At 36.2% G+C, this 144,179-nt stretch overlaps 1 protein-coding gene across 1 annotated transcript; it reads left to right on the top strand.

Moving 5' to 3' along the window:
• Nucleotides 1–61,187: 61,187 nt before the first annotated feature.
• LOC117986104 (lachesin-like) lies at nt 61,188–117,235 on the top strand. The gene is made up of 10 exons (XM_069501191.1): nt 61,188–61,514; nt 97,580–97,683; nt 100,549–100,756; nt 101,503–101,658; nt 102,237–102,365; nt 105,000–105,137; nt 105,774–105,923; nt 107,081–107,149; nt 107,735–107,818; nt 113,862–117,235. Exons 1-10 carry the CDS (start codon nt 61,433–61,435, stop codon nt 113,948–113,950), a joined length of 1,209 nt encoding a protein of 402 aa, XP_069357292.1. The 5' UTR covers nt 61,188–61,432; the 3' UTR covers nt 113,951–117,235.
• Nucleotides 117,236–144,179: the final 26,944 nt, after the last annotated feature.

Genomic DNA, 144,179 nt, shown 5'->3' with positions numbered 1-144,179 from the left:
GCTTGCATTCCAGAGACGGGCAAAGACTACTTGTAATCCCAGAAAAACAAGGACGAAGTCCAAGGCACCATCTAGTATTATTACTATAATCTTGAAAATTTCCGACAAAGAATAATTGGTGTGAGCTGGTTTTTTCATACATAACTAGCTTATGCTCGCGACTTCGTCCGCGTGGACTACAAAAATTTCAAACTCCTACTTCGCCCCATTAGGGGTTGAATTTTCAAAAATCCTTTCTTAGCGGATGCCTTCGTCATAATAGCTATCTGCATACCAAATTTTAGACCGATCAGTCAGTCAGTCAGTCAGTCGTGGAATGGCGATAGGTAGGTACTGGCTACATTTAAGTAGGTACGTGCTGACAGGTCAGGCTAATTCTTCAAAACATGTGGCTTTCATTTTATGAATAAGGTAATAATATGAAGTATTACAGCAATAAAACATCCCAGGTTTTTACTTCACTATTTACCATTTTTACTATTACATTTAAAAATAGCAGTCGCAACATTGTACTCAGTGTACAAAATGGATTCCGTGCTCCCAGTGGAGTGAATGGAAAAAAATGTTTCAGAGCGAGCCCGCTGCGCTGCCCGGTGAAAGATTTACAACATTCCATTACTTACGTACTTGTACACGTTTTTAGACCGCCGAATCGAGTTTTTCGGTAGCTTCAATAGATATTTTGACAATGCATTTTACGAAAAGCTCAACTTTTATTTCTCCTTTAAATAAACATTTTTTCGGTTCCATACCTTAAAGTAAAAGGAAAAAGGAACTCTAATAGGATTAGGTGCTCCGTGATCCGTCTGCCTGTCTTTCTGTCTATTTGTCATGATCCTTTTCCTTAGGAACGCACGGAGGTATCAATTTGAAATTAATATCTGGTCTGCAGTTCTGAGCTGTACCTAAATAATAAAGTAGTTTCTAGTTCACGGAATCAAAATACAGCTATATACTTTGACATTCGCAAAAAAAAAACCTGTAGGGTTAGCCTGTTGATCTAGAATCATGAAATTTGGCAAGAAGCAAGCATAAAAGAAAAGTCTGGCTTACTTTAGTTAGTTTCAGGAATTCATCACTTAGTTTAGTTGCCGGCGTATGTACCATTTGTGACCAAAGATTGTTTTTAAATAAAAATAGCAAGCAATCGAGCAGGCGGGTCACCTGATTACCACCGCGCATGAACATTTGCAGGACCAGAGGAACCGCCAATGCGTTACCGGCCTTTCAGAAATTTATCTGCTGACACTTATTTGCTAATGGTCTTATTACATTTGGTACATGCTACCTTATTTCTACAACTTCATCAGAATAGATTCGTGTTTTTTAAAAATCCCGTTTCTTAGTTTCTAAAAATCCTTTCTTAGAGCACCTCTAGAGGTGTACCCTACCTAGGGTACCTACCCAAGGAATACGACGTCCTCCTTTCAAATCTTTAGGTTCACCGGCTTAGACTCGCGTCATTGAGCAACATTGATATGAATCCAATGCGATACTGTCTTCCTAGATCAACCTTACAAAAAAAACTCTGATTTTTTAATATCCTGTGGTAGTGTAGTAATGTATTCAATACATCCTCAATGCATACACATATTTTTGGTATTAAAATCGTTCCAGTCGTTGTTCACCAAATCACTCATAAACATGGGTCACGTGACCACATGTAATACGATTAAAGCAATCTACATTTCAGCTTGTGTTTCAGTTTCAGGTAATTTGTACTTTAATTCTAGTGACGTGCTAACCGCACAATTTTCCCCGACAGAGCATATAAATTGAAACTGTTAACACCTAAAGCGAGGGGAATTTGAGCTGTTTTTGTTTCCCTTTTTGTTCATTAGCATAAACAGAAACATGAGTAGGTACGAGAAAACTGTCCCAGCTACCAAATTTCTGGGACGATACTATACCTTAAATTTACGCGACTGCGGCGAAGTTCAAAAGGAGGGTTATATATTTAACCTGTATGTGTGTATGTCCATTCTTATGCCCGCTCGTAATTACTCAACGGTCCAACCGATTTTAATAAATGATATGTCATTAAATTCGTTTTGGTGGCGTAAGTGAAACTGGGTACATAAAATTATTTAAAAATCAAAATGGCGGATTTTATGCGGTTTAATGTGCGGGCTGAAAAGATGCGGTGCAAACCACAGTCGGGGTATTTTTGCTAACTTTTTAAATTACTCGTTTATAGGTTCAGTAGGTTTGTATATTGTTTCTTTTAGGTTGGTATTGTAACTAACCTTAGTAATTGATAGAAATTGAGTAAAGGGGAAAATACATTCGCAGTCTTGGGTGAAGGTGACAAGTAGGTATCCATTTTAATTATTTTTGAATATCAAGTTTTATAGCCGTTATCATGCGTATTTTCAGTTTAATTATATTAATACCTAAGTATTAAAATAATAAAACTGAAGATACGCGAAAAACAAAGCTACTAAATACTAGCTCCACTTACAATAGTTGAATTATTATAATCACAAATGTACCTACTAAGAACCATTATATTATAATGCTAGTCTTAAAAAATAAATAGAAGTGACGTTAATCGGCCATTTCTAAACTTTGCTAATATGTGCCCAACCTCTGTCATCTCATGAAATAATGAAGGTAATATTTGAAAAGTTTCCCGAGGTAGCCCCTTTCTAACGCCTACCGCAAAGAATTTTGCTTTTCGCGATAAAATCCGAAGTTTCTAAATTATTGTGCTCGGTTCAGTACGTTACGCTTATGTACTTTATACATAATTCCACTTTGAAACAAATACAAATTTAACGAACTTTGCTATTCAGATTAGGCCAATAATTTAACATTTTATTTTAAACGAAACAACGTTCCGACGAATATAATATGCATTTGACGTTTTGACAGTTTTTGTAGTTTTCTCGCTGACTTCTTGTGAGCTTCTAGTACTAGTACGCTGGACCTGCGATTGCCGACATCTGTCAAGTGTCAACATAGCGTCAACACGAAGACCATTTCACACAAAGTGTCATTTTTTTATTCCCGGTAGGTACGCACCTCAAATTATTACAAAAATAACTGTAATTTTATATGGTATACCTTTTCCAGCGTATTTGTAAATACGAACAATTCAGTGGCCAAGTATGATAAAAATGTTTTACTATATAGGCTTCTACATGGGGCTTTATTATCGACGAAGCGTCCTAATGAGCTGATATTGTACTGAAGACGTGATGTTCCGGAGAACCAAAATAATAAATCACCTAAGTAGGTACTCAGTTAGGGCATCGTGGAATATTAGTACCACCATAAGTATACCACCATACTGCGCTGGTCATCGCAATAGTATTTTTCTTTCATTCTGTTCTCAATCACCAGCGATCCCTGCCCAGATATTATTAATTAACTACACTTAATACAGTACTTGGCGTCACATGCACCTAATTGGGTAACCGAGTTGGCACGCGGTTCATATATTATTATTGGGTCAAGATAGTATTTCCTAGAGTTATATACGAAGGTTGTTGTCTAGAGGTAAATAAGTATATATTAGCTCACTGCCTCGGCTTTATTCGATAAATGTACATTACATACTATTATATACGATATCTTGAAAAATGACGAATTTTCATACATAATATCATCCCTATTTCAGCCCCTTAAGGACAGAATTTCTGTAAATCCTGAAACACGTACTTTTTCATTTTTAACCAAAATTTCACCCTAAGGAGTAAAAACCTCTTAGGGATAGAATTATCAAAAATCTTTTCTTGGTGAGTGCCCACATCATAAAAAGAACCTGCTAACAAAATTTCAAGTTTCTAACCCCAGCGAATTAGGCTATGCGTTGATCAGTCGATCAGTCAAGACAAGTCTTTTTATAATACACTGGTATATACATTTAACGCCTAACTATGAAACTCAACCTACTAACATAAGAATCGAGGTAGCGAATCTGCGAAGTCTAGTTACGCAAAAACTCTGTGCTACGATCCGACTAGTCTGAATGCATAATACGTAGAGGGTCTACGCGGTGACATTGCAACTATTATATTCTTGAGTAAAATATTTATTACATTATTTTCTTTATTTATACCTAACTATTTATCAATTTGAACACACTTCGAAACAAAAACTTTTATTTTATATCATGCTCTTACAGAGCAAGGAGGTGATGGCAATAGGTCTATAATTCGCCCGGTCAGCTGCTGGCTCTTTTTGGAACGAGTTGTACATTTGAGATCTTAAAGGATTTGGATACTCGAGCTTGGCTTAGTGAGAGATGGTACAGACATGTTAGGACAGGAGGCAATTCTGGGGCACAGTTCTGCAGGACAATTGCTGGAATCCCATCACAACCGCTGGCTTGGCTCCATTACCTGACGTATCACCTCGAAGATGGAGGTATCGCAGCTCGGTGGATCATTTCTATTTCAATGTCGACGAACATATTTTATTAACTGACTAACAAGAGCAAGAATTTTTACAAGTTCCACTTGAGCGAAACCGGGATGACTCACCAAGTTTCATAATAATGTACTGAAACTCTAATACTACAAAGGGTTCATGATTGCATATGTGGTCATCTGAGTCCGCAAGATTTGATCATAAATTTTGCAGGGGTCGAAGTAATTTATATAATTTCACATTCAATTCAATTTACCTATTGGTATATTACCTAAGGTTTCACCTAACTTGCGAAAATTGCTCGTCTCCGAATTCACGGTTGGTCTATTGTTTCGAAGCTAACATGATAGAACTTAACTAGATGTGTCAAGTTTTGTTATTAAACAATCATCTGGACGCCTTCCCTACTTAAAATAATACATATACAATAATACAATAAGTACGAGTATTGCATCGATCGTTAAAGTATCTAACTACTTATAGTTAGATACTTTAATGATCGAGCAGAACTGGGTTTTGGTATTTTCACCAAAAACATACCAAATTTCTTATCACAATTCGACATTAGCATGAACGATGTTTAGTCTAAAGGCGAATTACGACTAAAGAAGAAGACAAATTTACTTGAGAAACTTTAATAAACAGGCATAATTTTCAGGACAGTTGTTACAATTACATGAAATTCACGCTTCAAACTTTAATACTTCTCATAAAATAAATCATTTTAAGTAAAATAATCGATAATTTTTAATTAACTTGTCTGTAAAATACGAGACATAGGCTAAACAACTTCTTATCAATAACTTTCGACTCTGCCATTGCGGTCATACCCTCTAACAAATAAACCTGGAATAGCGGTGGAATAGTTATACTCTGTTTTGCCTTTTTCCTTCAAATGATAAATTACTGATGACAGAGAAAGACAAAACAGAGTATAACTATTCCACCGCTATTCCAGGTTTATTTGTTAGAGGGATAGAGTTTTAGTGGTAGAAATTTTTTACAAGACACTGCGCCACGGTTAATTATTGTCTCATCAGTCACTTGGTGACAAAAGGGCAGGCTCATTTTAGCACAAAAATTTAGTTTTGATGTTCAGATTCATGTCTAAAATGTTATATTAAAAAAAATTAATATGTAGGTACATGCATCCAGCCTGAATAATTTAACATTATTACATTCGTATTCGTACAAGATGCTCTCACAATCGGCATCTTGATCAAATCGCCCGGGGGCGCTACAAATCACGCAAAACCTGTTGTATGTAATTTTCACAGACCCATGATCTCCAATACCTACTCCAGATAGGCGAGCTTACAAATTACATTCGATCTTAGCCGTCGATATTTCATCCCTTTATTTATTGCTGCTGTCTTTACTGACAGACGATATTCAGATATTTTAGCATAGTTTAGAATTACAAATTTCGTATACTCACTAGCCACTAGCTTTTCCCGTGATATATTTTTTTATCTTGTGCAATTGGGGATAATGTACATAATATAATGTATGAGTAGGTTCTAATGAGGAATTTTCAGAGTCGCATCATTAGTTCTGATGATTTTCGCCTACATCCAAACTTACAAATTTTACATGCATAGATTAATTATTGGTCTCGCTACGCTCTACTTTACATCTTTATTATTAGTGTAGAATTAGATTTCTTATTCCATAGATTAATTTTTATTATGATAATTTTTTCTCCTGAAATGTTCTGAATGACAGTAAAAACCCAGACAAACAAGTATTGCGTCGCTGACTTTACTATTTACAGATTAAAGCAGTCTTAGTTTATAAATTATTATTATTTACTTAAATACGGAGAAATTGTAAAGATTTTAGTTTTCATATTAGTAGGAAGTGTATTAGTTATTCATTTTTACAATTTTTATAGTGTTTTACCTACACTTCAAGGAAATTTCTAATATTTTTTTTAAATACATATCAAAAATTGCGGACCGGCAGGAATCGAACCCCAGGATCGCGCGGGACGCTCTGACTACGAAATCTGTGATATGTATGTTCACTCAGCACTGAAGCAACTGTTAATGCCATCCAGTAGCAGTTAAAAAATATTTAGATATTCATCGTTGCTTGGATTTTTTTGCCCTACACAGAGGGACTTTAATTAATTATATTCTAAGCGACTTTATGCTACTTTAGACTAGGTAAGGATTAAATTTATTTCCAGGTAAGTTTCCTTTACATAAGAAGTATTTATTTTAAATTCCTTTGGAACAGATTTTGTATCTCCTTTTCCATTTATTTCGCTTGCTGACATAGCTTATAGAATAACAACAGCCACTTTTTTTAAAAGGCTGACTGTAAAAAGTGCAGCGCACGATGACTTTGCTCTTTAGTTTTTTGTTCAAATTGCAATTAGTGAGGAGTTTGCGAATCCTCGGCGCGGTGTCAGAGATTGATGACAATGGAAATTTTATACATCGTTAGTCAGGACTGCGCTAGGTGAGAGCGCTCTTTTTTCAGTAATTCTAGCTGTTCAAGAATACCTCCACTTATCGTGGATCTGAAGTGTACTCCTTCAAGGGAATTTTTAGTAGCTATAGTAACAAGGATATTATTGTAAAGAGCAGAAATGTTACATGCCAACGTATCTAAAGTGAAGCTTTAGGTACAACTAAGACACGTGTCAGATTTCTTTCTCTTCTACTTTTTGTATCTTCTGCTCGTCTTGGAGAGCGGATTTTATACGCTGTGTATTATGATTTATGAATGTACGTAACATATTTATGGTATGACGTAGTTGAGGCTAACAGCTGTGACTGTGTATCTGATTTAAATATTATAATTAGGGGGAGAAAGATTTTATAATATGCATATTTTATAATCCTTATAGTACCCTTATTATAAATGCGAAATTGTGTTTGTTTGTTTGTTTATTGGTTGGTTGGTTTATTGGTTTGTCCTTCAATCACGTCGCAACGGAGTATCGGCTCGACGTGATTTTTTGTATGGGTATAGTTAAAGACCTGGAGAGTAACATAAGCTACTTTTTAACCCGGGTAATCAAAGAGCTCCCACGGGATTTTAAAATTTAAATCCACGCGTACGTAGTCACGGGCATCAGCTAGTATGAAACAAATATGATTATTATGCATACGATGTAGTCGTAAAAAGTGCTTCAATGTTGCCACGAAAACACTACATATCTATCACGCATTCAAGCCTGAAACATACACAATGTGCGACTGCAACTGCTTAGCAGAATGTCACACTGAACGCGCACGTAAACGTGTACGATTTATATATAACAAAGAACTATATGAATACAATGGTCATTGGTGAAATAGGTCAAAGTGCAGCATGTTGCACCGTCGATGCGTCTTCAGGAGCGCGGTTCCAACTCGCACTTCACAGTATGAACGCATTTTTACAGATCTTAGTATATGATGTTTTGGTCATTGGTGCAAGTTCTGTTTGTTTCTGCCTTGAGAAGGATGACTAATAATAATATTTACCGTAAGATGTTTTTAAACACATTTACAATTTACACAACATTGATAATAATTTAAAATTAAACTTGAGCGTATTTTGCTGGAAATACCTTACCATGTGGAATTCATTGCAGTTATGTATTATAACAAGTCGTATAAAAAAACAAAACTCTATTTTAATTTAAACTAGCTCACTCTGATTTAAACGATGTCATCATTTTTCATACTAACTTTATCTTGCAATTAAAACAACGCCCTCTGATCGTACCGATATTGACAAAATAAACATACGGTTCAATATTGGTTCATTTTATCATCTTCGTACGAACACGAGTAATTTATTGGCATTGATATTGTCACAGCTCCAGAATCCTCATAAATAAATAATATCTTCTTCAATATTGTGAAAATAAAATGAATAAGTAGGTATCCACCATAGAAATATAAAATCTAATTATGTATTGAGATGGTAGTTGCTTGGTCGTTATTTTCATTATCATCTTAACCCGTCGCCGGCCCACTACTAAGAACGAGTCTCGTCTCAGAAAATAAGAAGCGTTAAGGTCATAGTCCACCACGCTAGTGCTATTTGTGTATTAGTAGTCAAGTGTCAACTATTACACAAATAGCTTACTTCCAGTAGGTAGGTGGTAATAAAAATAAAATATTATGCTTCGGAAATAATTTTGTACTTTTGTTTGAAAAATTATCCGCAAGGACAATAAGACATATATAAATTTAATCAATAGGTATACTGGCTCCCAAACATACTTATTAAGAAAAGGCAGCAAAGATAAATAAAGAAAGCAGAAGAAATACGTTATTAATCACTGGATATAAGATCGAGAAAAATAATATCGTCACATGTTTCCGACACAGTGAGATTAACACGTCTATTCGCTGCCTGCACGTCCTCTGAGCTTGTATAGTTTGTGTAGCGCTAGAAAATATTGATAATATCGTCAAAAACCGAATACATTTGCTCGATGAGTAAGGTTTCGTCGAAAGAACTTTGAGAAAAATAATATCGTCAGCATAGAGTAAAGTAATATACTTGAAAATTGTCACTGATGTTGTCGACACAGTGAGATTAACACGTCTGCCTCTACGTCCTAAGTTTTCATAAAGTTTTCTGTTTGTGTAGTGCTAGTAAATATCGACACCTGCGAGGAAGAACATTAAATCTTAGTTTTGGTGATTTTGAATTTCGTTCATATATAATTTCTGGCAGGTTCTGGGATATAATAGAATGTTAAAATTGCCAAAAACTGAGATAATAATATGTTCATCCATGCATGTTGCGATATTGAAAGGATATTGATGTGATATTATATTTTTCATTTGTAAAATGTTTTTAGAGGAAACACAGGCGACCGATAAATAGCCAGCCAGTTTGATTTAGAGTTCATACTTAAAATAGAACACAGTATGGTAACTACATTAGCATATACCTGCGTCCCAAAACAACGGCCCTACAAAGTTAAAATTTCAAACACTACTATTATTGGAATCCTATCTATAGTTACTGTTTGTTATTCTTTTGTTTTAACATGAGGATATTTATATAGTTTTAACAGTTTTTTTTCAATTGTTTTGAACTTTTATTCACAGCCTATCACCAACTGATTTAATACAGTGGTTAGCCAGCGAAACCCTCCGTGAGCTTGCGTGTTTATTGTTTCGCGGACAATTTGTTAGTAAAGTCAATAAGGTTTTCATATAACTTTTATATTGCAGTGGTATTTTCTAATTCTGTAGGAAATCTACCCCAATAGTAATTAATCGTAAATAAGATCCATAATTTTAAAGACCTTCGATAATTCAAAATAATAACCTAAACTGTAAATTCTGTCGTCTATAAAAGATCAACTTCCTTCTTTGAAGATTCTTCTTCTCGCGTTGGTCCCTCAATTTTGAGGATCGAGGGAAGCTTCGAGGTATCGCTTTCATCTCGATGTTGCGGCATTTTTCCTTAATGGAGGTCGTACGTTCCCTCCTAAGCAACTACTTATATTTGATTTTAGTATCACACAATACTATACCATATACATATTTGTACTTGTTCCGTAGTGTAAAATAAAAAGTCCACAAATTGAATTCAATGCACAAAATGGATTTCACGATCCCTGTGCGGTGAATATATAAAAAAATGTTATATCGAATTTTCCCATGGTGCCGTTCAGCAAAGATTTACAGTGGTCCATTAGTGATGTACTGTATCCATTTTATTTTGTGCAATAGCTGCAATAGGTCGAGTGGTATAACTGCACCAATAACTCCTCAGGCATCATAAGTGACAACACCACGTCGAAGGCCGCTCGATATAATCGGCATCAGACCATGTCCATCTTTTTTTAAAATTCAGATACAAGTTAGCCCTTGACTGCAATCTCAACTGGTGGTAAGTGATGATGCAGTCTAAAATGGAAACGGGCTAACCTGGAAGGGTTATGGCAGTTTTTATTAAACCCATGCCTCTTTGGTTTCTACACGGCATCGTACCGGAACGGTAAATCGCTTAGCGGCACGGCTTTGCTGGTAGGGTGGGGTGGTAACTAGCCACGGCCGAAGCCTCACACCAGACCAGACCAGAAATTTAGAAATTATGGAATTCCAAACTCCTGCCAGGAATCGAACCCGGGACCTCCCATCTCTGGGTGTCCGTCATCATATTTTGAGACAGCAAGTGCTGTGGTCCTATAATTGGGAGGTACAGGATTCAAATCCCGGCATGGCAATTTGGTAATTATCAATACTGAATTGTCTCTCGTTTGGTAGGTGTCTTTGGCTGAGGCTAGTTAGTACCTACTACTAACACTTAGTACCTAGCCTGCCGGCGAAAACGTCCCGCCTAGTTATTTAGCTTTGTGGTACAATGATGCGTGGAAAATAACTAATTATTATCTAGGGGTAAGGGCGTAACCTAAGTTAGCACGCTTCTGTATTATCCTGCATCATCACTACCATCGGGTATCGCAATCAATGGAAAAATTGTTATCCAATAGATAATGGATACAAGGAAATTATATAAAAACTATTAGATTTACAGTTGATATATATAACTATAACTGACGGGATTTTTATGTGGGGCCTACCGCTGTGATCAACTGACACTTGTAACGTTATAAAAGCCGTTACATTTTTTAAAATAAAAAGCTAACTAACGGACATTTTTCACTCAGAACCCATACGTCACACACTATAGCTACTATAAATTGAAAGAAAAATACACCCCCCACACAATCTTAAAATGACACACGAAGTCATTAAAACATACATACATATCTGAAAGTTATTTTTACTATATTCAAGTAAATTATTTATTTATGAAAAATGTGTATAATTATTTTCAAATGCGTTAAGAGTTTACGAAACAATAATTTTAAAAGGTGTTTAAGGGCAAAAATGAGCTTTTTCTCAGTCTGTAAGGTTTGAAAACCCTCGACAGATATTTTGACAATGTTTAACTGGAAACTCGGTAAGTAGCTCCGATAACACAAATATTTTCATTCCACGCTTCATTAATTAAGATTTCTAAAACTGAATCAAGGATTTTGGTGAGAAATTTATTATTAAAAGGTCGTCTAAGAAGCTGTATGAGTTGTTTGTTTTGTTTGATGAATTTCTAATTATTATTTTAATTGAAGTACGTCAGGATTTTTCACTAGCATAAAACTCACAGAAATCGACTCAGGTTGGCACTTGCAAGCACAGCACTCACATTAAGTTAATTTTTGCAAGTTCTAGTGTACAAAATCTTATGTTGCTGCGAGTGCGCATGTGCAAGTGACTTACCAGCGTCCAGAACTGATTTCTGTAAATTGTATTTCTAGTGAATGCTTCACTTTTTAGGGTTCCGTACCTCAAAAGTAAGTGAGTATAAAACGAAGTCAGGTGATAGATAGTACCTAATGATGATTACTGATATAATGGTTGGTATTGGATTGTGTTTAGGTGTATAAGAATAACGCTAAGTTTTTGCTAGCGTCGTTCTGGTTACACCCTGTATTTTTTAGACCGCTTAATTTAGTTTTATCTAGAAATTATGTACAACCGAATTAGCAATATTAGTCTTCTTTTTAAGATTTTATTCACTTTATTTATACCCAGCTTTTTGTGTTATGTAGATTGTTGTGAACGTAGCTATTTCTGGTAATATTTTTCTTTTTTGCTATTTTACTAAGAAAACTTATCTTTGCTTTCAAAGTTGTCTGTAGAGATTGCTTTTACAATACGACAGCTTTCTAGCTTTGTAGGTATCTGTTTACTTTCTTGATACCATAACATCTTGATTGTTTTTGTTTTTATGAAATTCTGCTAAGAAATCTTGTAATATGATACACGTACTTACTTTGAAATATATCTATCAGTTCATCTTGAATACATAAACAGATAAACATTTTTCAATATAGCTACGCCATAGATTAATTTATTTTTCTCGCTACGCTCGACGCGTTAAATAAACCTATTTAACGCGTTTATTGAATTTAATATTGTTTTTTTGCTATTTTTGCTATTTTACTTAAAAAACTTCTTTTTACTTTCAAAGTCGTCGAAATTAAATTAACAGTGTAATACCTCGCACAAAAATTAGAAAAATAAGAACTTTATGGTTCAAGCGTACTTACGCTGCGCTGCGCGCCGCGATTCGACGCAGCAGCAGCGCATTGCTCCATACAAACTCATATAAAATACATTTCCCGCGCCGCGTCGCAACTGCTTTTGACAGCGCAGCGCATAGCAGAGTAAGTGCGTTTGGACCTTAATCTGAATGTACGAGTATGACCAAAGTTACTACTTGACATTTTATTAATATCAAAATTTATTTCGACAAGGTGTTTGTTTGTTGGTTTGTAGGTTTATTGGTTTGTTCTTCAATCATATCGCAACGGGGCAACCAATTGACGTGATTTTATGCATGGGTATAGTTAAAGACCTGGAGAGTGACATAGGCTACTTGTTATCTCGGAAAAATAAATAGTTCCCACGGGATTTTAAAAACTTAAATCCACGTGGACTTAGTCGCGGGTATCGGCTAGCAATATTATAAGCCTAAATATACCAAAGTTGAAAGCAATTGCTTACGTTACGTTACATAAATTGCGGCCAGGAGGCGCTGTAACGGCTCACATTCCAAATCAAATTGTTGCTGAGAACATAGAAAAACCATAAACTTTCAATATCCAAAGCTAACTTGGGATTTGTGCCCAGGGGTTACTTGATCTGAATATCAAAAATGTGAAAATAGCCGTCAGTAATCGGAGCACGTATATCGGGACCCTATCACTTCGCTCTTTACTTACTCGTTGGGCGCCATCTGCACATTCAGCCCAGTTCAGTAACAAAGATTATACTACAGATTCGGTTTCTGTATTAGCTAGTTACTATAAAGAGTATTTTTTGTTTTTAAAATAGCGTATCTATTCTATAATTATTACTAGCTTATTCCTGCGACATCATCTTCGTGGACTACACAAATTTCAAACCCCTATTTTACCCCTTTAGGGGTAGAATTTTCAAAAATCCTTTCTTAGCGGATGTCTACGTCATAAAAGCTATCTGCATGCCTACAGCCGGATACGTCCAGTAGTTTGAGCTATGCGTTGATAGATCAGTCAATCAGTCAGCTTTTCCTTTTATATAGTACTAGCTGATGCCCGCTTTATACGCGTGGAATTAGGGTTTTAAAAATCCCGTGGAAACTCTTTGATTTTCCGGGATAAAAATAGCCTATGTCACTTTCCAGGTCTTAAACTATACCCATGCAAAAAATCACGTCGATCCGTTTTTCCGTTGCGAAGTGATTGAAGGACAAACAGACAAACGAATAAACCAACAAACAAACACACTTTTGCAGTTGTAATATGGGTTTTTATTTTTATTATGTATATTGATTATTTTTTAATTTACCAAGACACATCACAATCACGCAGATCTTTCCTTCCATGTCCGGGGTATCTTCAGGAGACTACAAACATAACCTTTTATTTTATAGTATGAGAAACTGAAGACTGCGATCGAATGAGTGCGTGATCGCTCTTTGATGATAAAAATGTTGTATTTATTATTCGTATTTTAGTTATCTGCGCGAGTGGTAACAAAAAATATATATACCGCTTTTTAATTGTATAATTCTATTCTATCTATTCAACAATCAAAAATTCTGAGTACCTACCAACCTTAATAATAATTATTATGATAAAAATTTCTCGCATTTTGTTCGGAGGTACTGGGTATTTCTAAAGAAACAAAAGTATCGTTATTGTAAAAGTTAGAGGTGCTCGAGTAGATGGGCTCGTTGGAGGGCGTTTTAATGGCCTCTTGACAGGATCTTGCCGGGTCCTCAAAGTCACTCCGTTGCTCTGATTGTACAGGCTGTTATAGGTGCTATGAATAATCTTTCAGATATTTTTGCTTTTCTCCAAGGCTCTATATTTGGAAATTATGTTCAATTTTAGAAATCAAAAGCTCTATTCTGTGAATGCTTACTAGTTTGTAGAAAGATAGAGGTCCACAAAAATATGTAGGTAGTAGGTATAGGTATTGATAACCATTTAGGCCCAGTAGGTTGCGGCTTTATAAAAATATTGGGAAATCCGGTAAGGGTAATTTCAGAATTATGCATTTTTAAACTTTCTCGGTGTGGTCTGGATGCATATACTTTATATTATTAGCCAACTATTAGTAGAGGCACACCTCCGACACTTTATACAAGCAAAGAAATTTAATATCTACTATTGACAAGGATTAATTGTTTAATATGCCCGCGACTTCGCGTGGACTACACAAATTTCAAACACCTATATAACCCCCTTAGGGGTTGTATTTTCGAAAACCATTTTTTAGCGGATGTCTACGTCATAATTATTATTCTGCACGCTAAATTTCAGCCCGATCCGTCTAGTGGTTTCAGCTGTGCATTGATAGATCAGTAGGTCAGTCAGCTTTTCTTGTAACACTTATATTTAGAAGATAGTTAGTATTCTTTGGTATTGGTTTATTCACTCGTGTTTATGTATTGAACTTGAATTATTCTTCAAGATAACAAATGGTATTACATTATTATGAGTGGTTTGCTGTGTAAGCTAATTTCAAAACATCACGCAATCGAAACGGTGTGAAGTAACTAATTGAAACTTGACGCTACATTATTATTTCATAAATGGTCTGTAACAATTTTTTTGTTTGCCATGCAAGCACTGTGGAAGCCCGACTATGATATATTTTAGTATGTACCTACCTATGTGTAACTTTCTTAGTGGATTTCAATGCAGTTTTCACAATAATTTACTATGTTTCGCAAGGAAATGTATAACATTTTAGGTGTAGTAGGTACATGAATTAACAAAATAAGAGAGTAGGTCAACTTATCTATCCAAAACCAGGACAAGTCAACTAGTCTATTGATATAATAGAAACTGAATAGGTGGCGCATAAGTCGCATTGCAACGCTTGCCATACCTACGAATATTATAAATGTGACATAGACTACTTTTTCCCAAAAAATCAAAGAGTTTCCGCGAGATTTTCAAAAACTACCTACGAGGTTGAAGTCACTGGTATCATCTAGTAGCATATAAATGAAACAATACTAAGTAGTTTAACTAAAAAGTACATATTAGAGCTTTCTAGTTCTACTCTTTAAAAAGACGCAGACATGCTTCGCAATAAAACCACTATTATTAGTTCAAACCCTAGGGATTATTACTATCGGTCCACGTGTGACATTTGTAAGCCGTCTAGCCGTCGCTCCATAAACTTTATTACTCGTCGAGGTAACAAATGCCTGCAATTATGTACTCGCGGGGTGTTATCTGAACAGGTAAGTTGCTGTGTAAGTTAACTACAAAACATCACGAAATCGTAACACTGTACGAAGTGATTAATTGAATTCATTTGTGCTTGTTGTTATCTTTTATTAAATTAATGGCCTGTAATATTTATATTTTACACCCCAAGTAAAAGACTGTAGCTGCATAATTTCTATAAGACTGTAGCAATTAAATAAAGTTTAATAAACGAGAGCCTATTTTTTCAGTTTTTGATTTACAAGGAATTAAAGACACCAATTGTGAGTATTCTTTGTGCGTAATGTAGAAAATTTCATATTCGGGTTTCCTTGAAATAATAATGCCATGGTTTCCCAGGTTGTTACATTCGACTCTCCTAAAACGATTTCCACTTTCAGGCTCAACATCAAACCCGAGCGGCGCATACTAGTCAGCTACGTAGGGGGAAACCTGTCAGCACTTGCTGTACCTTCCTAATAGTGGTAATGCTGGAGGATAATGAAACACGGAGGGCAGTGATCTCCTTTAATGAACCGTAATGCTCAAGGAGGACACTGAGTGGGATCCCGAGCTAGCCGATCCTGCTTGGAGATGGAGACATTAGGTCGACACTGATCAACGCCCTGATCTGTCCAAGCCACGTAATCTCAGGGTCACAACCGGCTGGATTGGACCCTGTCTGGAAAGTGCGACCCTGGGAAGACGGCAGCTTGCTCTGAGCCTCTTAAATTTCATGTATATGAAATCCCTACATAACCCAATCTTTCCCCAGAGAGATTGATTATGTTAAGAAGATTCCCCCCATCATCATCAAAAATATTAAACGTTACTTACTGAAAATACAAAGAGAATGGTGGCGAAGCTACTTTAAGCTATAATCTAACAATACAGAAAGCAGAGGCAGGTCGCACATCATATTACGTTGTTAAGGAGAGAAAACAGACGCCTGGATTTTATTACAATATCTACACTGGCGTAGAACCTCTACGGTTCCGTAGGCCAACCGCAACTGAATAGATTTATATGTTTATTTATTACTACGGTAGGTATACTGTGCGTTTTAACGTATCTCACTCACCTAAGTATTGTATCGCCATACTAACTACTTAGTTTTTAGATTGAGTTACGTTACGAGTTTTTTTTTGCTTTTGAAAATATAAAAATTGAAAACAATGAAATGTCAGACTTTTCAGAATGTCATACTATACTTAATTTGCTTTTATTCTTAACGCTCGCGTTTCGTAATAAGCATTCATTTAGCTGTGCAATTTTACCTTTTAAATACAAACAAAGCCCCTTGTCGCATCTTATTATCAAGTCTAAATAATTATAGTCATTAACTAACAAGAAAATGAGCCGTCTTTCAATTTACTTTCAGCTTAAACGATAGGGTTTTAAGTTTCACAAAACTTTGTGTAAATTGAAACTTGCGTTTAAAATAAATGTTCTTTGGTAAACTCAAGTATTTCTATTGTAACAATATGACACCTGGCAGGTATTTAAATAATAACATTCAAAGGTTTTAAAGATTTTTGGAGCTGTTAATAATAATAATTAAAATGTAGATGTTTCGTCTTTTATGTAAAGAATAATAGCCATTAAAATAATGTCATTTTGTAGATCCTAAACTAATCCTAAAAAATTTACCAATTTGAAATAAGGTCATTGCTTTTATTTTTGAAGCACTTATCACAATTCATAATAATATCTACTATTACTTTTCCCCGCCAACTAAGTGTAGTGCTAGGAGAAGGTATGCCAATGGGTTTGAACCGTATCTTCCGAATTTCAGTCCGCTCCAAGACTGTTGAGCCATATTATGATGCCCTGAGTAAACAATGTTTAAATTAAAACTGAATAATATCCGTGTTTAATAAAGTGATAGCAGCATGGATCACTACAAAGAGCAATATCGAAGGATTAATTGCGTAATTTATCTCACAGCCCGTGCTATACGTAACATCGCCTCGTTCGGGCAATCTATCTATCAGCCTGTTTTCCCCGTATTATCCACTCTAATCGGATACTGCTGTACTAACCGCAAAATCAACCTCACAGAACTCTATTTTGTTATCGACTATTTACAATTCTTAAACGTTTTTGTTAGTGTTGTCCAGATGATGCCCACTACTTCATCCGCCTAAGAATAAGTCTTTCTATTTTCTATGTTCTACCCATAAAAAACTTTTGTTTCGTCTTATTTCTAACCACCGGCACTGGCGGACTTTCTCAGTTATTATTAATTAACTTGGTCAGAAGTGGTTTTGCTTCACAAGTAGGTACCCCAAAACGGCTAGCCAAAATTGAATAGAGGTTAAATCTCTTGGCAAGGCGATGTTGTACCTACATTATTATAGAGCTACGAAGATTGGGATAAAGATATCTATATATATAAATGGAAAAGGTGACTGACTGACTGACTGACTGACTGAATGACTGACTGACTGACTGACTGATCTATCAACGCACAGCTCAAACTACTGGACGGATCGGGCTGTAATTTGGCATGCAGATAGCTATTATGACGTAGGCATCCGCTAAGAAAGGATTTTTGAAAATTCAACTCCTAAGGGGGTGAAATAGGGTTTTGAAATTTTGTAGTTCACGCGGACGAAGTCGCGAGCATAAGCTAGTTACTTATAAACTTACTTGAAAACTTGAAATTAATCACAAAATAGTTTTCTTATGGGCTTGTTGTCGTGAGTTGGTTTTTAAATTCGTAATAATTTAATTTTAAAATGATTATTGATAAAACAATTTGAAATTTTATAGGTATCTCAAAAATTCAACAATTTTATTGACAAGCAAAAAGTGAAATGGTATTTATTTGAATAAATGGCTTTGATTTTGACTCTATGGCTAGACAGGTTTTATTAATAAAGTCCAATTTAGACGTGATAGTAATGATAAAAATTGGAATCATTTTATCAGGCTTCCGAGTAAGGTTTCACAAAGCCAGCATAATAAATCACTATAGCAATATTATTTCGAGGAAAAAATGCGTAACTGTGTACCTAATAATATCAAGTATAATATTGTTATATTTACGTTCTCTACTTTTGCTGAATGTCATGTCAGCGAGCTGCCCTGGTTATCATTAATTAACTCTGTTAGACGGGTTCTCGACTCCCATGTACCTAAATATGTGGCTGAAAAGGCTTAAAGGTCAAATGTCTTACATCAGCATTCAGAGTAATAATTTTGTTAGATATATAAAACTTATAATACGAATATGTGTAAGAATTTAGTCTTAAAGCTTTAAGGCTGGCGGGAAGTGGCTGGATGAGGAAGGTTAAGGACCGGGTGTGATGGCAGTTGGGACTCTTCGAAATTGATTTTGTAATAATTCGCAATTAAATTTTTTTTTAACACGGTTGCCCTTTCAAAAACAAACTATAAAAAGTAAAAAACTCACGTTTGAAATGGCGCTGTACAGCCAGCATATTGAATTAAAAAAATATAGTCAATGTCACTTGGAATTATATAAGATCCTGGATTCTAACGATACATCCTAATCTGTTCAGGCATTTAAAAGCTATGGTAGAATAAAGGAACTCACATACATATACATGAACCCTGAAAACATAACGCTCCCTTTTTTTAGACAGCATAAAAAGCAGTATAAAAAGCAGAAAAGGAATGAAACCAATACTTTTCCGACACTTGAGCTTGCAGGTAATTGTGGCAGAAAGTTTTCGAACGTGCGCGCAATATTGATGAAGATCGCCACACCTTGTGGTTTGTGGTACATAGCTAACTAACTTTAGTAGTGTTTTGCGGTTTTGAATTTTTTTACATATTTTCATTATATTTAGTCGTTAAGACTTCGGCCTCCTGTTCACGAGATTGGGTGTTTGATCGTAGGCGCAAACCTCTAACTTTTCAGAGCTATGTGAGTTATTTTAGCAATTAATATCACTTTCTTTACAGTGAAGGAAAACAACGTGAGGAAACCTGCATGCCTGAAAGTTCTTCATAATGATCTCGCAGGTGTGTGAAGTCTGCTAATCCGCACTTGGTCAGCGTGGAAGACTATGGCCATACCCTTCTCATTCTGAGAGGATACCCGTGCTAGTAGTACGTAGTAGCTGGCAATGAGTTGATCATGATAATGATGATGATATTCAGTTAGATTGTAGAGATTCAGTGCATTGGTAGGAAAAATGAGACTTTTTTCCTCCTTGGAACTCATGAAGTTTTTTGAATCAATTCAAGCTTTATTATGCCAGATTATCTGTGGCTAAATGACATATTATACCCAAATTGAAACTTCTTATATCAAAAACCGGTCAAGTGCGAGTCAGACTCGTGCACCAAGGTTTCCGTACTACATTCGTATTTTTTCGACATTTTGCATGATAAAACATAAACTATTAAGCATAAAAATAAATAAAAATCTGTTTTAAAATGAACAGGTAAGTAATCTTACTTTGAAAGTTGAAAATACCAATTTTCATGAACACGTTGTAATTTTTTTCTTGTGATGTAACCACAAACTCAGGGTTTTCGAATTTTTTCCTTTACTTGTGGTATACAGACAGACGGACAGGCGGACAGACAGACAGACATACAGACAATCAAGTGATCCTATAAGAGTTCCTTTTTTCTTTTGAGGTACGGAACCCTACAAATCGTGTTCGTACCAAAAAAATATGTCGTTTTGAGGTTTACATCATAACATTTTTGTGAAAGTAGAAGAAGCTGAGAATACATGGAATAAAAAGATTATTTTCAAGTTTACGACATCCCTTTTCTTATCTTAACACGACGATAGGTGCCGAATGAACGATGTTTAGGTGGGGGCGGATTACGACGGATAAAGAACAAGTGTTAGTCAACACAGATTTCGTAAACAAAACCTTGAGAAACTTGATAAATAGAGGAAAACTTTTGAAGCTGAAGCTTTCGGTCCCTAAAAGATCTCACATATTTAGACGGTAAGTAATGTGTTCAGGGAGCTAAAGATAACACTTGACTTTGAAGTTAATTGAGCAATTAGATAGGTATTATGATCTTAAATTCTTATAACTTTAACCTTTTACATATCTACCTAAAAACAGTGATAAACTACCCAGTGGTTAGGATGTCGGCCTCCTAATCGGAGGTCGGGGATTCATTCGATCCCGGCACGCACATCTAACTTTCCGGAGTTATGTGCGTTTTAACTAATTAAATAAGTTAGTAAAATATTCTTTATTTTACGCCAAAACAGTAGAAAAATATCACTTGCTTTAACGGTGAAGGAAAACATCTTGAGGAAACCTACATGCCTTAGAGTTCTCCATAATGTTCTCAAAGGTGTGTGAAGTCTGCCAATCCAGTTGGTAACACAATTGGACAGCGTGGTAGACTATGGTCTAAACCCCTTATCACTGTGAGAGGAGACCCGTGCTCTGTAGTGAGCCGGCGATGGGTTGATCATGATGATGATGATATCTTCTTCCTCTTCTAAATATATAAAAGGATTGACTGACTGACTGATCTATCAACGCACAACTCAAACTAATGGACGGATCGGGCTGAAATTTGGCATGCAGATAGCTATTATGACGTAGGCATCCGCTAAGAAAGGATTTTCGAAAATTCAACACTTAAGGGGGTGAAATAGGGGTTTGAAATTTGTGTAGTTCCCGCAGACGAAGTCGCGAGCATAAGCTAGTCTACCTATTTTTAATAAATCATTTTGGTTGGATTAAACATTTACCAGTCTAATTTCAATTCGATTTGTCAATTGCTGGTGTTCCCACTAGATTTTTACATGTGGCTATACAATGAGGTGGATATGGACGGATCAATAAATTCCTGAAAAGCCGGCAGTGCATTGGCGGTTCCTCTGGTGCTGCAAATGTTCATTATATTTTAAAATAAATTGTAAACTCTGTTACTAGTTATTTGAACAAACTAAGAAGAGGAATGATTCATTTTTACGTTTTAGCTGTCAATGTTTTATTTTATTACAGTTGATTTTGTAATGAAAAGGTAGAAAAAATGTTACCTATAGCATGGATGCATTGCAAAGGTTGTTATTTCCCTTGCAAACCATAAGTATACCTAGGTAGTTTTCAAGTTAATAGTTCAACGTCAATTACGTCTATATTTCTATCTTGATCGCATTGTAGGTAGGTAGGTATATTTCAATTTTTTCATTAAAAAAGGCAGCGTACACACATAAATAAAATCGAAAAAAAAATTCAAACTGAATTTAAAAAAGGACTGAAAACAGTGGCGTGAAATGTTGTCAGACTGGTCGACATACCGTTACCGGCAGTTAATCCGCTGACCCGTCTGAATTCCTGGCTTAGCTGACGTCAAGCAGGACCTGAGGGGCTCATGTTCATTTGTGTCACGCGGCATTAAACCCACGTGTCACGTGTACCTTACGTTATTATAAAATTTTGATCCTGGAATTCCTCATATTTTTATTGTTTACTAGCTGATGCTCTCAACTTCGTGTACGCCTTCCCACCCACCTACGTACGTAGATTTATGTTTTTTTTTAAATCCGATGGCAACTGTTTGATTTCTTATTAGATAGGTATAGTACACGACAGGTCGAGATGGCAATCGGGGTGGGGACGCCCCGCACACCCGCACAGCCCCCGCGCTAAGCCGGTGTGGGATAGCGCGGGTGACGTGCAGGTGTGCGGGGCGTCCCACCGCCTCATACCCCGATTGCGATCTAGACCTGTCGCGTACTATACACTAAGTCCGTTCTCGTGATGCAGGCTATCTTTGTGCCAATCGATAAGATCGGTTGAACAAATTAAAAAAAAGAGACAGACACATAAAGTACTTTCACATTTTTCTTATTTTATTTTATTTTATTTTATGTGTAATAGTAATCAACAGCGTACATAATTTACATTACTACTGTACTATATTATATACTACTATTGTAATATTAGTACCTACCTATTGATTTAAGGGATTGTAAGTTGTTGGAGTTGAAGTTGAAATTTTTATCAAAATTAAGTTTTCAAGTGAATATTAAAAAGCTGTATACCTAGTTGTGTTTCAATAGAACCATCTACACCAAAGTGGTGATTCAATGTAAATTGTTTAGTCAATGGACGCTGAAATGGCCCATAAACAACACGATCGTGAATACAAATCACATATTACGAACACACAGGCTTCGCAACATTATCATTATAACCAGTTTAACCAGCATGACCATCAACGTGACCATTTGCGACATTTGTATGTCTTCGACACAGGGAATTCAACCTCAAGAGTACGCGCATACAAGGTTTTGCATGAAAACAAAATCGTGAAATGTTGGCGGGCGACAGGGAAGAATGCTTTGTTGTGATCTATCGCTACTGAATTGAATCGCTGCAAAAAGTTGCCATGGGCGACCTCCCTAAGTCGACACTTAATTTATCGAAATCGAGAAGGTACCAATTAACCGATAGTACCTAATAATAATTAACATACATAACTACCACACACTATACCCTCCCGTAGTCGAGTAAAAAGGTGTAATACATGCCAAACAATGCGACATGAGCTCACCGCTTTGTCTCAGGATTAGTGTATATCTTAGCCAATTTACGCGACTCCTTGTCACATGATGAGCCTTTGTTTGTCGGATCAGGTGCAAATCTTTTACTATGCCAAAAAAATTATTTCAACTTAAGGCTGTCTGTCCACTGTTGCGGAGAGGGGAGGAGCGGAGCAGAGCTCTGAAAACATTAACCCATAGTCTATGGACATATACAGTCCGCAACTCCACTTCACAGCACTTTCTCACTCCGCTCCGCTACCTAGCTCCGCACCAGTGGACAGGCAGCCTGATACTGCTTTGACAATATAGTAAAACCGTTAAATATCAAAAACTGTGTCTATTTTATTTGTAACACCTTGCACAATATAGCTAATGCTGTTGTACACAAAACACAATCTCTAAAGTAAATTTAATTGACAGGCCTAAATCTAGTGCTATTTTCCGTAGAAAAATTATGAAAGGAATAGCAATATATTTATACCTCTCACGATTGTTTGGTTTAGGGCCTAGGACCTAGGTACAACAGAATTAGCCACATCATGTATGTTTTCAGGAATTTTTATTTGGTTTACCTGTGAAAGAATATTTTAGAGTTATTATTATACATTGTGACCTTTGAGTATAAGAGCTTAGTTTAGCCATAATATATAGCAAAAACTATTTATTTTTAAGGTGCTCGTGAAACTTTCTATTACGTAGATGACAACAATTCAACTTTGATTACAGAAAGTTATTATTTTAAGCTCCAGCTTCATAATTGTGAACAATTAATCGAAAGGTAACGCCTATAAATTCTGTCGCCACAACAATATATTACAAAAATCGATAGCGATTATTCATTTTTGAGTGCTGCGTAATTCCAAACAATGGAACCAGAAAAATACCGAGTCGAGTATGCGACAATCAATTTTTACCCGCCAATGAATATTACCGAGGCGGACCGTATTATAATGAACTCTTTATATTTGTATTTATCGGCAACCGATAGCTCGCATTTCGCTTAGTTGGACGCATTGCAGAGATTGAACATTTTATCTCAAAGCGTTTAAAAAAGCTATTTATTTGAAATTCAATTAATTAATATAATTCCTCTGCATTCACATTTTAGTCTTATTTTTATATTTTCTACTTTGCATAAATGTTGTTTTCCAATATTATTTTATACTCGCTGATGCCCGCGACTACTTCCGCGTGAATACAGGTTTATAAACATCCCGTGCGAACTCTTTTATTTTCCGGGATAAAAAGTAGCCTGTGTCACTCTCCATGTCTTTCACTATATTCGTACAAAAAATCACATCGATCGTTTAAAAGACATACCACACTTTCGCATAATTTATATTTTGAGCAGTGAAAAAATCTTATAAAGGTTCGATTTAACCAACCAGGTTGTCGTATAAGTCCCCGTCTGAAGGAAGGCACTAAAATTTATTTGGTATAAAAAAATTCAAAAATTACAGGCATGTTAAAGATTCCCGCTGTTTGAAAATATCCTTAAAATACTAGCAAAGTGAAGACAAACAGACACAGCAACAGAATCTCGTAAAAGAACTAAAACAATGGACTGGTATGAAACAATGGACGTACCTATACAATGATACTGCTAGGTAATCCTATGATCTTACTGATGTTCTAGCTTGGCTGACTTTGGAATGCTTTTGTGTCGTTCACAATGCCTAGGTCCCTATAATAATATCATGTGTAAATTTCACGACCAATATCAAATAAATTATATTAATGATCAAAATTGTATATGTTAATTGAATATCGACAGTATTATATATATAATTATATTGGTGTATATTGGTGTACGATACGATATCGTATGCACACCAATATCACACCTCGCATATGCGAGGGAAAAGCATTTCCAGTTTTGTTATTAAATAAAAACCAATACATTCGAACTCATTCAAAATTTATAAACAAAAATGTGATGAATATAACCTGCCACTATACATACTATACTAATATAGGTATATAAATAAAAATGAAAATTGAGTGACTGACATATCAACATATAGCTCGAACCAATGGGGCTAGAAACTTCAGATTTTGCAGGTACCTACTCAGCAGGGATTTCTACGGCATAAATGCACAGCAGCATTTAGACGCACAACGCCAAAGACGAAAAATGCTAAAATTGATGTGTTTGGAAATACCGAACCCAAAATTGTATAGTTTAAGCAAGGTTTAAGACTTCTTAAAAATTTAAAAGTCCCGCATTCGGCGTACCGTATGGCATTTTGCGTTTTTGTTCTTTTACCATTAGAAGCTACTGTATCCAGAAGTAACAGCTGCTGCAGCAGCATACAGGCTATAAATTATTATAACATGTACCGTGGATGGTAGACGTGGACGGGTAGTAAAGCTAGTAAATAATAATTGGACATTAATATTTCTTTGACAATCGAACTGCGAAATTTAAAATAAAGCGAAAATTTTGCTGAAAAACGTAGCCTGTAAACAATCAGAAATGATACGCATCATCAAGTAATTATACCTCGTTAAAAGTCAAAATACAGAGCTACCAATTAACTATCGTCAAATAGTTGAATAAAATAATATAGGAATTCATTTGACCGTACCAGCAATTCTTTTAATTAAAATGTTTGATTTGGATATCTGCCGGCAGCTGCCGTGAATATTTATGATCTCTGTTCATTATAATTCTTCGGAACTTTATACTTATGCAACGAATGAAGTTTGTATTTGTAAGTCCAGCAACATATTGCGCCTGGCTGAAATGGTACCAACAACCAACAGCAACTTCAGACTTGCATATTTATGAGCAACGAGAGAGTTGAGTCTAAAGAGTTGAGTGACAGAAGTTAAGTAGCCACTATTTTGTTTAAGCTAACGTGGAATGAAGGACGTTTCAGTTACAATTTTCAGTTTTGAACAGGATAACAGTATATGCTTCAATAAATTGCTGTTATAAAACGGTACTAGCTGATGCCTGCAACTTCGTACGCGTGGTATAGGTTTTAAAAAAAACCCGTGGGAACTCTTAGAGTTTTCGGAATAAAAAGTAGCCTAATATGTTACTATCTATACTCATACAAAAAATCCCAACGATCCGTTGCGACGCCGTGCCATCGCCAAAATGTATGTACGGTACGCGCATAACTTTCGAACGACTGCACCAAATTGTTATTTTTTTTTTTAATAATAATAAAATTATTGTCAGGATAAGGTTTGAAAGATTTTTTTGGAAAATCCACCAATATATATAAAAATGATAGACTGCGCCAAATTGATTTTTTTTAACAAAGTAATGTAATTCAATTACAACAAAGAAACTTGTTTTCAAATTTAATTTATATCATTAATGTTAAATATAATTACTGATATAATATTATTGCAGGACATATTATTTATTAATTTTAATAGACTACATGTAAACCTAGCTTTTTATATTTTGTTTTGGCATGACTAGCATCACTATCACTTGCACTACCCATCGCTAGCCAGATCACTACCTACCCATAATATTATTAATTCAAAATTATCTTTGCTTGTTGATTTATTGGTTTGTCCTTTCTACCTAGCACGTTGCAACAGAGCACGAATCGATGTGATCTTTTACATGGGTATAGTAGAGTCATATAGGCTTTTTATCGCGACAAATCAAACAATTCCCACGGGATTTTAAAAACCTAAACCCATGCGCACGAAGTCGTGGGCATCAGCTAGTTTTCAATAAAAGATCACCTCGCGTAGCTCAACAATTATTATTATTTTCGTATAAAACGTTAATACACCGTTACAGTTAGGCCTCGCGATAATTAACATCGTAATAAATTCAAACCAGTGAATTATTTGAAACTTTTTTGTGTACCCTACCTTGTTCTAATTTCTGTTTCGCGAATAAGTAGCTATGTTTTCCTCTCGTTATTTGAACGTTTCAAATGATTATGCCTCTCCAAGTTTATCTGAAAAGAAACTGAAAATTGGCCGTGAAAATTTAACAGACAGTCAGATATACATTCGCATTTATAATATTAAGTACCTACATAATGCATAAAATGACAAGGGATGTATAAAGCCCTCTAAAGTGCCATTTTCACGACAACAATACAAAGCCCGTAATCCGTATAGGTCAGTCAAGCTCATTAACATTTTTAAATGACCTTGTGACAATAATAATATTAATGTCTGCTAGAATATCAAAGCTAGATCTATATCTAGCTTTGATATTTTAGTTACAGATGTAAGTTAACTACAGTACGCGGCAGCAATTAGTGTACATCGAACTTTAGAATGAGATTTCAGCTTTGTAGAGCGCTGTCTCTGTCACTCATACATGAAAGACACAAAAAGTTGAAATGGCGCGTAAGGAGTTAAATTTTACGCGTTATACATACATGAACCTTGAACTCCACCTCCTTACACTCTTTTTTTGGGCAGCCGTGGTATAAAATAAACGCAACATATCTACAATTATGTAATGTCATTGATAATATAATATTCATTCCCTGCTTGATTTTCTTCTACGTTGACATTACATTCCCTCATTGTCTCAGGATGTTTTAAGCTTTGAGTCAAAGAAAACGATCTTAGGAGAACAATAGCGGTACGTAATTAATTAACAAAGAAGTAATTGCCGCGGATTGGCAGTTTTGTTGAGACAGTTTCGAATAAAACAACAAATAGATAAAGTCTGTCGTATCGGGACAATAAAAGACAATCCTTTTGAAGAATGGAAACAAAGGCGTAAATCTTTGTTGGTGGTCTGGTTGACATACTGCTACAGGAAGTTAATCTGTTGATCCGACCGAGGTCCTGACTTGGCTTGATGTTGGAACGCTTTTGTGTCACGCGACATAAGTTAACTGTTTAGGCCACGTTCAGACGTTTTTGAAGTGACTTTTTTATGGCGCATTGAGCGATTTTGGAAAGGGTGAAAACTTCTAAGTTGCATCAGCGACATGCTGATGTTAATAGTGCTTGTCGTGCCGATTGATGTAAAATAAACTATTATATAACATTAACTAGTGTATGTCCCGCATATGTGCGTGGCCGCCATTGTAGTGACGTCAGCACTAGACTGAAGTTTCGAGCTGATGGTATATTTTTACTTAAATATACGTCAAATGAGGTCAAAATGACGTCAGTTCGATGTCAATGAGACATGGTTCCAGCGTATTAGCAATTTCCGGGACTTATTCTATAGTCAATGTATGTAGCACTACGAGTTTTGTGAGATTTTAACTCTGAGTCAACTGTCTTGTCAAAAGTACGGTTCAAATACGGTACGGAAAAATCCATAGAGATAGTATACATTCATCTAAGGAAAAATTTGAGACTAAAATCGTACTTTTGACATGAAATTTTACACATACAGTTAAAAAAAATCTGCAATAATCCTACCAATTGTTCATAAGTATTATGCGAACTTATTAATCCATTCATTTTACGTCATACAAATCTACATAATGCGAACAAAGACCGTCGCCATACGAAAACAGAAAAGGAGAAAATTTTATTTTCTTATTCACATTTTTCGCAATTTTATACGGAATGTAAATTAGAAAGCGTCTTATTTCGGCAAACGGCATCAGGTTATTTTGATAAGTGTAGTCCTTGGTAGAAAGAAAAAAATGATCAGTCATGACCAACTCACAAAAATGTCGGAGAATAAAATCTTTATTATCTTGCTCCCAACTAAAATAGGCTACAGATACTCTTAATTCAGTGAGTAAATCTAGGAAAATATAAAACGGACTAACCTTTAACGGCTGATTCACACATGTCTCCGTTTTACTGTTCCGTTTTATCGTGTACCTTTTATTTCGTCGATGGCGTATGTAGTTGTATGAGCGACTTCACACATGGCACAGTATTCTGTATACAGTAAAAAATATCGTTCCGTAAAAAAATGACATTCCGTTTTGTCATCGAATACTGGACGGACGGAACGGAAATATATGGATACGTAGAATTTTAACGGATAGATACTGTGTGTTTTACTGCGTGTTTTACTGTGTGGTATACTGCGAGTTTTCTGTTCACACCATCGCATCCAGTAATGACGGATCCGTTGAACGTTATACGGTGCCTATGTGTGAACAGAGCATAAATTTATGACGTATCCGTTAAAAACGTACCAGTAAAACGGACTCCCATGTGTGAACGGGCCGTAAGAGTAAGTTAGTAATAGCTTAGGTAGGCTGAGATTATTATCCGCTTACCGCACTGCCTGATTCATGGAACAGGTAAAACAGTCTCGTTTTTTATCAGTCAGAAAAATACATCATAGGTACATCATCTAAATATATCTACTCTATTCCTGAAACAAAATAATTTAAAAACATCGATAGTTCGTCGGATAGCAAACTTCTTTAGGGAAGGCGGATAAACTCTACCATAGACATTGGTGGCCTCGCCTTTACCTTCGGGAACTTTTTAAACCTCCATTATTTTATGATGTGACAGAGGTTAGGCACCATATTAGAAAAGTTTGTAAACGACCGCTTAATGTCATCCCTGATTCATTTTTAAAGGCTAATGACCTATATAAATGTATATCTACTTATGATATAAAACACATGTTTCTTTAAATTACAATTGTTATGTCAATGAGGTACATCATCATCATCATCGTCAACCGATAGATGACTGCTGGACATGACATGTCTTTTGTAGAAACATCTATACGCTAAGGTCTTCCACCGCCTGAAGTCTGAATCCAGCGGCTCCCTGCGACTGGTTTGATATCATACAAGCTACGACTGTCCACCTTATGGGGGTCTTTCAACGCTGTGCTTTCCAGTGCGAGTTCCCCACCTAGCACCCCAATGCTAATTATATGCCCTGGCTGGATATTGCCACTTCACACACACATTGTCGCACATTGCTAATAATTTACATTTCATTAGCAAGCAAGAGGCAGAACATGATAAAATTAAATTGAGTTTTGCCTGTTTTTTTAATAATAAATTAATTAGGTAAGTACATACTTTTTTCATAATTATTTGTGTATCTGATCATAAAAGGTCAAAGTAAAAATTTTCTTTGATAATATTCATAGCACACATAACAAACAGCTTGTAAAATCAGAGCAACGACGTGACGTCGAGAACCCGGTGAAATCCTGTCAAGAGGCCATTAAAACACTCCGACGACGTGCTCATATTTTGAGCACCACATCTAATTTTACCAAAAACGATGTTTTTTATCGTAAAAATATTGAATAGGAAACGTTAAAATTATACCTCCGAACTCCCATTTTACGTTAATATTGCCTTTAATTTAGAAATACTTTTGAACAAACTCTACAATTATGATAAAACTAACTGGCCAACCCCAGCTTCGCTCGAGTGGAATTTTTGCAAATCCGTGAGGGTTGAAATTTTCAAAAATACAGAAACACATAACCTACACATATGCATTAGTTTTTACCGCAAAATTTACCAGCATACCAATTTTATGGATAAAACAGCTAAAAGATTACTGAATTTTATATAATCTCAACACCTATTTAACCTCCTTAGGGGTGGAATTCCCAGAAATCCTGAAATATTTATTTCTTTATTTGTAACTTAGTCTAAATACCAATAAAATATATCATGGATATGTAAAATGACACACTTTATACAAACTTTGGTTTTTTTTTTTTGGAATTCTGATTGGTTGGTGGAAATTCCACCCGGGGGTTTTTAATGAGTTAATCCCTTTAGGGTGGACTTTCCAAAAATTATTTCTTAATGCTGTTTTGAATATATGAATCCTGAATTGCTGAGTGCTTACGTCATAAAAGAACCTGCTGTCAAAATTTCAAGTTTCTAACTTCAGCGGTTTTGGCTGTGCGTTGATAGATCAGTCAGTCAGTTAGTCCGTCAGAACAATTCTTTTTATATGTATATGCAATGTATAGAGGGTGTTCAAGTTTCCAAAATCAGTTTTTAGTAGGTAGTCCTTAGATATTTTAAGATTTTTAGTACAAAGGTTCAAATAAGTCAGTCCAGTGTTTGCAATGAGGTGTGAAACCTTAATAACAAAAGAGACGGTTGTCGTGTAATCAAATTTGCTACAGAATTAGGTAAGTTGTACTGATGCTGCCCAGCAAGTGAATAAAGAGCGAAGTGATAGGGTCCCGACAAACGTGTTCCGATTACTGACGACTGCTCCCACATTTTTGGTATTCAGATCGTGCACCCACTGGGAACAAAACCCCAGTTAACTTTGCGATATTGAATGATTATGGATTCCCAATGTACTGAGCACATAATATCTATGATAGATAATGTGAATCGTTTGAGCGTTTAACGGCCTTATAACAGTGTAATAAAACCTTCCATTATGTGGTACTTGTAATACTTAAACACGGTAATGTTTTAAGAGGAAGTAGTACTTTGTAGTAACCCTTTATAGTTGTAGCCTTTATAGTAAGAAGAAAAGAAGAGGAAAAAAGGCATAAAATATTTTGGTATTCGTGAGTAGGTACTTACATACTTACTCAGATTTTTAATTCGGTGGAATTCTGACGTTGTCATTTTTATACATCAAGGGAGTTATTTGTATGAAAAACGCCCTGGCCACCACTTGAAGCTTGATTTTACCCCAAATTACCTGAAATTCCTACAAAAAAGCCGTAAGACGTAATTAGACATTTTGCACAAAAAAAGGGTGTAATCTTTAAAAGCGGAAAGTGTAAAATGCAGCAATATGAAAAAAATGAAACACATTCGAACATTCAAAAACGGAAGTCGAATAAGATGATTTTTCAAAAAATTCTTTCACAAAAACCTTGTGAACACAACAAAAAAATCGGCCAAATCGGTAGAGTTGTTCTCGCGACAGGTCGAAATGGCAATCGGGGAGGTAGCTCCCCGCACACCCACCCAGCGTTCGCGCTAACCCGGTGCGGGCGAGCGCGGGTGACGTGCGGGTGTGCGGGTTACTATAGTTTGACACGTCGCGTACTATAGTTTGACATAATCATTCGTAATATTAAATGCCGTACTACGGCAACTGCTAGTCAACTATAACACACTGCTATTTTTTTGTTAAAAGTAAAACAAAACTAAGCGCTTTATTGAAGTCTATCCCAGTTTTCGGTCGCACGATTCACGGATCTATCAGCGGTTCACAAACCGCATATAAAGCGTCCAAAGCAAAATGAAATGTACACTTGGAACTGCACTATTCACAACTTAAAACAATTTTTTCAACCATGATTTTGTGATCTATTAATTCGATAGACTTTTTTTATACTAAGTTATTAGGTATTTTCTATTAATTGCTCGTTATGACATTGTTAACTGATTTAGATTTTTCTATTCCCTAAAAGGGCAAGACTAAAACAAACCGTGACTCACCATCATGGCGGAACCGCAGAAGATTGGCATTGGGCCTAAAACATCGTGTTCACTGTTCAGTACTTTTTATGTCTTACTAGCTGACCCTGCGAACTTCGTTCCGCCTAACAGTCGAATCAAATTTTTTTTTTTTTTTAATATCAATTCACTATCAGAAATTCTAAAATCCCCACGATTTAGGACTTCAGTACTTTGCAGCATCAGGATTGAGGAGTTAAGATCCGAAGTTCAATGGTGTACCCTATGCTTGGTACCTAAAATAATTTTGCATCATCCGCAGTTCCTGAAACATTATAGTTTAGGAGTGCTGTACCCTACATCATCAGGGTTGAGGAGTTGAGACTTGAAGTCTGAGAATAAAGTCGTTGCTTGGTACCTACAATATGAATTCACTATGAACACTTCCTGAATCTTGATAACTCAGGCGGGCAGTAACCCTGCAGCATCAGGATTAAGGAGTTGAATCCAGAATTTTTTATGTGACCACCACGAAAACTTTTTTTGTTGATTTAAAAAAAAAATTGCAAATCGGTCCAGAAACCTCGAAAAAATCGATGTAGAAAAAAGAACCACCTCATTTTTGACAGTCGGTTAAAAACCGATTACCTTGAAATATTTACGGAACAATTTTTAAAATATCTCCTTTCTAACAAAAAAAGAATGAATGAAATCGGACTACGCGTTAATGAATTACAACTCAGTATACATTTTAACTTTCATCCCCTCTCCTACGGGAACCATGCTGAATTTCGGGATAAAAAGTATCCTATATTCTTCCTCATAGTATGACCTCAAATCGTACCAAGTTTCATTGGAATCCATTCAGTAGTTTCAGCGTGATGCGCGGCCGTGATACAGACAGACAGACAGACAGACAGACAGACAGATAGACAGACAGACAGACAGACAGACAGACAAAAATGAAAAAAATTACAGTTTTGGGTTCAGTATCGATTATAGAGTGCCCTCGAAAAAAAATTTTCAAAATATCTTCAATGTACAGAATTTGACCTGTTACAGTTTTATTATAAGTATATTGATAATAACACGAGCTGATGCCCGCGACTTCGTCTGCATGGAATTAGGTTTTAAAAAACCCCGTCCGGGATAAAAAGTAGCCTATGTCACTCTCCAGGTCTTTATGTATACACATGCAAAAAAACGTCAATCCGTTGCACCGTTGCGACGTGAGTGAAGGACAAACCAACAAACAAACACACTTTCGCATTTATAATAAGGGTACTGATAAATCTTTTCCAAATTTCAGCATTTTTAATAATATGGTCAAAATTTAACAATATGGCCACTTCTAAAAATGTAATGTATCTCACAATAGTAGAAAGGACTCGTTGCGATTCCCTCGCCTGTGGAAATGGTACCTTAGTCCTTACTAGTTTATTTGAGTTTTACTATTTGACACGATTTATGGATTTGTCATAGAAAATATGAGAAATAAAGTATTGTTCAATCACAAAACAAAGCGTTTAAACTGAACGGTCCACTCTCGTTTTGATTTTCCCATGACACTATTCTATTCGTTGTAATCGAACAATTCGAATGCGCTGAAGGTAAAAAAGAAAATAAAAAATCTTGCAACATTTTCACGAACTTCAATTGCTCAGGGAGGTATCGATTCCGATTTTTTTCGATCCTGCTATTGAAAACTTTGTTCAGATTATAAAATTGTAGGTAGAATTTCTTTATTTTAAAAACTATTACAGGTAATTATTGTAGCCATAAAATTCAACAAAAAGTAGTCGTTCATATCTGTATGTAACAACGGAAAAGTTGTCAGATAACCAACAAAACTATTTATCATTCCTTGTGATAAATGAACTAAGTTTACCATAAGTTTTGTGTTGCACAAAATCTTTACCTTAAACCTTGAGTCACGATATCTAATTTATATGAAATATGTGTTGTCCTACGTTCTATTTATTTTATGTTCAAAAAGGAAAAACATTGTTGATCAATTTTCTCTTAGATATAATCTAGATTTACATATAAGTAATATAAGGAATAATGCGAATCAATTCCATAATCTATAATATTATAGAATTGATTCGCATTATTCCCCAGGTATTTTGTAATAATCATAACAATTTCAGCCTTCGATGTGTCTCTAATCCTATTGCCTTTAAAAACCAAGGTTGCACAGTTTTTAGCTGGACCAATTGTATTTATAGCACACGAAAAATATTTTACACGCAGCGAAAACACTGTTAAAGTTTGTTCGTTTCAAATTCAATATATTAGAGCGTGCTCTCGCTCAGCCGACACTGAAACTCACTCGAGCGTCGCTCGCAGGAAATTTATTGTTTTTCTAAGAAAATTTTCTTTCTATAATACTGCGTCCCCGCTAAACCCTTGGGAGCGAATTGAAAGGTTAGTGGCTTGTGTTGGTAGCAATTGCGGGAACGAATGTAATACAAACAGAGATGTTTATTTATTTACGTACTAGATGATGCCTGCGACTTCAGTTCGCATTGGTTTTAGGGTTCCGTACCTTTAAAGGAAAAACGGAACCCATATAGGATCACTTTGTTGTCTATTTGTCTGTCGGTCTATCAAAAAACCTATAGTATAGGTACTTCCCGTTGACCTAGAATCATAAAATTAGACAGGTGCGTAGGTCTTATAGCACACGTTACGGGAAAAATCCGAAAACCATGAATTTGAGGTAACATCACAAAAAAAATGTGTAAATGAACAAATAATTAGTATTTTCAACATTCAAAGTAAGATTAAATTCCCATGCAAAAAATCACGTCAATCCGCTGCTCCATAGCGGCGTAATTGAGGGGGGCAGACCAATAAATAAACACACTTTCACATTAATTATAACATTAATAGGATGAATCTATTTAAGACTCCCGCTTATGTATATTTCCAACTAGTGAGTTGGAAGTTCTAAGATTTTAACGATCACTTTTAATTAAAAGCAACTTTACTATAATAAAAGGCTTTGTAGGATATTTAATCCGCCCTTGCAATGGAGCCATTTTGCTAATAGAAAATCTAAAGCTCTGTATTCTACGACTCTAATGCAACGTCGTGTTTCCTTGAACAGTTTCCTACAGGTTCCGTAGTAGACATGGAACCCTTATAGTTTTGCCATGTCCGCTTTCCACGGCTTAACTTAGAAGCTGCTAAGTATGCTTTTCATAACGAATAATAGTAATTGATCAACATTTAAATTGTTTTTTTTATTCAGATATCTCTCCTGGTGGTAAGTGATGATGCAGTCTAAGATAGAAGCGGACTAACCTGGAAGTGGTATGGCAGTTAACCCACACCCCTTTGGTTTTTACACGACATCGTACCGGAACGCGAAATCGCTTGGTGGCACAGCTTTTCCGGTAGGGTGGTAACTAGCCACGGCCGAAGCCTCCCACCAGACTAGGCCAGAAAATTAGAAATTATAAAATTCCTATCCCCTGCGAAGAATCGAACCCGGAACCTCTCACTAATAAGGCAACAGCGCTTACCACTACCGCCAGGGTATTTAAATTTTAATTGAAAATTACTTAGATGAAGTTGTTAGTTAAAATAGCAAGTAGATAGATACTTATATTGTGACGGGTAGACCCTACACTGCGCGTGACTTGACATGCACTTGACCGATTTTATCATTGGTTCTTTTTGTGGTGGGATATTATTTTTTTGATTAAATTATTGTATGCTGACCTTTAATATAACTAAAAGACCATAAGTGTGGGGGGAAAGCGGGTCGCTTAGACATATAAAGTATTCATTGTGACTAAGCCCCGGAAACCCTTTCTCCGTCTTCGCAAACCATCGAAGATTAGGCCTACAGAGCTCACAACTTTGACAATATTTTTTTTCTGTTCCGTGTAATATTTCTTTTGAAATGGGCGAGAAAATTATATGACACCACATGCTTTCACACCAATAAAACAATGGAATTGAGAGAATAATACCAACTTTTTATAAGCCTATCTTTTTATATAACTATATTACAATATATTAGAACACACTATTAGAAGTACACTAGAAGGAATATTTAGTATTAACAAGTATGCCTACATGCACTGCGTTAATAATTATTAAGATGGTATTTCATATGAAATCTAATGCATGTTTTATGTAGACAGATACATACAAAATGCAAAAATTGAACTAAAACAAAATATATTACATATTTTGATTGATTTTGTTTCTATTATTCATAGTTCTGTTTCCTGAAATCTCAATAAATTTTTTTATTTACTTATTTTTTTATTTTTTATTTTTTTTAATAAGCATCAATAAAGGAATTTGTTAAATAATATCATGACTTTTTCTTTTAACCCTTAGTACAGTAACATGCTTTTGTATCGCTGCGATTTATTCGAGATAAGATAAATAATATAGGTGTGAATTCCAGCAAAGAAAAATGATTTCCTAAGTTTTAAAGAAAATATATGAAAATCTACCACTTCCCCCTTATCTCCTACTACTAAGCCTAAAATTTTGAAACGAAAATCTCCACGCGAGTTGCACTCCTCGCACTTGTCTGGTTTTTATAATCACACCGGTTTATGTACGTGACTTCATTCATTCAGCATTACTCAAATTTAGGTAGTAGAATATATTATAATAAAATTGAAAATGAGAAGCTACTTAGTAGAAAAGTAGAAAAGGTAGAATTCTAAGCAGAATCTTTGATCGTCCTGAAAGAAACGTCAAAGTTTGCTTGTTTCAAATTCAATACATTTCTCAAGTTTCTGTCTCAACTCTCTATCTCTTTTTGTATATTCAGTGTTTATTTATTGTGTTTCGAACTATTAGCATACTTAGTGTATGGGCACAGTATTTCATTAAAATTTCGTAAGATTTTGAAAATAAGAAATAAATAATGTACCTAATTAAAAACTCTTTTTACTTTAAACTTTCTCGTTTTAATATTCATACACTAAAGACAGACTTATCTTTTGCAAAAACTTAATATTACATTCTAAAGAAATAATAGAAATAGCAAGATTTTAAACTTTTATGCTTTTAAAATCGTCAAAAGCATGTACTACTGTTTCGGAATGCCTTACCTACCGAGAAGAAACAACTAAATATAGGTATACTAATACTAGGGTAAAGGGTTGTACTTTTGTAGGTACAAAGGGTTACGTGGCTGTTCACAACATTACTCTGAAATGGTAGAGTTTCAAAAATAAAGTCGTTCATCGGAACATAATAACTTTGAGTGAAAAATCGTTAGTCCGTGCTCACGTCGCGAGGACACGTGCGACCAGGGTACTCCTGAGACTGATCCCTCCATGTGCTCAGATTAAATTTGATCCTATAAAATTGTGTCCTCTACTCTACTCGATAACATCGAAAATGTGCAGATGTCGCCGGGCAGTGTATGAAGGTCGCGATAGGGTGACGACGTGCAGAGCCTACTGACGCCATGCTATTACTATTACAAACATCGCTGATTTCATACAAAATAAGTTTTCGCACGGCTGATCTTTCTATTTATAAGATTATATATTGTCCACAGCGCGGCGGTTGGCTAAAGGTTCGATTTTATGATACACAAAAATAATGTCAGTCATAAAAGCGATTTAAAATATCAAAGTCACTTCATTATTTATTAACCAAAAAACTAAGGATATCTATTTGAAATTATTATTAAGTAGACAACAAAAAAAAACTATATATAGTATATACAATATACATACAGAAAAACTTATCACTAAAAAATTTATATTTACAAAAAATATAATTTATAATATAATTATAAATTATATTTTTATATAATTATAATTACAAAGTCACTTACCTACGGCTGAAATTAATAAAAAATAAACAATGTAGGTATTATTTTCTTTAACGGTGAAGGAAAACATCGTGAAGAAACCTCAGGCATGGAGCCTGAGAGTTCTCCAAAGGTGTGTGAAGTCTGCCAATTCGCACTTGGCCAGCGTGATGGCCAATAATTGTTTCTTTTTCATATTTTTTTTTATTATTACTTTTTATCTACGATACATACTTTTTTATAATAAATTTATAGTTTTTAATTTTTGTAATTTTTTAAATTATTTTTAAAAAAAATTACTCTTGTTCTTCATTCATTTTGTTATTTGTTTTATATTTTTTGTAATTTTTTTTTAATTTTTTTTTAATGATATTTTTACTCTTATATTTAAAGTTATTTTTTACTATTATTTTTACTAGTAGATATAATTAATACACAATATACATTTTCATATGAATTGAAACTTTGTTTCTTCAATTATTTTTTTATTGTTTCCTCGCAAATGGGAGAAAAGTACTGTACAAGCCTCAGCCGAAATAGTGATTACCAACCTCGTTTAGTTTAAAAGGATTCGGCTGGCGCCTCGTCCTTTCAAAATCAATTGAGAACTCCTCGGCTTCGCCTCGGCTTTTCAATAATACTCGGCCAGTAATCGCTTTATTTCAGGCCTGGGCTCTAATGTACTATCAAATCATCGCATTAAAAAGAATAGAGTAAAGTTTCTCTGACAAGAAACTTTATTCTTTGATCGCGAAGAGAAACTTGTACATTTAACAAATGCGAATCACTTTCGAAAATCTTTTAAAAGCTCTAGGAGATTTATCTATAGTGAAGAAATAAAAAATATACGAAATCAGTTTTTTTGGGATACAGCCCACAAGGCTTTGGTAGCTCCTAATTTAAAAATCGAGACACCTCTGCCGTTGAGTTTTTGTCTTTGTCATTTGTATGATTTACGTAACAAAGAAAGCTAAAGTAACAAAGAGAGTTAGAGTATAGACAAAGTCGGGGTGAACGACGGTTGCGCACAATGCCGTCGTTCGATAGTATTTGGAATTCGAGCGATCTATCTTGCAGCTATTATATTACAATGTTATTAGCGCCTTGATGTATTGTTTAAACTTCAACAAAGGTTTCATGAATTTTCTCGAACTTTCTCGAAGTTCGTTATATTAGGCCTTAGTCGAGCCTTGGACATTGATGAATAATTCGAAGGCAAACTAATTTCTTTTGGTGTGAATTCTTTTTAGATTAGAATTTTCCCAGTAAAGTACTTGTCACAAAAAAATAAAGCAGAAAAATAGTAAGGCGTTCCGTTGAAAAGTTAGGATACTATAAATCATAGTTGTAAAGACAAATATTCGTAGCAAAGACCGACACGAACCTTCTGATAGAATTTCCATAGGTTGGTTGGGGACTATTATAAATATACGTAAACTAATTTTGTATACTAAACTTTTACAAAGTGCTTTTTAATAGTCAAATAAATGTAAAGTTTAGAATGCCTTTCGTATCGATATAGAAAATTCTGAATATTTCACTTTAATTATTAATGAAATAATAACAGCTATAGATGGTACAATATTATTATAGAAAGGAGAATTTTATTAGGTAGATGGTGCATTCATCTTCCAATGTGAAAAGTCGATCATGTGTGCATCGCATGGACGTATTGGCATGCAAAGCCTTAAACAGTTTCAATTGAATTGTAAATTTCATGTCTGAAACTCTGGTTATAGCTCTAGTGAGTAAAGTTTATAATATTGAGGGAGAAACTTAAAGCACTGTCCGTCTAAGGAAAATGAAAAAGAAAACTTTTTCTGACATAATATTCCAGGGTTTTAGACTAGAAATTTAAAAAAAGAGCATCCTAGAAAATTAAAAATAAAAGGTTATTTATTTATTTATTTATCCATTTTCTTTGTATTTACCTAATCCCTGGCAGAAATTTCTAAAATGTGAAAAGACCGCTTTTTGGATCCTACTTTTTTCTTAGTAATTTTGTTATTTTCGGCTTTGTCCATAATTTGTTATAAAGTACAACTAAGGAGTATTAATTAATAACTAAATAAATATATCAGTAAATACGATAAAGTTTAAAAAAAAATCATTAACTATTGAATTTTACCGCAAAATGCAAACCAGAGTTTCAGACATGAAATTTTCAATTCAATAGAAATGGCTCAAGCCTTTGCACGGCAATACGTCCGTATGCGTCACACACGATCGACTTCACAATTGAAAGATGAATGAAATCGTGCAATATAATCGGACTTTCTATTCAATTCAAAGTAGAACCATTTGCCTTATTTAAATTTATTCCGGTAGCAAATTCAGATTTACAATAGTACCTACCGTATTGCTAAAGTCCGTAACGCAAATACAATGGCTCATAGAATATGGAAAAAAAAAATCAAGTGAAGCGCAGAAAATTACTGATCGGATATTCTCTTGATGAGAAATAGTACATACGTGATAGGCATTACTGTCGTAATTGTAATTTGTAACACCTTAGGCATACCTACTTCCGTACTATAAACTATCACTTCGTCCAAAATTATTCAGAACCGAACTAACTTCGAACAGTAGGTTTTGCCAATGATGATATCATCATCATCATCATAATTAACCCATTGCCGGCTCACTACTGGGCACGGGTCTCCTCTCAGAATGAGAAAGGGTAGCCATGTTCTACTACGCTGGCAAAGTGCATTGGTAGACTTCACGCACCTTTGAGAACATTATGGAGAGCTCTCGAGCATACAGGTTGCCTCACGAAGGAAAACATCGTGTGTGATATTTAATTGCTTAAAACGCACACAACTCTTAAAAGTTAGACGTATCGAACCCTCAATGTCCCTAAATAAAGGACGTCTTAATCTCTAGGCTAGCACCGCTTTTTTGTGATGACATAGATACAGCTCCTGAAATTTTAGATTCCTACATAAAAAGTCAACAGAAAGAAAATATTTAAAAATCAAAGCACTTTATTCGTCAAGAATACAAAACGGACATGGATTCGCAGGGATTTGGGAAGCTTTATTTTGCGAGGTTTGCCAATCATTCGTTTCACATACTGGAACTGATAGATCACAACTGGCAGGATAGTGTTATGGAAAAAAGAGGAATGAAGATTGAGTGGTGCAGCCGATCCGAATTGTGTACATCGCTTCGTTTCACAGTAGGTAGGTACATAGACCTATAGCCATATATCTAGACGTATTATATAGATTTGAGATTATTTTTAATGGATGCATGATCATTTTATTGTCATTAATACTTGTGTAGTTCATTTATTGTATACTAGCTGATGCCCGCGACTTCGTCCACGTGGAATTAGTTTTTTAAAAATCCCGTGGGAACTCTTTGCCTTTCCGGGATAAAAAGTAGCCTATGTCACTCTCCAGGTCTTTATCGATACCCATGCAAAAAATCACATTAATCCGTTGCACCGTTCCGACGTGATTGAAGGACAAACCAACAAACCAACAAACCAATAAACCAAGAAACAAACACACTTTCGCATTTATAATAAGGGTACTGATAGCATGTGTTAAATAGTAGGTATAATATATTTAGATAGATTTGTAGACATACAATTAAGGGTTGTTTAGATGTAATGAATATTATAATATCTCGAGCGAGCACAAGGAACGCCGGTGCACGGATAAACCTGACCAGGTTTTTGCTGCATCGGAATGAAGTCTGTAATGTAGTATTTAAAAATGTATTATATGTTTGTTTTAAATAAATAATAATAATAATTAATGTTATTTTTTACCACCACTGTATGTTGCGGGCTTTGGTTTTGCTCGGGTGAAATATCTGAACATCTTTTTAAGGGCCAATGCATACATACATAGCTGAAGGAGAGTGGAGGCGAGTTTTTTGAACAGCATAAACTCAACTTAATGAACCTTACCTGTACCTACACTTGACATCGGTAGGTACTATACTGAAACTGGTAGAAGGAGGAGACTCAAAGGACTCGTTATGCTCCGGCGCACGTCGGCGGCGCCCCGCCGCATTTGTGCTAAAATAAATAAAGCATAGTTGTTAATTTATAAAGAACGATGCCACGCCTTAGCTCCACTCAACCAGTGTACGATGTGCTTTAAAGGAAAAAAGCAGAAAAAGAAGAAAAAGCCTTCATGCACGTCTTTTTAGTTTACAAAGCTGTACGTTCAAACGTCAGTCAGTTTATTCTTGTATTTAAGCAGCATGCATAATATACCTATAGGTATAAATAATACACAGCCAAGATTCTAGACTGTACCTAGTAATATTACTATGATAATACCGCAACAATCCGTTGCAAATTAGGTGGTCTATAACCGCATTGCCTATAAAGCCGAGTACGTAAAGAGCGAAGTGATAGGGTCCCCAATCCCCATATTACGTGCTTGAATTGCAAAATATGGTGAGTACATTTCGTAATTTTTATATTCAGCTCAAAGAAACATGGAAAAATAAAACTCAGACAATTTTTCAATATTGAATTTTGAAAGCTTATGGATTTTTGGCTAACAATCAATTCCGATTCAATTTATTTAGTAGTGGACAAAAATGTTCAATTGATTCGATTTAAGTTTCTTCTAAAAATATCGGTAATTAGTTTGAAAACAGTCATTTTCTTATATCTAAATATATGAAATGAAAAAGTAAGTGACTGACTGACTGACTGATCTATCAACGCACAACTCAAACTACTGGACGGATCGGGCTGAAATTTGGCATACAGATAGCTATTATGACGTAGACATCCGCTAAAAAAGGATTTGTGAAAATTTAACCCATTTCAGTTGGTAAAATAGGAGTTCGAAAGTGTATTCCACGCGAACGAAATCGCGGGCATAAGCTAGTTATCTCTAAAATTTCTTAATGAAATGAATATTCTGAAAGCAATTAATGAGCTAAACCTTACAAATTCTCTAGGTATAAAGTTCGCATTATTATGTTTGTACAATGTTTGGTAATCTAAAACCCTCAACATAATTCTAATTAGTCTTATGTGTTTATTTACCTAAAGGTATTCATCGAATACACGTACAAATACTTACATAAGAATCAAGATAGCGTATTTGTCAGTAATCCACTGTCCAAGCACAATCAGTGCGAGAACGCTTTCTCGCGGCTAGGTTTTTTCATCGACAAGGTTTGCAAAAGCTGCGAGAGACATGTGTCGCACTGATTGTGCTACGACTGGTGCTTGGGTGCTTGGATTGGATTAACGCTTCTATCTTGATAATAGCCTCAATAAAAAAAAACCTACAATATATTGTGTGACTTCAGTACTCTATTTTATTGCATCGCCCTATCCTAAATGCAGTGCAATAATTGAGTTAGACTTGCTCAAGGCACGAGTATTGTATCTATCATCATGATCAACCCATCGCCGGCTCACTACAGAGCACGGGTCTCCTCTCAGAGTGAGAAGAGTATTGGCCATAGTCTACCACGCTGGTCATGTGCGGATTGGTAGACTTCACACACCTCTGAGTACATTATGAAAAACTAACTCTCAGGCATGCAGGTTTCCTCACAATGTTTTCCTTCACCGTTAAAGCAAGTGACATTTAATTACCTACTAAAACGCACATAACTCGAAAAAGTTAGAGGTGCGTGCCCGGGATCAAACCCCCGACCTCCGATCAGAAGGCGGACGTCCTAACCACTAGGCTATCACAGCTTATTCTATCTATAGTAATATATTATCGTATAATTTAAGTACCATTAAGGCAAGAGTTATAACATCTTTTAGACAAACATGCTCCAACTTAGACATCATCATTGCTTTCTTTAAGGCATTGTCGTCAAGCGCAAGCCTATCCTGCAATTATGAGAAAAACTTATGTTTTAGCTCTTGTGACCTAAACCCACGCTTATACCTTATCTGTGATTAGGTAGCACTTAGTAACAGATTAGAGTAACATAAGTGTGAATTCAGGTCACTCAGTGCTAGAAAAATCCATAAATGAATATAATAAGGGAAGATCTCAACATTTTTAAGGAAATAGGTACTTAATAATTAAATTTTTACTTTACGCGAGATTTATTTTTTGTCAAAAAGGCTCTATATCTTTTACTATCCAACATTTATTAAAATTTTACAAAATATTTCAAACAAGATCATATTAATAATTTACATATGAAATTAAGCAATTAAAAATGAATTATAACAGCAAAAAGTTTGAGTTGATAAATATAAATATATTACAGCATTAAAATATACCAAGCGACAGAAAAACAATTTTACTATAATATTTCAGCGTTTATTAAGACGATCGTAGTCGGGTTTTAGCATTAAAATAGCCTCTAACATAGCAGAACAGTTACCTAAAGACGGCCCAATTATGTAATTTATTAAAGAGTTTTATTTCTTTTTCTATTGTAGTCGTTGGGGAATCGAATGTTCTCAGGTAAGTGATTGATGTCTTTATCTCGGAATTTTCAAAGCGAACACAGAATTTCGATTCGAGCGCATTGTACCGTTTCCGAAATACGGCGTGTCATTTCGTAATTCCTATATCGCATTATGACGATATTGCCCTTTTCCCGTGGGTTTATCCGCGCTTATTTTGTAATTTTTTGAAATAAAATACCTTAAGGCGTGACTTGAGAATTGAGAGTAACTCAAGAACTTTTTACGACGAAAGTGACGTTCAAAGAAGTGTGGAAATGTAAGATACTTTAACCCCCGTTCCCACTTGTCGTTTGTTGGGCCCGGATTTTAATCGGATGTTCCAGTGGTAGAACATTTTAAGCTATTCACACTTATCTGTCAAAATGTTCTGCCAATTGGAACATCCGATTAAATTCCGGCCAGACAGCTGGCAAGTGGGAATGAGCTGTTACGGTTAAACAAAGAAGTTACTTTCGTCCGTATTATTTTAAGAAGGCCGCCAAACAAAACAGCTGTTTTGTTTTGCTGACAGAGGGCGTCCTGCTTTACTGAAGTATTTTAAAGTACCAAGTAGTCATTAAGCTGTATTTTTACTGCCTATATTACATGATATTATGATGAAAAAATTAAATGCAATTTTTATTTTTTTATTAAGTATTTATAAAGTAACTAATAAGCAGACTGAATAAGCCGGGACTAAATTATGTACCTACTCTAGTACGCGGCAGGTTGAGATGACAATCGGGGTATGAGGCGGGGGGACACCCCGCACACCCGCACGTCACCCGCACTCGTCCACACCGAGTTAGCGGGGGGCTGTGTGAGTGTGCGGGGCATTCCTTCCCCGATTGCCATCTCGACCTGTCGCGTACTAAAAATATCTAATAGGTATATTATATCTATTCATCAACTAGTTAGATATATAAGAGAAAATACGTGACGTGGTTATTAGTATGAGTATCTTTTTGTATGAGATCAAGCGTCTTTATTGTGTGGTCTCACAAAGACCAAGGCCAAAGTAATTTGTTCTTATTTCTTTTATTTATATTGGGTATCATTAATGGTATCAATTATATCAGAAACAACATGAAGAAACGTAACTAACCTGAAATCAAAAATGATCACATCTTTAAATCCTCTTGCTGTTATTACTCCATGTTTCTAAGAGGCTTTGATATTTTACCATTTACTAGCTTTTGCCCGGGACTTCATCCGCGTGGAAATCTTTAAAATCTAAAATCTAAAAAAAACCTACATGTGAAATTTTTCCTTTCTGAAAATATTGTATTACAAAAATATTCTTTCATTTTCAACCGAAAGCCTAAATATCAATTTTCATGGATATCATATCAAAAAGGACTTTCCACTTAATGTACTTAGTAACGTCTGCACACGCTGATTTTTTTTCAAAAGTTCCACCGTCAGTAGCGATCTATCAACTTGGATGCGCCAAGGGAAGAATAGGCAAACCACAAAACCGTTTTCCTATAGCATTCCCTCGAGTTCTCATTCGGATCGATTTTAGCCAGATTTTGAAGGTACAATTTTCCACTTTTTCCCATTTCTTTGTTTCCAATTTCCTTTGTAAAGTACTCGTGCATGGTATGTTTCGACTTTCGACTACCTACTAATTCTTCATCTAAGTTTGACTCTAATCAATTATTATAAAGCGTGTTTACGCACTTATTAAAATAAAAGCTGATGCCCGCAACTTCGTACGCGTGGATTTTGGTTTAAAAAAATCCCGTGGGAACCCTTTAATTTTTTCGGATACCCATGAAAAAACCACGTTGAACCGTCATTCTGTTGCGACGTGATTGAAAGACAAACCAACAAACCAAATAACAAACACACTTTCGCATTTATAATACGGGTAGTGATGTGAAAAGATCAGGACCGTATTTAAAAGCCAAACAACTAAAAAGCTTCAAAGATGCAATCATTTCGAAGTTCTTAATAAACAGATGCTTTTTTATATTTTCACAAAAGATGACTTGGAGGAATCGTTTTTCTCGCTGTATTGTATTTACGGTACCAAAAAGCCATTATCGTGGCCCAGCACAGTATTGTGAAAATACATTTTCATACAACAACAATTTCGTTTTATTTCAAAAGAAAAACGGTCCAATAAAACCCGTATTACATCGTCGTTTTACGAACGAAAATTTGAAAAGAAAGGCGGGGTAAAGAAACCAATAGCATAATTTTAGGTACTTGATTTCAGTGCAGGCTTTAACTTTTAACACATCTAAGAAACCAAAATATTGTAAACAAGCGACCACCCGCGGTTTCACTCGCGTGGGAATTTCAAAAAATAGGGCCTTATTTCTTGTTTATATTCAGTAATTATAAAGGGAACATCTGTGCAAAATTCAACGTTCTATAAGGTCCAAGTTGATGAGACAGTCAGAGTGTCAGGCCTTTATTTTTATTATTATTTAGAAGATGCATATTATATTATTATTATAATAATTAATTAATAGTTAAAATAAACAGACTACTGTTTCCATATCTATTAATTAATTGCCTTATCTCTCTAACAGCGTAAGCAATAGAGTGGAGTTTATTTGTGAGTGTTCATTACATTGGGCATTCCATTACTTTTCTTTCAAAGTTAGAATAAGTCAATTATCCAATCTTTCTTTTTTCTTCTTCAGTTGTGTTTCTTATTCTTCAAATTTTCATCGTGTTATCATTTCTACGTGCATCCACTTCCCTGAATTTAACGCTGATCAATACTAATAGGGTAATTTAAATAGGTACCTAAGGCAGCCTGTCCACTGGTGCGGTTAAGAGAAGTGCGAAGCGGAGCTGTACAAATATTAACGAATAGAATTGCATAAAACTTCCGCTCCGCTTCAGTGGACAAGGATGGACAAAATTATACATTATATCGCGAAGCGGGGCCTCGCAGATGAGAAACAGCGGTGTAGCGAAGCGGGGAAGCGAAGAAACAACGCGGGCGCGGGTTGAATGATTGAATGAAATGACTCGTCGAGTGCTCGCAACCTAGCTCCGCGTATGGAAAAACACAGTCCACCACTCCGCTCCGCATTGCTGTTTCGCTCCGCTCCAGTGCTACCAGTGGCCTTAAATAATGAAAAATTATCATCTCAACCCATCGCCGGCCAACTCCTAAGCACGGGTTTTTCAGTTCTTAAAGTGAGGAAGGGTTAGGCCATAATCCACCAATCTGACAAGTGTGTATTGATAGAATTCACACACCTTTGAGAACATTATCAGAGTTACTGACATTATAGAGAACTCTCAGGCCTGCACAAACCTGCAACAGTGCGGTAAAAAAGTGGTTTTCTTGACCGTTAAAGTAGGTGATATTTAATTACTTGATATAAACATAACTCAGAAAAGTTAGAGAACCTCGGATCCCCAGAATAGGAAGCTGACGTCTTAACCACTAGGCTATCACCACGTTTTCAATAATGAAGTTAATACAATGAGAATATTTCAATATAATGTTTGGTATTTCGAGATCTAATTAAACCACTTAATAATATTACAAAATTACAGACAATTATTAATAGGAGTAACATTATTTATACTTACATCAAATTTTATTCATCAATATCCAAGGCCTCAATTTAACAAAGGCTCGCAGAGAACACGAGATAATTCATCAAAAGTTTATTGAAGTTGAAACAATACATCAAGGCGCTAAAACATCGTAATAGCCTCAAGATTGATCGTTCAAACTGCAAACATAATCGGACGAAGGCATTGTGTGCCTCTTGCCGCTATGCCTGAACCAAACAAAGGCGCTAGAAAATACTGATCTAATTGTTTGCGCGTACAAAGAAAATTTTTCGTAAAATTATTCAGATAGAGTTCAGATTAATTTATCTTTAAAATAAGTTTTCTTTGCAACTTATTGCAGTAAGATATTCCGTTTATCTACAAAAGACAGATGATCGTATCTTTTATTACTTGAATTTGTATTATCGCTTCTCAACACAATTTTTTATGCAATTAATATTTACGTATGTAAAAAAGCGGCCAAGTGCGAGTCAGGTTCGCTTACCGAGGGTTCCTTAGTACAGTCGCATTTTTCGACATTTTGCACAACTATGATTCATAAAAATCTGTTTTAGAATCCACAGGTGAAGCCAGCCCTTTCATATGATACCCCACTTGATATAGTTAGTTATCTTACTTTGATAATTGAAAATACTAATTATTAGTTCACGACCACAATTAATTTTTTTGTGTGATGTAAATTCACGGTTTTCAGATTTTCCCCTAATGTCTGCTACAAGACATAGAATCATGAAATTTGGCAGGTAGTACCTGCCAAATTTCATGATTCTAGGTCAACGGGACTGTAGGTTTCTTGACAGACAGACAGACGGACAAACAACAAAGTGATCCTATAAGGGTTACGTTTTTCGTTTTGAGGTACAGAACCCTAAAAATTGTCTCGTTCAACAGGCAGATATTATTTATTTCGTTCAGAGTAAACATTTTTCTATGCAAAAGTGTCCTCAATATTGGGACGATATGGAAACCTTCATAGCATCATACGAGCAGTTTCAACGTTACCAACTACAGTCGCTGGAAGGATCAGCCTCAGGAGTCCCATTGCGTACGTGGTTTCATGCTGCTAGTTCGTAAAACCCTTAGAATTTTAGAAAATAGCTGCATCGCTACTTTATCTAATTCATTCAACTAGTAACGTCAATCGTCAATTAATTATATTTTGTTCTGAAAATCTATTTACTTTTACTTTCACATTATGCAAAATTAACTAACAATGAACAGAATATCCGAATAAAAACAAATTCTGAATGGTATTTCATAACTAGGTAGGTACGTCAAAAACATTTTGTAGAAAAGAAAAGGAAGTTATTCAAATTAAAAATTCTTACAGGTAGATTTCACAGACCTTTGAGAACATCCTGGAGACCTCTCAGGCATGCCGGTTTCCTCACGATGTTTTCCTTCACCTTTTTAAAGCAAGTGATATCTAATTACTTAAAACGCACATAGCTCCGAAAAGTTAGAGGTGCATGCCCGGAATCGAACTCCCGACCTCCGATTGGAAGGTGAACGTCTTAACCACTAGGCTATCACAGCATTTTTTACCCATACCCCATATATAGATATTTATAGATACATAACAAGGGTCATTGAAGATACCCACGATAAAATCTTTCCAAATATCTCACAATGTCCGACATCTGCTAGACAAACACTAGTTATAGTATGTAACGCATTTCCACAATTTTATCATTTAAATAATGATTCATATATACTTAGCATTTTTTGATAAGTTTGCGCTCAATAAAAACTTTCAACTTTTGAAGGTTTGTAACCAAGGCGATATCGATTTCAACGTCGTTGAAAAGTATTATTAAGGCTCTTGCAAAAGGACATCACGGATGTACCTACCTGAGAAATTTTCTTAGAAAAACAATAAATTGTCTGTGAGTAACGCTCGAGTGAGTTTCGGTGTCGGCTGAGCGAGAGCACGCGCCCTTAATATATTGAATTTGAAACGAACAAACTTTAACACTCTTAGCTGCGCGTGTAAAAAGATTTTCTCTGAATGTTTGAAATACGTTTTTCTTTCATTTTAGATAAAACGATCTAAGGGCGCATATTCGGAACTCTCAGGCATCCAAGTTTCCTTATGAGTCACGATGTTTCCCTTCACCACGGTAATATTATATAGATAACATTACCGTGCCTTCACCGTTGAAGCAAGCGATATTTAATTGCTAAAACTGGGTAGGTATTATTATATTTAATTGCAATACAAAAACGTCATAGTATAAAGCGTCATTTTTTGATATAGTCTACGGGATACTATTAAAATTCAAGTAATCCATGTCCAGACCCTTAGAAAGATACAGAAGTTTTTATTGTGAAATAAAAACCTCAAAGAAAGTACTTATTCTTAGTTAAAAATTATTACTTTCTATATCCATGAAAAACCTTTGAAGATGGCATCCATGTGGATTTTTTTTCTTTTCATTCTTAAAAACTGCGCTCAAGGGAAAGGTATGACAAGTGTAGAATGATTTCATTACTTAATACTTTACAAAATTTGATTCTTCATTACACATAAAAAAAGCAGACCTCAATACGTTTTAATAAATCGTTTAAGTGTTTTGTACGCAGTTAAGTCAAGAAAAAATATTGCAGAGAAGGTGTGAGCGTATGCCTTCTGCCTAATCTCCGACGATTTGCGAAAACGGGAAAAGGGTTCCCGAAGCTTAGCCGAGACGGATCCCTTTTATAAGGAAACCGTTCTTGCGCTTATCGTCTTTCAGCCCTATTTATTTGGCAATATACAATAATATTAACGAATACATCAGTCTGAAGATACTTTTGTACAAGATAGAATTTTCCGTAATGTAATCTGAGACTGTTGTAAACTGAGTTTTCATAATAATTGAACTAACCATTTTGTAACCAAAAACGGCCCGGCTTATCATACCTACTTACAAAGTATAAAAAATAAAGCTATTTATTTTTATAGTAGGTCCTACCTACCTAGTATTTTTTTATTTCATCAAAAGAATTAGGTACCTATTATCCTACCAAAACATTTGCCAACAACCAACATACACTTTGTATCTATTTAGGTATATTACGTAACTAGAAGTTGCCCACGACTTCGTTGGACGTAAGATTTTTTACACCTTTATTACCTGTTATCTCTCAAAGCCACCATGACCCAAATAAATATCCAAACAAACGTCCCTACCAGTGCTGAGGACAATACGCAGAGAAACTTTCAGCTTTTATAAAATAACGAAGGTATGGTACTCGCTGGCTCTTAGTCCATAACTGCGCGCTACATTTATCATTTCAAATTAAAATCCTTCATTATTCATTACAGGCAGTAAATAATTACAACAACATTATTTAGCTGTCAAATTACTATTCATCAATATCCAAGGCTAAGGCCAAAACTTTACAAAGGCTGGGTGAGAACACAGGGGAATTGATCAAAACTTTATTAGAGATAATACAGTTTGACGACAATACGCAGAGAAACTTTCAGCTTTTCTAAAATAACGAAGGTATGGCACTCGCCGGCTCTTAGTCCATAACTGCGCGCTACATTTATCATTTCAAATTAAAATCCTTAATTATTCATTACATACAGTAAATAATTACAACAACATTATTTAGCTGTCAAATTACTATTCATCAATATCCAAGGCTAAGGCCAAAACTTTACAAAGGCTGGGTGAGAACACAGGGGAATTGATCAAAACTTTATTAGAGATAATACAGTTCAGCTGTAGGCCACTTAAATATTAGCCACCTTGATAATATGAGCGTTAAATAAAAGTTATTAGCAAGTTATTAAACTCAAGGAAGTTTATAATTGTAGGCTTTAAGTACCTACCTATCTTAATGATCGAGTAGGTGAATTTCCTCATATAAAATAACTGGTGACTCGCCCCGGCTTCGCACTATTATAAAGGTGTTTTGAGATTTCTTAAACATATAAAAGGAAACGCTGACTGACTGATCTATAAACGCAAAACTTAAACTTCTGGACGGATTAAGCTAAAATTTGACATGCAGGTAGTTATTATGACGTAGACGTCCGCTAAGAAAGGATTTTTAAAAATTATATAGCTAAGATGGTAAAATAGGGGTTTAAAATTTATGTAGGCCACGCGGATGAAATCGCGGGAATAAGCTAGTTCGTGCATAAATATCATCCTTTCCGACTTTTCCCAAAAAAATACTGTCACACAAACCTTGTCCTGACAATTTGCAAACAAAAAAAAAAACAACCAAATCGGTCGAACCGTTCTCAAGTGATATTTTTTCGACTTTCATACTTCTAAATTAATCGACTAATATAAATAAAAAATTATGACTCATCAGATCATTGTCAGCCCTAGCACAGACTTCGGTCTATTTGGGCTTCGAATTGGATATACCAGTCTCAATTTTTATCTAGTGCTTTGGTCTAAAAGTGTGGTGTAAAATGTTCACTTTTCATTAAGTTGATAAAAAATATATAGCGGCAATTGATTTTTGTTAACATACCTATAGATAACTAGATGGTGACCGCCACTTCGTCTGCGTGAATTTAGGTTTCCCAAAAATTCCGTGAGAGTTCTTTGATTTTCCTAGATAAAAAATTGCCTGTGGCACTATCCGGGACGCAAGCTACTTTGTACCAAATTTCATATAAATCGGTTAAACGGATTGACCTTACCCGTGGTGAACTCATTGATTTTCCTGGATAAAAATAGCCTATGTCCGTCCTCGGGATGTAAGCTAACTATGTACCTCATCAAAATCAGTTAAACTGTTGCACTGTGAAGCTAGCAGACAGATAGACACACTTTCGCGTTTATAATATTAGTATGGATATGGATATCATAGACGGATAGAGATATTTAAAATTTTAGGATTAAGCAATTTTCAGTTTAGGCGTAAAAAGTCGTAAAAAATTAGAAAATTAGACTGCTTTATCTTTGCAAAAAGTAGGGCACAATTTCTGTGCTTTTATTTAATTTCTTATATACCCGACGTATATCAAAGTTCTCCATCATTCCTTCTTTTAATTAGTTATGCTACACAACAAATTATAGGGGCTAAAGGAACTCCAACATTTATAATTAGAGAGCAAAATTGTAGGTATACAAAATGCTAAAAAGAATTTCTTTACTGAAAAAGTTCATTCCAAACTTTTTATATTTGAATATTGATTTGCTTTCAGAGAATGATTCGCATTTTTCATAGCTAAATGTACAAGTTTCTTCTCGCGATCACGAAATAAAAGTTTTGTCAGAGCACTTTACCTAATACTTTTTAATGCGATAAATCTAAGGCTACTTTTATTTTATTTTTATACTAGCTGATGCCCGCGAGTTCGCGCGAGTTGAATGCTGAACACGGGCTTTTTAAAAGCGTGTCTTCAGTCTTCCTCATCCAGCCACTTGCAAGTTTCATCTTCCCATCACCCTCTTTTTACCAACATTGGTCAATCTTAGTCACGAGGTCTGCTTCAAAAAAAATCTTGCCTGATTTTTTTTCTAAGCTCATGTACTAGTGTAATATAATTACATGCAAGTTCACTTATATACCTAAGTAGTTCTTGGTTGTTTCCGGAGAAGGACAATATTCTTTTTGTTCATGAAATGACCGAAGATTCAGCGATGTTCCAAATATAAAAAGAAGTTCAGTAGGCTCGGCACGTCGTCACCCTATCGCGACCTTCATACGCTGCCCAGCAATATCTGCACATTTACGACGTTATCGACCATGGGACACGTTTTTATGTGAACAAACTTAATCTGAGCACATTGAAAGATCAGTCTCAAGAGTGCCCCGTGCGCATGTTTCTTGGCTACGTGTGCAGCGAGCGAATTTTCTTGTACCTTATTATGGGCCCGATACAGAAATAAAATCTTGAAACTATATTGAAACTAGGCATGTATGTTTGAAGTTCGATGTTCGATATGTTCATATAGACTGGATTCCCAGAGGAGTTGCATATGTCAAATATGCATACCCGCGTTCTGACTTCTGATATTATGTGTTGTAAGGATGACTTTGTTTGTGGTACCCCGCTACACTTCTCCACTTATTTTCGAATAGCGTGCTGGTGCTCTTGATTAGTGTAAATACATTGTATTGGAGTTAAAGTTCGCGAGATGGCAGTCGAACGAGACGGGAGGACACCCCGCACACCCGCGTCCCGCACGTCACCCGCGCTCACCCGTACCGGATTAGCGCTGAGGTTGTGCGGCTGTGCGTTACCGTTACCTGTTGCGTACTGTACGTGTAATTACTTCTTGACAAAAGATAAAACATGTTTTGGCGTTACAATTTATGTCAAAGTTCATTCGCTATTAGGTATTTGTTTGTTGAAAAATCGGAACTTGTGGCCCCGCTCTCCCATATCTAAGTGGCGGGGAGGCTGGATGGCAACGCACCGTGCGCACGCGTGGCATTGTTTTTTTATACAGCCCAAAGTCTATATAAGGTACACAAATAACAAAACAGAGTGAGATGTCAATGAGAAAAATTTGCTCGTTTCAAAATTTTTATTTATTAAATATTTGGCTCGGTTATTCTGGAATAATATTGGCATCAAATTGGCACTTATTCGCGAAATACCCCGTGGTATTATTTTCACGCCTGATATGCGATACTAACAGCACTTTTTGTTTCAGGGGCCTCAACGGGCAGCGCCTGCTCTGCAGGCCTCCTGGTTGCCGCTGTCGGGGCTCCGCGCGCTTATAGACGCTATTGTGTAGTGTTTTAGTGTTTTTATTTTTACGTGTTTCGAAGTATGAACCCCAGTGCTTCTCAAGGTGAATACCTAGAATGCCCCCACTGTAGCGATGGCAGGCAGTTTAAGGGTCGCAAAGGCCTTAATATTCACATCGCACGTTGTCACGGACCGCCTACACGGCCTCTTACTTGCCCAAATTTGATGTGCGATCAAACCCAATCAGGAAGCGATAACCAGGTACCATTTGAAATTTTATTATCCAAATACAGTCAAAATATTCCATTAATAAAACGCATTCCGCGAGGAGCTAGGATATCGTTAGCTAGATCCTTATCACATACAATCCAAAATGTGCTATCAAATTCACTTTTAGATTGGCAAAACCTCTTTTTTTTTGCATATAGACATTTCTATGTTAATAAGTCAGAAATCGGGTCGCTATGTACAAAATTAAAAAAAAATAGTTTGGCTGATCGCGTTTTTCCAATCCCTGACTGCTCATTTCGAACACAAAATTACAATTTGAAGAAAATTGTGGAAAACAAGGTTATGGATGGGGATCTTAAAAACGCCGCCCGCATTTTGTTTTCTAGTGATACACTGGCTCCATTCAATGATATAACGCTGGAAGCCTTACGTGACAAGCATCCCTTACCAAATACCGATTCTGTGCTGCCAGATCCACCTTCTAACACTTCTTATTTACAGATAAAGGATGAAGAAACTTACGCTGCGATAATGTCGTTTTCTAGTGGCTCTGCTGGTGGCATGGACGGCATAACGCCACAACATCTTAAGGATCTTGTGGGAGTTACTGCTGGGGACGCCGGCAAGGCGCTACTGAGCGACATTACCAGACTATGTAATTTCATGTTATCTGGCGAGGTAAATTCATCCTTTCTACCATTCCTTTATGGCGCGAGGCTTTGTGCTTTCAATAAGAAAGATGGTGGCATCCGTCCCATCGCTGTTGGCTGTACTTTTCGCCGTTTGGCGTCAAAATTAGCGTGTAGTCACATAGTCTCTACCCTAAAGGATAAATTCCAACCTATTCAAGTTGGATTCGGCAGTAAAGGAGGTTGTGAAGCAGCAGTTCATTCGGCTCGTACTTTCTTAACGAATGGCGAGGTTGAGGTACTGCTGAAAGTAGATGTAAAGAATGCTTTTAATTCTTTGGACAGGGCAACTTTGCTGACAGAAGTCTCAACGCAACTTCCTGAAATTTACCCATATGTTTGGCAATGTTACAGCTCTGCTTCTAAATTATTCTTTGGAGATAGCGATATTAAGTCTTCTGTAGGCGTTCAGCAGGGGGATCCTTTAGGTCCGGCCCTGTTCAGCTTAGGGATCCATAACCATATCTCAAATTTAACATCTAAATTTAACATATGGTATCTTGATGATGGAACCATTGGGGGCAACGTGGATGACGTTCTAAAAGATCTTAATCATATTAAGCAACAGTTTGGGAAAATTGGTTTAGAACTTAATTTTTCGAAATGCGAATTGTTTTTTACAGAAAAACTGTCGCAAGAAAGAATTCTATTGGCCTCTGAATTATTCAATGAAATTTCACCTAATATTAAAATACTTGATAAACGTTCACTTTGCCTTCTCGGTGCTCCTCTTTATAATGAATCCATACAACCACTCTTGGATCAAAAAGTCAGAACATTTTCGGCTAATACCGACAAATTGGGCACTCTAAATTCTCACATTGCATTTTCGATCCTAAAATATTGCCTTTTTGTACCTAAATTAATTTACATTCTCCGCGCGAGCCCAATTTGGAAATTTCATGGACTACTCGATAACATGGATGCCACCCTTAAAAGTACACTAGAACAAATTCTAAATTTAACTTTTGATGAGCACTCCTGGAACCAAGCAACTTTACCGGTCAAGTACGGTGGCATCGGCGTGAGGAAAATTTCCAGTGTAGCTCTTCCGGCTTTTCTGTCCTCTGTGCATAGTATAAAAGAGCTTAGCTCTCAATTCTCAAATCCAATTCATCATTGACCTATGCCACAGAGGCCCTAGAGAGTTGGAAGGTCAGATGTCCCAATGTCGACATCCCGAAGGAACGTACTACACAAAAACTTTGGGATTTGCCATTGGTTCAACTGACACATACGAATTTGGTTCAAAATCTTACAAGTGACAGAGATCGTGCCAGGCTTCTAGCATTATCCGAAAAGGAATCTGGGTATTGGCTGCATGCCTTGCCATCAAAAAATCTCGGCACACTTTTAGATAACGAAAGTTTTCGTGTGGCTCTAGGTCTCAGATTGGGAACACCACTGTGCCATCAGCACAGATGTCCGTGTGGAAAAGAGGTTGATAAATTTGGAATCCACGGACTCTCTTGCCAAAGGAGCTCCGGTAGGCTGTTTAGGCATGGCTCTCTTAACGATACAATTAAAAGAGCTCTTGCCACCATAAATATTCCTGCGCTCATTGAGCCGGCAGGGATTAGTCGGGATGATGGCAAGAGACCTGATGGATTGACGCTGGTTCCCTGGGAACGGGGACGGGCGCTAATGTGGGACGCAACTTGCGTTGACACATTGGCCCCGTGTCATATCAGGAAGACAGCATCAAGACCGGGAGCCGCAGCAGAAACAGCTGAAAACGGCAAGCGGCGCAAGTATGCCTCTCTTATAGAGAGTTACATTTTTGTGCCGTTTGCCGTGGAGACCCTGGGGCCATGGAGTCTTAGTGCTAAAAAATTTTTACGAGACATTTCACCGCGATTAATAGCCTCAACTGGTGACAGAAGGGCTGGCTCATTTTTTGCGCAGCGGATCAGCCTAGCTGTCCAGCGCGGAAATGCAGCCAGTATTCTTGGCACCATTCCACGCGGTCATGATTATATAGTAATTAGATAAGGCTAGCTTTAAGTTTTATTGTATTAAAAAAAAAAAAAAAACATAACTAATAAAAAAAAAAAAAAAAAAAAAAAAAAAAAAAAAAAAAAAAAAAAAAAAAAAAAAAAACAGTTTGTGGTCAGTAAGTTTTGAAAATGAACATCTCATCGGAGCCAATAAGTACTAATAAGTTCGATATTTATGTACGTCATAGTGAACCGCCTTATTGCCTTGGAATGCCTTTCTTGGTATAGTTACGAGTGACTACTTAATTTATAGTATTATACGCACTAATATTATTATATAATATTATTTTTGCTTACTTACTCATATGCTCACAATTCGTCAGGTCATTAAACTTTACCAAATCTTCCTAATAGCTCAGCGGTAATATAGAATTTTCTAAGGAAAATTTCCTTAGAAAAACAATAAATTTCCTGTGAGCAATGCTCGAGCGAGCTTCGTTGTTCGCTGAGCGAGAACACGCGCCCATAATATATTGAATTTGAAACGGCCAAACTTTTTTATTTTTGAAGTGAGAACTTCTTTATTAGATACCGTTGTCATTTATTTTGAAACTCGATGAAACGAAAAAGCGACACTAAAAGACACAAACACATATCTATAGGATTTATAGCTTGTGAGGGAATGAGATAGAATTATAATAATATATTATTGTAGAACTTATGCCCGTGACTTTGTCCGCGTGGACTACACAAACTTCAAACCCCTGTTTTACCCGTTTAGGAATTGAATTATCAAAAATCCTTTCTTAGCGGATGTCTACGTCATAATAGCAATAAGCTAGCTAATAGGGACTAGTTACCACCCTACCGGCAAAGCCGTGCCGCCAAGAGATGCGTTCCAGTACGATGCCGCGTAGAAATCAATGGGGCATAGGTTTAATAAAAGCTGTCGTATCCCTTCCAGGTTAGCTTGCTTCCATTTTAGATTGCATTATAACTTACCACCGGTACTGCAGTCAAGGGCTAACTTGTATCTTACTAAAAAAAAAGTGCAATACATCTCTCTCGTAGTTTTTGCAACGCTTTGTCGGTGATAATGTCACGGGGAAGCGTTATCGCACTAGTTGTGCTTGGGTAGGTACGCAATAGGTATTACCTGTGCTAGGCTTAGCTGTGATAGCCTAGTGGTTAGGACGTCCACCTTCCAATCGGAGGTCGGGGGTTCGATCCCGGGCACGCACCTCTAACTTTTCGGAGTTATGTGCGTTTTAATTATAATTAAATAGCATTTGCTTTAACGGTGAAGGAAAACATTGTGAGGAAACCTGCATGCTGAGAGTTCTCCATAATGTTCTCAAAGGTGTGTGAAGTCTACCAATCTGCACATGGCCAGCATGGTAGACTATGGCCAAAAACCCTTCTCACTCTGAGAGGAGACCCGCGCTCTGTAGTGAGCCGGTCAAAGTCCTGGGTATTCAATTTTCAAGTCAAGAATATATTTTATGATAATATACAATATCCTAATATTGTACTGCATTGTAGCTAAGATGTCAAAATAATTTGAAACAAGAGGATAAACAAGAAACGTCCCAATACAATTTTACCACAAATCGATATATGTATTATAGGTACCTACTACCTATCGCCCACCTATCGCCGTTGTTAATCTGAAAATATATACCTATATAACATTGTATTATACTATTTCGCACTATTCTGTTTTACTCATTGCTTCTTTGTTTTAACATTATACTTATACCTCGTTTCTCCTATTATTCCCTTGCAATTGTTCCTGAATAAGTAAAAACAAATGCTTTTATGCTTATAAAAGCGGTGAACAGTCGCCGTGCCTCGTGTGCCCCTCTTTATCATTATAACGAGTAAAGTCAGTGCGTGGTGCGAGTCACCTGCTGTTTCTCACCGCTCCCCACTGGGAGCTTTATGTGATTATATTAACTAGCTTAAAATAACACGTGAGGGTGAGAGGATAGTCAGTGTTTGTAGCGTAACTATAACTGGTCTAAATACTAGCCAAGGATATGAATCTAAATATATAAAAGGAAAAGGTAAGTGACTGACTGACTGACTGATCTATCAACGCACAGCTCAAACTACTGGACGGATCGGGCTGAAATTTGGCATGCAGATAGCTATTATGACGTAGGCATCCGCTAAGAAAAGATTTTTGAAAATTCAACCCCTAAGGCTGTGAAATAGGGGGTTTGAAATTTGTGTAGTCCACGCGCACGAAGTCGCGGGCATAAACTAGTTAAATATATGTCACTAAACTGAACTAGCCGTCATAGCCTAGTGGTTAGGACATCAGCCTCCTAATCGGATGTTGGGGGTTTGATCTCGGGCACGCACCTCTAACTTTTTGGAATTATGTGCTTGCTTTAACGGAAGGAAAACATCTTGAGGAAACCTGCATGCTTGAGAGATCACCATGATGTTCTCAAAGGTGTGTGAAGTCTGCCAATCCGCACATGGCTAGCGTGGTGGACTATGGCAAAACCCTTCTCGTTCTGCGAGGAGACCCGTCCTCAGTAGTGAGCCGGCGATGGGTTGATCATGATGTCACTAAACTGAATTGAGGTTAAGTGACAGATTCTAGGTCCTATTTCTGTAAGAAACTACTAAAATCTATCGACATATACAATTAAAGAAAAGCTGACTGACTGACTGATTGGCTGACTAGCTCATCTACCAACGCACGGCTCAAACTACTTGACGGATCGGGCTGAAATTTGGCATGCAGATAGCTATTATGACGTAGACATCTGCTAAGAAAGGATTTTTGAAAATTCAACTCCTAAGGGGTAAAATAGGGATTTGAGATTTGTGTACGCCAATGAAGTCGCGGGAATAAGCTATTCTAAAATATAAAAATTAATAACTGTCTGTATATTTATTCGTTACCTATGCATTTGCGCATTGTTCATCCGTTTAAGTTGAAACGTAGGTACTGTAGGTGGTTGGAACAGAATATAAAAAGCCCGAAGACGATTCAATTAAATAATAAACTTGAAACCGAAAGCAATTTGCTTCAAAACAGAAAAGGAAAAATAAATGACGATTAATGGTATTCTATACTAAATTATAAAGTAGGTATATATAAAAAGGTATAAACGGCCTTACTTAACATCAATCTTTCAAATATTTCCTTAAACTTAAAATCTCATCATAATTAACATTCATTTAAATTTGAGATTATTCATGGCAAAAAGCGAAGTTACTGCGATGATATTTAACGCCGCACCTGCCCGAGGCGTCTTAGCGTGGCCGAAATTAATGCGACGCAAAGTCGGCAAAAGTCAATTACACTTTATTAAAACCGTCTCCATTTATATCAATTTGACGCAAACTGTTACAAATACTGGCAATGTTCCGTCCTTTCATTCGAGAGCGAGGCGGGGCTACGCAAGCGCCGGGAGTTTAGGAGATTCGTAGACAAAGCGGCGAGGCTCGCTGTAGCGCGGGCAGTACGTAGCCGGTGTGCTCCGAGGCCGCTGCTACGCATCCGTCGCTGTATCGCGCTACGAGCGTGGCCGCCACATCGTCGAACCGTTCGCGACCGCTCGCTCGGTCGACTCACAACCGATGAATATTTAATCGAAACGATTTCCACATCGAGCTGCCGAATCAATGATCGAACACCATTACACCACCAAAACTCATCACAACACTTTTGTTGACATACCTCTAATGGTCGGAAAAGTTTGCATTACGATGCTGGTCGGTTAAAGATTTGAACCAAAATGAATTGTCTGAGATACGGTTCGAGCGCTTCTTTATTATTATTACTTTTAGTAATTGCCAGGCCTGGTACATCATCCGATGGTAAGTATTTAAAAACAGCATGAAAAGTAAATTATTCATTAATTTGTGATGTAAGTTACTCATTAATATTTATATCACTGTATTAAAATAAACGAGCCAACCTAATTAGTATAAGTAGATAGGTAATTACTCTTTTGTATATTAAAAAAATATAGGTATACCTACTTACTGTATTCAAATGAACAATTTTCGCCACGATAAAATTTTCTTCTCCGAGACTTTGTTAGTTTTATTTATATTCTTGTTTTCTCTTTTACAACGTCTTCATGTTGAAAACTTTTTGATAAATAAAGTTATCTTTTTACGTAAGAAAAGGCTCAAAGGCGATTATGTTTCAAGAGCCTTTAAGTACTAAAATATAAAGAAAATAATTTGCTGTGAACAGAATTTGTACAACTTTGTTTTCATTTATATTTAAGACTAGGTTTTGCCCGTCAATTCGTTCGTGGTGATTTCAACGTACGTCTTTAATCGTGTGTTTTTATTTAACTATTGTTTTTAATGTAGATTTTCAGCTTTGTGCCCAACGTTAAAATTAATGCAAGTACCTATGACTTCTAGCTGACTTGACTAACTTCTTTCTTTTCTACAGGTATGATAGATTCCTATATATCTACAGTGCAGTAGTATTTATATAGACTCTCATTAAGTACAAAAATTCCCTTTAGAGATTTTATCCCTCTTTCAGCAAACATTCCATACAGTCCCTTCCTTCCGACGAGATAAAATTGCATCTGAGGCAAGCGGCCGCTAAGTGGTCTTCTAACCTCTTCTTAAAGCATTCAACACAGGCAGGCAGTCGAAAGAAAACCGAGAACTTTTAAGTTTCTTAAATTCACGTGTCTGTTCGGCAATTGTTGTACACAGTTAACACGGATCTTTCCTTTTTGCTGGACTATTTCTTAATACCAATGACCCTCAAAATTATGAAAATGTCTCAGCATAAAAAAAAAATACTAGTATAAACTAATTACGAAGATACAGAAAAATACTGATATTATAATATCACATATTCTCTCTCTCTCTCACACACACACACACACACACACACACACACACACACACACACACACGCACACACACACACACACATGCACAAACTCTCACACGCACGCATGCACCACCGAAACACTGGGACCTACAGATGTACAAACTCACTTGCCTAGAATGAATAAGCTGTTATTGTTATAGGGTGTATTTCCACGAGATAGGAAATTCTAGTGTGGAAATCATTGCCCCACTATCTATTTAAAGTACTCACCCATTGCTTGTGATTCGTCAAATAAAATAAGTAAATAAATAAATTGAAATTTATCCGACTGCTAAATAATGCTCGCGAGTTGATCTGCGTGAACACAGGTATTTTAAAAATATCTTAGTATAAGAAGTAGCCTATATTGTGTTGGTTAAGGGTATAAGCTATCTCCATTCCTAGCCATTGTGGCGTGAAGAATTAACAAACATCCAAACTTTCACATCAGTACCCTTATTATAAATGCGAATGCGAAAGTGTGTTTGTTTGTTGGTTTGTCCTTCAATCACGTCGCAACGGTGCAACGGATTAACGTGTTTTTTTGCGTGGTTATAGATAAAGGCCTGGAGAGTGACATAGGCTACTTTTTATCCCGAAAAATCAAAGAGTTCCCACGGGATTTTTAAAACGTAATTCCACGCGGACGAAGTAGCGGGCATCAGCTAGTTAAGTAAAAATATTTAGTGGGATATATTTCAAATTAAAAGTAAATTAAGAAAAATATTGCAAAAGTAATAAATTGCGTTGGAAATTCCTTCATAAATTCTGAAGTGTCTGACAATTTGTGAAGAATTTCTGAAGACTACTACGTAAAAATTTGCTTAGGTACCTTTATCTATTATATTTACTGACAAAGCAAAGTTAGGTTAATATTTCCTAGTACCAATAGCTTATGTAATAATTTCGTATTTCCTAAGAAAATAATAACATAAAAAGAAAACAATCGTAATTCGTAACCTTTTGGAAAGTTCTAATTAACTTGCTTACCTAGTTGGTAGGGTGTATATCAATTGAGTATTAGGTTCATAGCATATTGGCGTAGAGATGCAACGACGTGAGTCTTTTTTTTAATGTTATAAAATATTTCCACTATTATAAAGTGTAAAGCAAAATGAATAAAAGATGTGTATAAAAATAACCCAAGAATTCCTTACAAATTCCTATTTTAAATAGCATTTTTTTAGCAGTTTAAAAAAACATGTTGCTTCACCTGGATTTTCGCCAATATGTCTTGAGCCTTGTGATCCCGGCATATTTGCAATAATCCAGCCTACGCAAGACGTGCAGACTCCTGGAATTCTATTGCGGGAGCCTAAAAACACGTCGTCACATGACATAATATTGCGGGAATGTGTTTCTATCTCTACAGGTATAGTAAGCAGTGCTTACAATACAACAAAACTTATTTAAATAAACCATCAATAAGATTCCAAATTGAACTGACAATATTGGGTCCAAAAAACATTACCTGAACTATGAATTGTTAACTAAGGCCGCTGGATTTATATTACCATCTGTACCCGTAGTACAAGATTTTACGTCTCACCAAACCAAACCAAATTCGAAAGTCGAAATACTTCCGCATTACAGTAAAATGGACCTAAACAGCCTTGAATTGAAGTCAAATATTCAATGCCACTGATTTTAATTTCGCAATGTTTCCGCTTGGAGCGCTGGCTGTAGGTAGACAAACTTGAGCTTTAAAACAAGGCATTTAAGATCCAGTTTACTGTAACGCGGAAGTATTTCGACTCTCGAATTTGGTTTGGTTTGGTGAGACGTAAAATCTTGTACTACGGGTACTGTATAATTATGTATCAATCACAAATACTATACAATATTATCTGGTTTGTATGATAATAACAAAGCATATAAGTTAGGAATTCATTGTTTAATTTCACAGGAATGTACCATCTATAATATTATTTGAACACTAATGATGGCCGTGACCTCGTCCGCGTGGATTTAGGTTTTTATAAATCCATGAAAATTCGTAGATTTTTCAGGATAAAAAGCCTTCATTATTTTCCAAATCTTTAGCTATATATTGTGTGTATAGTTATATTGTGTAGAGACGGGTAATAAGCAACAACCACTTAAGCCAACGAGATAAATTGCCTAAATTTCCCAAATCCTTTTTGGTGTAAGAATTGAAGTAAGTAAAACTAATGAAACTAAGAGAAATCCTCGGCTGTGATGTAAGAACTTGTTTTTGTATTAATTCCGCACTGGGACCAGGAAAACGGGTTGAACGAATTCCACAGAATAGTTAAATGTTGAAATATAAGTCACACTGTAATAGACTCAAAAACTTATTTTACTTAGAATTTCTACTTAACAAACATCATCGTTAAGGTAATTTATCTGTTATTTTGTATTATGAGCGACACGATTTCGTGACGGTTCTATATTTTACAGATTAATCTAACATCCTTTTAAGTAACTTTAGTAAGAAAAAGCTAAATGAATCATCCTTACATAATTCTATAATATTATGAACTAGATGATGCCCGTGACTTCGTCCGAGTAGATTTGAGTTTTTAAAAATCCCGTGTGAACTTTTTAATTTTCCGGGTTAAAAATATAGTATATATTTGTCTCTAGGGTTCAAGCTATCTCTGCACGCTGTAAATACCTACCGTGTAGATGATGCTTGCATCTTTAACCATGTAGATTTAGGTTATCAAAAAAACACATGGGATCCCTTTGATTTTCCGGGACCAAAAGTAGCATTTATCCTTTCTCGGAATGCAAGCTTTCTCTGCACTCCTTAAAATCGGATGGACCGTGAAAAGCTAGCAGACAGACAACAGTTTCGCATTTATGATATTAAGTATGGATTAGTCATACTGGCTTTAAGCCTTGTTTAGGTATACATAAAGCTAATTAAAATCTAATAAAATAAAATTATACGAGGTCATATTACTAAATTTGGCATAGGCACCCGTGTTGACTAACTGTTATACCTATTAGCAGTTAATTGCCATGAAAACAATAAAGCCTTCGACAAAACAAAATTTATTATCTAAAAGCTTTATTAATTCCATACACACATTGAGAGCGGGACAGCTGGCATATTTTTCAGTACGCCTGCTTCCACGTTGATATCTATAACGCCATTATTCAGGGGATTAGCTTTTTGCCGGATGAGTGGTAGAATATTCAAAAGGGTATTATTGGATTTTGTTGAATTTATTTCAACGTCTCTCTCTCTAAAATCGATCTGTATCTTCCATATTCATGATTCTTAATCCAATTATATTTGTTCAATCAATAAATAAACGGTTGAACGAAATACGTTAAAAATTAATCTTTTTTACTATTCAACGTATTCATACGTGTTAACACGTAGGTTTGAATAGTAAAAAAAATCTCTTGAACCCGTTTCTATGACAAAATTAGAAAACTTATTTGTACCCTATATATTATGAGTTTTGCAGTTTATGTTTGCATGTTTGTCGATTAATCTGTTTCATCATTCATAATTGTCATACGTTTTAGTTTTCCACTTATATATAGTTTAGCTTAATAATATAGGTTCACGAAAAAAATTTAATACTTATTATGAAAATAATATGAATTTTAGTTTAGTTCAATAACTTTATGTTGTATACAATTAAATAATATGAAAAGGAAAGTAAAATCAAAACATTTTGGACTAAGAGCCAGCACGTGGCAAACCTTCGTTATTTTGTAAAACCTGAAAGTTTCTCTGCGTATTGTCCCCAACACTGGGAGTAACGTTTGTTTGGATGTTTGTTTCAATCATAGTGGCTTTGGGAGATAACAAGGTGTAAAAATCTTTCGTCGAAGTAAAAGTTTAAAAGTTTAAGGGTGCCTGGCGGGGTGTTGCCACGACACTAAGTGTCTGGCAATGCACGACATGATACTAGTACTATTCTCTGTTTCTTCTTTTCCCAAATTCTTCTCCCAAAGCCACAATGATCCAAACAAACGTTCCTCCCAGTGTTCCTGCGTATTGTCCAATACGATCTGACACGCGCTGGCTCTTTCTCAATTTTAAACTTAATCTAATTACGTACTATGAGAACCATAACGAAGTTGTATGAACTGTCACATAGTTCTGAACTTATCAAACAATCTAGGTATCTTATCTTAGGATTTGCTTTACGTCTATGGTCTGAATATTATATGCGTTTGCAGGAACTGTGCTCAATTTGTTACCCAACTCGCAACCGCCTTTGAAGAGACTCGCAAGAATGTTGTTTCATTGCAATGCCAATTGTCATATAAACAAGCCGCTAACTCCAACTTCCTTGCGACTACGAAACTTACTTTTGCCATCATTATTATTAGGTACCTACTGAATTTAAAAGTTCATGCCGACATTTCCGATAGAAAACTTTATCGACCAACAACCATATTCTAGAAACGCAATTACGCACTTGATCTGACATTCGATTCGATCCGAATCCGAATATTCTCGATTCAAAGTAGCCGTAGCAAGTACCAATTTTGTATGAAAGGTTGCGCACTAGATCCAATTTTCGTTTTTCGTTGTCGTAGCCGAGAATATAATTTGTCCATTATTCACGGACCAATTTAACCACAACGATCTGACCGACACTATCCAAATGGATAAAAGTCATGATTGCACCGAACTCCTAAGTACGTTACCTAAGCTCATCTCTCCTGACTGCAATACCGAAGTAAATTACTATCAAAAGTCAGATGAACGCTAAGCGCACGGTCCAAAACTTGTCTAACTTGTACCTTGTGTATGATTGTTTGCGAGTTACCAGCACCATGCTCCAATTTGTAAGCTCGGGAACGCCTTTGAAACTTACTCGTTAAAACACCGGTTCATGGCAATGCCAAATGCCACATAAACATACCGATATGGTGTGATAAGGAAACTTTCGCCTTTGTTTGTCTCGTAACTTATTATTTATAGAGAGAGCCAGTGCGTGCCAAACCTTCGTTATATACTTTAACAATTGGTTAAACTTAAAGGGTGTCTGGCAGGGAGTTGCCACGATATTATGTATCTGGCAATGCATGACGTGATTTCTAATACTACTCCAAAGAAAATTAAAAAAAAATTGACTTATGCGCATTCTTACAATAACTCAAATTATAAAATGCTTAATACTTAAATAAACCTTGGATATACTATTGAGCATAAGACTGAAGTAGATTACTGCCGAAGCAAGTTGGACGAACTTTCAACTTACCTAGTTTGTGCCTTGTGTATGATTATTTGCTATGTGCCAATAATTTGTTACCCAACTCAGGAACACCTTTGGAACTTGCTTGCTAGAATGTAAGCTACATTGCAATTCAGATTGCAATAAATAAGCCACCACACAAGCTTTGCCACGATAGCAAAACTTTCTCGTTCACTTTCCTCATAACATATCATTAAGAGTTCCGCGCATACTAGAAAATCTTGGCTCTATATTTTCGCTGTAATAAGGATAAAACTTAATTATTTGCGGAGAAACCAAGTAGGTACCTATTTGTTTTGAAATAAACGATACTATTACGAGGCCATTGCCTCGAGTAAGTTCTTTCCAATTAAAAGTGATTTGCTCGGGAAGGCTTACCTATTCTAAAGGCTAAAGTGAATCTATAATAGGTACCTTCATGTAATACAGTAAACGTGACGTTTTCATACTCATCTAGAACGTTTCAAGAGTGAAACGTTCTAAATGATTGTGAAAACGTCACCCAGATTTGCTGAGAATATTAGGAGATATACGTCTATTCACAGTCGACCATGTCTTATTTAAATTAGTGAGCAAATAATCTAAGTCTGGTCATTATAAAACTACTTAATTCAGATTTTTAGAGCTAAAGGAGAAAAGACATACTTACCTACCGAATCATGATAAATATTTTTATAAGTATTTTTTCGTTTAAGTGCAAATAAATATTATCTTATAATGCATCCACAATTATTATTAGTTAGATAAAAGTTTTAATAATATTTTTTATTTCTATTTTAACTAGCAAGAAAAAGAATTTTCAAGAAACTCTAAATATGGGCTAACGATAAAAGTTATGTAGAATCAAGTGCATACAATAGTTGTGCTCATAATTTATGAAAGAAGTTACTGCGGAACTGATCTCTACAACTTGAATATAGGGCGAGTAATATATTATTTCTTCTATTCATATTCTTCACAACTTATCCAAAGAGTTGTTATATTTTAATTTAATTTATAAACTATATTGAAAATGTTACAATAAAACTAGCATTAGCTAATTACTATACAAATCATGCCCACTTGAAATGGTGCCATGATTACTGACTATATTTCCACGCTGGACAGTCAGGCCTTTTACGCAAAAGCCCTTCTATCACCAGTTGGCCTCATTTCGTGACAGAAGTATTATCTGCGTTAAAATCTCTCGTTAAATTTTTTAGCACTTAGATTCCATGGTCCCAGGATATCTACGTAACGTGTAACTCTCGAAGAGAGAGGCATAGGTGCTTCTGCCACTTACCGGTTTCAGCCATCTCTGCTGCGGCTCCCAGACTTAATGCTTATCTCCCTGATATGATACAGGGCCAATGCACACGAGTAGATAGGGATATCTACTCATGTGGCCAAAGTATCAACACACGTTGCGTGCCACATTAGAACCCGTCTCCGTTCCCAGGAATCCATCAGGTCTCTTGCCGAAGGGATTACTCAGGAATATATTAATAGGATTTTATGGTGTCAAGAGCCCTTTTGATCGTATCATTAAGAGGGCCATGTCGAAATAGCCTACCAGCGCTCCCTTGCCGAGAGAGTCCGTGAATTCCAAATTGAAAAAATACGTTCAATATAAGATGCGTGTCACATAATATTTGGAGGAAATTTCGCAGCAACGAGATTTAGCGCGCCTAATAAAAACGTTTATAGCTTATAATAAAAAACAAATTGTTTCGGGAGTTTTATTGTTACTTAATTTAACTCTTCACTAATACCTCTGTAATGGTATAATTTATTTTAGGCAACTTAATTTTTATTTATAATGATGTAAAAATATGATTTCTTAAAATTTAAAAAAAAAAACAAATATTTTCAAGCTACTGAAATGCTTTATTTACTAATCTATCTTTTAGTTACATTCGATTCGTTTAGTGATAGTTTTAAGATTTTATCAAATGTACCTACTATGTGATGAAATAAAAGATTTTTCTTTTAATAAACATTTTCCTTATTTCCTATAGGCCTTAGAATTAAAAATCCAAATATCCTTATCTATTTAATTAAATAATATAATGATAATTAGTTATTGATAATTACAACATTATAAATGTAAAATTTTAGATGTCTGTTAGGTACTTCTTCATGCCACAATACCTGAACCGACTTGGCTGAAACTTGGAATGGAATGAAAAATTAAAGAGTTCCCGCAGAATTTTCAAGAACCTATAACCACGCGAATGAACTGGCGGACATTATCATACATAAAAGGAAAAGGTGACTAACTGACTGACTGACTGATCTATCAACGCACAGCTCAAACTACTGGGTGAAATAGGGGCTTGTAATTTGTGTAGTCCACGAGTTTAGTATAAGACAGGATAATATATACAGGAAACGTCCTTTTATTTCATATAAAAATATTTATATAGGTGCAATCAAAATTAATGTACTTACTTACTCTTATTTCGCTTGGATACTCACACGTATTTACACAAATTGCCGTATTTGCTCGAGCAAATACACAATTTTGCGCACTCAGATCATCGATACGTTATTACACTTGATCTCGCTGCATCGCTCTCGATAAGTAGATTACTCGGTTATATGCGAGGCGTGGAGCTCTCTCTAAAATCTGGTAATTAGGTCGCTATAGTTTACCTGAATGTTCGTGTTACTCGTAATTGAATTTGCATCTATTTTGCTATGCCACGTTTAGTTCAGTTCCATTTTTTTTCATGATTATTCTCAGAAGAGATTTAAATAAACCCATATTATGGACCCAAGCAACGGAACGACATGGATTTTGGCATGGGTATATCCTACACCTTTTTATCTCGGAAAATCAAAACTTAAATCCATGCGGATGGAGTTACGGATTAATTTTCAAGTGTAAGAAAACTTGATTTTAATATAATCAACAAAATCAAAAAAAACCGGCTAAGTCTGGCTCGAGGGTTCCGTACAGTCTTATTTTTCGACATTTTCACGATAATTCAAAAACTATGATGCATAAAAAGAAATAAAAATCTGTTTCAGAATGTACAGGTAAAGACAAGTATGATACGATATAGTTATCTTACTTCGAAAATTTAAAATCTTGTTCTTCTTCTTCCTTACCTTATCCCACGCTACGTGGGGTCGGCACAACATGTCTTCTTCTTCCACTCATTCCTGTCATTCGTCAACGTATTATCCACCTCTTTTTCACGCATATCCTCTTTCACGCAATCCATCCACCTTTTCTTTGGTCGTCCTCTCCTCTTTTTTCCTTCCACATGCATACTTAACATTCTTCTAGTGACATGGCTTTCTTCCCTCCGCATAATATGCCCATACCATGCCAGCCTATTACCTCTCATCTTTTCTACCACTGGCGCTACTTTCAAACTACCCCTTATATATTAATTTCTTATCTTATCCATCCTTGTCACACCACACATCCATCTCAACATTCGCATTTCAGTCGCATGTACACTCCTTTCATCCGTCCCTTTTACCGCCCAACATTCTGAACCATACAATGAAATTTAAAATACTAATTACATTATTAGTTCATGACCAAAATTTATTTTTTTTGTGTGATGTGACCACAAATTCACGGTTTTCAGATTTTTCCCCTAATGTCTGCTATCCTTATCTTTATTTTATCAGACACAAAGCCCCACAATATTATGTTAGTTATACAGAAAATGTATCTTATTAGTACCTATGAACTGCAATCAGTATCAAAGAAAAAGCGTGTGAAATAAGCTCAGCTCAGCAAAAAATTCTAATTTAGGTACATTAATTTGAATAACACTAATTCACACATTCATTTCTACTGAAAACTTGCACGAAGTAGCGCATGAAATAATACATGATATTCAAATTAAAATTGGTCAAGTTGGGTTTCGCTAATGAGTGCTCCGTTTCTTACTTTGCTTTACATAATTATTAGGAGTTAAAGTATGAAATTACCGTTTTATATTGAACTAGCTGATGCCCGCGACTTCGTCCGCGAGGATTTAGGTTTTTAAAATCCCGTAGGAACTTTTTAGTTTTCCGGGATAGAAAGTAGCCTTGTCATTTTCCAGGTCTTTAACTATATCCATGCAAAAAACCACGCAAATCCGTTGCTCCGTTGCGGCATGATTGAAGGACAAACCAACAAACAAACACACTTTCGCATTTATAATATTAGTAGTGATAATATGGATAAGTAATAATAATTCCTGACAACGTCAGGAATATTATTATTACGATAGGGTTGTAGAGGGGGATTCCAACATCAATGGGTTTTTCATTTGACGCTAGGTAACCTATGAATCGCATATTTTTCTTTGATTTCACCAGTGATATGATTATCTCTACTATAATAAGTCTATGGATTTCACCCTACTATTTGACATTTTGTCAATTCCGGTTAAACCGGTTTTTATTTATTTATCATTTATGTCAATTACATGCATCTCCAATTACATGCTATTAATTAATTGGTTTGTATTTCGTGATAAAAATATTTTTCATTGCAGACTTTTTATATCGTCAATTATGTAAGTATGTCTGACCAATCACTTCAATATGTTCATAGTAATTAATTACCAATACCAAGCGGTGGTATGTAGACAAGTAGTTAAGACTTCGGCCTTTTTATTCGGGGAATCCGGTGTTAGTTATCCCAGGCACGCGCCTCTAACTTTTCGGAGTTATGTGCGTTATAAGCTATTAAATATCACTTTCTTTAACGGTGAAGGAAAACATCGTGAAGAAACCTGCATGCCTAAGAGTTCTCCATAATATTCTCAAAGATGTGTAAACTTAGCCAATCCGCAATGGGCCAGCGTAATGGACTATGGCCTAACCCCTTCTCATTCTGAGAGGAGACCCATGCTCAGTAGTTGGTCGGCGATGAGTTGATGATGATGATTCAGTTTACAATAGAAACATCACAATGCTGAATGATAAACGTGAATAGTTGTGACTTCGATTTCTATTGCAAAAGCAATTCCAGCACAGATCGAATGTATTAAAAAATTCCTATTGCGAATCTGATCCAATAAGACATCCGTAACATCTCTAGTATGCTGTAACGCCCTTGTATTTAATGAAGCCAATTTTCCTCCGCCCGCTTCACATTGCTTTCCTTTTGAATTTTCTCCTACTTTCCTCAACGTTCATCTCATTCCATGTTTCCGCGTACGCAAATTACTTTTGATTTCAAATTCCTCTAACATTGATTTAGTGAACAACAGGCTATTTGTCACGTCTCCACACCAATCGTGAGTCGGGATTTTTCTACATCCCGTCTTTTGTCTTTTATTGTTCTTTTTGTTTGTTAAGTCTATATTATATTCAATTAAATTCCTCTCATGATCAACCCATAACCGACTCACTACAGAGCACGGGTTTCCTCTCAGAGTGAGAAGGATTTTGGCCATAGTCTACCACGTTGGCTGTGTGCGGATTGGTAGACCTCACACACCTTTGAAAACATTATGGAGAACTCTCAGGTATGCAGGTTTCCTCACGAGGTTTTCCTTCACCGTTAAAGCAAGTGATATTTAATTACTTAAAACACACGTAACTCCGAAAAGTTAGAGGTGCGTGCCCGGGAGCGAACCCCCAACCTCCGTTTAGAAGGAGAAGAAGGACGTCCTAACTACTAGACCACAGCTAACTTCCTCTACAATCTACAATACATAAAACCTTGTATCTTTCGTTCATTGGAGCTTTGTAATATCGTCCGGTTTACAAACCGCATACACAACGATGCCCTATACTGTTGAAGTTGGTACAGTGAAAACAAAACACGGAGGAGACTCAAGGGGCTAGAGAGTCGTTTTGAGTTGCTGTCGCTGGGCTAAAGTAAATAAAACTTAGTTTGAGTTGTTATCAAAAAGACTGCACCTCGGCTCCGTACTGTGGGTGTGCGGCTTAACCTCAGGTGAGTCATCATCGTCATGATCGACCTATCGCCAACTTATACACTGAGCCCGGGGCTCCTCTCAGAATACCTAGAGTTTTGGCCGCTAGTCAAATGCAGATTGGCAAACTGCATACACTTTTAAGAATAATTTGAAGAACTCTCAGACCTACAGGTTTCCTCAAGGTATTTAAGCGATATTTAATTGCTTAAAACGGACGTAATTTGGATAATAATTATTTAGAATTGCGTGTCCGGGACCGAACTCCCGACACCTCCGGCTAGAAGAACGATGTCTTAAACACTAGGCTGTCACCGCAAAAATTTAACTTACAAGTTACCTGTGGACGAAATTTTTATAAATCCAATTTCCACAAATGCATAATTAATTTGATTCGTGAAAGTAAATAGAACAAAAGAAAGCACGTTATACTGAACATTACCTTGACAAAATCCCGGGTGTCGGATAGTATTTTATACACACATGTTTTGATTAATTTTAAAATCAATTTAAAATTAATTACTTCAAATAACGGCTCAACGAATAATATAGTTTAAATGGGTAGATTTCACAATACAATTGCGTCATTTGTGGCGGCACGAATCCAACCTTGGTTTTGGGATCCCTTGACGTCACATCTGTGTTCGGAATCCTAGTTTGGAAATCGGTAATTCCGTCGTTATAAGACCTAAAGGTTCGCTCGTTCTTGCAATTTGGCTAGAACACAACAACGGTTACTTACGTATTAGTTATCAGGTATGGAGGATAAAGCTTGTATGGCGTATTTCCAGGTGGCTTGCTGGCAAGGCGTTGACGTCGACCAGTTGCTGAGTAATTCGGCCGTTGCACTTGATAACACTGCACTGAGCACTTCAACTCTTGGTCACCGCGGTGCCGACTAGTATTAACTAAAGAGATAGAATTAGTTGTCCGTTTGATTTTAACGAAATTGTAGCCCGGTTTTAATGGCGTCGATGGTCGATTGCTAACACTTCTCCTGTCGCTTCTTCCGATGATGCCCGATAATAATCGTATGCTCACGAACGAAAATGAGCTGCCGCTATTGGTTCAAACCAAAGACGAACGAGTAGATCGGGATCGAATGAACAAAGGAACACAGATATCGCGACAAGCATACATACCGCCCACCAAAATACAGCTGGTATTTTCCAGATAGGTATGAACGAAACTAGTGAACTAAAGTTATTAACTAAACTAAAATTAAATATAAACTAACTAGGAGACGCTAAATTAGTTAGCTACTTCAATAGGAAGAGGGCATAACTTTACAAGAGGTCGTTTGATAAGACTATTCTTAGTTTTGACAGTTGCCACGCGGATTATTCCGTCGGGGCCGGGATGCAAATCAACTACCCTCCCCATTGACCATTGCAATGGAATGTGATTATCATCTTTGATGATTACGATAGAATTTAACGCCAATGGCTTAGACACCTTTGTCCATTTTGCACGTTGCGTTAGAGAACTTAAATATTCGTTTTTCCAACGAATCCAAAATTGTTGAATAAATGATTGGATTAATTGCCAGCGATTCAACCGGTATAATTTGACATTGGATAAATCGTCGTCTGGGACAGCTACTAGTGGTTCCAGAGTCAAAAAATGTCCTGGGGTCAAAACATTTAAATCATTTGGATCAGTACTTAAGGGACACAGAGGTCTTGAGTTTAAAACTGCCTCAATCTGTACAAATAGGGTAGTAAGTTCTTCGAACGTTAATACTTGACTGCCAACAACTCTGTAGAGATGAGATTTCGCTGCCTTGATTTGAATTTCCCACACACCGCCGAAGTGCGGGGACGAAGGGGGATTAAAGACGAACTTTATGTGTTCAGTATGTGAAGCCTGCTGTAATAAAGATAAATAGTTGCTCGCACCCGTAAAATTGGTCCCTTGATCCGCATGAATAGTGCTACACCGCCCACGGCGTCCAACGAAGCGGCGTAACGCTGCCACAAAGCCATCACTTGAAAGAGTTGACACCACTTCAAGATGTATGGCTTTGGTAGCTAGGCATACAAACAAACAGAGGTAAGCCTTGTCCAGTTTGGCACCGCGATGTCTACCTAGTTTGATTCGAAAAGGTCCACCAAAATCAACTCCCACAACAGAAAACGGTTTGACTTGGTTGACACGACATACTGGAAGATCACTCATGTAAGGTTCCAATGATCTTGGTTGCGTTTTGAAACATCGAATGCATCTTGAGAGACAGCGGCGTATAGCCCGTTTGGCAGACAAAATCCAGAAGCGTTGCAAAATTAAATAGTGAGTGGTGTTGTGACCTGTGTGACAATGTTGGCGATGAACGGATTCGATAAGCTTCGACGTGAAAGGGTGATCGCTAGGAATAAGAGCAGGATGACGTTGTTCATATTCGATTCCAGCGCGAGATAGGCGACCGCCCACCCTGAGGACGCCCTCCTCGTCCAAGAAAGGACTAAGTCTTTGAAGGGGTTTTGTCAGTACTTGTTTCGATTGCAAACGTTCAATTTCGTTATGAAACGTTGTATTTTGAACAGTTTTTACAATAAATAATAGAGAATCATTACGTTCATCTTCCGTAACATGGGACCCGAATCTACGTTTGTGTGGATTTCTTAGATTAGAAATAAATCGTCGCACGTAGGCAACAATGCGCGTTATTTTTTCCAAGGAGGAAAACCGTTTTAAAAGAATATCGATAGGTGAGTCTTGGGTATTGTTAACATGAGTGATCAATGCAACTGGTCGACGTTCCTCTAGAAGAATAAGGCTGGTGTCATCATGGTTCGGAAGCTGGAGATTCGAAGAATTAGGCCACTGATTAGATGGTAGCGATAACCAGGACGGGCCGAACCACCATAATGAATTATGGAATAGATCATGTGGAAGCTGTCCACGTGAGCACACATCCGCTGGATTTTCATGTGAGCTAACATGATGCCACAGGTCTGCAGAAAACATGTCTTGAATGTGACTCACTCGGTTAGCCACAAATGTGGTCCAGCGCGAAGAGTGAGAACGAAGCCACGATAATACAACAGATGAATCAGACCATAAATAAATGGTATGAAAGGATATCCTGTTAAGGTATGAGTCTAACACGTATTTTGCTAGATCTGCCAGCAGAACAGCTGCGCATAGCTCCAAGCGAGGCAATGAAATCTTCTTGATGGGAGTCACACGAGCTTTGGCACATAATAGTCGAACTTGAACAGATCCATCATCACATGTAGCTCTTAAGTATATAACAGCCCCGTACGCGAGTTCAGAACTGTCGCAGTATCCATGCAATTCGTATGTGCCTGCACCATCGACAGTGAGACGACGAGGTAAATGCAATTGCTGAAGGATTGAGAGTTGTTCGCAAAAGGTCTTCCACGCTGAAATGACCTCTTCGGGAGGCATTTCATCCCAAGAAGTCCCGAGGATCCACAGTCTTTGTAAGAAACATTTAGCCTTAATAGTAAGAGGTGATAGAAATCCTAGTGGGTCAAAAATTCTCGCAAGCTCACTGAGTATGTTACGCTTGGTACACAGCTGATTAGACGATTTCACCTCGAATAAAAACGCATCGGTAGCTGGATCCCATTTGAGACCTAGTACCTTTAAGGTAGGGGTTTCGCCATCAGAGAATGCCTTAGGATCGAAAAGACAATCCTCGGGAGGAAGATCTGAAAGTAAGCCAGGTTCGTTACTAGCCCATTTTCTTAGTTGAAACTGACCCAACGAAAACAGTTGTATGATTTGTGACTTGACTTCTAAAGCATTGTCTAGGGTGTCGCAACCGGTGACAACATCGTCAACGTATATATCGGAAGCTAAGATACGTTTAGCTCGAGGAAATTTAGAGCCTTCATCTTCGGTTAATTGTTTGATAGTCCTACAAGCGAGGAATGGTGCAGATGAGACACCGTAAGTGACGGTGTTTAGTCTATATTCTTGTAAAACTTGATCAGGTCCTGATCTCCACACGATTCTCTGATAGTCTCGATGGGTATCAGAGACCAAGATTTGTCTATACATCTGACGTATATCAGCCATAAAGACAACCGCATGTAACCGAAAGCGAAGGAGCACCTCCGCAATGTTGGATTGAAGTTTAGGACCCGTAAGTAGGGTGTTGTTTAATGATTTATGGTTGATATCTTCAGCGGCTGCGTCAAACACCACACGTAATTTGGTGGTGGCGCTGTCTGGTTTCACAACACAATGATGCGGGATATAGTACTTGCCATTGTTTAATTCCTTAGCTGATACCAAGGACATATGGCCAGAGTGGAGGTAATCTTCCATAAATTCTGAATATTGCTTGTGCAGGACAGGATCACGTGAAAGACGTCGTTCAATAGCTTTGAATCTTCTTATAGCAACATCTCGAGATCCCGCAAAGGTGGGTTCTATCTGATCCTTGAATGGAAGCTGGACTACATATCTGCCCGAAGAATCGCGATAATGTTGGGCAACGTAAGCGTTTTCACAAGCAATTTCTTCTGGTGTGAGAGACGATGCTTTGGGAATCACGTCTAGCTCCCAAAACCTTTGGACTATGGGCACCAGATCATCTGCCATTGACGAGACTTGAAGCAATGTTGAAGTGGTGAGTGACGTTCTGCCCAACAAGAGCCAACCGAATAAGGAGTGGATGGCAAGTGGTTGACGTGCATCTCCCTTTATGTGCTCGTTAAGGACTGAGTCAGCGAATACATCAGCACCAAGTAGTACATCGATAGGTCCCGGAATGTCAAAGCCTGGATCCGCTAACGGTAACGTTTCAATGTGTGACCAGCCTTGAGTTTGGAGTTTTGCGATCGGCTGATCACCACAAATGGTTGACATAACGTACATATCAACGTTGAATAACGGGCAACCTCCTGCTGCTACAGGGCATTTAATTTGGCCGATAATTTCTGCAGATACGCCCCCTAAGCCATTGATATTAGCGTCGCATGGGGCTAGCTGTAGGTTTAAACATTGAGCTGCCTTACGCGTTATGAAGTTATTTTGACTTCCCGTGTCAAAAAGGGCACGGAAGGAATGATATTTGCCATACACGTCTCGGAGTTGAATAATAGCTGTAGCCAGGAGGACAGTTGTGGTTTTAAGTGACCTACTCATTGAAGTGGGGTTAGACTCTTTGGCCACAAGAGACACGGATTTAGATTCGATAGTGATGGGGTCAGGATCAGTTTTCTTATCAGCGCCCATGTCACAGATTAATGAATGATGTTTAGATCTGCACTTGACGCACCGAAAAATACTGACGCAGTTTCTTAGTTGATGAGAACCCCTGAGGCAATTGTAACACCACCCCTTTTCCTTCGCGATCGCCCTACGTTCGTCTACCGTTTTAGAAAGAAATGAGTTACATTGTGTGATTGGGTGAGTGTCAGCACAAAATGAACACTTCAGAGTGGAAACCTTGTTATGTTGATCGTTTGATTCTGTTAATTGAGGCGGCTTTGAATTATCATTAGTGAATAGGGTATGAGTCACGTTAGGTCGTTTAACGTTAGAAGCCAAAGGTCTTAAGGTTTCTTTTATAGAATTAGAAGGTTTAGAGGGCTCATTAAAGTGACTGTCTCGCATAAGCGCTTCACACTTTGAATGTAGGAACTCCTTTAGTTGTATGTACGTAGGAAATTCTGATTTTGTGCACTTTTCTTCAAATTCGCGACGCAGTTTCGTATCTAGTTTAGATAACACATGATAAACAATAATAAAATCCCAATGGTCCACTGGCAGTTTCAATTTCTTTAGAATGCATAGGTTTTCATCAACGCTGTCTAAGGTGCGACGAAAATCAGTCGGGTTCTGAATTTTAAAATTAATATTTAAAATATCCTTCCAGCAGGTGAAGGCTAACTCACGCTTATCTTGATAACGTGAAGTCAAGGCCGCGTACGCATCTGAGTAGTAATCGCCGGTGATTGGGAATACACGAATAAGAGCCAAAGGATCGCCACTTAAAGATGAATTCAGGTAGTGAAATTTTTCAACATCTGTGAGCGAATGACAGTCATGTATAAGCGCGTTGAACGTGTCAAAGAACTCAGGCCATTTTTTAATGTCACCAGAAAAGGTCGGTAATTGAAGTTTAGGTAGTTTGATGTTTGACAGCGCTGATGATTTTTGATTAAAGTCAGAATTGGATGAGTTTAGTTCCGCCTTCGCAAATGTACGGCGCATACTTGTGACTTGGAAATAAACATCATCGAAACTTGCGCGCACACGATCATAATCATCATCATCATGCGCATCACCGCACGTATCCAAAACTTCAAGAATTGCAAGATGCGCCTGCTCAAAATCATTAGCAATTCTCTTGGCTTGATCGCAATATGACAAGAATAAGTCGCACTGACTATCATCATTTTTCGCTGCAAGGCCGACTTCCAATGCTTTAGACATACGGTTCATTGCCATAGTCCGTTTACGGCGTAGAGAGGGCAAATCCCGAACAGTAAGGCCATCAGCTGTACCCGTTGGCTTAAGTTTAGTTTTCGTAGCACTAAGCTTACGGGTGACACGCTTAGGATTGAACGACATTATTATTAGGTAGGTACCGATTTGTAACAAATTATGCAATAGGTATCGGTTCTAATGTACGCCAGCTGCTACCGAAATAGGAAGAAAATAATAAGAAGTCACTTGTAACTACCTACTATTTCACGTAAGAGACGATTAACGAACAAATGTTTAATTGTTACCTCAGAAAAAGAGAAAAAGTAGGTACGAGGTTTTAATTTTTATTTTACTTATGGTAGCTATGAACACCGATCAGGACATAGGTACTTAGTTTGTTCATTAAACGTTTACAAAATCTGGTATGAAATATTTAATTCTTATATTAGGTATATAAGACCCTAGAATACGTTATTACAGCCGATATGTATACGAAACACCGACAAAGATTGATTGTTTCATATACGATCTGAAATAAACGTTACGATTAATTATTAGGTAGGTATACTATAGCCGTTGTACTATATATACATATGTATAAGCGCCGACAACTATTAGATTGCCTATACATAGATATTATGATCTATAGTAACACGCATTTGAGTTGACAGGACGAGAGATTATCACAGCCGAATAGAATCGGTACACGTAAACACCGGTTAATAGGTGTTACGGATACAGCTATCCTTACCTATCTATATAAAACCCAGGCATCGCCGGGGGAGCTAACATGTCGTCTAGCAGCCCAGCTACGTGTGGAAATATGCCAACTCATCACGTTCCGGCACATAGAGTCATCAAGGTCTGCAGCCACCTCTGTACGTGATCTCTGGTGCTAACCGACCACAGAACGGTAGAGGGGAAATCGATATAAAATCGACAGAGTTAGTTTTAAGGTAGCATTAATCTAGCATAAGTAGTATTTGTAATTTAGATAAGATATAGTTAAGTAAAGGCCTTCGTGTCCCAACGTCGACACGAATGTCCTAATAAAATCATTTTCGTAACCAAAAAGGACTTCTGCCTTCAACCCCCGCTCCAGGTAGCCGCCCTTACGTAACTGGCGCAGTCTTAAAGGATAGTCCTGGATATTCAAGGTCGTCGTGGTGCATCCCCTAAAAAGTCGGGTCAACGCCGTCAACTTCCTTGTCAGGACTACAGAACCTACGAGGAGCAGCTGTCATAGGAGCTGTCGCTGAAGACTTCGAGTCATACTGGAAATCGATGGATCGAAGCTCGCCAGCGACTTTGGTTTTGTAAGTACATGAAATCCTTTTTATTGGTTGTTATATTAACTTTTGCGCAGGGTACTATAATTTTATAACTAATACGATTTTTTATTACGATTTTCACCCGCGTAGTAGATACTTTCATTTTATTGAGTTTTGGTAATTTAATTATTTGATACCTTTAGGTAGGACAGTTTAGAATATTTAAAAAATGACGGAACTTAGCCAAGTAGATTTGTTAGATAGAATAAATAAGTCACTTAAGTTTTTACCGAATTTTGATGGAAATTCTTATACTTTAACGAGATTTATTAATTTAGCCGACCAATTAGTGCGCTCATTTTTAAATCCAGGTCAAGAGTATGAGCTTTCAAACCTTTCCTTGATTAGCGGAATTCTTAATAAAATTACCGGATCTGCAGCAAGAACTATATCAGCCTACGGAATTTCCGATGATTGGAATAAAATTAAAGATACATTAGTTAACAGTTTTTCCGATTACCGGGATGAAATAACCTTACTAACAGACTTATCATATTTAATTCAGGGTCCAGATACAGTACAAATATTTTACGAAAAAGTTCAAAATTTACTCTGCACACTTATTACGTATGTAGAGCTACACGAAACTGTCAAAACTACTGTCGAAGTAAAAATAACACTCTATCAAAAGTTAGCCCTTAAAACGTTCTTAAAAGGTTTAAGAGAACCTTTAGGGTCAAGAGTAAGGTGTATGAGACCCCCCACGCTGCAAACTGCTCTTGAATTTGCCAAAGAAGAATTAAATATAATACATCTACAGAACAGAACTAAATTTTTTCAAAATTATCATAAGCATACTCGTAGACCTTATTATTTTTATTCACAGCGAAATTATTATAGTGGTACGAATTTCCCTTCTAGATCACGAAAATACTCAATGTCCCAAAAACACATTCCTTCAGAACCTCAATACCCTTCAAGCACTTATATCCCATGCCAACCTCACCCTGATTCAAAAATTTGCCCACAGGTGGACTTAAATCTACACAGTACACTGGAAACTCCGAAACGTAAAATTCCTGTGTATAATAATATATCGGACCAATATTATAATTCCCAACAATACGTGCCGACCCGGTGTGAAAATGAAATTGACACCGTTGCTGACGATAGGCAGAATTACGATTTCATAATATCACGTTTGCCCATAGAACAGTTAAATGCAGAGGAGACAATGAATTTAATTAACCTTTGTAAAGAATTTCCAGATGTATTTCTTTCTAATATAGGTAATTTAACTGTCGATTTCCGACAACTTAATAAATTAGATAAAAAGAATCCGAGTGATTTTACCAACTTTCTGGATAAAATCGGGAGGTCTTTGTACTTTACGACTTTAGACATACAAAATTCATATACAATTTCCGAAGATCTTATGGACAGTGTCCTTCAAGGCCTACCAAATTGTACAACCCTTTTTGACAAAATTGTAATTTTTTCAACATCCTTGCAGGAACACATACTCAATTTGCGAGATTCGTTCGAACGACTTAGAAACTTCAATTTAATAATCCAGTTAGATAAATCTGAATTTTTCAAACGCGAAACGCCATTCTGTCACATGTATTCTCCAGACGGTATAAAACCAAACCCACATTATGTTTTACATATTTTAAATTACCCATTACCTAAAAATCGCCAGCAGATTAAGGAATTTTTAGGCATCCTTGGCTTTTACAAAAGATTCATACCCGACTTCGCAAGTGTAACCAAGCCTTTAACATCGTGCTTGAAGAAAGGAGCGAAATTAAATTTTGATTCAGAATTCGTCAATTGTTTCAGACAGTGTCAAATTCTTGTTAAAAATATGCCTATCCTAGCATATACAGATTCTGGAAAAGAATTAAATTTAACCACATACGCATCAGAAACCACTTTAAGTGCAACGCTTACGCAAGGCCCTCTTGGCGCCGATATGCCTATTGCCTACTCTTCCAGAACTTTGAATGATAGTGAAACTAAATATCCAACGAATAAAAAAGAACTTCTTGCAATAGTCTGGGCCACAAAATACTTTAGGCCGTATCTTTTTGGTAAAAAGTTTAATTTGATTTCTAATTTTCAAAATTTACCCAAGGTCAAAGAATTAGGTCCACGTATTACGCGATGGAATTTAAAGTTAAGTGAATACGATTATACAATTATTAATAAAAAGGCTTCAGAAACGAACGCGGATACCCCGTTAAATAAATCTAGGTCCGTTAATCATTTGGAAAAATCAAAATTACAGGCAAAGTCACAGGAAAAGCCGAGTTTAAGTCAAATTAACACTAAGCATACGAAGGTACAGAATCCTATTTCCAAAATTCCTAACGAAACCTCGAATTTCCAAAACCATACTATACATTTATATACACGAAGGAAAATTCGCGGTTTCTTTACAAAATCACGTTTTAAAAGACAGGTAATAAAGTAAATTAATTAGATAGGTATGTGCAATTCTTTCCAGACATTAAATTACAAAGATATAGAATTTGTCTTTTCACACGATCAAGTTTCAGCCAACCGATAGGACTACTATATTCCTATGTTTTACCAAGAACTATAACACTATATTATCTTTAAAATAATTAGTTTTTGCAATTAGATAACTATTTCAACACATATATACATTCTTTACTATAGACCTTTTACATTTTAGCATTTATTATTTCTTCTAAATTATAGCAAAACTAGGTGTACCACTAATCGGAAAAAGTTAAGAAAGCTCTTACTTGTGTCACATTGTGACTATAGAATAATGAGCAAATTTAGCATAAAGTAGGTATACCTAATGCTCACTTCCTGTAAATTTTCGTGCCTTGAACCGAAAATATGCAAGAACCTACATCATTCCCAGATCAAAAGTAAGTAGAAATAGTTAGATCATTGATAACTCAATGTACTTACCTACACCTTATTCAAAATTATAATATAATTTTAAAATAAAGTTCTTTCTAAAAGTAAGTAGGTATATAATAAGTCATAGTTACCTATCTAGTTATAACGAGTAGACATTTAGCTTATCATTTTACAGAATTCATGCAGTTGTAGTCCTTAGGTTTCTTTTTACATTACATTTAGTTCAAATTTTTTTATCAATTTAGCTCGAATTAATTAGTACATTCTGTCAATTATACTACTTTGCTTTTAATATACCTATCGTAGTAGTTATAGTACCATATGCACATTTTTATCTCAACCAATTCTAAGGTTTTCATTTACATTGAGGCTGAATGCCCGAAGGTCAGTTCTTCAAAACTGCGTGAGCAGAAAATATCACTCACTGAGGAACCAACTTATCCGGAGAACACATCAACTACTGTTACAGGAGATAGATGAAACGTGATAATCCACGCCTATCTCTCTGTCTAAGGAGGCTCAGAGAAAGCAGCTCAACCATTATCCATGAATTAAGAACTACTTCAATACTACCAGTATGCCGCAATATTCGGCTTCACTTTCAACGGTACGATTCGACCAGCCCATTACAGATGCTTCATCTTCACGAACGAAGTCCAGCAGCAGCCCTCCAGACTGAGGGTGGAAACCTCCGAGGACGTTCCGGCGACATTTCCGTTAAAATTACTACAATGGTCGCCGCACTGAGGGTGGAGGTGTTACGGATACAGCTATCCTTACCTATCTATATAAAACCCAGGCATCGCCGGGGGAGCTAACATGTCGTCTAGCAGCCCAGCTACGTGTGGAAATATGCCAACTCATCACGTTCCGGCACATAGAGTCATCAAGGTCTGCAGCCACCTCTGTACGTGATCTCTGGTGCTAACCGACCACAGAACGGTAGAGGGGAAATCGATATAAAATCGACAGAGTTAGTTTTAAGGTAGCATTAATCTAGCATAAGTAGTATTTGTAATTTAGATAAGATATAGTTAAGTAAAGGCCTTCGTGTCCCAACGTCGACACGAATGTCCTAATAAAATCATTTTCGTAACCAAAAAGGACTTCTGCCTTCAACCCCCGCTCCAGGTAGCCGCCCTTACGTAACTTAGGTACAATAGTTTGTTTACGCTTCGATCTGTACAATCTGTAGGTACCTATCTTCCTTTACTCCGAACATGCATTAAAACCTTAGCTGCAATACGTCTTTAAATGTATACTACGAAAGTCAAAACGTTTGTTGTCGAATGTCGTATCTTAGAATAACAAAGGATGAACCCGGAATGTCAACAACAATGACGTTCGTGCAAGTCTAGCATACTACCTGTCACTAAGACCTCCCGTACTAAAGTATGGTAGACCTTAATGCATAGACAGAAGGTTTGTAATTCTATAACTTATGCGATCGCAGCAAGTCTGTCGCCGAATGAAGTTAGTTGCACCTGAATGTGTAATTGAAAATAATGAATAGCGAATTAGCCAATTACAACGCGTTGATAACTAGAATATTGCAACATGGCCGAAATATTTATAATGGTTGCATATTTAACACAAAAGCATTAAATATGAATTATTTTAAGCCCAAATCTAACTGAAAACACTTGTTATAAGTATATTTTGATCTGATTTACAGGATTTAAGCACTGTTTCGCGTCCCTATTAGAGTGTAATCGCTAAACTACCATTTCTTTGATGAAAATACCAGCTATATCATTAATTTGGAAATACGACGAGTAAGTAGGTAAAGTGGTCAGACGTTAATTTTCGGGTTTCGGCACCATAAAGATGTGGCGGCACGAATCCAACCTTGGTTTTGGGATCCCTTGACGTCACATCTGTGTTCGGAATCCTAGTTTGGAAATCGGTAATTCCGTCGTTATAAGACCTAAAGGTTCGCTCGTTCTTGCAATTTGGCTAGAACACAACAACGGTTACTTACGTATTAGTTATCAGGTATGGAGGATAAAGCTTGTATGGCGTATTTCCAGGTGGCTTGCTGGCAAGGCGTTGACGTCGACCAGTTGCTGAGTAATTCGGCCGTTGCACTTGATAACACTGCACTGAGCACTTCAACTCTTGGTCACCGCGGTGCCGACTAGTATTAACTAAAGAGATAGAATTAGTTGTCCGTTTGATTTTAACGAAATTGTAGCCCGGTTTTAATGGCGTCGATGGTCGATTGCTAACACTTCTCCTGTCGCTTCTTCCGATGATGCCCGATAATAATCGTATGCTCACGAACGAAAATGAGCTGCCGCTATTGGTTCAAACCAAAGACGAACGAGTAGATCGGGATCGAATGAACAAAGGAACACAGATATCGCGACAAGCATACATCATTATTTTGAAATCCAATTTACGTACTGGATCCATTGAAAGTTAATTAGAAGATAATAAGCCATTATCTGGAAATTGATAAGCTAGTGAAAAGTTTCAACTAAATGAAAAAAAACAAGTAGGTAAATCATTCATGAATGTATTGAATATTTAAGTTTGTTTGCTCTGTCTGTACAAGATGTCGATTTTACTGGGCAAGAATGCAAGAACTAAGCTACACGTTTTCATCTCCTCTAGTTTTAGGTAAAAATATTAAGTAGGTAATCTTCTTTCCTAAAATTATGATATTTTGCCCAAAACATAAAATATATTATGGAGAAGTTTAGTTTGTACTTATATCAAAAAGCTAAAACGAAAAAAAATTAGATATAACAACACTCTGAGAACCTAGAGAAATATGGAACTTGAGCTATCTCGCCTCTTATTTTAAACTTTCATAAAGATAATATATTATGCATGTCGCTTAGTTGACATCTTTGTTGTCGTGCTGAAAACATATTCAGCGAGTTACCAACTAATTTTTATACGTTCCGAGAGAAAAGTTCGATATTTTTATAACGAAATCCCAATGTACATAAAGCGTCCTTATTTGCATTGCTCGGTCTTTTCGTCTTTGAGAATATTGCGAGGCAAGATTTCTCCCTAAAGTTAACAGCAGTTGCTTCGAAAGTCAGCCCCAATGGCACTGCGCTAGCTGAAGTCACAAAGTGCAAATAACGAGAATTATATGCAGGTAACTTTATAAAAAATGTTAAGCGCCTGAAATGTTTATCGTACCTATATGACCTATAGTCATATCTGCTTGACCCATGCCTTTATCCTAATTCTATACATTTGGAGCTTGTCAAAATTTAGGGATGATTTTTTCAATCGTTCATTAAATAAAAATTTGAATAAATATGACAAAAAAATTAATTACAAAAACTGTCCGAATGTCTTTATTTTTTTAGTAATATTATATTGATAGTAATCATCCCTTGCATTTATAATTTAATTCCTACAACACAGACCTACAACAAGACCTCAACGTCCTGCGAAACAAATTAGATGCAGTTGAGTGCTTAAATCTCTATATATAAAAATGAATCGCAAAATGTGTTGCTGATCGCAAATCTTGAAAACAGCTGAACCGATTTCTCTAATTCTTTTTTTATAATATTCCTTGAAGTATGAAAATGGTTCTTACGGAGAGAAAAATTTAATTCAACCTCCCCCTCAATTTTCTAAACTCCACCCGAGCAAAGCCGGGTCAGCTATTAAGTAAATAAAAATGAAACCTCTTAAAAATATCACATTTAGGTGAGTATTCACTACTCAGAAAAAAATTCTTCCGGTTTACCTCCTAGCAAAACTTCATAAGAATTGCCTAGAGATTATCAAAATAAGCAGTTGGTATGAATAAAAAGTCACAGAACCCGGCACGAGCCGACACGGCCGCGTTCTATTGTGCCATATATTTCGTATCTGCGCAACGTTTGGCCATATTTCTTGACGTCTATGCCGATGCCGGCACCGGTAGCATTTCACGCGACGCTCACTGATTTTTCGATGTGCGGTTTCCGCCCCACAATAGTATTTTATTCACGGTTGGAATGCAACATTGTGTCGGGTATTGTTACGGAGCAAATGTTATAAGTGAATATCACAACCATCTCACAACATACAACACCGCTCTCTGCATCGTGTAATTCAGCACAGCAAGGCACGTACGGTTCCAATTTGACGATATGAGCCGGAAACCATTGTCAAACACTAGCGCTGACGGTGTACACAGCGATTTAAACTTTTACTGCTTGTTTACAATACGAGTGCTGCCCTCGACGATATTCTTTTTTGCCGTTGATAAAAAACCTTTATGGCCGATACTTCGTGAAAACGTAAACGGATCTTTATTCACGCTGCCCGAAAAATATTCAAATACGTAACGTTAAGGCCATGATATAGATTAATTGCTTTCATTTTTATTTAATCAGTTTAACTTACTGAGAATTAAGCAATGCTCAGACGAGTCATTAAATGCTTACGAGCACTAAGAAACAAATTAACTTTTCATTTAATATTAATTTTAGTTAATATTACTAAGAACCTAATTTGTTTTATTTGTGCCCCAGCCCCAAGATCTCCCAGCAAAAATCAAAATTTCATGTTTCTAGATCTAGAATGTCAGTCAGTCAGTTTCTCCTTTTATGTAAAGATTTGACATAGATACATATGTAGGTATACAGATATACCAGCTGATCCATCCTGGCTTCGTCCGAGTGGAATTTCTGAAAATTCTTTTTTACATTTTTGAAACCTTTTCACATTCAATCTCAAGTTTCTATAAGGTTAAAACGGTTCAAGATGTGTGTCTAGTTCATCTTTTTACATACGCATAAATAATTAAGCTAGAATTTGACATCAACGAGTTAAATTGATCAGGGAACGAAGTAAAATAATTATAATCTATATAAATACATATTATATATAAGGGGAAAATATGAACATAGATTTTCTTTAGATATATAAAACGCAGACCGCCCGCGCCATCCAGTGAGGAAGGATTTTCAGAAATCCACCGGAGAAAACCCGGGGCGGGTCAGCTATTCGTAATATCATTTTAAAGAGTATAGGTAACCACGAATTTTCTTATTTCACAACACCACAATTTATTTCACGAGAAATACGGCAGCTTAATCCATCAAAATAGTTTGATTAAATTAACATTCCCAGCAAACAAATTACTGCAATGCACCGAGCGATAACTTGAAGCGAGTGCATGTTATCCAACAGTTGACATTTGTAGATTCGAATCGTCCGCGTCGTCGTCGTGTCGTGTCGTGCCGTGAGAGGTAGGCGCGCTCGTAGGTGTAGACTGTAGGTAAAGGTAATATTTATGCATCTGATTGGTGTCGCCTACGAGGTGGCACCAGGCCGTCAGACTTCGCCACGCGCCGCTGTCGCGATGTCTCTGATTTATTGCCGTAATATAACGCCAAGCTGTCATGCAGATATTTTTATAAGCTTTATACTGACTCCAGTTTAATATTTCGTATTTGGCGTTTTTATGAGTGTCGCCGTGATAAAATTTAGCAGGTATTATAGACGAAATATCGACGCTGGTAATGGGTGTTTGGTAGTTTTTTTTTAATATTTAGAATGCTTTTTTTGTTTAGACTTGGTAAAAACCATTGATGTTGGAAGGCCATCCCTTAAAAACTTTCATAATAGAAACATCATGCAAACAGAACTATTTACAATTTTTCTTCATAAAAAGATAGTTTAAAGCATCGATATATAATAAATCAGCGCCAACTCTTAGATGCTAATGAACGACATCTTGAACGGATACACCTGTAATGTCACATGCAGCGGAAACGTTCACACTGATACCTAGCTGGCCTCCTCCATAAATTTAAAGTCGCTCAGCGGGCTTTTACGGGCTATTTTGGGTGTCTCTCTGATGGGCAGAACCTGCAATGAGAACAAAGAAGCAAGATAACTGACGTAGCCCAGAGCATTTCCAAGCTGAAGTAGTAGTGGACAGACAGATGCGTTCCGAAGTGAAAAACGCGTACCGACCTAGACCGAATCTAAGCCCGTTATAGACCCATGGCCTTACAAATTTGGAAATGTCCAACAGTGGCCATATACCGGCTGATATGTAAGGATGGATAAATAGGATGTTTTTTCTTGAACAATATTGAGTCAAGCATCTTTACCATAATGGTAATTAGGCATCATTCTAGTATAATCCCACAAAGCAAATTAACTACACAAACTCGGTTGAACATAATACATAATAATATCATGAACGGTAAACAAATGTGCGTACACTAATTATCTACGTGTAATGTTTACATTTGAACAAATCATGATACTGATCACAAAGTGCCTACCTATTACACATCTATAATATTATAAATACAATGATGGTTATACCTTAATGGCTGTAAGTAAACCATTAACAAAGCAAATAAGCATTATAGTCATTTATAGGCCAAGTGCAGTCTGTTAAAAATTATAATCGAGGTGCAAACTTTAACACCCGAGCCGCAGGCAAGGGTTTTAAATAGTGCCGAAAATTTAATTTTCAATGTGCTATGACGTAGCATACAAGGTTTTTTAATACAAAAAAAAAAGATAACTGGATGATAAAATTATTCAAAAATTACAATAATTGTATGGTTAAGTTGTTAGAATACAAACACAATAGTGCCAGTGTAAAGAATAAAAATATTTTTAAACCTACAATTGAATTTTGTGCATATACCTACTTACAGTACGTGGCCGAAAGTAATGTAAATCGATCTTTAGTAGGAGATAGCAAATTTGTACACCACTGCCTCTGTCGTTGAGTTCGACAAAACGTTATAAGGGATGAGCGACACAGACAACGTCCTACAAACCCGAAATGTCATTCTAAAAGCCGATTTACATTACTTTCGGCCGCGTACTGTATGCACATGTAATACGCAATACGCATCAGGTCGAGATGGCAATCGGGTGGGGACGTTCCGCACGCCCCGCCCCGCACACCCCTGCGCTAGCCCGGTGCGTGAGGCGTCCCCCACCTCATACCCCGATTGCCATCTCGATCTGTTGCGTACTATACTTACCTATCCATGTACTTTGTACTTAAATTATTTAAGAAACAACAAGAAATGTCGGCAGTGTAGCGTACAAAGCTTACGCTAATTAGGTTTCAAGTATATACACGACCTAAATTATCACAATTCCACCCTATAGGACTTTGCATTTCTACGCCATACGTATCCATTTACAAGCCAGATAGCAATTCCCGTGTAATTCCACGGTACATAGGTGCTACGAATATAACCTATAGACATTCAAGTGAATCTTGTTGCATTTTGCATAAAATCGATACTCATGAATGTACCCACGCAGCGGCTGCTGAGAGCCGCATGAGACTCGCCAGCACGAATTTGCCAGAATCGGTTTTATTTTTAGAGCACTATTCTCGAATGGAAAACAGATGATTCAATTTCAAAACAGATAACAGCGGTATTGTTATAAGCTTGTAGTGACTGACTAATGTGTGCGCTGTGCAACCTAGACCCGTTCACATAGGATTAACACGACACGTTTTTTTTTTCAGAATAAGTAAATTCTTAGACCCCGTTCATACGACATCTTAACCTCACGTTGTTTGCAGAATAAATCCTACCGAATACGTAGTGGCACAGTATAAAACCATTCACACGCTGTATGTACTGCAAAATACTGTATACAGTTTTAGTTTTAACTGTGACGTGACGCTACGTATTTGGTAAGATTTATCCTAAAAAAATATCCAGTGTCAGTGTCGTGTGAACGGGGTCGGAATGCAACAACGGATATACATTCCAGACCTAAACTTATGGTCAACTATTAATCCATACTAATATTTTATATTATAAATGCGAAGTGTGTCTGTCTGTCTGCTAGGTTTTCACGGCCCAACTGTTGAACCGATTTTGATGAAATTTGGTACAGGGTTAGCTGACATCCCGGGAAAGGACATAATAATATTACGCTACTTTTTATCCCGGAAAATTAAAGTTCCCACGGGATTTTTAAAAAACCTAAACGTACGCGGACGAAGTCGCGGGCATCATCTAGTTTTCAATATTTTCATAATAAAATACCTACAAAAATAAACACATTTATAGGTTTCATAAATCACGAATGACCGCATTAAAATTAACATGATTTTAAGCATGATGTTTTATTATAAATGTAAAATTACAGATATCATTTAAGGGTAAATAACATGTTTAACATTTAATTGGAATAAACTGGATGAAATTTAATATAGGGTAATGGGTCTTTGACGGGTTTTTCAATTATGAGTAGGTAAGGGTAGGTAGTTAATTTAGGGTGAAAGAGGTAGGTAAGCAAAACGAATGCGAATAGCCGGAACGACGCGGGGCTTGGAAATCTAATTTACTGGGGTAGACTAGACAACGTGGACTTTTGTCACAGTGCACTGTACTGGCCCAATTAGCTAAATACGGACATCAGGAAAACCACCAGGCCTCGCTGTGCATTTTCAAACACTTTTCAGCTTCAAAAATTCTCCTACCTAGATATTCAAGTTGACATGCCCCGTAATCATGACACCATCGATGTTCCTAAAAATTGTATTACAATTAATAAACAGATACGCGACTGGTCGAGATGGCAATGGCACACGCACACAGGTCCCCCCGGCCTCATACCCCGATTGTCATATTGATCTGTCGCGGACTATAATACTTATGTGACGAAGTTAGTATTTTAGGTGAATTTTAATTATTATTTTTACGACTGCTACGGGCTGTTTGGCATGCAGATAGCTATTACGACATCCACTAAGAAAGGATTTTCGAAAATTCCACCCCGAGGGTATAAAATAGGGGTTTGAAATGTTTGTAGTTCACGCGGACGAAGTCGCGGGAATAAGCTAGTAAATTATAAATAAAGTACATGAAGTCCGAACCACAGGTCCACAGGCCATCTATCATGAGCAAATAACATTTCACGATTGTTTATATTATGTGCTCAGTAAGCTCTTCTTTCATTAGAGACGAAGCCGTCGCTCGCAAGAAGGCTGTACGAACACCAAGATTGATGGGCCCGCGATGGATTTGTTCTATTCGCGCTCACTCATCAATCATTCGCGGGTATTTTTCCGTGTCTCAGGTTGTTTAGCCTAAATAGATTGTTGCAGGGTTTGATACATCGTTCATATCGACATGTGTATCACATTAGCATTGACGTTTACTCAATTATAAAAGCCTAGGGACGCTTCATTTGACTGATGTATCGATTGTATCGTCACAATACACCCCTTTCTTTCGAAAGAATAACTTTCCATCCCTTTTCTCTTGTTTCTGTATTAGCGCTAACACATTATACTTATATAATAGGCGCTAATCTCATACCGTACTTAGGGCTCCGTACCCGAAGGGTGCCAACGGTACCCTATTACTAAGCCTTCGCTATCCGTCTTCCATCCATCATATCTATCCGTGATGTCCGTACGTCCTCCGTCCGTCCTCCGTCCGTCTGTATGTGAGGTCAGAGAGTGCAAAGGGTATGTAATCACTATGCAGACTGTAATGCCATGAACCGTAATGGGTAGAGAGAGTTGAAATTCTCATCAACTGTGTATTAATTCTATTGCCACAAAATAACAAAAAAAAATGGCCGCTAAGCAAATTAAAAACCAGCCACGTGCGAGTCAGACTCTTCCACCGATTTATTTGTTCATGAACATATTTTAAATTTTTGTGTGATGTAACCAAAAATTCAGGGTTTCAGATTTTTTTCCTTTAGGTACTTGTGCTATAAGATCTATCAACCTGGCTAAATTCATGATTCTAGCTGATCAACGGGATGTACCCTACAGGTTTTTGACAGACACGACAGACGGACAGACAGACAGACAATGAAGTGATCCTATAAGGGTTCCTTGTAGGTACGGAACCCTAAAAAAGTGCTATTTCTTCTACGATGGTATAAAATATAGAACCCTTCATGTGCAGAGCGGACGTTCAACTCGCACTTGACCGGTGTTTTAGTGTCTTCTACAAAGAATATACATAAAATTATTATTGAAGCCAGGAGTAAATTACGTAATGGGCAGCTTAAAACCAGTTTCAGTTAGTCTATAGTCGAATACAATATTTTTATCCATTGATTTATTATTTTTATTAGCACATTTTAACAAAGCTGAGAAGCATCGCTCGTTAGGAGCTCCATTTTAAGTTAATCTCGTCAACTTGAAATGTCTATTCATATTCAATTGCCTTATTAATTATAATATTATACTTCCTTGAATTATGCATGGAACATTCGAATCTATTGTCCGGGAGAGCTTTCCACGTACCTAGTTATAAAGTGGAATCGAAGTAGGTCGATAGGCATCCTGTATGAACCGTTCGATGCAGCCCTTTCAGAACTTACAATATTAGCTACATGAAATGTCGATTGCCGCTTTTATTCTTTGAATACAAATGAATTTAACTTTAAATAATACATTTACTAGCTGATCCGCCCCAGTTTCGGTCCAATAGAATCTCTGAGAATTTTTCTTACTGAATGTCTCGTAATAGAGCAAATCATAATTGCAAAATCTCAAGTTTTAAATCCATTGATTTTAGATGTTCGTTAATGTTCCTTTTTATAAAGATAAATCTCTGTGTTTTGGTGTATTCGTTTATAACAGTTGTAACTTTTAAGCTTTTAAATGTATTTCTGTGCGGTTTTCACCATTCTTTAGATCTTTTACCTTCCGAAGGTCGAGGAAGGTTTATATTAGTGCTCTATTTGTGCTTGTTATCACAACATCTAAAAAAAATTACATAAACACATATCTACACCCGGAAAAAATTAGCTTCCTTCTAACGCAGTCAGGTGATAACCAAAACAAAACAAAAAGTTATCAAGTTGTAAGAACAATGTAGGTACCTATGTGGAGCAAATCCAGGAGTAAATAGTGCACATTTTAATATTAGCCAGGTTCATGCTCCTTCAAAGAAAAGAACTGAATAAACAACAAAGTATTTGTACAAGGCATTGTAGCATACAATAGGCAACGTAAACTTTAAAAACGTTGAACCACTCCGTGTAGCGGCATACAGAACTTGGCAATGCTCTAGAAACCAGATAGAAACCTAGTTTGCTATTTTCAGTTAAATTATTAAATTACGTACGTAACACAACGAATTGCCTGAGTGTTGTGGTTGTATAAGAACGTTATGTAATTCTGCTCTCTGTAACATAACTTATGTGATTCCTGAAAAATGATGACTTTATTTTAATGCATAATAATTCTTAATTATCTTTAATACGCAGAAATTATATTTTGTAAATATTTTTATACAATAATGATTGTAATGAATATTGCGAATAAATGAGAGAAGACACTTATGAAGCGATTTGCCTCCTCGTTTCTGTTTGGAATCGCTAAAAACACACAAACGAGTAAATACAGATGCACTTAAGGGTGTTACTTAACTCTTATTAGAGTTGTATAAGAAACATAATAGCCAAACAAAATATAAGCGAATAGCACTACAAAAATTTGCATTTCTTTAAACCCCAAGTTTCTATTCAATAGTTAAACAACAGTCTTCTTTTTTAAACGTCAATAATAATTCTAGTACAAATAAAACTAGCGTCGAACTTTGTACAGAGCCTTTGATCGGCTTTTACTTTCCGAGTTTCAAATAGAACAAATAGCGGCAAACGCAAACACTAGACTACAGAATATTTTATCACTAAAGCTGCCCGCACATGTAACATTCCGGAAAATATGAAGAACATCACACAGATACAAAATATTTATCATAAAATCGCTATTCAAAAAGATTTTCTAGCTGCCTTACGATACTATGCATACGTCCTGCTTAAGGTGATGTAGTACGCTCGACCGAACTTGTTTGTTTTTCACTTGACATTGCATGAGAAAGGTGAGAGGCACGATGATTTTCACCGAAATCAAGGGTTTAGGACAAGTATTTTTGAGAAATAACTACTGAGTTTATGTTTGCAAAGTATAATTATTTCAACTAATGAATAAATAAACTATGTCTAATGTTAAATTTCTTTAGAATTTTCATACCCCTAATCTTATTTATTTACGCCCAAAGTTGTCATAAATTTAGTGTTAAAATAGGAATCTTTTGAGGCTCGTAACTTTAAAATCAATTTTTTTTTAATGTTTCAAATATCAATAAACCTAGATAATGACGATATGATAATGATATTAATTGATATAATACTTAGTTTTGAGCGTACATTATCAAATAATGTAGTAATTACTCTCCTACATTTTTATGAAGAAAGCACCGTCCTGAGCCCCTTTAGCTATGGGATTGCCTAGGATAGCCGCCACATAACAGCCGTAACGTCACTAAGCGTTGTCTTTAGAAATGAGTGCCCGAATTCCTAGAGAACAGTGTTTGATACTATTACTGTACCGTATAGCGGCGAGTGCATTTGCACTAAGGCTGTGTTTACGTTTAACTATATTATTATTTGCAAGGCTACAGGAATATTCAATTTAACAAAAGTTGTAAAAAAATATATTTAATGCCAAGACGGCCATCAGGATGATTACACATGTCACGGCCGCTATGGTGACCATCGTTCGCTGTCTCACCTTCATATTACGGCTGCTGTTTGACGCCACCGCTGACCTAGGAAACCCTAGCTGGTGTCCTATAATTAAAAACTTTAAAGCTTTTATTAGCTTGACCTGTATACTTATATCAATACAGTGCAAGATTTCAATTCAATTCTCACTCACTTCCAGATGTCGAATTATTTGAAACTCTAAACTAACCCCGCGTGTCGCACGGGAGAGAAACTATTCCACTATACGTTGTTCGTATAACTTTAAATATTACGCAGTGCATGGTACGGAAGCTTTAAGATTTTTTACCTGCCGGAACCCGTCGTGTGCGAATCCGATTCGCACATGACCGGTTATTTTTTAGTTCTTAGGGTTACCTCAAAAGGAAAAAAGGAACCCTTATAGCATAGCACTTTGTTGTATTTCTGTCCGTCTGTTCGTCGTGGCTGTCAATTAAACCTATAGGGTACTTCCCGTTGACCTAGAATCTTGAAATTTGGTAGGTCTTATAAAGTAAAGGAATTAATTCGAAAACCGTGAATTTATATGGTTACATCACAGAAAAAAAATTAAAATGGTTTCATGAACATAATAATTAGTATTTAGTTTTCAAAGTTAGGTAACTATACCAAGTGGGGTTCTGGGAACAAAAATCTGTTTTAGAATATACAAGTAAAGCCCTTTCATAATCATATGAAAACAGATTTTTGTTCATTTTATGCATAACAGTTTTTGATTTACCGTGCAAAATGTCGAAAAAATTAGACTGTAATACGGAACCCTCGATGCGCGAGTCTGACTCGCACTTGGCCAATGTAATTTATTAATTTGTTTGAACGGTAAAATATTCATTTGTTACTCTCAAATAAAACTAAAAATATTAAACTTTATTATTGGTTACAGAATCCCTGTTTCCCCGGTTTGTGGAGCCAGTCCCAAACGTTACAGTAACGGTGGGAAGGGACGCGCTCTTGGCGTGCGTCGTCGAGGATCTGAGAGGATACAAGGTATTATAAACTAATTTCATTATAAACATTAATCGAGTGATAATGAGTTTACTTAGAATGTTTCGGAGTCGGTACAATGTTAGCTTTAGTTAATAATGCTTACATCAAAACATAATAAATCTTTTAATGTTTAAACTATCGTGAGTGATTTCTAATATACATGTAGGATTCGAAATTAGTCGGGCTAGCGTCTACTAAATACGTGAGTAAAGCCGCTTTCCCTTACATGTATAATAAAAAATATTCTTGTTGTTAGATAAACTTATTAAATTGAATGCTTTGATTGGTATTATTATTATTGAATTGAATGAATTGATTAGTTTGAATGAATGGATTATTAAAGCTTCTTCCGGTACGATTTTTTATACTTAAATGTTTGCCTTGCTTAAATTTTAAAACGATCATTGTTTTAACCGATTTTGATGACATTTGGTACAAAGATCTCGGGCGGATGGATAGGTTTCTTTTCATCCCAGAAAATGAAAGACTTACGGTTACGTACGTACGGTACGGTTACGTACGTACGTACGGTACGGTACGGACTCTACGGGACTGATATAAGTACACGTGGACAAAGTCATAGGCATCATCGATACTTGGTACAAAGATAACTTGTATCCCGGGGACTGACTTAATTACTTTCTCTCCCAGAAAAACAAAGACTTACGGAATTTTCAAGAATCTAAATCAACGCGAACGAAGTCGCGAGCATCAGCTATATGTATAAATTCCATACTACCATTTGTGCAGCTCCAAGTTTTAACAAGCCAACTTAATATCACTTTGCACAGAATGCACGATTCGCCAGTTATTAATCATGCAGGACGGCTAGTTAGCAAAATTGGAGTGGCATGTAGAGTGGCCACTCGGATTTAAAGCGGGAGGAGGTAAAAGCAGAACTGAGTTTAGAAGACGATTTAATATTCTTTGACGAGTAAATAAGTCCACGCTCGCGCGGCGTTGTGGGGCTGTGGCATGGAACAAAGACATTATTGAATTACCTCATTGTGTGTCCTGAATTCCGAATAATAGTGCGGAGAATAAAATGTGTTTTGGCTGGACTGTATTCAAAATGTATATCATAAATGGTATTTTTTACACTCTTCAACAAAAAAGTATACAGGTACGCAGACACTAATTTCCCCACGCGAATGTTGCCCTGACTTCACGATTACGGCAAAAGTTTTTTTTTGTTAATTTAGTCTGTGTCAGAGGAAATCTTATTGCTAAACCTTTACAAGACGTGCTCTACATTTTTGTTTCAACAACTACTTACCTACTTACATTTTTTAAAATAGGCATGGTAGTTTATTCAAACTCGTATCCCTAATCAGCTTATGTATACGTGGCATAGTACCAAAACGCTCAATCGATTAGCGGTATAACTAGCCATGGCTGAAGTCTCTATTCAAACAATATTTTATATGCAGGAAATTTACAAAGTTCTAAAAATAATCAAGCACAAATTATACGGTATAGCCACAGATAGAGTACAAGTTACTTTCAAATACCACAGCCTAAAAAGATATTTCATACAGTCAGTCGACGGGAACGTCTAGACAGAGCAGTCGTGCGAGGTTACTAGTCAAGGGAGGGATTATGCCAACCGGCAGAAGTCGGCAGAACAAACTTTTATTTTGCTTAACTAGTGGCTCAGGTAATAAAACGGTTATTCCGAACAAAAATAGTTTGAACAAAGCTTTCAAACCAAACATGAAACTGGCCACCAAGTGGGTACTACTGGTATCAAAAATTCTTGTTTAGGATGGCCTATCGACTGCATAGTATGTAGAGATCGTTGTTTGGGTATGCTGTCAGATGCTAGGTACGACCGTAAAGCCGGCTCGTCCGCAAACATCAAGGGCGTCGTCTCACTGTATATATTTACGCTGTGGTAATAGAGACGTTTAAATGTAAATATTTTTTAACCGTTTATGTTTTCACGTCCGCTCGCGCTCGCGTTATGAGAAAAATTCATAAAAATAAGATCACGATACAAATAAGCATAACATTATAATAAACGTAAACAAAGAACCAAATGAAAATATTATTAAAAGCTTCTGAGGGAAATTGTAGAAAATTTTTAAGAAAATTCTTAAGTACTTCCCGGTTTTTGTAATAAGGAAAATATTGTTATGTACATATATTATGTTACTGCTAAATCACTACCTACATTATTATAAATGCGAAAGCGTGTTTTTTTGTTGAATTGGCCTGATTTTTAAATGGATATAGTTGAAGACCTGTAAAGTGACATAGGGGTTTTTTATCCCAAAAATCAAAGAGTATCCACGGGATTTTTGAAAATCTAAATCCACGCGGACGAATAAATCATTCACAAGAGAACCGAGAGACGCATCATTCCGTCCAGTCAGAAACAACAAAACGTCGAAGAAACTCTTAAATGAATAAACAATAACTGCACGCTATCCATCTCAAACTACCGAAACCTCTGAGGCAGCAAGTTTTTTTGCTCTCCTGTAAAGTTGCTAACTTTGACGTACGTTGTGCTAGAACTTACGGATGATGTATGCCAACACGTGGTGGGCACGAGCCATGCCACATACGAGGCGCGGACGAGGCACGGATTCAAAACCTCACGAACATTTTATATGAAGCAGTTTATGCTTCACCGTGCCGTGTCCGCGCACGAACGCCACACGGTGAAGCATGAACTGCTTCATATAAAATGTTTGTGATATTTTAAATCCGCGGCTCGTCCGCGCGTCGTACGTGGCATAGCCCACGCCCGTCACGTGTTGGCATGAATCATCCCTTAAACGACGATTTATAATAATTTTGAAATTAAATTTTTAATTAAGTAAGATGAAACGTAAAATGGGCTCAAGTTTATTTTTTACACAGGTTGCATGGGTACGAGTGGACACCCAAACAATCCTCAGCATCCACCACAACATAATAACTCAGAACCCGCGCATTAGCCTCTCGTACAACGACCACCGCTCGTGGTACCTTCACATCAAGAACGTACAAGAGGTAGACCGAGGGTGGTACATGTGTCAAGTCAACACCGACCCGATGCGCTCCAGGAAGGGATATCTACAAGTTGTAGGTTTGTAGCTGTTTACTTTAAGTATCACACGATTTCCCAAAAAAAGGAGTGTAATGTTTCAGGGTTCATGTATGTGATAGTACGCGACAGGTCGAGATAGCCAATGGGTGGGGACACCCCGCATACCCGCACAGCCCTCCCGCTAACCCAGTGTGGGATAGCGCGGGTGAAGTGTGAGTGTGCGGGGCGTGCCCCCGCCTCATACCCTGATTGCCATCTCGACCTGTCGCGTACTGTAGGTAGTTTCTTTAACTTCTAATATCCAAAAAAATGGTAAAGGTATAGTCAAATGTAAAAGGATGTACAAATAAACTTTAAATTATAGTACTAGGTATTTGATGAAAATAAACCAAGCGACAGAAAAACAATTTTACTACCTTTCAGCGCGCTTATTTATACCCACTAAGTTAGGCAAGTTAGATTTTTGAAAATTATTACTCCTAGGTATTATTTAAAGTTTTTGTGATATTAAACTTAGTAGGCAAATGTAAGCGAAAGTTAGGGTGCGATTATCTACAATCTACTACTTTATGGATGTCGTCTAAAATACTTACAAATACAGGTAAAAATTGTCGACCGTAATATCATTCTGACACGCAAAGACACGGTGAAGGCCAAAATAATATTTTACCATAAAATAGATAGCTGCGGAAACAAGTCAGTTTTTTTATTACGGTTAAGTTTCGATCACAATTATTATTATGTATAATATTACTATCCAGTCGACAATAATTTAATATTTTTAGTGCCACCTGCGATTATCGACAATATGACATCAACGGATATGGTAGTCCGTGAAGGCACCAACGTCACTATGGTTTGTCGGGCATCCGGCTACCCTGAACCCTATGTCATGTGGAGACGGGAAGACGGCCAGGAGTTCAACTGTAACAGTGAATGGGGTAAATAAATTAAGTTAAGATAAGGCTACCTGTGGTTTTTGTTAAATGTTGTAGAATGTTGTAAATCTGAATTGATTCATATTTTATTTGACGAAAATCACATAAGGTACATTACGACCAGTATTATAATTATATTGACAACATGTGAAAAGCAAAACACAGGGAAAAGGAAAATACCGATAAAATACAAGCTCAAAAATCAGGTACAGAAGCAAACTACTTGTAAACATCGAGAATAACCATGAATTTTCGATGAAATAAACGGAATACCCTAGGTATAAGATCGTTGCGAATAATTTGAATTCTTGAAAGAAACGAGTTTGAAATTTCCTAGCGAGTACAGAATGTCTGAAGCCAGTGGTTTGGGACATCGAGCGACCTTCTCTTGAAATGACAACTTGTACCAATTGTTTTGTACAATACAACCAACTCATACAATCTTCAAATAGCCTGAATACACTTTAAGGTTGAATTGGGATACGGAATCTCGCTATTATTGTTTTTGTGGGGTTTTATTATTGAACTACTTGTCAACCTAGTTCATCTACGAAAAAGCTTAAAGGAACTTTATTTTTCAGTCAACGTAGTGGACGGGGAAAATCTAACAATATCCAAAGTATCACGTCTTCACATGGGAGCGTATCTATGTATTGCTTCCAATGGCGTCCCACCATCGATCAGCAAACGAGTCGTCCTTATGGTGCAATGTAAGTTTGAAATTCAAATATAGAAAACAATCCGATAGTTCCCTTTGATTTATTTTTATTAAGGGCAAACGATTATTTCATTCATGAAAGTAGAATCGCAGTTAATAATTATTAGTGTATCACAATCACAATACAAAATTTGTTACATTTTTATTTATTATAAATATATAAGTAATGTTATTATATTATCATAGTTATTATTTTTAATATACTTAATATATTATTACTTTAATCACTACAAATCCAGTTGCGTAACAATGCGACCCGCATGTTACCTGTAATTGTATAATGATGGTTTTATCTCAGAACCTTCACTAAAGTGCCGAAAATATGATTTATGAAAAGCTGGGACCAAAGTCTTATTATGTAGGTACATCGAGGCATGAAATGTTATGATGCTGTTACCTTCTATAAGCGTAGTAGGTATCTAACCCTAATTAAGACTACGTCAAATATAAATGAATCATTCATTTAAAAAACATACAGCTGGATCTGGGCTCCTGGCCCGATATCCATAGAGCCGCAAGGTTCGAATCATTTTATATTAGTCCAAAAACAGAACTTTGATAGTAATAAAATTACATAACTAGCTATTACAAAATAAACGGTACTACATTTTAATTCGATGTCTAATTATATCACTGGTTATCGATAGTAATAAAATAGTTTATCACAACCACTGTCAAAATAGTGACATGCTGCTCTAAATTAAAATGACAAGCGAAAGATAATTAAGGCAAATGGAATACAGCGCAGAATTTAGCTGAATTTACACCGCATATGTAGGAAGGTATAATATGTCAATTGTTTTCGCTATCTCATGTTACTTTGTGAACTAACGTACTCAGTGTCAATTAAAGTTCCAAATTGGATGTAACACGTGCAAATTAGTCTACGGCTTGTGAAAATAGAATATATCTGTCTGAGCTGTTACTATTCCGTCAGTGCACAGTGAGTGTAAATGGCATTTAAAATTTTATCCTGATTAATATTGATTAACTACAATTCTTGAACGGGATTAACAGCATACTTTTGTAAATTACTGTAATATATTGTGTAATATATTACAGGCTCAAGGTTCCGGTAGATTTGAGAATTGTCGAAACCATAAACTTAAGAAGTTTTGTAAGAAGGACAAAATATTAGTCAAGTCCGCATGGATTTAGGTATTTAAAAATCCTGTGGGAACTCCTTGATTTTCCGGGATAAAAAGTAGCCATTTCACTCGTTAGGTCTTTAACTATACCTACCCATGCAAAAAATCACGTCGATCCGTTATCTGTTGCGACGTGACTGAAGGACAAACCAACAAACAAACACACTTTTGCATTATATATGGGTAGTGATTATGTTTTCTAAAATACCTCATTGCATATTTAAAGTATCCGCCGAGAAATTTTTGTCGCCCTATTAACTCGTCCTGAAATTCTTCCTACTGCATCGTAAGTACGTGCCCGTACACATCGTTTTCGTTCGTCGGTAGTCAGCGTTCAGAAAAATTATTTTTCTTGGAACGGGAGTCGTTAACGAGTATTTACGAGGACAGAGCGCGTCTACCTGACGGAGGCTTCCACTAGAGCGGCCATAATTGCGCCCAATTAGAGCATTATGCTGACGTGAATACGGCCCGGACGCGATAATGGCTACAGGCTATCTGTTCCCGTACCTACCGCTCCCGCTCCGTCGCCTCCGCCTCCCGAAAGGCAATGAGACGATTTCCTTACCCCTAATTCACATTCCGTATCTCGGCACATTCGCTCTGCATTTCTTATAAGACACGTAAAATGTTCACGTAATTTACGCTCGATTAACCAATGAGATTTTCTTATGAATTCGCCTCCAAATTTCATTACAACAGCCGTGATGAAATGTGCTCAGTAATATGGCCATTTGTATAGCCCTGATTATAAACGGAGATAAGCGTTATTTACATTAATGGCTTATGTTCAAGGTTCTTCTCGGAGAAAATACGACGCACTTACCTATGTACCTTAATTTACTGAAATTAATGAATCATTTTTCAGCATTACAAAAGTTGGAACAACTGTTTACTATTTGCTTAATATGCGACTTTGTAGGTACAATTAAGAAGAAGTAATTGAGTATTTTTTTTAAATTAATTTTATCTGGGAAGTTTCACACTGTTTCCAGTTTACCATTAAGGCATGTTACGTTCATATTTAATGCATGTCATAAAATTCATTCTTGGTGATGATTAACGCACGTGAATAAAAAATAGCTGTAATGTGACCCAAGTGTCGTAGTTTTAAGTCTTCACTTTAGATATACAGTCGCTCCCCGTACGGTACAGTCGAAGACTATGTAAATGGTAAGAAAGCTTGGAATTGACTCGCTCCAGCAATGCACGGGGCTGCAATTGCTTGTACAGTATGGTATAATAATATTGTAAATTGAGCTCTTGAAAAGAGCTACCGCCGAGTTTATTGCTGGTTCTTCTCGGTAGGAACGGCATTCCGAACCAGTGGTAAATTAAACTAGTTGACGATTCAAAAGCACTAGTGTAAGTTTATTTGAATAAAAATCTATTCTCTTCTATTCTATTCTATATGTATATAACGTATCTTTTTACTTATAATATCAATGGTAAATGTCTTTTTAAATGTTTGTATGCAGTTCCGCCAATGCTATCGATCCCGAATCAGTTGGAGGCTGCATATGTAGGGCAGGACGTAACGCTGGAGTGTCACACGGAAGCCTACCCCTCCTCTATCAACTACTGGACTACGGACCGCGGGGACATGATTATATCCGGTTAGTGATAAACACCCCGGTTTCGTTCGGGTGGAATTTAGGAAATTCCTTTCCTAGTGGAGGTCTATCCATATTATAAAGGAAACCCAAATGCAAAATATCACATTTGTGTGTCAGTTGGATTGACTTATCAATGTGCTAGAGTGAACTATGTACAGCTCAATATGCTTGGACCAGCCAGAAATCTGAGATTTCACATTTTGCCTTTTTAATTTAGCTTCTTCTCATTAAAGATTTTTGAAAATTTCAACTGGATTTAAAAAAACCTAAATTCCCATGAATGAAATAAAGGGAAATCCTAAATATAGCCATATAGGTACATATTAAATAAATGAGGTAACTTTATATCAAATTAATTTTAGTTACATTACCTTGTATAAAATATTTAGTGTGTAAAGTACAAACAACATACCTATAGGTAGTTATTAATCGTGGGGATTTAAAATCACACTAAAATTTCCATATTGTTATAAAATCGCAGCATAGAAAGTTACCGCGTGGAAATGTTTGAGTGTGCGAGTTCTAATTTTAAAACATTATCTACGGGTATTTTGTAATTTTAGGCTCATAATTTGCGAATATAAATTAAAGAGCTCCATGTTGTAATTTATTTTAAACGAGCTATAATGTTTGCAGGAAACAAGTACACTACAGCGTTAAATGACGACGGTTATAGCCGGAAAATGAAGCTCACTATACGCAAAGTGTCGTCTAGAGATTTCTCTTCTTACCGCTGCGTTGCGAAGAATTCTCTTGGAGAGACAGATGGGCTCATACGACTGGATGGTAAGAAACATTTTTGTTTTTTTTTTATTTTTGCTAAAAAGGCTCTATCTAACAAAATCTTCTGATTAACGTGCTCTATGACCTAAACTCTTTAGCTGAATTTAAACACAATACTATTAAGTTTATAATGGCATACAAATCAAGAATAAATAGGCATCAAGCAAGCAACTTAGCTTAGCAACTTTTACAAGTAGGTACCTACCTTTGAATCATCGTCAAATGCATCTACCCTAAAGGTTTCTTGACAGACAGACAGACAACAAAGTGATCCTATTAGGGTTCCGTTTTTTTCTTTTGAGATACGGAACCCTAAAAAGCACTAATATGATAAATAATTTATCAATGATCTCTATGCACGATTGTATTTTTTCAAATCAAATTAAATCAAATCATTTATTTACTGATTCTTAATCCATACTAATATTAGAAATGCGAAATGTGTGTGATGAAATTTGGTCCAGAGTTAGCTTATATCCCAGGGAAGGACATAGGCTACTTTTTATCCCGGAAAATCAAAGAGTTCCCACGGGATTTTTAATAACCTAACTCCACCGACCCCAAAAAATATTATTATGGAACTATATTAACTCTTGTATACATAATATATTCGGTAATAAATTAAATTATTTTTCAATTTTTAGTGTTTATGTAACGAAGTCGGTTTTTATTTTTTTTGTAAAAAATTTTTATTTCACAATTTTTAGTGGCCCCATAAAATTATGCTATGACTGGTTAAAAATCTACTGTTTACTAAGCTGTTACACTGATCGCGAGCAATTTACTCTTATCCGTTGAGGAGTTCCAGTATCTATCTTCGAAGATGTTCATCAGATCTTCACCAAATTGAAATGGGACCAACTTTGAAGTATACCCTTTCAAACAAAAAAAGAATTTTCAAAATCGGTCCAGGCGTTTTTGAGTAATCGGGGAACATACATAAAAAATAAAAAAAAAAAAAAAAAAAAAAAAAAAAAAAAGATTCCGACGAATTGAGAACCTCCTCCTTTTTTTGAAGTCGGTTAAAAAACCTAACTCCACGCGGACGATGTCGCGGGCATCAGCTACTTTGAAATAAATTGTTGAAGACTGATATAATAAAATGTCACAGAATAGTAAATAATTGATTACGACGCATTATATTATTTTGGTTTGTTTAGAAATACCAGCGCCGTCCACAACGAGCACGACTGTTAATTATGTCCCGACATTTCCTCAGAGGAAAAAAGGTAACTATCTTAATGAAGCATTTATCCGTCACAGCAAAAAATAATAAAATAGATATAGCTCGACAAGACGAAAATAAGAAAAATATTCTCTTGAATAAGTAATTTCAAATAAGGTTGAGGGCCCAGTAAAACCCTTTCGGGATCAGATTTGAAATTAATTTTTCAGGTTCATCTCAGTTCCCCTTTCTACAACTGCTTATTGGAAAATTTGTAAATTCAATATAGCCACGTAAACCACGATCAGAAGGGCAATAGCAGTCAAACTTCTGTTGCCCCACGTGCTGTTTATACATTCATCGTCGACCTGTACCCGATCGAGAAAGGTCTTCAGTGAATTCTGTATTTATTGCCTTCCCCACCGTAGCCCAATGCTTCCGTACAATTGGGTCGTTAGTAATATTATTGTGGGAAAAACGATTTTGTTTGCTCTTTGACTTCCAATGTACGTTTTTATTGTTACAGATTTCGGGTTTCCTCTACATTCTTTACGATTGTGTTCATACTGAAAAGCCTCTTTTGTTCCAAATTGTTACAACGGGATGTTACTGTGTTCTTATTGTTTTATGTAATTAATTTTCTTTTAAGGTAAACAAAAGAATCGTTGGAGGGATAGTTCTGCGGAAAATAGAGTAATTGGAGATTATGAAGTTGAAGAATGGAAAGATTTAGGTATGTTTAAATTTCTAAATAAAATCAAAACCAATATATATATAAACCAAGTAAGATTTAGGTATGTTTAAATTTCTAAATAAAATCAAAACCAATAGGTATATATATAAACCAAGTACAGTGTTTTCGGGAAAATTGAATATCATCGATTAGTACTTGTTTGAAAAAGATTACCATCCCAAGGAGTTTAATGATGGCTGGAATACGTATGGCTTAAACTATCTAAGCAGAGGTGCGATTGTGTAAAAAATTACCATGGAAATGGTATTCATTTCATGGCGTAAACAGACGATTTCAGTTGTCAAACGACAATTTCGAATTGTGTAAGGTGTTCATGATTGTTTAGTCATTACATGGTTATGAGATTGGTTTTTAGACCATTGAGTGAATGATTTGATAAGATTTGACAGCTAATTTCGATTGTGTAACTTTTTTGAGGCCATTGCTTATGTCAAATAATAACTGTGACTCGAGACCTATGACAATGGTCTTAATATAGGTTTTAAATATAATTATCTAACTTTTTTAAGCCAATTCCTACTTCACCGCGGTAAATTTTGTACCTTTTTACTCGACTACGGCAAAGCCGAAGGCTCAACAGTGCACAAATTAACACAGCTCTTTATCAAAAAGTGTTTTAAAACAAAAATTTACGTTATTATTGCAATAAAAGGTACTTAATAATTCATTGCATACCTAAGTACCTAGCTAAACTACAACTAGTGATAATAATTTAGTGATGCTAGATGCTAGAAAACCACTAGGTATCGACGCCTCTCAATCCGGCTGGTCACCCTGAGAGGTTAGACCAATAACCTTCAGTGTAAATACAGTTCATAGGTGTTTTGATTGACTAGGTAGGTACCGTATGTTAAATGGACACAGAAAACACCTGAAGGAGGCCTCACACCCTAGGGCCTAGGGTGTACTGCACAGCTAAACGGTATCTACCTAGGTATCTACTGGAAACAAATTAGCATTTAAGTAATTTGTTCACTGATTACCTTAGAAAAGAACTCGACTGATTACAGACAGATTGTTTTAAGTTTAAATTGGCTTAGGTATAATTATGTTGTAGGTACTTATGTATGTACCTACCTACTCAAATCTAATAGGTACCTGAGTTTTGTAGGTAATTAAATTTTTGTTTGTTTATTTAATGTAGTATTTTATGTTATGTAAAATAGCTTACTTTATTATAAACATTAAATGGTTTAATGGTATAAAATTTAACTCCTTACGCGCCATTTTAACTTTATGTGTCAAATTTCATGTCAAAGGTACCACACTTTGAGGTGAAAGTTGACTCATAGAGTTAAAATGGTGTCATTTTGTATAGACTATACCTAACTACCTACTTAAAACATCATCATGATCAACTCATAGCCGGCTCACCACGGAGCACAGGTTTCCTCTCAGTATGAGAAGAGTCTGGCCATAGTCCACTACGCTGGCCAACTGCGGATTGGCAGACACAACCTTACATACCTACATTTTCATTATTAAAAGAACCTACTTCCTTGGATACAATATCAATAATATAAGTTAGTAAAAATGAATTGTTTATTTGCATTCTACACTACACTAGACAAGTACCTACATAAGAATGAATATTATTTACAACTTTTAATTTGATCATTTATTCAACAATTTAATTTACCTTGGTTTCCATATTCCAGTCAAAAAGAATGAAAATAGCTACTTACATCTTTTATTATTTAATAGAATGTTATAAGGACCTACCCAACTATCTACTATCATTTAAGAAAAAACATTGTCAAAGACTAAAATTCTAGAATGTTATACTTAAAGGAAAGTAGCTACCTAATAGGTACTTATATTTTTTATATATATAGAAATACTGAAGATAAAATAAACGAGAAAAAGAAGTATGCATTATTACTACATATAATAGCAAAAATATACTTACTAATAAGTAAAAGTAGGTAGGTACATTTATGTTAAAATATAATACTATAATATATAATATATAATATATAATATAATATTATAAAGAGGAAAACTTTGTTTGTTTGTTTGTTTGTTTGTACTGAATAGGCTCAAAAACTACTGGACCGATTTTAAAAATTCTTTCACCATTCGAAAGCTACATTATCCACGAGTAACATAGGCTATATTTTATTTTGGAAAAAAATAGGGTTCCGTAAGATATTTGGGTTTTTCGGACACAAGGTGTAAAAAATCAACTAGAAAAGTTACTTATTTTGCGTACGCTGCCTAAACTATAAAAGATAGAACCATAAAATGTTCTAATTAATTGTAGATCTTATAAACATCTACAAAAAAGTCCGCGACACACTATACCCATCTATGTCGAGTGAGGCACAGCAACCATTTTTTTATTTAAAAATCTTGAATTTTTTTTGGACTACATTTAAACGCGTTTATTTTACTCATGCTATTAATCCTTATCAAAATAAATGATTTCATCACTAAGAACAGTTTATGGAGATAATATTTGGTCTTTGAATGATTAAAATTGGACGTTTGGTTTTGAAGTTATGGCGAAATTAAAATATTACGATTTCTGCTGCACGGCCCGTTGTATTTATTATATAAAGAGGTAATGTCGTTAAGTTTGTTTGTAGGGGGTAATCTTTAGAACTACTGAACCGATTTTAAAAATTCTTTCACCAGTAGAAAGCTACATTATTCCTGAGTGACATAGGCTATACGGGATCTTTAAAAACCTAAATCTACGCGGGCGAAGCCGCGGGGATCAGCTAGTGTTAAAATATTTAGGAAATAGTAATGTAACAGGTTTCAAGGGCAATGTTATTAAGTACCTACCAATAATAATGATAAAGCATTTTTTATTTATGTTATTAATGAATGTACTGTACTAGTTATACCTATCTACTACCTAGGTAGGTAGGAACGATACCTAGGTACTTATTAAAACTCTATTAAGTATTTTTAAGTTCAGTAAATAAAGGGCTTTAATATTATTATTATTACGGCAAAGCAAAAAGGTAAGGATATGATTTTAGCAGTCTTTGTACCTAGATGTTTGTATTTAAGTACTTATGTTCCTAAACTACTGAGCCGATTTTGATAAATGTGGTCTCAATCGATTCGTTAGTACAATATTAAGTAGGTACCTATGCAATTAATTCTGTTTATTTGGCCATGCCAGTTTAATCAGTTAGGTAGGAACCTAGTTACAGTTTTATTTAATTAATTGCTATGTTTTAGTAAGTAAGTTTTCTGTTTCATCATAGGTTTAAACCGTGTAAATATTTGGTGAGTGTTTTTTGCAATTAAATCTATTCATTTCATACATTGGAGAGAGTTTTACTTAGTTGATTAGACCCCAGGGTAGCTATATTTAGGTACCTATCTACTTACCTATTTCTTAAGAGTAGGTACCTAGCTGTTTAACTTTTTACTTTATCTTGTTAAGTACCTACCTAATTGTAATTGTGAAAATAGCTCACCCATACATGCTGAGAATGGGAATGAGGAGTTCCCAGCTGCCGAAAGCCCCTGCCACATCCCAGAAGGGGAATTTGTGGACAATTACAGGCTATCTTTGCCACTGTTCCAGCAACTTGTCGACGAACTCACACCCATACTTGCAGCCAAGGCAGAGATCTACACGTATCTCTACAGAGTTCAAAGTATTGGTCTTATTATAAATACTATCTGTCCCGGCTGTACTAACTAAACGCTAAAATATTGGTCTTATATTATAGTAGGTAGGTACGTATTGATGAAAATAAGAAAAATTAGAATAGAATAGTCATGTCTGCCAAGAAAACCTAAGTATAGGGTACTTCCCGTTGACCTAAAATCATGAAATTTGGCAGGTAGGTAGGTCTTATACTACAAGTAAAGGAAAAAATCCAGAAACCATGAAATTTGTGGTTATGATTCTAGGTCAACGGGAAGTACCCTGTAGGTTTTGATTCCCTTTTCTTGATAGAGATTCTTTTTAAGGTTCTGTACCTCAAAAGGAAAAACATGATTCTAGGTCAACGGGAAGTACCCTGTAGGTTTTGATTCCCTTTTCTTGATAGAGATTCTTTTTAAGGTTCTGTACCTCAAAAGGAAAAACAGAATCCTTATAGGATTACTTTGTTGTCTGTCTGTCAAGAAACTTACAGGGTACTTCCCGTTGACCTAGAATCATAAAATTTGGCAGGTAGATAGGTCTTATAGCAAACATAAGGGGAACAATCTGAAAACCGTGAATTTGTGGTTACATCACACAAAAAAATTGTGGTCATGAACAAATAGGTAATTAGTGTTAACAATTTTCAAAGTAAGATAACTATATCAAGTGGGGTATCATATGAAAGGGCTTCACTGGTGCATTCTAAAACAGATTTTTATGCATCAGTTTTTCATTTATCGTGCAAAATGTCGAAAAAATACTAGTACAAAACCCTCGGTGCGCGAGCCTGACTCGAACTTGGCCGGTTTTTTTCTTTTGGAACCCTAAATAGTAGGTCTCTGAAAATTTTTTTGCTATTGTAATGAGTAGGTAAGTAGGATATCAAATGAAAGAGGAGAAAATTCTGTTCATAAAATAAAAAGTATGTAAATTACGATATTAAACATCTTTATTGTCTACAACTATTACAAATAATAAAAATATAGGATAAGCGACAGATGATTAGGAACCTACTAGCTACTCAGCCCCACCCGTTTGGTATTATTAGGTATTTCTTTGGGTTTTAGTTGGGTTTATCTGTTTACTTATGATAAACATAGGAAAATTTTACCTACTTATAATATGCTAAAATGTTGAATGTGAATCACAGTCAATTTTAACACGGCACACAACTCATCATCAACTCATCACTGGTTTATCACATTGGAGGCAGACATCTTAAGCACTACACTATCACCGCTCTTGATCAAAGATTACTAATTATGAACACATAGTAAATAATAAATTATTTGCCTACTTATATGCTATAAATAACTCAAAAAGTCTTAATGTGAGAAAACTTAACATTTGATTTTTGATTTATTTTTATAAAGAATGTTAGCAAGTTTATTATGGTGACTAATAATCCCCTTTTCTTTCCAACTAAGCGTAAAGCTTGTGCTAGGAGTAGGTACGACAATAGTGCAATGGGTGGGGTTTGAACCGGCGACCTTTCGGATTTCAGTCGGCTCCTCGAACCGTTGAGCTATTGAGGCTCCGATAACACTCTGGGCTGTTCATAGTAAACCAAGTAGGGTTCTAGGGTTAAGGATAATGCCTTTACAACTTCTTCAGTGCCTGTTCTGCAATCTCCATTTGATATCCAAGCAATTTCAAGGCGTTGCTTCTCATAACTTTGTGCCCCCACGTTCCCCTCGTTGGCTTCTAGTAGGCCAGAGTGCTTATAGGCATTTCTCTGCCGGAGACTTCTTAATTTTATTAACGTATGGAAATTATGGAATAGATATCGAACTGAGAATTTTGTCTAATTTGTTATTGTAATTTGTTCTCGTAAAATTCGTAATTTGTCATTACTGACATTGACACCACTGTCACTTGTCACTTAATTGACACTTGAAACGTAGACTTACAGGAAAAAGCATAATCTAAGAGGAAAAACATAGGAAAAAATAAGTCCACTAACGCCACCTATTGTCGAATAGCAGTAAACTCGACTATTCATTCGTTCAAAGCGTTTAGTTATTGCAAATGCATTATATAATAATAACGTTAGAATTCAATGTTTTAAGTATGAAAGGTAATTTTTATGATGAAATTAATAAGTTAACTTTTAAGTTGCATTGTTTTTGTGTCCGACATAATTCTTAAAAACAAAAAATATTGACTTTCACTAATGCTATTTGTATAATAAAACGCGATTCTAATGAAAAATTTTTAAGTCACCGGTCACCAGTAGGTCTTCATATGATGATACAATTTACGCAATTCGAATTCGGTTTTACCATTTATGACCAATCGCTTAGATTTGCCATGATGGTTAAAACTTACGCAATCGCACTTCTGGTATATTATTACTATAAAAGCTGTGTATTTTGCATTAGTAAGGGATTGTTTTATTTGTTGCAGATTATGAATCAACCCAGTCGTCGAGCTCGTCGACTATTCGTCGCTTCATTCACCCATCATATCTACTGGCAATGGCGCTTATTAGTTGACATGCAATTAAGAGCTTCACCGGAGTTTTGTAGTGCCAATTGACTATTGAAATGAACTAATAAATAATTAAATCAGACAGTGAAATTTAAAATAGCAGTTGTTACAGTGTAAAAAAGTTGAAAATAGATGATTGTGTAGTAAAATAAGTCGAATATTTTGACAACCTACTGATTGTTTGTTTTTATGATTTGAGCTATAGATAATAGATTATATAAAAAGTATTAAAGTAACGTATAGATAAACCATCTGAATTATTGGCTCATATAATATTGCAACTGATAAGCTCGGTTTATCTCACTGCAAAAGTTGGTATTTACTATGGCCACTCGATTAAAGTTAAATGCGAATCAATTCAAAGTGACCAAACTTATTTAAATTGTAAGCTAACGTTGGCAAACTTGCGTTGGCGTATAGGTCGATAGTTAGGCCAACATTCTAGGCCCATCGTCTACAGGCAGTATTACCTAACATCAAATATAACTTTTCTCGTATCCCAGTTCGCAACCGAGTATTTCGGTAAAGTAAAAGCCAACCTGTACACCTATGTGCAATGTGTAACTTTGAATACAAGTCAAATGGAATTTCCTAGGTGATTATAACTTGAAACGATTTTCAACGAAGCAAATTTTGGTACTTCTCTACTTAGGTATAACTTAAGAGTTATTTTATGTTTTTCTTTAATTAGTACGTACCTACCTATTTCAAATTGGTTCTAAGCTTTCAATTATTTAATATTTAAATAAAAAACCAGCCAAGTACCAGTCAAACTCGCACACCGAGGGTTCCGTACTACATTCGTATTTATTGACATTTTGCACTATTAATCAAAAACTATTGGGCATAAAAATAAATAAAAATCTGTTTTTGAATGTACATATAAAACCTTTTCACATGATATCCCACTTGGTATAGTTATCTGTCTTTGAAAATTGAAAATACTAATAATATTATTAGTTCATGTGCACATTTTTTTGTGATGTAACCACAATTTCACGGTTTTCAGATTTTATCCTTTTCTTGTGGTATAAGACCTAACTACCTGTTACCTGTGTAGGTCAACGGGAAAGTACCCTATAGGTTTCCTGACAGACACGACAGACAGACAGACAGATAACGAAGTGATCTTACACTTTTTTTTTTTTGTGTAGATTGTAGATCGTAAAACTCGTGTCGCACGATTTAAATACCAACAACATCGGCTTAGTTCTTAACAAAAATAAAATTCCTATTCCTAAGAATACAAATATAATTTTTTTATCGTAAAAAAATATTGCTGATTTATGTTCTGTCTTATTTAAACGATTTTCTAGGCTTTTAAGGTGTAAAAACATGTGTTGTACCTAACTTTTAGAATCTATCAAAGTTAGAGGTAAATTTATTGGTATTTTTATAAAAGACTGATAGACTTACGATAATATTGTGCCATATCTGAATTAATATCGAAATTTTGCGACCTATGTAATATCAAATGTAAATATTATAAATTAATATTATTTAAAATATTGCTAACCTTGAACTGTAACATTATTCACCCTACCCATTTATAGCAAAAATATCCCAGCGTTTTTTGTAACAAACTATCATCAACATCTACATTTTTGTTTAATGTTATGTATTATGAACAGTTTCTAAATGCTTGTATTATACCTAATTCAATTTTTTTTCTTGTAGTAAGTAAAGGATTTGTTATTTATTGCACTTATGTACCTAGTATTTTATTTTGCAAAACCAGCTCAAGCTTAGTATTCGTAGTATAAATATTAAATGTTTCTATATCATGTTGAAGATATACCTAAGGGTGGACCTGAATAAATACGTATCCACAAAACAAATAACATCCGTGATATTCCATGAATCCATGCATAGTTTAAATAGGTACTAGGTACGCTCTACATTTACATGCATTATTATTTACGTTCTACAAAATATGATGGTATTCTGTAAGATGATCTAGACTATTTTTTTCATAAAGCTCACGGTAGGACTTTTTAACCTAGTTGCCTAGTCCTATTATTACTAATATCATCATCACCATGATTATCAACCAATAGTCGTCGACTGCTGGGCTTAGGTTTCTTGTAAGGTGAACTTCACACGCCACGGTCTTACCGCAAGACTCTTGCACCGCCATTTAGCGGCTCCCTGCGACTCGTTTGATGTCGTATGTCCACTTAGTGTGGAGTCTTCCGACGCCAGTGCGAAGTCGCCATTCTAGCACCTTAGGACCCCAACGTCTGTCGGTTTTTCAAACTATGTGCCCTGCCCATTGCTACTTCAGATACCTACACATCCCCTTGAACTATGTCGGTTACTTTATTAATAGTAATGTAAATAATTTATTTGCTTATGTTCTGCGTTAAGGACAAACGACATGCTGTATAATTTTATTTTGTAGTTCTAATAATGATTTAAATATTGTGAACCAGTACAGTCCAGACAGTCTCATAAATTATAATAGTAATAAATTAGTAAAATTTCCGAACGAAATTCCTGAAATATTATTCCTGCTGTAATTTTGCCATTTCGCTATTCTTTATTTTTATTAAAAGGGAAATGTCATTAGCTCCATGGTGCCATTTTTACGGTTGAAAGTAGACAAGATGCGACGTTGAGTGCAAGAATGTGTTAGGCGGCCTTCCCTCATTTCTCGATCGCATTGACTCGCGGTGCGATCTACTTGACGCCGATTTTTATGGGAAGATTAAAAAAGCAACTTTCGTTGGTCGTGACCGAAGCAATCGACCCATGCGACTGTCGCACTGCAGCCACACGCGACTACAGGGGGCTCGGAAGCGGCATCATTGGTACATTTTAATATTAGATTTAAGTAGTATTGTCGCATTTGCCACGGTGCGTCTATCGCACGCACAACACACGTGTCAATCGCTTCGGCCGCGACTCACGAAAGTCTACTTGAGGCGCTAACGTGTAGATCCGGAGCTAACAACTATATCTTTCTTCTTTATAGTTGTATTCCTCATTGCAGAGAGTCATGACCCATTTCGATTAATCATATTAAGTATATTGGCAGGAATTCTCTTGCGATAATAATGCAGTGGGTTCCCAGATCTTTCCGCATTACAAGCTCTTAGTCAGGAGTTATTATTATTTGTAATCTTGGATATTATAAATATTAATAAAATTAATAGATATTTATAAATTTTATAATATACAAGATTAGAAAAAGAATTACCTACTAGGTCTCCAGCTCTAGATTTTTTTAACCAAAAGTTGGCACCAAACACAATAATTAGTATAATTTCAAAATAAACCCGTAGGTTATTATAATTTATACTTAGTAATTGTATAAAATCAAGCACTTGTTAACTTCGTAACTATAGTTATCGTTAGCTGTTTATGTAAAAAAACCAAAAATAAAAACGTTTTATAAAAAAATAGTGTCTTTCATTAATTCCTAGATCATCTACTACTGTAACTACACATATCTAGATACTGTATAGTGTTATCCTAAATCATAAAACAAAAGAAATCTATAGATTTAATAGACTCAAACAACAAAGAGTCTACTAAAAATCGGTCAATCGCGAGTCGAACTCTTACACTAAGGGTTCCGTACCATCGTACAAGAAATAACACTTTTTAATATTTTTTTTAGTTTTCATAACGGTTATTTTGAAAATTTTATTATTTGTTGTTATAGCGGCAACAGATATACATATTCTGTGCAACTCTGTACCTACCTCGGTTCACGAGATACAGCCCGCTGACAGACAGACGGACGGACGGGCAGCGCAGGCTTGGTAATAGGATCCCGTTGGCACCATTCGGTACAGAACCCGAAAAAATTGCAAATATGAATATATTTTAAAAAACTCGTCTACATCTGAACTCATTCAAAGAAAAGCAATGACAAAATATCCTCGGGGCGCTATATTACAGTACGCAAACACTATTCCGGCGACCTACTTACAATAATGGAAACTAACACTTTACAACTTTCATTTCTTATCCAGTTGCATCTCGGTGATCCCGCTGCTAGCCCAGAAAATATGAGACGTCGAGCTACAGAACTCTATTGTTTCCAAAATTATTACACATTTATTCCTAGTGGAGTCTCGTTTTGCATAAAATAATAGGCGGAGGTATCTGGACGCTCGGCTGAAGTACGGTGAAGTCTTTATGCACTTATACTAAGGCGGGATAACTGACGGGCTCGGATATGATATAACTCTGCCAGTTTTTAAAATTTGTAGAGGCATCGTGGAGTTCTATTCATAATTTAGCTCAGAGACAGTGTTCAGATATCCTTCGAGTCTAATACGTAAAAGAAAACTTGACAGTACAAATAAGGACAAAACGTTCTCGATAATACGAAGTTACGAGTATTTACTTCAAAAATAGTAATTTATGTAATAGTACACACATACACGGAGCGAGACCAATAATAATTAATCTATGAGTACACATCCTTTTAAATATATTTTTTCCATCTTAGCATTCAGACATAATATAATACTTACCTGTCACGGACTTTTTTGAAAATCTTTTTAGTTTTCCAATTACTCTGTACATCATTTTCATGTCCAATTTCTTGAAGAAAGTCTTCTGCTTACCTACTTTTCCGAGTTTTTACTGTTGACACCGAATATAAGGGTGGATACAAACTATTGTTGTTTCGGCGCGTTTCGATTTCGCATACATGCGCTTATTTAGGCGTGTTCACTCGAACCACTGAGACAGTCATTAACAATATGGATTAGCGTTTTTCACAGCTCACGCGTATTATACGAGCTTATAAGCACGCATACGTTTGTACGAGATTCTTCTTCTTTTTCTTCTTCTCAATCGTTCACAGATTGGTTGTGGCTAAGAAATTTTCACTGCTACTCGTGCGATCACCCTCCAGCGACTTCTGTTAGTGGCATTACGTGCACACATGGGAGACAGGGCGTATTCGTTACGGAGCGGCTTAAGTCCGTCCACCTATTTGGTGAACGCCCACGTGGACCTGTACCTTCCACTCGACCTTGTACCACGAGGTGTTCAATGCAGTGGCGTGCAGCTCATAGAGGCATAAACGCACTGCTTACCCTCATTGTAATAAATCAATGCTTATTTTTCATTATAACCTGCTGTAAAATAAGTTCATACCTAAATGCATACCCTGGCTTGAACTCCTGTGCACGCCACTGGTTCAATGGTACCACTCTTCCTCGTAATGTGTCCAAAGAACTTGAGGATTAGGAGGAGGTAAGCGTTCTGTGCATTCTATTATTAAGTACTAGCTTATGCTCGCGACTTCGTCTGCGTGGACTATTCAAATTTCAAATCCCTATTTCACCCCTTTAGGGGTTGAATTTTCAAAATTCCTTTCTTAGCGGATGCCTACGTCATAATAGTTATCTGCATGCCAAATTTCAGCCCGATCCGTCCAGTAGTTTGAGTTGTGCGTTGATAGATCAGTCAGTCAGTCAGTCAGTCACCTTTTCCTTTTATATATTAAGATAATTTTTTATTCGTACCAAATAGTTCCCTAGGACGTCTCTCGTACTATTTACACGTGATGACAGCTTCCGTCGGAGGGCAGGACGCCGGCCTCCAGTTGCAAGCAACGAATTTTTTTGTCACTGAACTATTTTCTGTACCCAACATACGTCTATGCAGCTCTTGATACCTTTCATACTCGTAAGCTCTTTGAAGTGTATTTCGTTTGAAAATTTTGTCCAGAATTTGTAAATTCAAATTAGAAAGTTATGACTGGATTGAAATTTTACCCAAATGTTATGGGAAAATCAAAATAAAGGAAAGTAGTTACCGAAGTAATATTTTATTATTCGGAAAGAACTTTAGTTCTGAAAATAATATCTAAAGATCTCTGGACTTCAAACAAACATCTACGCAATCAACAATGTTTTCCAACAATAAATACACAAAATGATGAATTTTTTTATTTGTAACGAGAACAAATCTCATAAATTAAACCAAATATAATATTTAAACGTAACTTCTGTTGAACCGCTGTAATGCCGCGTTTCATTATTAAATGTCCTTTAAATCTTTATAGATGACCTACCATTATTTTTCTTTGTTCTCGGTTTGGGACTGTTTTAATATTTTATTGATAACAATCAGTTTTTTTATGACAATATTTTTTTTGTATCATTTAACTTTTTTGTTGTGTTTGATTAACAATACATTACATTTCAAATACAAAAATGTAACTGCTAGAAAATGGAATATTTAGATTAGTGAGGCTCGCAAAGAATAATTGAATACATTTAGTTATGAAATCGCTGCAGAGCATCCAATCCTGTAAATAACTAGAACAGATATTGTAGTGCTTGATGCCATAATGGCAGCGCTCCTTGCGACCCCGCCTCGAGGGGATCCGGTCGGGGCAAACCATTCGATTACGCAGTTGTGCATACACAATCTAGAGCTATGAAATTACACCCGTTGAATCTACAAACTGCTCTATTTAACTCAGTTATCCATAGTGTATGTACTTCCATACATAATATTATAAATGCGAAAATGTGTCTGTCTGCTAGCTTTTCACGGCTCATCCGTTTAACCGATTTTTGACGTAGCTTAGCTTACATAGAGAGAACGGACTTAGGCTACTTTTGCCCCGGAAATACAAATAATTCTTATGGGATTTTTAAAACCTAAGTCTACGTCAACGAAATCACGGACCACATCTGTTTAGTACTTATAGAGATAGCTTGCATTCTGGAGACGGACATAGTATACTTTTTATCCCGTAAAACGTCTGGCAACGTTGCGCTTCCCGGTGCAAAGTCACCATTCTAACACCTTGTGACCCTATCTCTATCGGTTTTTCGAACAATGTGCCCTGCCCATTGCCACTTCAGCGTAACAACCCGTTGAGCTATATCAATTATTCTGGTTGTCCTACGCATCTACTTATTTCTGATAATTGATTTGATCACTTCGAGAGACTCAAAGCATAGCTTTTTCCCTCGCCCACTGAGTGACTCTGCTAGTGTAATGTCTCTAGAAAAATCACAAGAAAGCTTTGTAACTAACTTCCCACAGTAGACGCATTCATTATTACAAGCACCCTTCAAGACTATCGATTTTATGCAAAATGCAACTAAGTTTCAAGTTGTGAGCTGCTTGTGCCATATTAGCCATAAACCCCGCTTTCCAGCCGCCACACTGCTCACTATGTACCTAATAAAATGAGCCATCAATTTATCACACCCACTTATCACGCCATCTCCGTAAACTTTCGTTATTAGAAATTTTACAGTCCAGTAACCCTTTAATGAAAGGCGTTAATAATAAAGTTCTAACATTGTACCATTGTTGTAAGTGTTTTACATACTTTCAAAGTGAGAACTGTGGCATCTAGTTATGTTTATTTTTGAAAATTTTATTCAGTTTTAGATTATATATATAATATATTTAGTTATTTATAATATATAAACGCGAAAGTGTGCCTGCTTGTCTGTCTGCTAGCTTTTCACTGTCCATCCGTTTAACTGATTCTGACAAAGTTTGGTTACTCTGTATAGCTTGCATCCCGGGGAATAATATAGACCAATTTTTGTCGCGGAAAAACAAATATTTCCCACGAGATTTTTTAAAAAATCCACAAGATATATTCACCTCACAAGTAAGTAGTGTTCAATCAAGTAAAAAACATTACGTTTATATCGTCACTAACGTTCTACAAAGAAAAGGTATAAAATAATAAGTTATTGAGAGGGAGAATAAAACATAATAATAACGCCCCGACAAAGTCATTGTCCAACGACGCCGTACGTTAAAAGGCTTTTAACTTCTTATTTGAGATCACACATAATATTTGGTATTGCGAGTAGCTGCATGAAAAAAGGGTCCCCCAATTCCCTCGATTTGAATTTCATGTTTCTTTGAACGATACACTAGTAAAGTACGATTTCGATGACATTTACAATTTTTGTTTATAAGGATTTATCAGCACCGCGATGTTAGTAAGATTCCATTACTTATAGTTGGTAAAAAAATACAATGAGATAATTATTATTATGTACTTTCTATACAAAAATGTTATAAAGAAATTGTGATGTGATTCATTAATATCTAATAGTGGGTTAAATATTTTTTATTATTCGTAAAACTCGGTTGAGTTTTTCTGCAGGTACACAATCGTGGTACCGACGACATGAGGCACACAATTTTAAAGTAATTAATCACAAACACACAGTAAAGTTAAACTAATTACCTACATTTACATTTACCTTACCTACATTTACATTTACCGAGTAGGTACTACATATAAATACATGTTTATTAACGTAATTACCTAACATTAATATTAGAATGTTACGCAGACCATTAGTCACTAATTCGAATACCTTTATTTTATGAAAAACACGTTCAACATTAGTAATTCTTTTAGCCCTCTCCAGCATTTTACCCACATTTGATAGAGATTTCTATCAGAAAAGTAATTTTATGTCCATCACAGTAATGATGAAACCGACATCAACACTTTATGATTATGACTTCCCACTATTAAAATAATCACTTCCTTTTTGCGTTGTATTGAAAAAAAAAAGGAAGTATAGACAACGATCTCTTAGGCATAGTTTTTTTCGCTTATTCCGTTTATCCACACTAAAAGAGAAAACTAAGTTCTCCATAATATTCTCAAAGATGTGTGAGTCTGCCAATCCGCACTTGGCCAGCGTGGCAGACTAGGCCAAAACCTTTCTCACTCTGAGAGGAGACCCGTGTTCTGTAGTCAGCCGGCGCCATCGGTTCATCATGATGATGATAGGGTCTCTGGAAAGTATACTCGGAAAGCCTGGGCTAAAAAATAATAAACAAATTATGTTAATCCACGCAGCCCCGGATGAATAGACGTTACGTTTCCGAGTATGTCCCTAGGGTGGCTATTTTAGGGTGGATAAAAAGCATAAGGTGATTTTTTAACTAACCTAACGTAGCAGCTTGAACATCAAACACATGACCTAACTAATTAGTAACCAAATAGGAAAAAAAATTTAATAACTAATTAATTGTATGTAACTAAATAGATATACCTAAACCCAGAGGTGTCGACAGATCTTATCGATTTTATCTTCGCTGTGTATCTTTTACAAAACCAAGTTTCGATCAAAAACATTAAATTTTGGAGCAGAGCCAACTTAATTTGCAAGCAGCACAATCTAATGAATAACGGATAAGGTTGTTGTACTATACACATAATCTATTTACTCAATTAAGCAAACCAGATAATATGCGTAATTTTAGAATTTAATATTATATAAAAGAAAAAGCTGACTGACTGATTGACTGATTGATCTATCAACACACAGCTCAAACTACTTATGGGGCGGATCGGGCTAATTGCAGATAGCTATTATGATATTATAGACATCCACTAAGAAAGGATTTTTAAAAATTAATTCCCTAAAGGGGTAAAACAGTTATTCGAAATTTATGTAGTCCACGCGGCCGAAATAATAAACTAGTATTTAGTATAATTTACAACGCCCAGGATAGTTGTGATATAAAACTAATAAAGCTGAAATACCGTTAAACAAATTTCCTTTTAAATACGAGTTAAACTTTACTCGTTAAAGAATATGGATATAATCTATTCACTCGTTCTAATAAACATGATAACCGTATAATTTCTACGCTCAATAAACTAGTAATTTCCCGCACGAACTCTACCTCGAGAGGTTAAGGCTTAGTTAGTCGAGTCAAGTATTTCGCTGACTAGCAACAGCAAAATATTAATCCTAGCTACTAGCAGTAGTAAAATATTTTCTATAACTGTTTTTACTAATTTTATTTATTGTAGGCTATTTAAGCCATTTATAACTTCTTAGGATAATTATTTATTTAACTTAAAAAGTATATATATTTTACAGTATATTATACAATATAATATCTACAATCTACATGTATTATTTTATGTCGAATTCCACGCATAATTTTCTATTGGGTTTTATAAGATAGGTAAAGTTATGTAAAACTCATGTTAAAATCTGAAGAAGATTTTCGCAGAAGATACATAAAACTTCTCGCGAATTCTCCACAACATTCTCAAAGGCGTTGGAAGTCTAACAATTCGCACTTAGCCAGCGTGATGGCCCTTCTCCTTTACCCTTACCCTTCTCTTACGTAGAAATATATTTCCAAAAATGTCGTATCAAACCTTTGTTTTTCTAGAGTAAAAAGACATCTTGTGTTCATCTCTGCCCTCCAGAATGCAAGCTATCTCTGTACCTAATTTAATCAAGATCGGTTCAGCAATATGAAAAGGTACAAACGGACTGGTGGACAAACATTTCTTACACATTTTTATGCAAAAAAACTGCTTTAATATATATATTTTCTAAAATATTATTTTCTTATTTATTATTATTTTCAACGTACGAAATCAAGTGTTTTAAAGTTTTTCATAGCATAAACTCCAATGTAAACGCTAGATTTCATAGTAAAGTTTAACGGCTGTAGTCAGGCAGTTGTTTAGGAGTTGTATCCTCCCTAAAGCCTAGTAGAGCTTACTAGTGAACTTGGCGTAAGCTGCTGGTTTTATTTTTCATTTACCATTTAGCCAGCTTAGACGCCGCCCTGTCTAAATCATATTGGTAAGAAGGAACGCCCTTATACTAATAATTTAAATAACCAATTTTTCCTTTACAAAGACGTAATTATTTTCCCATACACTGATAAAAAAATAAAAGCTTTTTTCAATAAAACTATGTAGTATCTAGAGATTATCGTTTGCAAGCAATTACGTTTATAGTTATGTTAGAGGTTAGTGGTTGTAGAAATGGTAATCAAAATATGCTTCAATAAAATCCAACACGAAAAGTACCCCAGCCCCACTTCTGAAAGTCGTCATCGATTTAGGTGACTCTGAAGTGAGCTTCTATGGCTGGAACAACAAATCTAAACGTGGGGAAGGATTCTTCACCTACATCAAACTTAGCTTACCTTACCTGTACAAGAAAAAGATATAAATTAGGAAGATAAATAATTTCGTAAACAAATAGGTATACCTACCAAATGAAAAAGTGAAAAAAAAGATATGAAAAAGATGCGCAAGTGACTAGTCTACCGTGTAATTTCACGGCTGAAAAGTGCTTATTGTTATGCCCGTAATACGGTGAGATGACTACGTGAGCGTAATAGTGGCGTATCTCCGTTTTTTCTACCGCTTCGCATACAAACTCGTGTTTTAATAAAACCGGATCACCGCGTTCCGCCTCAATATTGTCGCAGATATTTCAATATTGGTGGGATTAGCAGCCTATTTAAATACCACTTTCAATGTGTTCAGCTCGCTATATTGGAATACAGTTCTGTTCAGCGCAATCCAAAGTGTATTTTTTGAATGATTCTCCACCAGATCTCGCAAAGCTCTACACTTGCAGGCTCCTGTATCGCCTGCTATCAAGCCTTGAACAAACAAAAGAGCACATTAGTTACAGGGGTTTAACGACAGCACTGCTACTCCAGCTTAAACGCATAAGTATAAAAACAGTAAAATCGCAGAATATTATGAAAGATGAGCCCGTAGATTGCGCACACTCAACTTACCTTTCTGGCACTAGTTGCTCTATTACTAGTTGATCTATAGTTCCGATAGCGTGCATCTGCACGCTATCTGCTACCAACCAACCAACCAACAAAACAATAAACATACAAACACACTTTTGCATTTTTAACAAGATAAGGATATTAATAAGAGTTTAACTAAATATGCCCGGTGTGCACGTAGCAATGCTCTCGTCCACCACCCATTAATAGTATTATAGCGGAAATCTTCAGGTAAGTGTCAACAATTACTGTACAAAGTTTCAACGCAATCGTATGAACGATGCATGAATCTTAAACGAACGAACATACAAATATCTATTTTGGTCAATAAGTATGGATTTCATAATATTATTTGTAATCTCCTTGAAAATAATTTCCTTAATTTTATAACAAGCGTTGTGGAAGCCATGAATATCGCCCAAAACCGGATAGCATCATTTATCCAAGGGCAAAGCTTCATAAACTGTCTATCACGTTGTTATCATATCGCCTGACATTTATTGTTTCTGCTCCGTCTCAGACCGCCCTGATTAAATAATCAATGCCTTAGCGAATCTGCCTTTATTCGCACTATAGATACCCATTACCGAAATTCCGCAGATCCATCTCAAACTGACAATGCCTTACTACTAATTCAGGGCGATGAATAAGCTGTGAATAATTTATATAGCAATAAGATTATCCGTTACAAAGGTTAATATTTTAATCAGTAGGTACTAGGTAATCATAAACAATCATAATCGAAGCTGTGATAGCCTAGTGGTTAGGACGTTCGCCTTCTAATCAGAGGTCGGAGGTTCGATTCCGGGCACGCACCTCTAACTTTTCGAAGTTATGTGAGTTTTAAGTAATTTAATATCACTTGCTTTAACAGTGAAGGAAAACATCGTGAGGAAACCTGCATGCTTAAGAGTTTTCCATAATGTTCTCAAAGATGTGTGAAGTCGACTACCAATCTGCACATGGCCAGCGTGGTAAATTATGGCCAAAACTCTCTCACTCTGTGAGGAGACCCGTGCTCTGTAGTGAGCCGGTGATGTGTTGATCATGACGAACCATACACATACTTAGGCTGGTAAAGCGTGAGGACCCCTTGTATGGGTTGTACGGGAGGTCAAAGACCATGAAATGATCTGCGGCCGAAAATTGACCATTCTTGAGTAATTTTGTGATTCATGTGATTGTTTTATATTTTTCACAAAAATCTCGACTTTGTTTCTTACCAACTTTATTTTATTACTAGGTAAAAAAACGTCTAAAATGTACAATCAAAATCTATTTCAAAGGATTTCAAGTTAAGACGTCACAACATGGCGGAAACTTTTTCTCTATTTCAGTTCGGACGCATTATAGTGTCTAAATGATATAAATAATAATTTGTAAATTATTTGCTAAAAACAATATCAAAAAGAAAAAGACACCAATGTAATAGTGTTGTTCAGTAGTCTCAGGAACAGAGACAGAAAGAGAGAGAGCGGAATGCAATTTTCAATTTTCTCAGACCTCGGACGCTTAGAACATAGGAATGCTTTTAAAGCACGAAATAATTTAAGTCGAATTATACACGGTGATATAAAAGTAGCTAAGTAATGCAATTCGCTCAAGCATACTAGCCAATTTACTCCAAAGTCCAATTTACTAGCTGACCCACCCGGGTTTTGCTCGAGTGGAAATTTTGAAAATCGTATAGAGGATGGAATATCCAAAAACCCTGTAACACGTATTTCTTAATTTTTTTCAAAAAAGTCCCTATTCTTATTAGAATTTTGTAAAAATCGTGAAACGTGTATTTCTATTAATAATATTGTTTATGGGTATAATTTGAAAAATAGCGGATTTTTATACAAACTTTCATCCACTAATTAACCTCCTCAGGGGTGGAATTTCAAAAGTTCTATCTTATTAAATGCCTACGCCATAAAAGAAACCTTACTATAAAATTTCATGTTTCCAACCCCTAGTAGTTAATACAGCATGTGGATAGATCAGTCACTCAGGACAAATCTTTTTATATGTACAAACAAGTTTGTTATTTATATAAATTACTACCCAGGCAGTCCCATCGATTTTAAAAAAAGGGCTTCCTTTTTACACTTAGGAAAAAAAGAGTTGTTACAGTGGTTATCTCTCGATAAAATTTATCAGCTTTATCACTTTCAGAAATTTGAGAATTTATCGAACATGATGATGACGAGGAGAAAATCTGAGACTCGTTTCTCACAAGCCGGGCCTCGACTTCCTATAATCCATTTAGGCGAACAACCTGATGTCGTGTCATAGTGATTGATGTAGACGCTGCTGCAAGGTGATTCATAGAGTAACTTTATCTGAGTCCCTGATTCCTACGCTTGCTATAAATATCTTGAAAATTTTAGAACCTGTAACCTCTATAAAACCTCATCTATCTATCTAATATATTATATAAAAATAAGTACTTTTATAGAAAGACTGACTGATTGATCCATAAACGCACAGCCTAACCCGCTGGGGTCAGAAACTTGAAATTTGACTGAAGGTTTCTTTTATAACATAAGCACACACCAAGAAAGGATTTTTGGAAATTCTACCCTAAGGGGGTAAATTTTAGAGTTGTATCCATGAAAATTTTTAGAAACTCCACCCTTGAGAGGATTAAATAGGAAAAATTTGTGTGAAAAGTGTGCATTTTTCAAGTTCTTATCCACGAAAATTAGTAAAGTCTTTAATCAAAAATTTTGAAGAACGTGTTTCAGGATTTTGTAAATTCCACCCCCTTACCGATTTCACAAAATTCCACTCGAGCGAAGCCGGGGTGGCTCACTTTGTTATTTAAAACTTTAAACTTGATTTTTGACTATCGTCATACTGAAAATAAATCTGTGATTTCACTACCACAGAATTACTAACGGGGAGTCTTTTTCTGTCATCAGCTAATGAATAAAACTGTCTGAATTTCATGAAGATTTTCAGCACCAAAATACTTTATCATGTCATCATCATCATATTGCTTGGTTTTATTTCATTACCTAGACCTACACTTACGTGGACAAAGTCTCGAGTAGTATTTTAAAATAGTATTTCCACTGATAAATAATAAAGATATTTACTTGTTTTATATTCATGACCTCGACTCGCAACTGAATCACTAATTAGTTATGCTTCAGACGATGTATTCATACATGAGCTTTCTATTGTGTACCTACTGCTTTTTTTTCTAATTTTACGATAGTTTTCTCTTCTCATTCGTGACATCCGCACTCCTGCACGTCACCCGCGTTCTCCCGCACCGGTTTAGCGGGGAGCTGTGCGGGTGTGTGGGGCGTTACCTCCCCGATTGCCATCTTGACCTGTCGCTTACTATAGGTATTACGATAATCTAATACTGTCAATTTTTAAAACTTAGACAGCAAAACATAAAATTGCAAATAATTTTACATCTAGAAATCCGCTTATATCTATTACTGCATGAGTCAATCCGATTTAAATATTGGATTTCATTGAACCAATATTAGCAAAACATTGTGCCACCTATCTGCTTGGTCGAATTTAGGTACATTTTGTTGCCATGTTAACATAATATTATTATCAGAGATAAAAGTTTGCCTAGTTTAATTGTAGTAGGCACGATTTGTTTGAATGTTTGTGATGATGTTATACATAGTTATATGTAACGATTCCAACCAACAAGCCATCGCGTTCACGCGGCAAGCGCTGTAAGACAATGGAAACGCTGTCGAGGCATTCTCGGTAGCGCAACCACCAAAGCCGCCGCCGAACAATGGCAAAAAGGTGGAAAATAACCAACAGTCCCCAACTCGACTCTGTTAGCATAAGTCTATTTTCTAGTTTGATTATTAAAGTATAGTTTTAAATCTTTCGCCTTTTTAAAAACAAAAACTCGAAGCTCCAAAACTTCACTGGCGCAGCCCGGGTCGGATTTCGTAGAAAGCTAGCGCTACCGGGTCCCAAAATCGTCCTTGTGCGCGGCTCCGAAATCCGTCGAACCAAACAAATAAGTTGAAGTTTGAAGGCGTTTTCCTGAAAGAAGATCTACCTTTGGCGAGAGCATGAAGACACACAGCTCAAGGTGAGTAGAACTTTTCACTATCCTGTGTGTCCCATCCCTTACTGGTAGCAATCTCTTTTATAGGTAAAAATAATAAAAGGAAAGATTATACATTATATTAGAAGAATTACGATTTTTTTTGTTGTTTGAAAGATTATACGCTAGGTATATTAAGAAGAATTACGTTTTTATTTTGAAGGAAAATTAATATCGAAATAAAATAAAAAGTAGAAGTAATATTATTATATAAGCGTTAAGTATAGTATAAGTGTACGTGTTGTAATACTGATTGTTATTTTGTTTTGTGAACTTAATCGAGATGGAAAAAATTACGATTGTTCCGCGTGAGATAGCCGAGTTGATTCCAAAATTCGACGGGGAGCCTACTCTACTAAATTTATTTTTAAGAAAATCCGAATATGTAGTTCTCAACTATAGAAATTCCAACACTGCCGCTCAGGATTTATACTTATTTCACGTAGTCACGAGTAGGTTAACTGATAAAGCAGCGTCCCTGGTTAGCGAAAGGGAAGATATAACCTCCTGGCAAGAGCTTAGTGAAATTCTGATCCAGCACTTCGGCGATCCTCGTTCGGAAGAATGCGTTGCCATAGAACTAGAGTCGTTAAAAATTAAAACTGGTGAATCGTACATAGATTTCTGCAAGAGAATTCAAAACATGCGCAGTATACTGATATCTAAAGTAAACAGAATAAACGATGCATCCCTTAAGGATTCTAAGACCATAATTTATAACAACTTATCTCTGAATGTATTCTTATATAACCTACCGGAAGATTTGATTCGAATTGTGCGCCTTAAAAATCCGCAAACTTTAGAGACCGCTTTGGCTTATGTAACTGAAGAAGTTAACTTTCAGTTCCAATATGATGCGAAAAATAAGAATAAACAGAACTTCAAATCTCATCAAAATCAGTCTATCCTAATGCCTAACAATAATAATAATAAATTTATTATGCCGCAAACGGCTTATGTTTACGGCACTGAACCCGTTTCAGAATCGATTTAATATGACAAACCCATTTAATCGAGGCCTAAATCCTCAAAATCAAATGAGGCCTAACAATAATTTCAAATTTGGAATCCCTGCGCAATACAATCATTTTAAAGGTATCCCTAATCAACAGCAAAATTTCAAATTTGGTGTACCTAACCAAGGTTACCCGAATCAACAGCATAATTTTAAATTTGGTGTACCTAATCAAGGTTACTCGAATCAACAGCACAATTTTAGATTTGGTATACCTCATCAAGGTCAAATGAGAAACCCACAGCAAAATAATATTCCGACAATGATCCCGACTGACGTTTCTATGCGTACAGCTGTTCCCCCACAGATACGACATAACATGACCAAAATTCCTAAAAATACGTTCTATAATAATGACCTCGAAATATGCGAAAATAGTTATGACGATAACTACGACTTTGACTATGACGAACCGAGTCAGATTTTACAAGACCCCTATTATTTAGAAAACTTCGACCCCGAGTCTGAAACTTCTTGTGAAATCCAAGAACTGAATCAGGACGAAAATTTTTGCACAACAGCCTCGAAAGACCCAGATCCGAAATAATACGCCTTAACTGCGATAGTATATTAAAACTACCACATATAGAACTCCCTGAAATTCAGGCTAAGTTTATGATCGACACCGGAAGCACACGATCTTTTATAAGTCCTGCAAAGGCAAATCAGTACTTTTCTAGGTTTAAATATACAGAACCTTTTGAAGTAATAAGTACTCATGCACGCAGTAAACATAGTGAGGTGATACAGATACCCCTTATGAAAACCTTCAAGAGTTTTTCAACCCATAAATTTTATGTGTACGATGTAGACAAACGTTACGACGGCCTAATAGGATCAGACTTATTAAAACAACTTGATGCTACGGTTGACATGAAAAACCAGATTTTACACACACGTGATACTGACATACCGATTGTATATAGCCCTCCGTTTGAGTTGACCTTACAACCACGAACTGAAACTCGTGTTAAAATACCAACCACTCTAGATAACGGCGAAGCTATATTAGATTTTGTGGATTTTGGAGAAGGCACACGTATGCCTAGTGCTTTAGTCAGATGTGTAAACTCATTCGCGACAACAGTAATTCAAAATTCATCTAATAAAATTGTTACCTTAACTTTCCACCGACCACTACGTGTAACGAAATTTGAAAATAATACGTGTAAAGTTAACACAATCCGCGAAAATTATGAAATTGATGCCCTACTAAAAGAAAATTTATCCAAACTTCGTCTAGATCACATGAACTCAGAAGAACGTGATTTAATTTACAACCTTTGTAACGAATACCGCGATATCTTTTACTGTGAAGACATACCACTATCTTTTACAGGTGAAGTAAAACATCGTATACGTACTAAGAACGAAGACCCTATCTATATAAGACCTTATCGACATCCTCCTTCTCAAAATATCGAAATACAACACCAGGTAGATAAATTACTACGAGACAATGTAATTCGCGAATCCCATTCTCCTTGGAGTGCCCCAGTTCACTTAGTACCCAAGAAGATGGATGCTACAGGCCAACCCAAGTACAGAATGGTCATAGATTATAGGCGGTTGAACGAAATCACCACAGACGACAAATACCCGCTGCCAAATATTACAGACCTCTTCGATAAGCTAGGCAAATCCGTTTACTTTAGTACAATCGATCTTGCTAGTGGTTTTCATCAGATCGAGGTAAACGAAGATGATAGGCACAAAACAGCGTTTACTACCCAATCTGGTCATTATGAGTTTACCCGTATGCCTTTTGGACTGAAAACAGCACCAGCTACCTTCCAAAGGGCAATGGACAATATATTACGTGGTTTACAGGGAATACATTGTCTAGTTTACCTGGACGATATAATAATTTATTCAACCAGTCTTCAAGAGCACATTGTAAAACTAAGAAAGGTATTTGATCGGTTAAGAGAGACTAACTTAAAAGCTACATTGGATAAATGCGAATTCCTAAAAAAGGAAGTCCTTTATCTAGGTCATACAATCACGAAAGACGGCCTTAAGCCAAACGATGACAAAATAAAAGCAGTCTTGAATATACCAATTCCCAAAACACCCACGGAAATTAAAAGTTTCCTAGGACTTATTGGATATTATCGTAAATTTATTAAAGACTTTTCAAAGGTAACTTATCCTTTAACATCTTGTCTCAAGAAAGGTAGAAAAATAGTGCTTACTGAAGAATATATTGCAGCTTTTAATAAATGTAAAGAACTCTTAGTTAATGCTCCATTATTACAATTTCCCGATTTCACAAAGCCTTTCGTACTAACGACAGACGCCTCCAATTATGCACTTGGTGCTGTCCTTTCACAAGGAACCATTGGTAGCGATTTACCGATTGCCTATGCTAGTCGTACCCTCAATGATGCAGAAACTAGGTACAGTACAATTGAAAAAGAACTACTAGCCATTGTATGGGCTGTAAAAGTTTTCCGACCTTACCTCTATGGTCGAAAATTCTGTATCTATACAGATCATAGACCTTTGGCGTGGTTGAACTCCATAAAAGAGCCTAATAGCAAGCTTACACGTTGGAAATTGAGACTATCAGAATTCGACTACGATATAGTGTATAAAAACGGGTCACAAAATAGTAACGCAGATGCACTCTCACGTATCAAATTGAACGTTTTAGAAGATGATAGTTCCCTTCAAGTAAACATCGATACGATATCCCTAAGCAGTACTGACGAACGAGACGAAAACGACAGTATAATATGCATTCCAGACTCTGATGATTCAAATATGACATACCCTATTCGTCCTCCATCCGAGAGTACGATAAGTTGTAGTTCGCGAACTGAGACTGCTCTTTCTGCCCTAGACATGGACGGTGAAGTCATTCCCATACTTGACGAAGCTATTGACACAAAACCATACCAATTCCTAATATTTACTTGGAATAGAGGTCATACTATAGTTCAAGATTTCTCTCGAGATAAGCAAAAGGTTTTTGAAGCACACATGCCCGAAGGAAATACAGAATTAATTAAAGACTTCCTAAAACAGTATATAAACCCAAAAATTAGACACTTCATCTATTTCGAAAACGATACTCTTCGTAAAGATTTCAAAAAATGTGTGATGGAATTGTTTAAAAAGGATACCGTTAAAATATACGAATGCACTAAAAGAGTAGCCTATGTTTTAGATGAAAACGAACAGAGATATATCGTTACTAAGTATCACCAAGGTCCATCTTGTCATAGGGGAATCAAAGAAACCCTTATGAAAATAAAACGCACTTATTATTGGAATAATATGGATCAAACCGTCTCATCCGTAATAAATGCCTGCGAGGTATGTAAAAAAATGAAATACGATCGTAAGCCTCTAAAACCCCAACTCCAGATTACTCAAACTCAAACCAAGCCCTTCGAAGAAGCTTTCATGGATATATTCTCCATAGAAGGAAAATACTTCTTGACCATTATCGATGCCTTTAGTAAAATAGGACAAGCCTTTGAAATTAGCAACAGATCCACCCCCGAAGTGGTACGTGCTCTAATTAAGTATTTTTCGTTTTATAGCATACCTTCCAAATTGAATTGCGACCCTGCTACTGAGTTTAATAATATATTACTCAAAGAAACTTTAAGCTTCTATAAAATTGAGCTCCACATAGGTACACCACATAATCCTAACTCAATGGGATTAATAGAACGATTCCACTCAACTATTTTAGAAATATATCGTTTGGCCAAATACGAAAACAAATTAACAGATGCTTCTTCAATTATGACGTACGCGATAATGTCATACAACCAAACAATACATTCAACTACAGGTCTTACACCGTTTGAAGTAGTTTTTGGTCACACAGATTCATCTAATCCTTTTAACGTAGATTTCAATCAACAGTATACGCAAAAATTAGTCAGAGACCATGTTAAACGAACAGCTTTTCTTTACAGACATTTAACAGATAAAATGATAAAACAAAAAGAAAAGATTAGGGACAAACGCGGTGGTGAAACTTCATTCGACGTGAATGATGGTGATGAAATATTCGTAAAGGGTGTCAATACCCGACGTAGCAAGGATAAACCTCATTATCAGAAGGCAAAAGTAACTGGGGATATCTTCAGGAACACTGTCCCTGTAACAATCCATAATCGTGACACTAAAATACCTATTAAAGATGTTAAACGTCCTCCACAGGTCCGTTCTCCTCGTGCTCATGCAAGCCGTCATGACCCAGGCTAATATACACAAAACAAGTAATAAGCAGTACTAGATTAATCAGTACTTTCCACTTATTTTTATATAACTTTCTTGATACTGACGAATTATGTAATTTGTTAATTGATATTGAGAAAACTGATCACCTTGTATATCATGTTAATTTAGGGAATCTTATGAAAATAGTTATCATTTAATTAGTCTCAAATGCTACCTCTTCCTGTTACAAATCCATTTAACCAAACATCCCTTATAATACCTAAATACCCTTACCTATTAGTGAAAGGTTTGAAAACCATATCTCTCGCCAATCCTGCAAAGAGATGGATAAATTCGTACGCCACGAGATAGAGACATTTGGAATAAAGATCGAATCCATTCAATATAACCAATGGATTAAATACAGCAAACTTGAAACACTCCTCCTGAAAATATGTAATACTGAAGAAAATTGTGAACGCGTGGAAGGAACCCATATACCTACCATAGACGATACCTGCAGCTTTAAAATAAAGGGATTAACACTGAGATGACACCGAACAATTGGTGGAATTATTAGTTACTCAAGGATACCAACTATTAACTTCCCTGAAATACTTACGTCGAGCCTGTTACCTGAAAGGAAGCTTATAAACCTAGAAGATGGCGTTGACTTTCAGCAGCTTCAACAGTTGGCAAACAGTTTCAAAGAAAGTGAAAGTGAAAAAGTGTTCGATCAAAGTGAAAGCGTTAAACGTGATAAGTGTTAGCGTCCGAACACTGCTTTTATATGTAATACTAGTATTATGCGTTTGTATCCTGTTAATGTATAAGTTCATCCCTTTAGGTATAGCTTTTCTGTCAAACTCAGCAGACTGACATTCATCCCTCTGCTGACTTCGAACTTAGGGAGGGAAGAGTTATATGTAACGATTCCAACCAACAAGCCATCGCGTTCACGCGGCAAGCGCTGTAAGACAATGGAAACGCTGTCGAGGCATTCTCGGTAGCGCGACCACCAAAGCCGCCGCCGAACAATGGCAAAAAGGTGGAAAATAACCAACAGTCCCCAACTCGACTCTGTTAGCATAAGTCTATTTTCTAGTTTGATTATTAAAGTATAGTTTTAAATCTTTCGCCTTTTTAAAAACAAAAACTCGAAGCTCCCAAACTTCACTACATATTTTAATGATAATATTGATATTATTATGAAATAAAATTATTAATTAAACTTACATATTTCTATACCTATTTCTAAAATACGCCAAAACATAACTAGCCTGTCAGTGGAATTTTTGTGCAGGTTGTTTAGGTATTATGTTTATTAGTATGTATTTTTAATATTATATCCATACTTTAATATTATAAATGCGAAAGTATATCTGTCTGTCTGCCTGCTAGATTTTTACGGCACAACAGATTAACTGATTTTGATGTCTGATATAGAGTTAGCTTATATCCCGGGGACGGACATTTAAGCTATACTTTTATCGCGGAAAATCAAAGAGTTCCCACGGGATTTTTAAAGACCTCGCGAATGAAGTTGCGGGAATCAACTAGTTGCCTATAAAGCCTCATAATTTTGAGAACAAAGTCAAATTTGTCTTGCATTGTTTTAGCCAAAGATTAAACTACTTATCACAACACCGTTTTTGTAGATTATCACATCATAACTGACTCCCCCTCTCTATCTGCGTCGTATTTTTCATTACTGAAGGCCATGACTCCTCTCCATTAATCACTACCATTATAATGCTGTGGGTTCCCAGATCCTTGCACATACAACTCTAGAAGAGTTTGGCTCTTAGCTTTCACAATTATTAACAGATGTTTGTGATTCCAACCGGGACCGACGGCTTAACATGCTCTCAGAGGCACGGAGGTAAGAAAAAGGCCAAATTCAGAGCTTCAATGTCGGCCACCCATCCAGTTACTGAGTTGGGTCATCATCATCATCAACCAATAGACGCCCACTGCTGGACATAGGTCTCTTGTAGGGACTTCCACACGCCACGTTCTTAGGCCGCCTGAATCCAACGGCTCCCTGCAACTCGTCTGACGTCGTCCGGCGACCTAGTGGGGGTCTTCCAACGCTGCGTCTTCCGGTGCGAGGTCGCTATTCCAGCACCTTGGGACTCCAACGTCTATCGGTTTTACGAACTATGTGACCTACCCATTGCCACTTCAGCTTCGCAACCCGATGAGCTATTGGGTAAACCCTCATAATAATCGTATAAATCCCGCAAATTGCTAATGCGCGTGGCTGCCATTTTAGTGACGATAACACTAGACTGAATTTTCGAGCTGATGGTACCTATATTTTCACTTAAATATACGTCAAATGACGTCATTTAGATGTTAATGAGACATGGTTCCAGCGCAATAGCAATTTTCGGGACTTATAATCGATTGATATGTGTTGTCACATCTAGCCCACACGTTCGTACTATTCAGTTAAATTGGATTAAGTGATGCGAATGTGTCACAATTCACACCACACAGTAGGTATAGGTACATATCTAAGTTATAAGGGTATAAAATACGCGCCTCACGAGGGTTCAATCAGGCAAGAAACGTTTCGTTTTTTATAGTCGATAAACTCCTATAAAGAAAAGGTGTAAAAATAATAAGCCGTCGAAATCTATACTTATAATAAAACTGTAACTGGACGATTTGTGTATACCTATACCTACCTACATTTTTATTTTTAAACTAGCTTATGCTCGTGACTTCGTCCACGTGGACTACACAAATTTCAAACCCCTATTTCACCCTTTTAGGAGTTGAATTTTCAAAAATCCTTTCTTAGCGGATGCCTACGTCATAATAGCTATCTGCATGCCAAACAGCCCGATCCGTCCAGTAGTTTGAGCTGTACGTTGATAGATCAGTCAGTCAGTCAGTCAGTCAGCCACCTTTTCTTTTTATATATTTAGATATTGAAAATTACAATCGGATGAATTTATCGATTATTTACTTTATTTTTATTTTACAGTATTTACTTTATTTTTAGGGTTCCGTACCTCAAAAGGAAAAACGAAATCCTTATAGGATCACTTCGTCGTATGTCTGTCTGTCGTGTCTATCAAAAAAAACCAAAGGTAGGTAGGCTTCCCGTTGACTTAGAATCATGAATTTGGCAGGTAGGTAGGTCTTATAGCACAAGTAAAGGAAAACCAAGCAAGTAAGCTCTATGAACCACCACACAAAGTAAAACCCTCAAAAATCCGTCTTTCGCACAGGAAAATCTTTCATTTTCAATCTAACTATAAGTTAAAGTGCATTCTAAGAAGATGTTGACTCTTCAGTGCACACTCGCAAAGTTTCTTTGCAAAAAGAAATCTCTACCATAAGAAATGTTTTAAATAGAATGTAATTACGACGACGGCTCATTAAAATACTGTTCACAAAGTTCTTACTAATTGTTGACTAATATCGAAGTTCCTAGAATATGGTTGTAGGAAAGTGCCATTAATACTTGTTACGTGGAAGCATAAAAGGAATCCTTCCCGTCTTGGAAAAATTATGTATTCAACCTAACATTTAGTACCCTCTTAAGTCTAGGTCTTATTTACAACTACGGTTATGGCTCGTTTAGTACTACTTTTATTACTCTCAATGTGTTTAGCATTGAGTAATAAAATATGCGATTTGATCGAAAGCGGCCAATTAAATAACTCTTCCTTTATTCAAAACGAATGCTCAAATCCATACTAATATTATAAATGCGAATGTTTGTCTATCTGTCTGTCCGTCTGTCTGTTTATCTGTCTGCCTGTCTGTCTGCTAGCTTTTCACGGCTCACCCGTTTAACCGATTTTGATGAAATTTGGTACAGAGATAGCTTGCATCCCGGGGAAGGACATAGGCTATACTTTTGATCCCGGAAAATCAAAGAGTTCCCGCGGGATTTTCAAAAACTTAAATACACGCGGACGAAGTCGCGGGCATCAGCTAGTTCAAAATAAAATAAAACTCAATGAAAAACTATGTGCTCCGGAACTAATCGATGTCGTTATCACTTCACCGTCAAATCTTATAAGTTATAAGACCTGGAACGTATTCATCACTATGTCATTAACATCCACAACAAATACGAATAATATTACCAGAATCACATTTCTAGAGCGCTATCTCTTCTACTCTCATGTGTTTTGTATCTTCTTGCTTACTCATCATCGAGCATGAATTTTTTGTGCCATGTACCTAATATGAACATAACATGTCCATGGTATACATATTATTGCCAAATCCCTCAAAAAGCGCTGTGTTTAAAATGTCTGGCTGAGGTATGAGATTGCTCTTCGAGATCTGTGTTTCCTTATTTTTACTACGCAGGTATTGCCATTGATAAATAGGTATGTATAGATATCAGATTAACTTGCTTAACAAATGGCAGTTTACCGTCACTTGGCGCTTTATAAGCTGTCCCCTATCGCACTGTTATCAAATCGCGTGGCATTTATTGTTTCTGTCCCGTCTCAACCACTCTGATTAAATAATCAATGCCAAAGCGAAAACTTTATTTGTGCCATACCTGAAGACTGGAATCCGTAGTTCATAGCCCATAGCTCCATAACAAAGTGACTTATGTACAACCAAAATTGATTCAATCAAACCTTACTAAAACAGATTCTGCTCTTATTATCATAAATAAACATACCTACTTTGTATAGAACTTTTATAAAACTCATAAAAGGCTAATATTGTAAATCAGATGTCTTAAAACGTAACATATCGCAACGTAAAAATTGTTATGTATTATTTTGGATATTGTTTCTTTCTGACGTGGGATACGAAAATAAATGAACGGAGTAAAAAGGGCCCAACAATCCACTCTAACTTCATTAATCAACTACGAGCCCATTTCATAAAGTGACATTTTCATTGTTACGACGCCTTTAAGCTCCTGCTTACTTATTTCATGTTCATAACTTCACTCATAACTAAGCTATACGTCTAATAATAAAACCACTAATTAGTTCCGCTTCGCACAATGTCTCTTCATTTATGAGTTTCTATTGTGTATAGATTTTTCCAACGTAATGATTTTTTATCTCATGACTCCTACAATGTTGCTCGGAAAGATTTTTTTTTTAAATCCTGGAATATTTTTAATTTGATTTCAAATTTTCAATTAGATGTTATCGCCGATTTTCACTGAATAAAATTTAATAATGTCTATACTCGTACGAGGTCTAATAATTTATACACAAGATTGTTCGGTTTTATCGTCCACTCTGATTCTAGTTTTGGAATACCTACTGATAATGTTTGTTTCCTCCACATCATTATGAAAAAAAGAAAAGAGATACAATTTAAAACCGTGGTTTGCCATGATTTATTCTTTGGCTGGAGGTTAGAAAATTCAAACGCTTTTAAACATGAACGAAATTTGTTAGTCACTGCTCCTCCTATTCCCATAAACCCTTTCAAGTATCCCGGAGTTAATTGGATCTTTTGAAAAATTCTTCCTGGAACAATTTTTCAGCTATTTCTTTTCTCGTTTGCTCAAAAAATATGCCTTTGATGTACAGATTCTTAATACTTAATGGTTCCTAGTGTCGGAGGTTTTGAGTGGAATTAATTTAAAATACCGGCCAAGTGCGAGTCAGAATCGAGCACCGAGGTATTCCGTACTCGGGTATTTTTTTCGACATTTTGAACAATAAATGAAAAACTATTATGCATAAAAATAAATAAAAATCTGTTTTAGAATGTACATGGCCTTGTGCCTTTTCATATGATACACCACTTGGTATAGTTATCTTACTTTGAAAGTTGAAAATACTAATTATTTTTTCATGAACACATTTTAATTTTTTTTATTCCGCCGCCCGTGAACACTTTACAGCACTAGAGGAACCGCCAATGTACTAGTATATAGTAGATAATCTATGAATGTACCTATTGACGCATGCCGGCTTTTCAGGAATTTGTTGATCCGCCCCTTGAATTGGAATTAGTGTATTATCTATGGGAATTAGATATAATTTATTTGAATTATAATAGTGTAATGGGCTAGTTGACACTTTTTTTAAGTAGGTCTTAAATGGTTAATATTTGTCCTATTAGATCAAAAAAATTAACACTATATTTTTTTGCGCCCTAAAAACCGTAAAACTTTAATTCAAAACTATATTTTTCTTAGACAGGTGAAAACACTGTCGGCCATGTTTGGCCGATAGATTATCTGTGCTCTGACGTCATGCATATTTGTAAACAACAGCATAACCTAAGTTTAATAAACATGACTTCCATACTAGTTTACATGAAAAATATAGTAATTATCGTTATTGTATCATCCGAGAATGTAAAAACGCATCGATAAAGACCACAGGAAAGTTGTGGATTAGAGTGCCCAGTGAAATAAATATATACGTAACACGCGAAGACTTGCTTAAAGAGATTCTAAATCACTAACGACTGCAATCCAAATTTATTTTTGCAAAGTTCACTTTGTTGTAAGTCTTACTTAATAACTTATTCAATTTATAAAGAGAAAACGATAATTTTTTTACGTTTACTATGAGTTTTTAGAAATATATAAAAACTAGCTTATGCTCGTGACTTCGCCCGCGTGGACTTCATAAATTTCAAACCCCCATTTAACCCACTCAGGGGTGGAATTTCAAAAAATCCTCTCCTAGTGGATACCTTCCCTTTACCCACAAAGAACACACCCACCAAATTTCATGTATCTAGGACCAGCTGTTTAGATGTTTAGGCTGTGCGTTGATATATAAGTTAGTCAGGACTTGAAATTTTATATATGTGGATACTACGTTAGTCCACGCGTGACATAGGGATGACATTTCTTTGTTTACATATTTAATGACGTCACATCATGGCTGACAGCGTTTTCTGCGTTTCAAATAAAAATAAAAACTGTGTTTTTTTAAATTGGATTTATATATCCATCCTGCGTTTTTAATAATTGTTATTCATATATTTCGTTGTCTTAAGCAAAATACTATAATAAATAACCATTTATTAGATATGATTTTGATAATTTCTTAAATAAAAATAAATAATTAAATTTATATGAATAAATTAAATAAATTAGATATGAGTCAAGTAGCCTATTACCCAACAAATTTACAATAAAATTGAATTATATAATTTACCTGTCTACTGAAGACTCTAATATAAATGTTATTTACTTTTATGTATTTCGATGTCGCGCGCTTACTGATTTTATGCGGCACTTTATGGCGCATCCGGTACAGGCCATAAAATAGACTTCCAAGTGATTGCAATCGGCCAATTCTGTTGGAATTAATATCCTTTAAAATTTGTGATTTCTACAATACTTTTGTTTTTATTACCTACTATCAATTTCATACAAAACCATACAACGCGTAAAAATATTGTAACAAGTCATAAGACAGAATTTTAATTGCATTAGTTAGCAATCGATCTGAGCTTGCATATTACAATCCGATGAGTAATCTACACTATCTACACAATAGTTTGGCAGACTTTACATAACTTTGAGAATATTATGGACAACTGTCAGGCATACAGGTTTCCTCACGCAATTGAATTTCTTATAACACACAATAACTCCGAAAAGTTAGAGGTGCGTGCCCGGAATCGAACCTCGGACCCCCCAACTACGAGGCCGACATCTTAACCACTACGCCATCATAGCTTATTAGGTACATACAAAATAAAAACATATTCGAAAATATGTTGATGATTCCGAAAATTTCATGATAGAGGTTAGTTGGATACTGATACTAAACTGAGTTTACAAAAATAGAAATAAGTACCTACCTACTTAAACATAAATCGATCGACAAACCCTACCCGGACAGTTTGTCGTGCCCGATTAAATCAAACGTTATTATGTATAGGTACGCTTTAGGAAATTACGGTCCATGCTGATATGATATAAATCCCTAAACATCGGGCTGAACTAGAATCAAGTGAAAAGCTAAACACGCGTAGGTATAAACTATCATCATCATCATCTTCAACCGATAGACGTCCACTGCTGGACATATTAAGTCTTTTGTAGGGACTTCCACACGCCACGGTCTTACGCCGCCTGAATCCAGCGGCTCCCTGCGACTCGTCTGATGTCGTCCGTTCACCTGGTGGGGGGTCTTCCAACACTGCGTCTTCCGGTGCGAGGTCGCCATTCCAGCATCTTGGGACCATACCAACTAATATATCTATCCACACATAAGTGCGAAAGTGTACTAGTATAATATGTCTGTTCGTATGTCTGCTAGCTCTTCACGGCCCATCTGTTTAACCTATTTGACAAAATTTGGCCGGCATCTCGGGGAAGGACATGGACTACTTTTTGTCCCGGAAAATCGAAGAGTTTACGCGGAATTTTTGAGAACCTAAACCCACACCGATTAAGTCGTAGGCATAATTTATTTAGTACACAGATAGTTTGCATCCCGGCGAAGAATGAAGGTTACTTTTTCATACCACGGGAGTTCCCACGGGAGTTGAAGGTACTCGTATCATCTAGTCTTTTTATATGTAGCAGATAATGTTTCATCGTATATGGAAGTCTTAAGCGTTCGATACAATGGTCAATACATATTAAAACAGTGTCCACTTTTTACCTACTTGGTTTCCAATAGTACTATAGCGATAGCAGGCATTACTAAAACCTTATCTAAATTCCTTCTCAGATTTACTTAGTTTTCTTCGCCGCAATTTATCGAAAACCACTCGATAAAGTTGTCAACGTAAACGGATCTGGGGTCGATTGGAGAAAATGCGGCACAAAAACTGAATAGCTTCTTGGTGTTCAGCTTTAAACAACTTAGTTAGGATTTAAATCGTTCAAAGTCAGACCGTACCAAGTACCTAAAAGAATACAGACCAATAAATTGATTCAGAAATCAATGCTGCTATGAAAAGATGAAAACAAACAGATACCTACGACTACGATGTAAAATCTATAGTAGGTTCGCGACAATTCGTGATGGCGGATATCCTGCACCGGTTTAGCGCGGTGGCTGTGCGGGTGTGCGTAATGCGGGGCGTCCCCACCCCGATTGCCATCTCGAGCTGTCTCGTACTATATTTTCTGTATTGATGTAGGTACGACAAAGACGATTTTTATTTATCCACGTTTTTTAAAGAGTTGCTTATCCGTTTACTTGAGATCTCGGATATCAAGTTTTCTAAAAGTAGAGACAATATCTTCTTTTCTTCTAGGTAGGTATATAAAAGGAAAATCTGACTGACTGATCTATGAACACACAGCTCAAACTACTGGACGGATCGGGGGGTAATATATGGGGGTATGGAATTTATGTAGTCCACGCGTGCGAAGTCGCGGGCATAAGCTAGTAACATTATAATTGGGCTTCTGTGTCTGTCCGTCACTAGCTTTTCACGGTCCGTCTGTTTAACCGATTTTGACGAAAAAGATTTTTAAAAAAAC

This window comes from Maniola hyperantus, chromosome 10, assembly GCF_902806685.2.
Source record: "Maniola hyperantus chromosome 10, iAphHyp1.2, whole genome shotgun sequence".
NCBI lineage: Eukaryota > Metazoa > Arthropoda > Insecta > Lepidoptera > Nymphalidae > Maniola > Maniola hyperantus.
The sequence above is the reverse complement of the archived record's forward strand: the minus strand, read 5'-3'. Positions and strand labels throughout refer to the sequence as shown.

Excerpts from the sequence above, each read along its gene's own strand:
- LOC117986104 (XM_069501191.1), top strand. The coding sequence starts at position 61,433 with ATGAATTGTCTGAGATACGGTTCGAGCGCTTCTTTATTATTATTACTT. Across the intron at positions 102,366-104,999 it reads AGTCGTCCTTATGGTGCAAT|TTCCGCCAATGCTATCGATC; the intron begins GTAAGTTTGAAA and ends GTTTGTATGCAG. Across the intron at positions 105,924-107,080 it reads TGGGCTCATACGACTGGATG|AAATACCAGCGCCGTCCACA; the intron begins GTAAGAAACATT and ends TGGTTTGTTTAG.